The sequence below is a fragment of the Notolepis coatsorum genome (genome assembly GCF_963971535.1).
Source record: "Notolepis coatsorum genome assembly, chromosome: 6".
Taxonomy (NCBI): Eukaryota; Metazoa; Chordata; class Actinopteri; order Aulopiformes; family Paralepididae; genus Notolepis; species Notolepis coatsorum.
The window spans coordinates 44,587,048-44,724,430 of record NC_140170.1 but is presented as its reverse complement, the minus strand read 5'-3'; the positions used below and the strand labels follow the sequence as shown (position 1 = coordinate 44,724,430).

At 44.8% G+C, this 137,383-nt stretch overlaps 1 protein-coding gene across 4 annotated transcripts; it reads right to left on the bottom strand.

Moving 5' to 3' along the window:
• Positions 1 to 86,132: 86,132 nt before the first annotated feature.
• Positions 86,133 to 134,661, bottom strand: csnk2a2b (casein kinase 2, alpha prime polypeptide b). Of its 4 annotated transcripts, XM_084317561.1 has the most exons (13): positions 134,151 to 134,661; positions 133,615 to 134,033; positions 125,734 to 125,845; positions 119,437 to 119,538; positions 116,006 to 116,056; positions 109,836 to 109,895; positions 108,883 to 108,966; positions 100,699 to 100,809; positions 97,967 to 98,068; positions 93,199 to 93,299; positions 91,671 to 91,819; positions 91,316 to 91,400; positions 86,133 to 86,799 (listed from the first exon to the last, which is right to left on the bottom strand). In XM_084317561.1, the coding sequence occupies exons 2-12, from the start codon at positions 133,716 to 133,718 to the stop codon at positions 91,324 to 91,326; spliced, it is 1,053 nt and encodes a 350-aa protein (XP_084173687.1). In that variant the 5' UTR covers positions 133,719 to 134,033; positions 134,151 to 134,661; the 3' UTR covers positions 86,133 to 86,799; positions 91,316 to 91,323. The 4 variants fall into 4 exon arrangements, with proteins under 4 accessions (XP_084173687.1, XP_084173686.1, XP_084173688.1 ...); XM_084317560.1 differs by having other exon boundaries at positions 133,615 to 134,661; XM_084317562.1 differs by having other exon boundaries at positions 86,133 to 86,796; positions 133,615 to 134,661.
• Between the last annotated feature and the right edge of the window lie 2,722 nt (positions 134,662 to 137,383).

Below are 137,383 nucleotides of genomic sequence, written 5' to 3'. Positions count from 1 at the left end.
ATGCATTCTGACCTGCTGTTCATGTGTTACTTATGCACCCGCCGCGGTGATCTGCAACAGCTGATCTGCTGTTCATGAATGAATGGATGAATGAAAACTTTATTTAACAGATTGCAGAATGGGTACAATACAGTACGGCTCAATACACACAATTGTTAAGGGGATGCAGACCAGAGAAAAACGTTTGTCTTGTTTACATCAGGGTCCCCGATTTGCGAGTGCATCATGCTCGCTTATGCCTGTATTTTTTACTGTTGTGAAGCACTTTGAACGGCATCCTCTGTATGAAAAGTGCTATACAAATAAAGTTATTATTATTATTATTATTATTATTATTATTATTATTATTATTATTATTATTATTATTATTATTATTATTATTATTATTATTATTATTATTATTATTATTATTTATTATTATTATTATTATTATTATTATTATTATTATTATTATTATTATTATTATTATTATTATTATTATTATTATTATTATTATTATTATTATGTGTATGCACCCGCCGCAGTGCTGCATTTTTCACTATCATTATATTAAATTAGCCATTGTTTTTGGTGCTGGCCCGCCATTCAATGGCTTGGGGAAAATTTGGCCCGTGGCCAGACCTAATTGCCGACTTGTGCTATGTATGACTTAGTCCACATTGCAGCCGGCTTGTGGGAGGCAAGAAACAGCGTTCGAGACAGGGGAGGGTAGAATTGGATGATACGAAATTGGGATGGGAGAAAAATAGAAAATGGGAGAAAAAGTGGATAAAAAAAAAAAAAAAAAAACACAGCCCCCTCTCCACTCTCTCCCTCTATCTCAGCACACACAGGCACACTCACATGCACAAAACGTGCACACCTCCAACACAGACTCGCCAACACACATTAAGTTGACACATGCACTGAATGTGACAGATACACACACGACGTGCACTCAGGACAGAGACACATACACACTCGACTGTGGGGCCGCTAATAAAGAGCACCCTCACAGGGAGGAGGAGGGGACTGCTCTGCTTTGACTTCTGCTGGACACTGACTGGCTTCACGGACTGGACGAGACGGCTTCACGGACTGGACGAGACGGCTTCACGGACTGGACGAGACGGCTTCACGGACTGGACGAGACGGCTTCACGGACTGGACGAGACGGCTACACTGACTGGACGAGACGGCTACACGGACTGGACGAGACGGCTTCACGGACTGGACGAGACGGCTTCACGGACTGGACGAGACGGCTTCACTGACTGGACGAGACGGCTTCACGGACTGGACGAGACGGCTTCACTGACTGGACGAGACGGCTTCACGGACTGGACGAGACGGCTTCACTGACTGGACGAGGCGGCTTCACTGACTGGACGAGACGGCTTCACGGACTGGACGAGACGGCTTCACTGACTGGACGAGACGGCTACACTGACTGGACGAGACGGCTTCACTGACTGGACGGATGGACTGGACTGACTGGACGAGACGGCTTCACTGACTGGACGAGACGGCTTCACTGACTGGACGGACGGACTGGACTGACTGGACGAGACGGCTACACGGACTGGACGAGACGGCTTCACTGACTGGACAAGACGGCTTCACGGACTGGACGAGACGGCTACACGGACTGGACGAGACGGCTTCACTGACTGGACGAGACGGCTTCACGGACTGGACGAGACGGCTTCACTGACTGGACGAGACGGCTTCACTGACTGGACGAGACGGCTTCACGGACTGGACGAACGGACTGGACTGACGGGACAATGACTTGACTGCATTTTCTTTTATACACGACCGGCCGGTTGTACCAACTAGATTTCAATTATACTTTGCTTATTCACTTTTTATAATACTTTGCTTATTCACTTTTTATAATACTTTGCTTATTCACTTTTTATAATAAATACCGTCAAAAGTGTTTCATCTCTTTTATCTTTAAATATCTTATTACAACTGGAGGGGGCGGAGCTAGGCGATTATGGAGTAAGACGTGTTTCACGTGAGCTCCCTTCTACCGTGCTGAATATACGTTTCTCCCCATTAGTCTTTATTTTATTTTTATTTGTTTTTTGTCTGCTTGCAACCTCTGTATGAAAAGTGCTATACAAATAAAGTTATTATTATTATTATTATTATTATTATTATTATTATTATTATTATTATTATTATTATTATTATTATTATTATTATTATTATTATTATTATTATTTATTATTTATTATTTATTATTATTATTATTATTATTATTATTATTATTATTATTATTATTATTATTATTATTATTATTATTATTATTATTATTATTTTTATTTTTATTATTATGTGTATGCACCCGCCGCGGTGCTGCATTTTTCATTATCATTATATTAAATTAGCCATTGTTTTTGGTGCTGGCCCGCCATTCAATGGCTTGGGGAAAATTTGGCCCGTGGCCAGACCTAATTGCCGACTTGTGCTATGTATGACTTAGTCCACATTGCAGCCGGCTTGTGGGAGGCAAGAAACAGCGTTCGAGACAGGGGAGGGTAGAATTGGATGATACGAAATTGGGATGGGAGAAAAATTGAAAATGGGAGAAAAAGTGGATAATTTTTTTTTTTTTTAAAACACAGCCCCCTCTCCACTCTCTCCCTCTATCTCAGCACACACACGCACACAGGCACACTCACATGCACAAAACGTGCACACCTCCAACACAGACTCGCCAACACACATTAAGTTGACACATGCACTGAATGTGACAGATACACACACGACGTGCACTCAGGACAGAGACACATACACACTCGACTGTGGGGCCGCTAATAAAGAGCACCCTCACAGGGAGGAGGAGGGGACTGCTCTGCTTTGACTTCTGCTGGACACTGACTGGCTTCACGGACTGGACGAGACGGCTTCACGGACTGGACGAGGCGGCTTCACTGACTGGACGAGACGGCTACACTGACTGGACGAGACGGCTTCACTGACTGGACGGATGGACTGGACTGACTGGACGAGACGGCTTCACTGACTGGACAGACGGACTGGACTGACTGGACGAGACGGCTTCAAGGACTGGACGAGACGGCTTCACTGACTGGACGAGACGGCTACACGAACTGGACGAGACGGCTTCACTAACTGGACGAGACGGCTTCACGGACTGGACGAGACGGCTTCACGGACTGGACGAGACGGCTTCACTGACTGGACGAGACGGCTTCACGGACTGGACGAGACGGCTACACGGACTGGACGAGACGGCTTCACTGACTGGACGAGACGGCTACACGGACTGGACGAGACGGCTTCACTGACTGGACGAGACGGCTTCACGGACTGGACGAGACGGCTACACGGACTGGACGAGACGGCTTCACTGACTGGACGAGACGGCTACACGGACTGGACGAGACGGCTTCACTGACTGGACGAGACGGCTACACGGACTGGACGAGACAGCTTCACGGACTGGACGAGACGGCTACACGGACTGGACGAGACAGCTTCACTGACTGGACGAGACGGCTTCACTGACTGGACGAGACGGCTTCACGGACTGGACGAGACGGCTTCACTGACTGGACGAGACGGCTTCACTGACTGGACGAGACGGCTTCACGGACTGGACGAACGGACTGGACTGACGGGACAATGACTTGACTGCATTTTCTTTTACACGCGACCGGCCGGTTGTACCAACTAGATTTCAATTATACTTTGCTTATTCACTTTTTATAATACTTTGCTTATTCACTTTTTATAATACTTTGCTTATTCACTTTTTATAATAAATACCGTCAAAAGTGTTTCATCTCTTTTATCTTTAAATATCTTATTACAACTGGAGGGGGCGGAGCTAGGCGATTATGGAGTAAGACGTGTTTCACGTGAGTTCCCTTCTACCGTGCTGAATAATTCTCCCCATTAGTCTTTATTTTATTTGTTTTTTGTCTGCTTGTTAAGTCGTCGAGTTTCAACTACTGTCGTCAACTTTTTTCGACTTTCTGCGATGTCGGTGGTGGAAACCAGATCCATGAGCGCTCCAGCCAGCAAACTACCACCGGGCCTGGCCGCACCATCGCCCGGTGTCGGGGAGATAAGCGAAGCTGTGCTCTTGGTCATGACCAAGCTCCATGCAGAATCTGAGACACGCTTCGCTGAAACACAAAGAAAAGTGCTGGCGGATTTTTGTGATAACCTTCATCGAGAGATATCAGAGGAAATAAGGTTGGCGGTCGTCCCGTTGATAGACAAGATGGAGTCGCTGCACGCTGTCTCCTCGGCTAATGCAATCGAACTAGCTGCGCTGACGACGGAGGCCTCATTACAGGGCGAGAAGATGGCGGATCTGGAGCTCTCCCTGCTGGCTAGGCAGGCCGAAGTTGCCAAACTACAGTCGGTAATTGTGGAAATACAGTCCCGGGAGAGACGCTACAACATCAGGATTGTTGGAGTACCGGAGGGCAGCGGGGAAGGCCGTCTCTCTGAGACCATGCCGGAATTGCTGCAAGAAATACTGGGGAATGACGTCCTCCCCTCCCCTCCCGTATGTGAATCGGCGTACAGAGCGGGCAGGACCACTCCTGGAGTGAACAAGGAACCGAGGCCCATCATTGTCAAGCTGAACAGGCTACAGCAGAGAGAACTCATCATGCGGTCGGCTCGTGCCAGAAGGGGTAATCTAAGGCTTGGCGATCACAAAGTGGCCATTTTCGAAGACTTTACGCCGGAGGTTCAAGCACAGAGAGGCGAATACAAAGTGGTCCTGTCCAAGCTATGGAAACTAGGCCTTATCTGTGTTGGATAAGGTCGATGGTCGGCGTTCATTTTGGTCGTTGGCTAAAGCGAAGGAATATCTCGAGGGGATAGCCGAGACTGTAGCTTGATATCTATGACGGGTGAGTGACTTGGCGATGTGGGCCTGAATACAGTGATAGGGCCGACTATTCATGCTGTCATGCCTAGACATGCTAACTGTCCACTGCCCATCCAACTAGCGGGGCTTCCCAATGACTTCTGTTACTTGCTAATGCTGACCTCATGGTCGTACTTGTGTATCGCCTCTTTGGAAGCTAACGAGCTAGCTGAACAATGTACATAACAGACTCTAACGTGCTATCCGGATTCATCACTAGCTTACGCGCTAGCCTCGGGCTAGCTAGCGGGCTGCGTCTAACATCTGCGCAGAGACATTCGAGACCCGTTAATATTTACGCACTTTGGTTGTTGTTGCTGTTTAAGTGTCATCGGTTCGCACAATTCAACGGTGATCGGGTCCTTAACTAACTTCTTGTATGCTTTTATTTTTATATCCAGGCTGTTTTGAGCTTTGGGCTCCGGTAGGAGAAGATCGGTTGAATATATATATAAACAATATATGATAACAGGTTGTGTCAGGTATTGCTTATTACCATCCCCGGGTTAATGAATGTGTTTAATTCTATTCTTACAAAGGTTATGTCATTCCAGCCGTTGTGCCTGATCAGAGGGGCACTTACAGGTGTGCACTTTGACCATAACCCCACTTTTTTCCCTTTCTTATTATTGTCGTTGTTTAAATGACATCTATTTGCACAATTGACCTGTGATCCGATCCTGCCTTAGACTATCTGCTGGTATGCTTTAATTTAATTTTGTTTTGAATTTTCCTTTATCCATTTGTGCTATAACATTGCGACGTTGATGCACAGACTTGGAAGTAGATGGTTGCAGGGTTGATGTTGAGTTATTATATAATAATGGCTATTTTTTCCATTATAGTTATCTCATGTTAGGGCCAAGGCTCACGGTGGTTTTCGACCGATATCTTTATTGAAACAATATATGATAACAGGTTGTGTCAGGTATTGCTTATTACCATCCCCGGGTTAATGAATGTGTTTAATTCTATTCTTACATATAGGTTATGTCATTCCAACCGTTGTGCCTGTTCAGAGGGGCTGTTACAGGCGTGCACTTTGACCATAACCCCCTTTTTTCCCTTTCTTATTATTGTCGTTGTTTAAATGACATCTGTTTGCACAATTTACCTGTGATCCGATCCTGCCTTAGACCAGGGGTTCCCAAACTTTTCAGGCCAGGGCCCAGAAAATAAGGCGTCAGAGAGCCGCGGCCCAATGCACATCATCAGGCTTTTTATTTTTATATTTTTTTTTGCCAGGCGACCGATTTTTTAAGCCAAATATCACTTCAATCCTATTAAGTTAGTTCAAGTTAGTTATTCATTTATATGTGCTATTTATGAGAGGGCTAACTTGTTGCAAAATACTAATGATAATAATAATAGCCTCATTAAAATACTATTGTTGCTTTGGTTGTTTTCAGCGTTTTATGTGCATAATCTGTTATTTAGTTTGAAATGTTCGTTGAAATAAGTAGATTTTTCGTTTTTGTTTATTTATTAAGTTAATATAAAACCATATAGTCACATTTTAGAATACAATATAATAGAATTTTAGAATACAACTAGAAACACTGTCCTGGCCTGCTTCTACGTTCAGTGGCCTGAATATTTTTTTCTATTTTTCTTCTTTTTTTTTATTATTATCTCGCGGCCCACCCGTGGCTGCTCGCGGCCCACCTTTGGGTCGCGACCCCGACTTTGGGAACCACTGCCTTAGACTATCTGCTGGTATGCTTTAATTTAATTTTGTTTTGAATTTTCCTTTATCCATTTGTGCTATAACATTGCGACGTTGATGCGCAGACTCGGAAATAGATGGTTGCAGGGGTGATGTTGAGTTATTATATAATAATGGCTATTTTTCCATTATGGTTATCTCATGTTAGGGCCAAGGCTCAGGTGGTTTTCGACCGATATCTTTATTGAATTTTATTTTTATTATTATTTGTGTTTATTGGACTAGTGGGGGTTTAATCAGGGGTTTATCTAGAGGGGGGTCGGAGTGGGGAGCGTCTTATTGGATCCATGACTCCAGTGGGAAATGATAGGAAGATGACCATCCTTAGTGGATGGGGCATAGGGAGGGGATTGGAGAGTGGGTATAGGAGGGCTTAAAATAGGACGGGTGGGTTAGGGTTTAGAGTAGAAGGAGGGGGGGTTGTAACTGGGGTGGTATTTTTATGTGTTTTATGTACTGTTGTCTTATATGTGTGTAATTGTTCCTCCTCTGAACTCCTGGGATTGACCATCTGGGCCCGCCTGGATCAGCGCCTCTGTACTCAGCCTGGCTGCACTGGTATGTTCTCTACGCATTTAGACAAACTCGACCATGGCTAAATTGAATATTTTAATTTGGAATGCAGGAGGTCTTAACGCCCCACACAAGCGTGCCAGTGTCCTTTGGTTATTGAAGAGAAGAAATATTGACATTGCTCTCCTTAGTGAGACGCATTTATTGGTGGGTGATGTGTCAAGGCTAGCAAATCGACAATATCACTTTATCTCCTCATCCTCAGCCGATGATAAGACGAAAGGAGTCGTCATAGTTACAAGACGTAACCTTGATATCAAAGTCCTGGATGTGTGGTCGGACACGGAGGGAAGGATTACTATAGCAAAAGTTGAGTTCTCTCATAGGAAGATGGCAATAATAGCATTGTATGCCCCTAACACATTTGATTCAGTGTTCTATAATACAATCACAAAGAATATGTTGGAACTTACTGGATACGCTCTCATTGTGGGTGGCGATTTTAATGCGTGCTGGGATGCGGAGATGGATAGGTCCGGGTCCTCTGAAACAAGCGACCAAAAACGGTCTTCTAAGGCCCTCAGGATGTGGGCCCAGGACACTGGGCTCGCAGACCTATGGCGCTTATCCAATCCCTCAAGGATTACTCTCACCTGTCTGCCAGACACAAAACTTTCTCTCGAATAGACTATGCATTCGCAACCCCTAATTTGTTTGATAGTTTCGACGTCTCATTGGTTCCCCTCGCTCTCTCGGACCACAAGGGGATTTTCCTTGTGGCAACCTTTGGCAGGCTCTCCACGAGAGCTCCCAGGTGGCATTTTAACTCAACCTTATTAAAGAGCGATGATTTCTGCTCTGAGTTCGGGAGTAAACTAGCTGAATTCTTGCAGATCAATGTTGGCACGGTCGATGACCCCAGGGTCCTATGGAACGCATTGAAAGGATTTATCAGGGGTCATGTCACACTTTTCTCCTCCAACTTACGAAAATCCCGATCAAAAAAACTAGAAGGACTGGAAACATTATATGCGGATCTATACGCATCTTTGCAAACTAACTATACTGAACGACTAAACACACAACGTAAGATAGTCAAGAAGGAAATAAACTCCATACTTAAACAACAGTCTGAGTTCTTGATACATAGGACAAGGCAAAATTACTACTTTCACGGCTCCAGGCCTAGCCATCTATTGGCAATGAAAATACGCTCGAATGATCATTTCTCGGATATTCCCTCGATCAAGACGCGACAGGGTACAATCACTACTGATTCGAAAAAGATCAACGACACTTTTAAAGAGTTTTACTCACAGTTATATAGCTCAGAGGTTAATCTCGACGACTCTAAATTTGAATCGTTCATTGGCGGGCTTGAGATACACCACATTTCTGAGGAAGAGGCTAAGGAACTGGGGAAACCGATCACCCTTATGGAACTAAGGGAGACGATCGCTGAAATGCAGAGGGGTAAGGCACCAGGCTGGGATGGTATTCCACCCGAGGTGTATTTAGCTTTCTGGGACCAACTGGGCCCATTGATGCTCGATATGATCAATTACGCTATCGAACAGGGGGAGTTCTCAAGAGATGTCAACATGGCGCTGATTTCTTTACTTCTCAAGAAGGACAAAGATCCCAATGATTGTGGTAGCTATAGGCCCTTGAGTCTTCTCTGGGCCGATTTAAAAGTGTTTGCCAAGGTGCTGACCCGCCGCCTGCAGAGATTTATGACGGTATTGGTACACTGCGATCAAACTGGTTTTATCCCGGGGCGCCTGGCTGCAGATAATCTTAGGAGGCTGTTGCATGTAGTCGATAACAGTAAAGACAATACAGCTCCGTCCACTGTTCTGTCTTTGGATGCCATGAAGGCGTTTGACAGACTAGAATGGTCATACCTGTGGAAGGTACTGGAGGTCATGGGTCTGGGAAAGAATTTTATTCATATGATTAAAGTCCTGTATGCCTCGCCGTCGGCAATGATACTGACAGGCAAAAACTGTTCCACACTTTTCCCAGTCTCCAGATCTTCTAGACAGGGTTGTCCCTCTGAGCCCGGGACTATTCGCGCTTTCCCTCGAACCATTGGCCCAATTTATTAGGCAATCAGAGGACACCGTCCCCATAATGATCAATAATACACCACACAAAATTGCTCTCTATGCGGATGACCTACTGATTTTTATGGATGACCCTTCCCGGTTGGCCACAAAATTATTGGAAATAATCGACGACTTTGGTAAATTGTCAGGCTTTAAGATTAACTGGAACAAATCAGCCTGCCTACCTCTTAATGAGCTGGCCAAGGCGGTGCGACTACCAGCTGATATCCCCATAGTGGAACATTTTAAATACTTAGGTATAGAGATATTCCCCACGTTGAGTCAAACTACTAAGTACAACTTCACGGGTACTTATGATCAAATACGCCAGGATCTAGACAGATGGTCGTCCCTTCCTAACTCCCTACAAGCCCGAGCTTCTATAATCAAAATGAACGTTCTGCCTAGGATACATTTTGTTAGCTCAATGCTCCCCCTGCCCCCTCCAATAGACCACTGGCGCAAGGTACAATCGATGGTATCTAAATTTATCTGGAATAACAAATGCCCGAGAATCAAAAGAGCTACTACTCAACGTAGGAAACAAGATGGGGGCCTCGCAATCCCTGATTTTAAGCTTTATTTCTGGTCCTTCTCACTGAGACCTCTGATGTGCTGGCTAGACCCTGTAGATGCTGTATCTTGGCGCTCCTTAGAAGCGGCGGCGGTCTCACCGCTAAGATTGCAGGATGTGGTGTACTCCACTGTCTCTATTTCGAAATGCCGGCTGAGGTATGGACCGATCATAACTCACGTGATCCAAACGTGGCGTAATGTACAGAGGTCGTGTGGGGTTAAATGCCCATGGCACCTGGACTCTCCAATTTTTAATAACCAGCAATTACTTGTTGGGCACAAGCCGGTTAATATTCCTCAATGGCAGAGGAGGGGAGTTCATACTCTGGAGGATATTTATGATAAGAACGGCCTCCGTGCATTTCAGAATTTTATGATCTTCCCGGTGAGTCCTTTTTTCTTTACCTTCAACTAAGGTCAGCGCTGAGGGCGCATGGCGTGCCGTGGGCTCAAGCTTTGCACCAACACCCCTTCCTCAGGCTCATAGTGGACAGGACGACCTCCAGAGGGTTTGTCTCAGACTTTTATATGCTCTTAATTCAATCCACGTCTACAAATTTATCATTGGATACAATCTGGCGGGTGGATATCCCGGAGTTGGACCCCGAGTTTGACTGGGATGATGTTTGGGCAAATATGGCATTATCTTCCCGCAACCCCAATCACCAGCAAATTAATTTTAATTATATTCATAGGACCTATCTTACACCTAGGAAGCTATTTGCTATGGGACTGATAACCGACTCTCGGTGCACTTTGTGCTCTCAAAAGGCCACTGGCACTTATATGCATATGTATTGGGATTGCCCACCAGTGGCCCGCTTCTGGAGGTCAATAACGGACAAACTTTCAGATCTGTGTGGCTTAACTATCCCATTCACAGCTGTTACGCTACTCCTGAACGATATAACGACACTACCTGCGTCCGTTCAACTAAAAAGGGTTGTCCTAGCGGGTGTCACAGCAGTGAAGAAGCTAATAGCAATGAGATGGAAGGAGCCTGAGAAGCTTACAGTGATTAACTGGTCCCTAACACTATTGGATGTGATTTATCTTGAGATATCCACGGCGCGGGTGATTGGGGTGGGACAGGCAGGTATTGACCTGTGGTTTGCAGCAGCCGAAAAGGTCAGGACCGCCGTGTGCGGCTGAGCGGGGTTGAGGTGCGTGTTCGGGTGAGTCCGGGGGTCTCTTGGGAGGGGGAGGAGGAAATGTTTTGTCTGTCTTGTCTTGTGTCTTGTCCTCTTGAGTTTAGCTGGGGATTTTATGGCGGGGCAGCTATTTAACTATTTCTTCACTGTTTAGTCACTTTTACACGGTCTCTGTGAGTCTATGGAACACCTCTACAGGTTTTTGTTTTGTGATGAAGGTTGATTGCTCTGTTTTCGGGTCGTGTTCTCAAAAAGTGGTCCTTGTGGTGAATTGGAGATGTACGTTTTATTAATATAGGGTCACACAGCCGGGAATCGGGGCTGAACACTGGGAAAGACCATTTATTAGATAGTACCCCTTGGATTTAAAATTTAGAAGGTTGAACTCTGTTTTCTTTTCTCTTTGTCTGTATAAATTGTTATTCTGTATTATTATTGTTTTTGTTATTTTCTTGTGAAGTTCTATGTATTGTGATTGTGTTTAATGTGTTGTCTTGTTTCATGTGAATAATAATAAAAAAAAATGATCAAAAAAAAATATCTTATTACAACTTTCACGTGTCCGAGTTTAAAACGTGACAGGGCAACTTATTTTCCTTGTACTGTACTTGTGCTGTATAATGACAATACATTTGAATGCAATCGAATTTAATCTAATCTAAAGTATGTAACACTACGTTACGCAAGCTACCAGAACCAATACACACTCAATAATCGAATTGAATCGAATACACATACAATAGAGCATAACTCCTTTTTGAAGTTCTACTCACCTTGACAATCTGAGGAGGAGGCTCTGAAACTCTGAGGAGGCTCCCTCACTGGGAAGGAGAGTCCGAACTCACAGAAGGCACTTCTCCCTGAGGAGGAGCTTCGTGAGGAGGAGCTCTGACAACTCCCTGAAACAGATCCATAACATGGAACCTGAACAACTCACGGAAGTCTTACCAATAGAGACGCGCTCAGTGACATACTCTATGGTGGGGGAATTTCCGCGGTGCACACGCCCAATTTTTCAGGGCGTGGGACCAAGAAAATTCCCTCCCCCCCCCACCCCCCCTACCCTGTAACGTGCCGAACAGCAACGTGACAGGAACCCTGAAGGACAGGGGGTTTTAACCCCTGACCAAACAGAAAAGGGGAGGAAAGGATTACCAGTTCACCCCTTTACGACCCCTCACCCCTGATACGATGTAATGACAAAGTAGAGCATGACCCAGTCATAGCATGCTCATGAAGCATCTAACAGCTTCACATAGCTCATGTGCTAACCTGCTATCTGAGTTTTACTAAGGAAAAAACACAGAACAGAGAGGGCCCCTTTAAGAGCCCCGGTCCAGACTTACACATGTGCTTCTGTGGGCCAAACCTAACCCAGTTGTAGATCACAACGACACACACAACCCTTCATCACAACAAAAAATGGCAAAGTACACTCTTACTACAGAGGAACGTCGTTTTTCATAACGAGAGAGACATAAGTCCTTGATTACGTATTGGCCACAGGCCTTGCTAAGCACACATGATAAGTGACCAAACAACCTTTTCTTTAAGAAAATAATAGTTTCTCAAGCGGAAGCACAACCCCAGCAATTTAAGCTGAGGGTTACATCGTATCCACACAAACACAGTGACACAATATATTGTAAACAAACATGTCTGAGAGGAGGGGGGGAAGCCCCAGGGAAACCGGGGGGGTCACCCCTCCTACCTTACCCTTGATACGACCAGGTTGAACAGGTACTCCTGTTAATATGTGAACATGCTGTTCATTGTCATCACAGGCTGAGAAAAAGATTCATTCCTCAATCACATGTCACTAAGCATAGCTTCACAGGTTAACTAACCCTCTTAGTTGTGAGTTCACCCACGTTACATGAACACACATGTTCTCATCACAACTAACCAGTTCATTTTCACACATGTAAAAAAACTAAATATAACGCCGATTTTCTATGGAGAGAGAAGTGACAAGACAATTCACACACAACACGTGTCGTATCCTCAATGTATTGCAGCAACACATGTTTTGGAAACATCGTTATTACAAAACATTTAGAAGGGAAGAAAAGAAGAAGTGTTTAAAGTCCGGTCAGGACTCCTACCTTCACCCTGAGCGCAGGCCGAGAGGACTGCAACACTGGTCAATGGGACACCGAGTCGAACCCAGCATCTCCTGCGTTGGTGACGAGGGTAATGTCCGCTACGCGGACAGTTGCACTCCTTGTGCAGTACGGGGGAATGTTCTTTAAGCAGGTGCACTCCTTGTGCAGTGCGGGAGAACGTAGACACCAGCTGTGTCGGGGGTAAGAGCAGGAACTCCGTAGTCAAGCTCCAGGGGTCCAGACGGGCTCGCTGGAACGGAGGTCCTTGGGCATAAGAGAGGGAAGGTTAGAACAGGGAATAATAACGTGAGAGTGTATAGCAGGTCTTTGGACTGAAGGGTCGTACCTAGGTAGGCAGTTTAACACTGCAACAAGGGATGACATGATCCGTCAGGTGATATAGGAGCTGCCTGATGAGGGAATCCCTCACAGCCGCGCTGATTGATGTTCGTCTGGCAGCGTGGGAACGCTCCAGCAGGAAGCTGCCCATATATGGGCGTGGCAGGATGAGGGCAGAGGATGGCCCGAGCCCTGACCATGACAACGCCGTCCTGTGAGGGAGGCGGGTGTTGTCTGCCCCTTTTTTTCTTTGGGCTAAAGAAGAGGTAGTCGGCTGTCTGAAGTGATCAGGCCTGCATCGCTATTCCTCACATTACACAGCTTCAGTAGTAGCCGGTAGCTAACAGTGGGCCTGTGAGAGCTAGCCGTTAGCTTGCTGCTGCGTTAGCCAGTAGCTATAGGTGGGCCGGTAAGAGCTAGCCGCTAGCCGGTAGCTGGCCGTTGGTCTGAGCCAACGGTGGGCCTGTGAAGGCTAGCCGTTAGCTTGGTGCTAACCGTCAGCCTGGAGTTAGCCGTTAGCTTGTGCTAACCGTTGGCGTTAGCCGTGGGGAGGTAGCGGGCCCTGAACACTCTGATTCGGCGTCATCTCTGGCAGAAGATGTCGTCAGCCTGCACCGAGGTAGCGGGCCCTGAACACTCTGATTCGGCGTCATCTCTGGCAGAAGATGTCGTCAGCCTGCACCATGGCCGGATTGGGGCGAAACGCCGGAGCGGGACTCCAGACGTCGCCACTTCTGGCCCCGCCAGCAAGAGGCCCTGTCAACAAGGTGGACCAGCCATTGTTGCGGCCATTCGTCCTCTGTCCAGGGGTCAGGTAGGACACGTTACCGCCATACCCCACTCTCCCCCCCCCCCCCCCCCCCAAATGTTTTTGGTTAATAACGCAAAGGGTCCCTCCTAGGGGGGAATGTTTTTGTTTAACAAAATGTGTGTTTACTTCACTGTATTTTGGGGGATACGACGTGTGCTATATGAACCCACAGCTACAGAGTTTGTGCAGATTTATCTGAAATATGCTTGGTTGCTGTTGTATAACTTGCAAGGCTGTGTTCTAGCACTTAGCCGGGGCTTATGTCCTTTCTCTACCTAAGCCAGTGTTTTTTCATTGTATGATGAGGGTTGTGTGTGTTTCATGAAATACGTTTTTAGGTTCAAACGTAGCATTTGAGCAACTGGTGTGCTATTGTTAGCTTACAGAGTTATACGTATGCATGTGAACCAAGAACTTTTGGTCCCTCTCTTCAGTCTGTTAATTTTGTCTTTGCTTAAGGGTAAAGGTAAAAACAATAGCAGGTGGCAGGTTTTTTCGCACATATGCCAGAGCCGTGGATAAAGCCAGTTTTTTACACAAACAAGGTTATCGGCTGAGGTTGGCGTGCATGATGTAAAGGTTTTACTCTACAGGTAAGTATGTGCTTTCATGTAGCGCGCTATGCAACTGGTGTCACGGCTCTGCTTTTTTATGGCGTCGTATCAGGGGTGAGGTGTTGAGGGGGGTGGACAGAATAAACCTCCCCCCGGATATAGTTATATCCTTTACGAAACTGATTGACCGGGAAGTTGTGCCTTTCTACCTATCAGTTTCCCTGACGAGGGGGTTCTCTCTCTTGTCAGGGACGGGGGGAGGGATTTCCCTGTTTCCCACACCAGATTAGGATAGGTGGGACACGGGATTCCCCCGGCCATTTGAAGACGTCACAGGTGTGTTTTCTTATTGGCCAAGAGACATGTCTGTATCGATTACCGGGGTCTCAACAACATCACGGTAAAGAACAAATACCCCCTACCTTTAATCGACTCTGCTTTTGAGCCCCTGCAAGGTGCCACCATCTTCACAAAACTGGACCTCAGGAACATCTACCACCTTGTCCGCATGCGGGAGAGAGACGAGTGGAAGACGGCCTTCAAGACACCACTCGGCCACTTCGAGTACAAGGTAATGCCCTTCGGACTGACCAACGCCCCTGCTGTCTTCCAGGCCCTCGTCAATGACGTTCTCCGTGACGTACTCCACCGCTCCGTATTCGTCTACTTAGACGACATCCTGATCTTCTCCCGCTCCATGGAGGAGCATGTCCAGAACGTCCGCCGGGTCCTCCAGCGTCTTCTAGAGAACAAGCTGTTCGTCAAGGCAGAGAAGTGTGAGTTCCACGTCTCCTCCATCGGCTTCCTCGGCTACATCATTGAGGGCGGCAAGATCCGGGCGGATCCCGAGAAGATCAGAGCGGTGTTCGACTGGCCCCGTCCCACCAACGTCAAACAGCTCCAACGCTTCCTGGGATTTGCCAACTTTTATCGGCGCTTCATCAGGGACTACAGCCTGGTCGCGGCGCCCCTCACCCAACTCACCTCGCCTTCGGTGCCCTTCGTCTGGTCCGACGCAGTGGACTCCGCCTTCGCCGAGCTGCACCGGCGCTTCACCACCGCTCCCATCCTTGTCCAGCCGGACACGTCCCGCCAGTTCGTGGTAGAGGTGGACGCCTCCTGCACCGGAGTGGGGGCGGTTCTTTCCCAACGCTCTGCCACCGACCAGAAGCTGCACCCCTGCGCCTTTTTCTCACGCCGCCTAACCCCAGCCGAGGTCAACTACGACATCGGGAACCTGGAGCTCCTGGCGGTCAAGCTAGCCCTGGAGGAATGGAGGCACTGGCTGGAACATTTACAACAAGCGGTGCAGGGGGAAGGCTAAGAGAATTATTAAGGACTCGAGCCACCCGAACAACTGCCTCTTTGAACTGCTGCGGTCAGGCAAGCGATACCGGAGTCTTAAGGCGAGCACAGAAAGACTCAGAAGAAGCTTCTATCCCCAGGCCATCAGGCTGCTAAACGAACAATAAACACTATGCAACAACCATCAAATGCACACAGCACACACACCCACACACACACACTCACTTAAACAAACAACACACTGCAGCACCCACTCTCCACACTTTAGATCACACAAACACACTTTATATTTATTGATAAAGGATTTGCACTACAACTCGTACACCTACTGTAAATTGTACCTAAATTGCACCTCATCCCATTTCTGCCTTGCACTATATAGTATTGTATATTAGTACACTGCATAGTATTGTATATTATATGGTAACTCAGTTACGTCTATTCTGCATCGAACATTGTACATATGTCTATACTGAACACTGTGACCTCATTTTTTTTACTTCTAATTTACATACTTTACTATGTTATTTTATTTCATACTTATCCTGTCTTGCACAGTCTCTGGAGCGTAACAGTAAGAAGCATTTTGTATAAAAGTATTCTGTACTTCTGTATGACAACTATTAAAGAAACTTGAAACTTGAAACTTGGAGGGATCGGAGGTCCCCTTCCTGGGATGGACGGACCACAAGAACCTCGCCTACGTCTCAACGGCCAAGCGCCTGAACTCTCGCCAGGCTCGCTGGGCGCTGTTCTTCGCTAGGTTTAATTTCACCCTGACCTACCGGCCTGGTTCCAAGAACACCAAGACAGACGCCCTCTCCTGGCAGTTCGTCCCTGAGGAGGGTCCCACACACCCCGACACCATCCTTTCCACTTCCTGTCTGGTGGCCACCGCCACCTGGGAGATCCAGTCCATCGTCAGGGAGGCACAGCGTGCCCAGCCGGACCCAGTTAACGGTCCACCTAACCGGCTTTTTGTCCCTGACCTTGTCCGCTCCCAGGTGCTCGAGTGGGTTCACGATTCCCGGTTCGCGTGCCACCCGGGGATCGACCGGACACTATCCCTGCTGAAGAGGCACTTCTGGTGGGTCACCATGAGAGAGGACACCCGCGCTTTCGTCCTGGCGTGCACCGTCTGTGCTCGTGCGAAGGCCTCCCATCGACCGCCCGCCGGGCTCCTTCGTCCGCTCCCAGTCCCCGGTCGGCCCTGGTCGCACGTCGCCCTGGACTTCGTCACCGGCCTTCCCCTCTCACATGGTAACACTGCCATCCTCACCATTGTTGACCGTTTCTCAAAGGCTGTGCACTTCGTTGCTCTTCCCAAACTCCCCTCTGCTGCAGAGACTGCTGACCTGATGGTACTCCACGTCTTCCGACTCCATGGGATCCCGGCAGACATGGGGCCCGGCAGACAGGGGCCCTCAGTTCATATCCCAGGTCTGGAGGGCTTTCTGTCGGGCTCTGGGGGCCACGGTCAGCCTCTCCTCCGGGTTCCACCCACAGACCAACGGCCAGTCGGAGCGGGCCAACCAGGACCTGGGATCCGCACTCCGCTGCGTGACAGCCCGGGACCCCTCCGGCTGGAGCGTCTTCCTGCCATGGGTTGAATACGCCCACAATTCCCTGTCTTCGGCGGCCACAGGTCAGTCCCCCTTTGAGTCATGTTTGGGCTACCAACCCCCGCTGTTCCCTGCCCAGGAAGAGGAGATCGCCGTGCCGTCGGTGCAAGACCATCTCCGTCGCTGCAGGACGATCTGGGAGGAGACGAGGGCTGCGCTGCTCCGGACTGCGGACCAGAACCGGCGCTTCGCCGACCGCCACCGGACCCCGGCTCCCGCCTATGTACCAGGTCAGATGGTATGGCTCTCATCTCGGGACCTGCCACTCAAATCCGTCTCACGGAAGCTAACCCCCCGTTTCGTGGGGCCCTACAAGATCCTGTCCCTCATAAATCCCTCTGTTGTCAAGCTCCAGCCCCCCCCCCCATATGCGCATTCACCCTTCCTTCCATGTCTCCCAGCTCAAACCGGTGGTCTCCAATCCCCTGTCTCCCCCTGCTCCAGAGCCCCCTCCTCCGCTGGTGATAGACGACCACCCGGCCTACGTGGTCCGGGAGTTGCTGGACATGCGGCGCCACGGCCGCGGCTTCCAGTACCTGGTCGACTGGGAGGGCTACGGCCCAGAGGAGCGGAGCTGGATCTCCCGGTCGATGATCCTGGACCCGGATCTTGTCCAGGACTTTCATCAGGCTCACCCTGACAAGCCTGGGCCACCGGGAGGCGCCCGTAGAGGGGGGGGTCCTGTCATAATCACAGCACGGGCCTACTTCACTCCCCCTCCTTTTCCCCTCACGTCCTCCACACGCTCCTCTTCATCCCCCTCTCCATCCACTGCACACTCCTCCTCATCCTCTCTTTCTCCAGTCACCCCTTCCTTTACCCTCATACGCCCAGCTGTATTCCATCCCTCTAATTCGCACGCGGTCAAGCACCCCACTCTCCACAGCTGCACTCAATCCTTCCCTGATGGGGGGACTACTTCTACACTTCGACGCTGACCAGAAGCTGTCGTGGTATTAATTACCACTGCCCAGGTACGACGTCTCTGCCGAAAGCTCTGCTAGATACCAACCGTGTATTTGCTTACTCTAACCTGTTTCTCTCCTGTGCCCCAAAGGACCGCCGTCCCTGCCTGGACGTCACCTGTTCCCGAAGAGGAACACTTGTTCAAGCACCAGGACCGCTTGCTCGCTCACTGCCGCCGCGGCAGCCACAAGACAGAACATAACCCTGTTCTATTTCCCCCAATTCCTGTGTTGCTCAATTGACATTAAACACCCTTGAAACCGCTCCTATCTCTTCTCGTGTATTCAGCAATTGGGCTGTGCTCCAGACCCCAGTTCTCACAGTGGTTCAATAATTTTTACAAATAATAGCTCGCAGCAACGTATTGAAAAAAGGGTGACACCCTTTACAATTCAAACTATTTGATAAACTTCTACTTTCAGCCCGGAAATGCATTCTGATAAACTGGATTAAGGATAAGCCTCCATTTTTACAAATGTGGTATAGAGAGATCTTCGGTGTGCTACCCCATGAAAGACACTGTGCAATGCATAGAGGCAACAACGCTTCCTTTCAGGAGGTGTGGGCCCCACTATTAGACTATTTTCCTGCTGAAATTTCTCGGATCCTTCTAAAGGCCCAGTGCCCCATTGTATGGACAGACCTAGGATAGGAAAAAATAAATATGTGAATGGGCTCGAGGCAAGTGCAATACTGTACAGTGCCTGTCTTGGTTTGCTTTCTTTTTTGCTTGTTTTTCTTTTTGTTTTGTTTTTGCTTGCTTATGGTGTGTGGATGATGGCATAGAGATGAACTGGAGGACCCCCCCCCCCCCTTGTCCAAATGTGTGTTTTTGTAATGTAAGTAACTGTACGTGAAAAATCTATATAAAAAAAAATTCTAAAAAGAACTAAAAATAACAAAATTAGTTCATTTTTGAAACCATGAACTTTAGTTCAAAGTTTTGAATTATGAACTATGAACTGAACTAGTTCATTTAAAAAATTGTGAACTGTGAACTGAACTAGTTCATGTAGAAAGTGAACTTTCCCAACACTGCTCACCGGCCAAGTGGGTGTTCCTGCATCACCGGCCAATGATGTGGGAGATGGCTGAACATATTACTGCCCTCATGGAGGAGTATAAACCGGAGGCTAGGGTAGCTAGCCTGCCGACTAGTCTCAGACTCACGACCAGCCTAGAGCCCCCCACAGCCGTTGAGGCTGTTCAGATGTCCATCGCTGATCAGACGTCCACAGCTAACACAGCTCCGCCCGTTAGCTTCGTGCCTATAGCTAACCGGCCGTCCCCAGTTAGCACAGCTCCACCCGTTAGCTCCGTCCCTATAGCTAACCGGCCGTCCCCAGCTAACACAGCTCCGCCCGTTAGCTCCGTCCCTATAGCTAACCGGCCGTCCTCAGTTAGCACAGCTCCGCCTGTTAGCTCCGCCACTATAGATGGCCAGACGTCTCCAGTTGGCACAGCTCCACCCGTTAGCTCTGCTCATACAGCTAACCAGATGTCCACAGCTAACACAGCTCCGTCCGTTAGCTCCGTCCCTATAGCTAACCGGCCGTCCCCAGCTAACACAGCTCTGTCCGTTAGCTCCGTCCCTATAGCTAACTGGCCGTCCTCAGTTAGCACAGCCCCGCCTGTTAGCTCCGCCACTATAGATGGCCAGACGTCTCCAGTTGGCACAGCTCCGCCCGTTAGCGCCGCTCATACAGCTAACGAGACGTCCACAGCTAACACAGCTCTGTCCGTTAGCTCCGTCCCTATAGCTAACCGGCCGTCCCCAGTTAGCACAGCTCTGCCTGTTAGCCCCACTACAATAGCTAACCAGACGCCCACTGCTAACCTAGGCTCCAGGTTCACGGTGAGCCTAGTAGCTGAGACGGACCAGATGTCCCAAGCTAGCATTGTCCCTGCAGCTAGTCAGGTCTCTTCAGCTAGCAGGCCCAGGAGGGCTATCAGGACAGGAGCTGCTAGGCTCTCCCCGACTGTTAGCTTAGCCTCGGCAGCTAGCCAGGCATTCCCAGCTAGCACAGTTCCCACAGTGAGTCCAGGGCCCACAGTTAGCCTAGCCCCCGAGGCTAGTATGGCTAACAAGGCTTCCACAGCTGGTCCAGCTTCCACGCCCAGTCCAGCCTCTACTCTGGGTCCTGACTCCTCATCCCCGGATCCTACACCACGCCTCGCCGCCGAGACCGTTCCGGTCTCCACGCCCTGCCCGGCCTCTACACCTGGTCCGACTGCGGTGCCGCCTCCCGGCTCCTCGACTGATCCTGGCCCCCCGTCTGGTCCAGCTCTGCGCCGTGATTGGCGTCCTGGTCCTCGCCGTGGTCTTCGCCGTGGTCTTCGCCGTGGCCTGCGTGGGATCCTGCTCCGGGGGTCGTCGCCACCGCAACTCCGTTCCGGCTCTCCTGAACTGGTCCCTAGTCCGGCGGCTGGAGGGCCTCTCGTCCGGGATCCGGCTCCGGGGGGCCAGCTCCCCTTCCCGGGCTTCTACACCTGTCCCCACCCCCCCTCGTCGGGCCTCTGTTCCCAGATCCAGTCCCCCTCCCCGGGTCTCGGTGCCCATCCCCACCCCCCCTCGTCGGGCCTCTGCTCCCAGGTCCAGCCCCCCTCCCCGGTTCTCGGCGCCCGTCCCCACCCCCCCTGGCTTTATACACGGCTCAGGCTTATGTGCAAAACTTGCCACCCGAAATGTATACCTTTACCCTAAAGTAAAGAAAAAACAACAGACCAAAGAGAGGGGCCAAAGGACCTTGGTACAAGAGCTATATATGTACAACTTCTGTAGGCTAACACCCAACCCAGTTGTGGACTCAATGCCACGTTTACTTAAACGTAAAACACGAACACACAACCATCATTACACAATAAAAAAGGGCAAAGTTCACTCTTACTACTGCAAGAAGAACGCTGTCTTTTATGACGAGAGAAGACATAAGTCCTCGACCAAGTGCTCGCTACAGGCCTTGCTAAGTCATACATAATAGCGACCAAAATTATTTTCAGAGAAAACTGCACCACTCCCTAAGCAAGAGCGCAACCCCAGCAGTAGCTGAGGGTTTACACCGTATCCCCAAAAATATAGTGAATCAACACTCGTTTTGTAAACAAAATCATATTTGAGGGGGGGGGGGCAGGGGCAAACCGGGGAATAATTTCACCCACCCCCTCACCACCTCACCCCTGATACGACGCCAAAAAAAAGCAGAGCCGTGACACCAGGTGCATGCAGACCCGGCGCCATGGGCGGGCATTAGGGGGCCTGGCCCGCTCACTGAGTCAGCTGTGCCCACCCTGGTAAAAAAAAAATAAAAAAAATAAAAATCTTTTTTTTTTGGTCAATCAAAGTCGACTATCCAAATCCTTAGTCGGGGACAGCCCTAGTGGGCACTGATGTTAACAACAACACTACTGAAGCTAGCACGGCACTCTGTGAGAATTCGTTTTCTACCCTCAAGAACGTCTTTACAGAACATCGCCTTAGTATGCTTCATCGACGCAAGGCCAATTTAATTCAGTTCGCATTTGAGAAGGACTTAACAAAAAAGTTCAGGAATGAGTGGAGGGACAGTGTTTTAAGAAGATTTCACGCTGTCCCCAAACGCCGCTTGCCGCTCTACTAATGATGGTGAGTAGCCTGTGGAGGAATTTTGTTTGCTTTTTTATGCACTTATTTTTGTCAGTTGCGTTCAGTTTGTCAGTGAATTCAGAAGTGTTGAATAAATGGAGACTTTTCAAAGATATTGTCAGCCAAGTCTGTGTGTAGTGGGTGGGAGGGGTTTTCCCTGATGGCCTGGAGCTTAGCAAGGTTCCTCCTCTCCGCCACCCTCGCTAGAGTCTAGCTCCACCCCAACCACGCTATCTTATCCAGCCTGTTTGTGTCCCCTGCTCTCAGTCCACTGCCCCAGCAGGTCTGTTATATATATCCGTTCAGTCTGTTTTTGTATAAGTGAATGTTCTTAAGATAGAGAGAAATAAAAATTTTCAATGGCCTCTCTGCTGTTTAGTTCAGCACCGTGGGCAGCGCCAAGCAAGCCACAGCGCCGTTGTCCCAGCTGAAACGTATAAAAGGGAACCTGTGTTGAAAAACCATTGTGCCCCCCCGAGAAAATGGTATGCCCCCCCACTAATTTGTTTCTGCAGCTGTACATCATGCACGCCAGCCACAGCCGATAACCTCGTTTGAAAACAGGTTTTATCCACGGCTCTGGCTTATGTGTGAAAACTTGCCACTCGTTATTTTTATCTTTACCCTTAAGCAAAGAAAAATAACAAGCTAAGAGAGGGACTCAAGCCCTTGATCACATGCCACTATGTATAACTCTGTAGGTTAACATCCAGCCAGTTGTGGACTCAAGCCACGTTGTCTAAACGTTACATGAACACACACACAACTTCTCATCATACAACAAAAAACCCCAGTTCATTCTTACTCACGTAAAAATAACGCTGTTTTTAAGTAGAGAGAAAGACATAAGCCTTGGCCAAATGCTAGAACCTAAGCTATACAAAATAGCGACCAACACAATTTTCTCCAAATGCAGTGAAATAACATATGTTTTGTTAAACAAAGACATCGTTATTAACCAAAAACATTCGGGAGGGGGAGGAAGGAAGAGTGGGGCAATGTCCTACGGACACCTACCTGCACCCTCGTACGCAGGACGAAATGGCCGCAAACACATTTTGGTCTACCACGTTGACGAGGCCTCTCGCTGGCGGGGCCAGAAGCGGCGACGGCTGGAGCCTCGCTCCGGCGTGACGCCCCCCTCCAGCGGCCGATCATGGTGCAGGCCCAACGACATCTTCTGCCAGAGATGACGCCGTAGTCAGAGTGCCAGGCAGGGGTGTAGCTCCAGATTCTGAGCCCCATGAAAGAATGTATTTGTAGGCCCCCAGTGAATGCGAGCGCGTGTAAGCGCGCGAGCGGAGATTCTTTTGGCAATTTTTTTATTGATGAAAACGCATAATATGGTTTTTACCTATACATTCGGATCAGCAGTTCAGCACCTGCACTGTTGGTGGGTGAGCCTAGTAAAGGATGTCGCATTGCGTTCATCTTCAATGAATGGACCAATGCAATAGTCTACCAAAGCCCCCCCTCTCTCTATATATATCTCACACACACACACACACACACACACACACACACACACACACACACACACACACACACACACACACACACACACACACACTTCAGAAACAAACATAGTATCAATGAGAGCATCAATAATACACCTGAGTGATGTCTAGTAAAAAAAAAAAAAAAAAAAAAAAAAAATGTTGCCCCCCCCCCAGTGCTGGGCCCTTGGAATCATCCTAAGCTACCCCCCCCCCAGCTACGCCCCTGCATCAAACTAGAACCCAGCGACGCCGCTATGAGAGGCAACGAAGGGATTCTAGCCTGGAGCCAACCTTACGCAAGCTGCACAGTTGTCCCCTCTCAACTGACACACCTGAGGCTCGCATCGCAAAACATCACCCGCCCAGAGAGACCGTCAGCTCTCACACAGCCGAGAGATATATATAGGGGTGTACATGTGAACGTTTTTTCATTATTAGAATGGATGAAGGGATAGTTCCACTAAGAGCAGAGCGTAAAGCTATATGATCTATAACACACTAGCCAACAGGATGTCCACGTGATGGATGTGCTTTTTTTTTATCCACTTTTTTCTCCCATTTTTCTATTTTTCTCCCATCCCAATTTCGTATCATCCAATTCAACCCTCCCCTGTCTCGAACGCTGTTTCTTGCCTCCCACAAGCCGGCTGCAATGTGGACTAAGTCATACATAGCACAAGTCCCCTCCGATACTCGAGGTAACAGCAGTCGCATCTTTTCACCTGCGCGGCGCAATCTTTCAGCGTCAGGGGTCTGCGGTTTGGAGGGGCGCTGCCCCCATCGCTTCCTGATTCTACTGCGCAGGCGCACAAACCGACCTGTAGGAGTCGCTGTCCACAACGCCCGATCCCCACCCATCAGTTTCCCACCCCCTAATACTGCCAATGTGTATTAGTACGGACGACCAGCTAAACTGAAAGCAATGTGGAGCGCTGGGCTCGAACAGGCAAACCCAGCGTCTCCAGTATTCGTGGTGAGCGCCTTGCCCATTGCACCACGTAGCCGCCGTGATGGATGTGCTTTTAAAGGAACATCGTAGTAGGGGTGGACGGTATGGTCTAAAATGTATATCACGGTATAATTTGAAGCATAGACGGTAACGGTATATATCACGGTATCATCGTTTTTGATAAAAAAAAATTTATTTTATTTTATATAATTTTTTTTTTTATATAATATATATATTATATAATTAGACTTGTACTTGTATTATCTGCGAGACATCGCCACCACGCAACAAGCTCCACTGTCTGTGTGTACTCTAGTAGCCTCCAGCTACGGCCAGGATTCTCCGGAGCTGCACCTGGACCTATACTCGAGTAGCCTCGAGCAGAGCTACGGCCAGGATTCTCCGGCGCTGCACCTGGACCCTATTGTATTGGTATAACGTTACTTAACGCAAGTTAGTTCACCGTTCCAAACGAAATGTCCCATTGAACTAAATAATTCACTGAGGCGTTGTATTAACGTTATATATCCGGCTAGCAGTAGCTACAGATAGCTCCTGATATCAATGTCTTATAACACTGATTCGATGCGTATTCGAGCTGAGGGCTTGCTGAGCACAGTTAACCCCCTTTGATTGATTGATTGATTGAAAAGTTTATTAACAGATTGCAGAATGGGTACAGTACAGTACAGCTCAGTACATACAATTGTTAAGGGGATGCAGACCAGAGAAAGACTTTCGTCTTGTTTACATCAGGGTCCCCCATTTTCAATTCATCATAACATATATGACATACATGACATACAGATAGACAGTACTGCTACATCTATACATTTATGACATATCAGATTTGCAAATACAGTACTGTTTGTGATACAAAAGTGTCCAGAAAAAGAGTGTATATACATTTGGCATAGAAACTGTACATTGGAGGAGGTTGGGCGGGTGGGGTGGGGTTGGGTGGGTGGGTGAGGGCTGTACATTGGAGGTGGGGGGGGGGGGGGGTTGGGTATGGGACACACACATTTTACACTGTACATTGGAATACTGACAAAGCCTTACTTGGTCATTTACTGTACAACTAGGTTAGGACATTTGTAGGGGCCAGTTTCGAGTTGCAGTCTCACGTAGGTGTTTTTTTAGAGTGTTTTTGAAAGTGGGTAGTGATTCACATTCCTTTACAGCTTTAGGTAGGGCGTTCCACATTGATGTGGCATAATTGCGAAACGTGTTTAGTCCCTTGTTTGAGCGAATCTGGGTTTTACATGATTTGTGGAGCTCCCTCTGGTGTTGTGATCGTGGTATTCACTGACCTTTGGGAAGTATTTTGACATGTACATGGGTACCTTGGTCGCGTAGTGTATCTTGTAGACCAGGCCCATTGCAAGTTGCTGTACTCTGTCGTCTACTCTAAGCCATCCTAGGTTGTCAAAGTGGGCAGGGGTGAGGTGGGTTCTAGGAGTCAGGTCAAGCAGTAGTCTGACTAGCTTGTTTTGAGATGTTTGTAATTTGTTTTTTAGTGCCTTTGAGGTGCTTTGGTACCATGAGGTGCAAGCATAGTCGTAGTACCCTTGAATGAGTGCTCCTGCTAGAGTCTTCAGGGTATTCTTGTTTACCAGAGAGGAGGTCTAAAGTTTCTAGCTCCACCTTCTCAGAATATTCTCTTTTTTTTGTTACATAATGTAAAATTACAGATTCATACCTTCAAAATAAGCCATCAATTGTCAAATTTGAGACGATAGTTTTCAATCAATGTCCTATCAAACATTCTGGTAAAATCCTAACTATTTTTCAGGATATGACTTGAACTTGATCCAAGTTCATTCAGCTATCTGATGAGAGAACTACACTCCCAGAATTCAATGTGATCATTGTCACTAGAACCATTTCACACCTGGAGCAAAGGCCCAGTCATTCCTTTGTTATTCCAGTGAATGGACCCAGCAGGAGGCCTAGCCTAGCGACAAGCGGCCACTACATAGTTGGGTATTGAAAAAATGCTCATATACACATAGAGAATAATAATCAACAAGAAACATCAACTGTATCAATTGTATTGTACAATTAACAACCCTATATATCACTTTTGGATTACAATAGTAATACAAGGTAATGTACTGATTTCTTTTGATTTCTCTGTTTGAGAGAGAGAGAGAGAGAGAGAGAGTGTGTGTGTGTGTGTGTGTGTGTGCAGGGGAGTAGCTGGGGGGGGGGGGTTAGGATGATTCCAAGGGCCCAGCAAATGCCCCAAATTGTTTTATAGATTGGGGGCCCCACATTTTTTTAATAGATTGGGGGCCCACAAATTGATTCTTTCATGGGGCCCAGAATCTCCAGCTACGCCCCATGTGAGCGCACCTTTCTACTCTAGAGAGCTGTCATCACCGTGATGCGCGCTTGAATGAACTGCGAGATAACTCGTACACACACGCACTCTGTCTCTGCCAGTTATGTTGATGAAAAGCATGTTAGACTACTTTTAATACATAAATTAACGTTCCGTCGGGTCCCGTGTATTCTCGAGAATGATAATAATAATAATAATAATAATAATAATGCAGGACCTCTTCAGATTATATTATCAACGACAGACAGTGAGAAACACCCCCTCTCGCGCTGAAGAAGCATACATAGAAGCAGACTCAACACAAGTTTCGTCTCGACGCTGCATCTCAGCGCACACACACACATACACGCACACCACATTATTCTGCGAAGCAGCTCAGTGTCCCGTGGATATTATTGCAAGAGATAATTCATACATATTATGAAAAGCCGATGCCGATCTGTTGTTTAGAATTTGGATGGGGGGTAGCGAGTCTCTGATACCTCTCACCTCTGCGCGGGGGTCTAACACCTATTCACAGCGCACACGCTTCTCTTGTGTGTGTGCGCGCATGCGTGTATGTGCGTTTCGTGACGCGCTGTAGTTCTCTCGCAAACGGAAATAATTACAAGCATACCATCTAGCAAGAATTAAACGTATTTACAAGTCGTATTATGTTTAGCAAGTAATGAGACATATATAGTACATCTCAAAGCACTCGAAATTGTCATTTTTCAATTTTTATCGATTTCTGAAAATATGTACGTTTAGAGCATTTAGAAGACATTCTAATTCTTTTGTTCTCCGCCCACGGGAGCAATACGCCCCGTTGACTCCTAAGGGTTAACGTGAGCTAACAGGTAGCACACACGTCTCTACTAGACTTTGTGGAGCGTTTGTTGATGTCAGGAGCTATCGGTAGCTGGCCGACTATACCGTTCGGTTAGACAATGCCTCATCATGTATTAAACTAAAAGTGAATAGTTGACTGGGTCATTTTGTAATGGTAGCTAAGCTAACGTTAGCTCAGGGAGACGCCGCCGTCCTTCCGTGTCCCGTCCCACTAGACTACTAGACCCGTGTTTACATGCGTGCGGTAGGGGCTGGCACGCCCACTGCGCGAAGCCTCCTAAATAACTTTTTCCAGTTCGCACATATCTATTATCTATGACTAATTCTATCTATTTTTAGGGGCAAATGCGAGTGAAATAGTCGCGCTGTGGTTACATGACGTCATTGCTATTTTAGAGCTGCACTACCGGTTACACGGTATAGTCAAAATCCATACCGTAGAGCAAATTCATACCGTTTATACCGTATACCGTTTATACCGTCCACCCCTACATCGTAGGCAGTCAACATCCAAAAGTAATTTTTCTTCTCTATTGTGACAGTAGGACGGCTGAGAGGGAGACAAGAGTACCGGAGTACACAGGAGCGAAGGTTTTTGGCGAGATTCAAACCTATAGGCCAACAGGGGAACATGTGGTCCCTAAGCAGAGACCATCGATTATCTCTGGGAGCCAAGATGATGGAGATTCAATAGTTGCTCGATAGGTTGGAAATATAAATAATACAATTGTCCTTTTTAGCAGTAGTATTTTTATATTCAGATCCAATTTTATTGCCCTGCCCATACCTCTACCTCCCCTCCCCCTCCCCCATGTTGCTATGATGCGCAAATCTCCCCAAGATAATATCCTATCTTATATTAAACAGAACAACTTATGGAGACAGAATAGCTGGCCAAAATTAACAGGGAGGGAAGCAACAGCTGTGATTGGAGGATCAAGAAAAGAGGGCGGGACTTGAGATAGGTTCCAATGCCATTTAGTCAGCTAAATGACTAAATGTAAATGCAATGCCGGGGTCAAGTCGTACCTCTAAGCCGCCCTTCTTCATCCACCGGCAGGACTTGAGGTAGGTGCGGATGCGCTTGCGGGAGCGCTCTTGGAACTCTGGGAACTGCTGCAGGACTCCATGATGGCCTGGATCTTCTCCTTGGGCTGTTATACTGTATACATTATACTTTTAGACAGGGGAGTGCCATGGTTTCTCCATAGAGCTCCACTATACTTTTCATCAGGGGAGTGCCATGGTTTCTCCATAGAGCTCCACTATACTTTTCGTCAGGGGAGTGCCATGGTTTTGGGAGGATGGGGTTTGGCGGAGCCCAATAGCAGAACACAGGAGGAGAGAGAATGGAGCGTTTTAGGGTGTTTTAATGTTGTTACCCCCAAGCAGACAGTTTGACAAATGGAATGTGCGACAGACAGGTACAAGAATGTTCTTGGGGTTAGGACAGGTGCACTCCTTGTGCAGCACGAGGCAGTAGACGCAGGACTGTGTCATGGGCGAGAGCAGGAGCACTCCTTGTGCAGCACGGGGCAGTAGACACAGGACTGTGTCGTGGGCGAGAGCAGGAGCACTCCTTGTGCAGCACGGGATGTCCAGGTAGGAGGTGTACTGGAGCGGAGGTCCTGGGCATATAGAGAACAAGGGTTAGGTCAAGGAATATCAACAAGAACAGGTTTGCGGGGCTTCCGGTATGAGAGCAGACGGGTAGCACACATGCGGTAGAGCTCCTGGTCAAATGAGCGAAAAAACTGATAAATAAAGACCCGAAAAGTGATTAAGAATGAAGATGCACACGAGAAGTAAGGAGGAGACAACAATTGTGAAGGAAAGAGAAAGGGAGGACTCACGAGAAGAGGAGAATTTGAAGGAACAGAGCCCCCGAAACGAGGCCGAGAAGGGACAGGCGGAGGAAGGGGGAGGTTCGGCTGGGACAGACACGGGAATGCCAGGATGGGCCGTGGTCATGCAGGCCGGAATATTGGCGACCATTAAATTGAACACGGACACGATGTAGGCGACCATACAAATGAACACGGACACGATAAGGAACGATATTGGGAAGCTATGGGAGGAATTGAGGAAGGAACAGGAGGACTTCAGAGGCGAAATAAATACAGAACTCAAAAAGATTTGAGGTTAAGGAATTGGTACTCAGAACCACGTGGACCAAGAAGATAAAAAATCGAGGGGAAAAGACTGTCGTTTGATCACGACTACTCGACAGCGGTGGCAATAACACACAGGTCTTACGCGGGACTGAAGAGAATTCTGAAAGAAAACGGAATGAAATTCCAATCACCCATGACCTCGCTAAGGATCCACTGGAAGGAAGGGGCGGTGATATACGCGACGGCGCGGGAGGCGGCGGGGGAGATGAGACGACGGGGGATGCAGATGGCGGAGGACGGAGAAGGAAGGAGACAGGAGGACCAGACGCTGAGCCTGCAGCAGAGATTGGAGAAAGCACGCAGGTGGACCAGAGTAGGAGATCGGAACCCGGGAGAGGAGGGAGGAGAGAGAAGAAGGCCGAGGTGAGACGTGACAGACCGAAGGCGGAGACAGACGAGGAGGCCAGAGACGGAGAAGGAGGGGAGAGGAGGTGGGAGGAGGCGGGAGGAGACGAACCGATGAGTACACGCACAAGAGATTGAAAAAACTACCCAAATAGAGACAAAATATAGAAACTGAAATAACATACATAAACACACATTCCCAGGTAGAGACAAGGTAAAGGAACAGGCATAACGTTAGGTTATGACTATAATCAAGTTCTGTTAATAGTGGTGACGCTCGGCGTCACTCATGCACTGTCCTCGCACACGTGCACGCGCACTGAATAAAGACCACAATGTACCTTTAATCCCAATATTTGTCTGACCACACCCCTATCAGCTCACCTACATAAGCAGGTGTGTGGTCACCTGCTCTCCTCCTTCCCAAGCTTTCACCACAAGGTGAGATCAAGGGCTGCAGCGGCGTCACCACTATTAACAGAACTTGGTTATAGTCATAACCTAACGTTCTGTATCATAGTCGGTTCCGCTCGGCGTCACTCATGCACATAGGGAGGCCGAGCGGAGCCACCGGCCGACAAATACACCCCGCTGAAGGCCCCCCACAACCATCAGAACAGGGAGGGCCGAGCCCCCCCGACCCTCCCTAATGGAGGGCACCCCCCCTATTGGAGGTTTCCCGGGAGGGCGACGGACCCGACTGTGCGAAGAGGCACTCAAGCAACTCAACGCACAGGGTGAGCAGACCGTGGCCTGACCCCACGACTACACACACGCATAACCCGCATGCCACCCGGGAACGAACGGAGGGAACAACCTCGTTACTGCCCCCAGAATCACAGGGTCAAGGGCAAACCCAACCCCGTGGCAAGGCCGTAGCAGCGGAGCGCGAAGGAAGGCCCAGACCCACCAATGGGACTGGACCCCCTGGAATGGGGGCCCGGAGAAGTCCATGATGCCAGCATCAAGACCCCACCAGGTGGGCACTTAGTGACCCCGCCCCCCACATCGCCAGCGTATTCGGACAAAGGCCCCTCAGCCGAGCGGGCCCTGTCCCCCCAATAGTACACCGCCTGGCACACTGACCCTGCAGAACAGGCAGTCAGCATGGCCGTAAGCACACAAAAAAGGTTAACCAATGGAAGCAGGCAGCGCACCGGGGAAAAACCAGGCAACAGGCTGTTAACCCTAGCCTGGAGACTGCGGACGAGACAGGCGCCAGAGGGGACAGCTGAACACAGCCGCCCCGACGGAAGGGGCGTATGCTGGCGTTGTTGCATGACCAAGCCTCCATTTAAAAAAAACCCACCCAGAGGGGTTGAGGCAGAGAAGGCTGACACGATTGGCAGACGTCATGAACGTGCAGGGGCACCCTCAACCGGTGAACCCGGGAGTTGACACTGCTCCAACACACCAGGGAATCAACCACCTTGGTGTTACCCAATGCGGTGGTTGTTCCTATAACCCCTCAAGAAAAAACTCCAAAACACACCTGCAGGTATACACCGGCTATACCGCAGTACAAGTGTTTCAGTTTTCAAAAAAGGGTTAACCCAGGCCTACGGGTCGACGAAACATTACTTTGGACCGGGCCCGGCGATACGGGAAGCACAGGGTCACCAGAGGAGGTCAAAGACCACCCCAACAGGCCCCTCTTCGCCATGCGTGAGAGAGGAGCGAAAAAGAATGGAGACCCAGCCCCAAGCACACCGTACTTGGTATTCCCAGGCGGTCTCCCAACCAAGTACTAACCAGGACCAACCTGTGTAGCGGCCGAGATCTGACGAGATCGAGCGTGTACAGGTTGGCATGGCCGTAAGCCATTACGACAGTGCTGAGTAAAAAATGTACCCAACCAGGGTCTCCATAGCGCTTAACCCTGTGACACCCGGACCGACCTGGCATTTTCCCCCCTGAAAAAAGCCCAAGTCCCTCAGGGTACCAGAACAGCAGATCTGCATCCCCGGCGGACAACGGGTTCAACTGATCCGGACCAGCGTGACCAGAACCAGACATGGCTACTCCAGGAGAAGGGGCAGATATGCGTGTTGATCTTAAACTTGAAAAAAAGGCACCACCCAGACGTTCGGGGCGAACCGCGCCCGGTGGCCCACCCCCAGGGCGTGAGACCCCTCTACATATGTTCAGATCCATTCCGTAATCATCCCCCAGATATGAACGAGAATCCGTCGACAACCAAAACAGGTCGTCGGAAGAGGAAAAACCTCCATCCCAGTTGCTTTATAAAAACGCCGTTTTAACCCCAAGCAACCAAGGCGTGCCAGTCAGTCGCCTGATTACAGAACACCCCGAGCTAGCACTATGCGTGCGTCGGGACACAACCACATCAATGAACAGGCTATTTAGACCTGTCATTGAATCCCCAAGGCGCCCAGGGGAACGACAAGAGGGGTGTGATACTTCCTAACTCCAACTCTTTTTAAAAGAAAAGAAGGAAGCACCAACAGTATGTATCCCAGTCTACACGGCCGGGGGTAATTTTTTTTTACATTTTTACATTCCACCACCCTCCCATAGAGAGGAGACGGAAATCCCCAGAGAGACTTCCCACGCGAGCTGTACAGATTGAAAAGAATATATTGCACCTTGAGCCATGTAAAAGTTTGGTTTTAGGGCTCTCCGGGGGGGAGGCACTGAACCCATACACACTCAAAAATCGAATTGAATCGAATACACACACAATAGAGTAGGACTCCTTCTTGAGGTTCCACTCACCTTATCAATCTGAGGAGGAGGCTCTGTACTCTGAGGAGGCTCCCTCACATGGAAGGAGAGTCCCAACTCACAGAAGGCCCGAATAGGAGCTTCGTGAGGAGGAGCCCTGACCACCCCCCGTTTTAAACAGATCCATCATATGGACCTGAACAGCACACGGAAGTTCTACCAACAGAGACGCGCACAGTGACGTACTCTATGGCGGGGGAATTTCTGCGGTGCACACGCCCAATATTCCAGGGCGTGGGACCAGGAAACTCCCCCCCTCACCCTGTAACGTGCCGAACCGCAACGTGACAGGAACCTTGAAGGACAGGTGGGTTTACCCCTGACCAACAGAAAAAAGGGGGAGGAAAGGTTACCAGTTCACCCCTTTACGACCCCACACCCATGATACGATGTAATGACAAAAAGAGAGTATGACACAGTCATAGTCAGCTCCATGAAGCGTCTAACAGCTTCACACAGCGCATGTGCTAACCTGCTATCTGATTTTTACTAAGGAAAAAACACAGAATAGAGAGGGCTCTCCAAGAGCCCCGGTACCAAACTTACACATGTGCTTCTGTGGCCAGCCCAACCCAGTTGTAGGTCACATGACACACACAACCCATCATCACCTACAAAAAATGACAAAAACACTCTACAGAGGAACGCCGTTTTTCATAATGAGAGAATACATAATTCTCGATTAGTATCGGCCACAGGCCTTGCTAAGCACACACGAAAAGCGACCAAACAATCTTTTCTTTTAGGAAAATAAAGTTTCTCAAGCTGTTTTAGCACAACCTCAGCAATCAAGCTAAGGGTTACATCGTATCCCTACCACACAGTGACACAATGTAGTATAACAACATGTCTGAGAGGAGGATGAAGAAGTCCCCAGGGAACCGGGGGGAAAACACAACCCTCCTACTTTACCATTAATACGGCCAGTTGAACAGGTAAACCTGTTAATATGTGAACACACTGTTCATTGTCATTACAGGCTGAGAAAATAATCATTCTTTACTCATATGTCACTAAGCATAGCTTTATAGGTTAGTTTAACCCCCTTAGTTGTGAGTACACAGTACATAAACACACATGATGTTTCTCAACACAACAAACCAGATCATTTTCACATCTGTAACAAACAACCCGATTTGCATGGAGAAGCTAAATACCAGTGACAAGACAATTCACACATAACTCGCATCGTATCCTAAATGTAGTGCAGCAACACTCGTTTTGGAAAACATCGTTATTTACAAAACATTTAGAAGGGAAAGCAAGAAGACGTGCTCAAGGTCTGGTCAGACCTTGCCTACCTTGAGCGCAGATCAAGCGAAACTGCAGCCTCTAACAAGGCACCGTAGTAAACACAGCCGTTCTGTGTTGTCGACCTGGGCAGCGTCGCCGCTCCATCCCGTCGCTACGGTCCCCCTTGTTGACGCAGTCCTTGCCGTCCTGGCTCAGGGCAGGTTCGACGAACATCCTCTGTCAAAGATGACGTCGTAGTCAAGAGTGTTTAAAACATGTTATAATCAAAGCATGTTCAACAGTGTAGCATTAAGCTAACGGCCGCACTCGGTCGATAGCAGCAAGCTAACGTTTCCTAGCCTAGCCTAGGTAGGCCATAACTAGCACGCAAGCTAACGTTTCCTAGCCTAGTGATCACAACAGGCTAGCGCCGCAGCTAACAGCTGACTGGCTAACAGTAGGCCACCACTAGCACGTAAGCTAAGCAGCTATCACCTGAACTTGTACACAATGATATAACAATCACTCAGACAGGCCGCTGTTCTGAAACCCTCCTCACTGTTTAAGAGAGAAGAGAAACAAGATGTTAACACAGTTTTACAACGGTGATTTTACCAACACCCGACGGAGCCAGCACAATACCCAACTGGCCTGTAGCTGACTTGAACACAGATCTTCCGCTAACGAACATCCATGCCCATATTTCCTTGTGAGGGAATACTCTCATTTGTATTATGAAAGAAGGGGCCTCACGGTGACAGAGAAACAACCACTCGTCCAGAAAACACAGGGATCACCAGTGTTATTGGTCGTGGCCCACTAGTTAATTATAATGGGCTTCAGACCAAGGTCTTCCGCCGTCGCCTAAGAGGCTGAACAAAAGACCCTAGTCTGGGGCCGGTTTTCATAAACATTGTCAACTAGCCCCCATAGCACTAACAGACAAGTGGAGCTCGCCAGCAAAAACATAATTCACCAAACCTGGAACCCACCGCTTCTCACAACAGCGGCGCGTCCTACAGTCCAGCTGTGCCTTTACCGCAACCAGCACACAGCAAGGACTGCAGTTGGAAAGCATGTAGCGGCGCGAACTCCCAATACGAAAACCGGTGGAGGATTTTTAGAATGATCATCATCTTCCAGACACTCCAGTACGAAGACAATATCGCCGTATTTTCTCGAATATAGTGAGAGAGAAAAAATAAAGATATGATGTCAACGTATCTCGTTTTCCAACTCTTCTCCTACCATCACATCACGTCAAGTGGGGATCTACCGAGGCACTTCCTTGTGGTGAAAGCGAGAAAGGAGGAGAGCAGGTGACCACACACCTGCTTATGTAGGTGAGCTGATAGGGGTGTGGTCAGACAAATATTGGGATTAAAGGTACATTGTGGTCTTTATTCAGTGCGCATGCACGTGTGCGAGGACAGTGCATGAGTGACGCCGAGCGGAACCGACTATGATACAGAACATATGCATGGACATGCAATACAAATGCTGATGAAGGAAATAAATGGAAATATAATTAGGTAAAATAGATGGAACACAAAACATATTGAAACAAATACATAGACACACGCTGCGAGTAACACAGTTGGAAGGAATTAAGGGGATAAATAAACATCACATAGAAAATAGAGGGGAGGAAAAGAAAGTAAGAGGGGTACACAGAGTCAGTAGCAACCTAAAACTTATACAATATAAATGGCTGATGCGTACATATATAACTCCTGTTAAAATTGCATAAGTTTAATGATAATATTCCAGATACTTGTATTAAGTGTAGTGAGGAAAGGGGGACACTGTTCCACTGCATATGGGAATGTGTGAAAGTGAAAACCTTCTGGCAAGATGTTATTGATCTGATCGATCAAATCTTATCAAAGAAGTTGCCATTGAATCCCAAGCTTTTTATTCTTGGTTTATATCCTACCACCCCACATCTACAACGCAAAGAGTTTAGATTTATAGATATGTGCATATTACAAGCAAAACGTGTAATAGCTCTTAATTGGAAAAATGTTGATGGACCAAGAATTGGTATGTGGATTAAAGAAATGGCTTCAAATATGTCAATGGAAAAGATGGTGTATATTGTTAGACGTAAACAAAACATTTTTGATAATGCCTGGGGACCATTTGTGTACTTCTTAAAGCATAATACGAATGTTGGGAACTTGCTTCAACAAGAACGGGATTAGGGGGAGTACTGTGGGACAACTCTTATCATTGTGTAAAAACGACAAGAAACACCCTTTACTTAATGTGTAAAACATTTTGGTTGTATTATTATTTATTTATGTTTATTTTTTATTTAAATCTGTATCCTTCCTATGTGAACCTGTTTTTGAAGTTAATTATTATTTTGTGGGGTGGGGTTAGGGAAGGGAGAACGGGGTGAAAATGTTTGCTGAATACTGCTCTGCTGATATACATGTTGTAATTTGCAAACTAAAACCCAATAAATATATTGTTAAAAAAAAAAAAAGAGGGGTACACAGAGGACACCACATACTTGTATGGGAGGAAGGAGGGACATTGGAACATGTGAGCCACATTGAGAGAGACCTAGGAAATGGGGATATTTGGACAGAAAGAAAGACACAGAGCGCTTTTGACCAGGAGCTCGACAGCACTAAAAACAGCAAGAAGGCTGGACAAATATGACGAGCGGTTGGGGGCAAGGGTTTCAGACCCCCAAGCCGTCAGGAGGAGGCCTCTCACTAGGAGAGCAGTTACTCCTCACCCACCAGCAGGGGACAGGGGGGACACAAGGACCCCCCGAACGCCTTGGGAGCACTTTATGTAGAGTTTATGTTTTTTATTTATGTTAATCATTATATGTATTCGGTGAAGAGAGCGGAGGCTACAACCGGAGGGGGAAATAAGTGTGACATGGGGGGGACTGACAGACGAAAGAAGAAGAAAGATGACAAAGGTTAAAGGTATAAAAATGATGTCGTTAAACGTTAATGGAATGAATAATCCGATAAAGAGGGGCAAAGTGATGTTGAAATGTAAAAAAAGTGAGATGCAAGTGATTTTTTTGCAGGAGACACATTTGATAGCACAGGATCATGAGAAACTGAAAAGATGTGGATATGAAAATGCATACTATAGTTCCTTTAAACGGACCCTGAGGAGAGGAGTAGCCACGTTAATCAAGAACACAGTCAAATTTGAATTGATCAAAGAAGTAAGAGACAAGGAGGGAGATTTGTTCTGGTGAAGGGGAAAATGGAGGGTCAAATGGTTACGTTAGTGAATGTTTATGCACCCCCAGAGAGTGAGAGGAATTTTTGATATGATAGTGATGGAACTAGAAGGGATATTGATATGCGCGGGAGATTTTAATGTGGTACTGAATCACGACTTAGACACCACGAGTACTAGGAAAGGACGGCCACAAATCAGCAGATATATGAATATTCAAATGACGGAAATGGGAATTACAGACGTTTGGAGGGGGATGCACGCCATGGACAGGGAATACACACATTACTCACACCCACACATGACATATGCGAGAATAGACTATTTTTTGATGACGACGGGGGACAGCTACAGGGTACGGGAGAGCAGAATAGGAGTAGCGGACATATCGGATCACAGTGCCATATATCTGACAGTAGATCTAGAAGGGAGACGGAGGAACACGATCTGGAGACTAAATGTAGGAATACTAAATAACAAGGGGGTGGTGAGTCAGATCAAGGAGGAGATAGCCAGGTATAAGGAGGAAAATGACAACGGGGCGGTAGACCCGAACATTCTATGGGACACACTGAAGGTGGTGATAAGGGGGAAATTGATGGAGAAGACAGCAATGCTGAAGAAAGCCAGAACGGAGACATATCACAATCTGATAGGGAAGCTGAAGGATCTAGAGGGGAGACACCAGATATCAAAAGAACAGGAAACGCTCGGAGAAATCAAAGAAGTAAAGGCCAGGATAAATAGGGAATTATTGACGGAAATAGAAAAGAAAGCAAGGTTTATGAAACAAACGTACTATGAAGGGGGTCCAAAAGCGACCAGACTGTTGGCTAGGAGAATCAGAACGCAACGGAAGTTAAACACGATACACACAATAAGGGATACAAAGACTAATGAAATATTGAGGGACCCAGCTGAAATAGAGAGGGCATTTAGAGAATACTATGAGAAACTATACACACAGCCAAAGGCAGCGGGAGAAGAGGAAATAGAAGCTTATCAAGCTAGAGTTACCATCGATAGGGAAAGAACAGAATGAAGAATTAAATAAAATAATTACGGAACGGGAACTGGAAGAGGCAATTAGTAGAGCTAAAAACAACAAATCTCCGGGGAGCGACGGATTCCCGTCGGAATTCTACAAGACATTTAGAACAGAATTAGCACCCATGTTAGGGGCGGCATTCAGACACACGATGGAAGAGGGCAAAATGCCCCCCTCGTGGAAGGAAGCTGTAATCACCACGATACCGAAGGAAGGGAAGGATAGAGAATTATGTAGTAGTTTCAGACCTGTGTCCATACTCAACGTGGATTACAAGATGTATACATCAATAATATCAAAGAGATTCGAGACGTTTATGCCAGACATTATGAAGATCAAACTGGATTTATTAAAGGGAGACAGACACAGGACAACATGAGAAAGACATTACACATAGTGGAGGAGATACAAAAACAAGGTGGTAGTGCGGTACTGATTAGCCTAGATGCAGAAAAAGCATTCGACAGTGTGAGTTGGACATTTTTATATAAAACATTGATGAGGTTCGGACTGAACGGGAGGGCAATGAAGATGATCAAGGCGCTATATCAAGAACCGACAGCGAGGGTTTAAGGTGAATGGCAGCCTGACGGATAGAATCAGATTAGAGAGGGCTACCAGAGAGGGATGTTGTCTCTCACCAACGCTCTTCGCCGTTTTCATAGAACCACTGGCACAACTGATCAGACAGACCGAGGACATTAAGGGAGTAAGGATAAAGGGAACGGAATATAAACTAGGCCTATTTGCGGATGACGTGATAGTATACATGAGGCAACCAGACAAGAGCTTCCCGGCACTGATGGATCTACTGAAGGAATATGGCCACTACTCAGGATACAAACTAAACGTGACAAAGACACAGACCTTAGCATGGAACTATACCCCAACGACAGAAATTAGGGAACAGTACGGGATAAGATGGGACATGGACAAGATTAAATACTTAGGGGTGAACATCACGAGAGGGGTGGGGAAACTGTTTGAGGCGAACTATACACAGATAAATCAGAACATCAAGAGAGACTTAGAGAGATGGACAGTAATGCCCTTGGACTTCAATTCAAGAATAGAGGTCATTAAAATGAAAATACTATCAAGGTTACTGTACCTGTTCCAGTCACTACCGATACAAATACCACAGAATCAATTCAGGGAGTGGGACAGACTGATATCGAGGTTCATATGGGTGGGGAGAAGACCACGGGTCAGATATAAAACACTACAACTACCAAAGGAAGAGGGAGGGATGGCAGTACCCAGCCTACAAGATTATTATTATGCAGCACAACTGAGAGCAGTGACGTGCTGGTGTAACGACAGATATGAGGCAAGATGGAAAGACATTGAAAAAGAAGGGGAGGGATACAAGATACAAGCTCTGGTGGCAGATAGGGAACTATTCAAAGAAAAAGAGGGACTGTTAGATCCAATCACCAAATGCACCTTGACCATATGGAACAGAGTAGTAAAAACACACAAATTGGAGAAGCAGTCAGGGGTTCTGAGATGGGTAGCACATGACAAGAGATTCAAACCAGGGAGGTTGGACCATGGATTCAGAAGGTGGGAGAGGGGGGGGGGGGGGGCAACAGCGATATGCAAAATGATAGAGAAGGGGGAAATGCAGACACTACAAAAATTTAAGGAGAAATTTGGACTAGAAAACAGGGACCACTTCAGATATCTACAGGTTAGAGACTACTACAACAAAGAAATAAGGGGGGCCAAAGACGAAGAACAGAATGGAATAATCAAGATGATAGTATGGACATACGAAGGGGGGCAAGGAAGAGTAATATCAGCAATATACCGGGCTATAATGAACAGCAAGGGACACACGACCGATTACATAAGGGAGAAATGGGAGAGAGAACTAGAGATAGGAATAACAGAGAAGGAATGGGGTAACATATGCGAGGTACAACATTCAACAACAGGATCGAGGATATGGAAAGAGTTTGGATGGAAACACATAATCAGATTCTTTATAACCCCAGAGTTGAAGGGAAAATATGCACCAACACAAAGGGCATGCTGGAGGATGTGTGGGAAGGAGGGGGCAAATCACACACACATATTCTGGGGATGTCAGAAGCTGAAGGGGTACTGGGAGGAGATAGGGGAGGCAATGATCAGAATATTAGGATACAGGTTACCACAAACAGGACTGGTGCTTTACTTAGGGGACCTGACACACGAGGGAATACAAGGGGGGGACAAGTATTTAATAAAGATAATGTTGATATCGGCCAGAAAAGCAATAACGAGACTGTGGTACAAAGAAGACCCACCGACAATAGCACAATGGGTAGGAATAGTAGAGGAGATACAGGATATGGAGAGGATAACACACATGCTGAGGCTACAGGAAGAGAAATTTGGGGAAAGATGGGGAAAGTGGGAGGATTATAAGGGGAACGAAAACGACATCACAAAGGAAGGAACAAATGAAACACAAGAGGGCGAAGGGTAAAGGAGGAAAGAGGTTCAAGGAGGGTCTCCTATAAGGGTGTGAGATGATAAGGGGTGAGTGAGGCTTCCGCCGTGAATGTGAGGGAGGATGAGGAGGAGTGAAGAAGGCTCTCGCCGTGATTATGACAGGTTTCTCCATAGAGCTCCATTATACTTTTCGTCAGGGGTGTGTCATGGTTTCTCCATAGAGAATCGTATCATTGCAGATACATACAAACATTGTTTAGAGATTGAGTTTGCCAATGTTCCTGGAGATGCTGGTTTTCATGCTACTTGCTATAGGCGTTTTATCGCCAAAAAACGCTTGGATATAGCACATGGAAAGCTGTGTCACTGTGTGACTGTAACAAACGGTTCACAAACTCTGTGCTGTTGATGATCTAACATGTGACCATGAGGAATGTGACACCAGGGTGTTTATACATGCACAACATGCTGCACAGATCTATCAAACTGTATAGTCATCAAGAGCCCTGATACAGATGTGGCAGTGATTGCTGCAAGTCTGCAGGCAGAACTGCCATGTAGATTGTATTTTTTCACAGGAGTTGGCAACAGAACAAGGATCATTGACATAGCTAAGGTGTCATCAGCCCTTGGCACCAATGTGTGTTCAGCACTTATTGGGATCCATACCTTCTCAGGTTGTGACTCTACTAGTGCCTTTCATGGCAAGGGCAAGAGGAGAAACATTTACAGTTGCCTGTGAAAGAAAGGACTACCTGACTGCATTTACAGAACAGGGTAGCAGTTTTACCCTTAAGTCTACCTTTGATGGTCTTAGCAAATATGTGTGCCACCTGTATGGCCAGCCATCAGCTAAGAATGTGAATGATGCAAGATATAAAGCATTCTGCATGGCATCATCAGCTTTGCCAGAACTCTCTATGCCCCTGACAAGTGATGCATTGTACCAACACTGCAAAAGGGCAAATTACCAAGCAGCTATAATGAGACATTCTTTGAAAGCTGTAATGTGTGTCCCTTCACCCGTTAGCAATGGGTGAAACGTCGAGGATGGGGAGTTACTTAACAGAGACATGGATGACTACAAATCCGGCCCCTGATAGTGTGTTGCAGGTAGTCCACTGCGGTTGCAAACAAGGAAATGTAAGACAGGAAGATGTTCATGTGTGTCTGCAAAACTGCCATGTACAGATCTTTGTCAATGCCAAAACTGTGCAAATGTTTCTAAGGAAACGGAGGATACGGCTACATGGGAGGATAACTCAGATGATAGTGAGGAGGATGATTAACATCAGTGTTGCCTGGGAAGTGTATTGGTGGATGAGCGTGTGTACTGGGGTTCGGATGTATAGGGCGAGGGGATTAGGGTTAAACAGTAGTAGTGTGATTTGTTTGTATTTGTTGAGATCAGTTTGACACTGATCTCTCCACACACCTCACTGTTTACTCATTTTACTCTGTAGTGTATATTGTATGTATAATATTCCTCTTTACTTACTTTTTACTAACTTTTTTTTTTACTGTATGAAGCACACTCTCAGGGGCTCATACAGAAACAAGCATTTCATCGTAAACTACCTGTATTTTATTGTGATAAATAATAAACAAACTTGAAACTTATGTATGTATGTGACGAATAAACCTCTTGAATCTATTTTTGTACCTGCATTCTATTTTGTCTTTAAATGGAAAATAAAAAGGTTAATGAGTAACTTATTGATTTGTAAATTGTTTGACATTATTCCAAATGAAGGGGATGGTGTAGTGTTTTGATTGATTAACTATCTTGATCAATCTCCAGGTTGGACTATTGCAATGCACTCCTCATCGGGATCCCTAGTAAAAACATTCAAAAACTGCAGACCATCCAGAATAGCGCTGCTAGGATCCTGATGAGGGTGCGCAAATATGACCACATCACCCCCACCCTCAGATCACTTCACTGGCTCAGTGGCTCCCCGTGACACAGGATCGAGTACAAGGTCTCCCTCCTCACTCACCAGTGTGTACACGGTGGTGCCCCTGCCTACCTCAAGTAACTCCTCACCCCCCAGTCCTCCTCACACTCCCTCCGCTCCGGCACAGCCTACCTCCTCAAAGCCCCCAGGACTATGCTGCACACCATGGGCGATCGAGCCTTCTGCTCGGCCGCGCCCAGACTATGGAATGCTCTCCCCAACCACCTGAGAGCACCACAAACTGTTAATACTTTTACACGTGGACTCAAGACCTACCGTTTTAGAAAGGCCTTTTATTAGTTTTTATGTCTTATTCATATGTTGTTCTGCTATGTGTTCTTCTTTCTTATATATCCATTTGTATTCTATTCTTTTTAACTCTGTAGCACTCTGAGACTCTCAGGAATGTAGGGTGCATTATAAATTAAATTTATTATTATTAATTATTATTATTTTTGTCATTATACTATCAACTGAACTGTTTTGTGTACAACCTCAATCTTTAGAAAATTGTACCAGCATCTTTAATATTGCAGGTTGGCGATCACAAGGTAAAGTGTTTTTGATACAAATGTGCTGCATGCATCACGGATTGTGTGTTTATGCAGGTTTATCGAATAATTTCCACACACACACACACATAAATCAAGTCCCTGCAAGTTGTTAATTAAGGGTTATGCTTCCTCTGTGTATTTCTAGTATTTTGTCATTTTATTGTCATGATGTCTTCATTTTGTAACTGATTATTCCAACATGATGATTCTAAATAGAATATATTACAGAGGTCACGGAAGGGGTTTCATGTTTAAAGTTAGCTAAATGTTCCATTGTTGTATTAAGGTGCTATAGGACAGATAACATTCTGCCACTAGGTGTCCGCCATGTCCGCCATGTCATTTATCCAATCGGGTGCATTCCACTAATGATGATGTCACAGTGTGGATGAGGCTGGGTGACCCCGGCCCAATAGAAGATCAGAAGACGTTGTCATGGAAACGGAACACATATCGCTGTATTGAAATGAACTTTGACCTTTGCAAATGACCAAATAATAACACACCCTCTTCATTTCAGTTGTAGTGAGGCTAAATTACCTGAACACTATTTATAGTTTTACTATTGCACTTTACTGTTACATTTGCACTCTGGGTAGATACCAATTTATTTTCATTATACTGTACTTGCGCTGTATGATGACAATACATTTTAATCTACAGTAATCTACAGTAATATGTGCATTGTGGTGTTATTATTGATAGAGTAACATATGTCTCACCTGTCCAGCTGACCAGAAACGCACCTTTATTCTTTACCTTTTACTCTTATATTTCTTTATTATCATATATCATATATGAATTTCAAGTACCATATTGATCATCTCATAAAAACAATATCTAAATATGTTGGCTTGTTCTTTAAGTTAAGACACTGTCTTCCACATTCAGCTCTTCTCACCTTATATAAATCTCTATTTGAACCTCACTTAAACCACTGCAACATAGGGTCCAACACTTTCCCCAGTTACATTAAAAAACTACAATCATTACAAAACAAAGTTATACACGCCATATCATGGTCTGACTACAGAGACCCAACTGGACCTTTATTTAGTAACCTTGGATTAAAGCTTAAGCTTGCAGAACTAAACATGTATGAAAATGCTGCTATCATGCCTGGGGAGGGTGTAGAACTACCACATGCCTCCTCCAATACATGTGGAGTCGCCAGCCGCTTCTTTTCACCTGACAGCGAGGAGATTCACTGGGGGAACGTTAGGTTCACGCTATTTCCCCCAGATCCCCTCCCTGCTGAACAGGCGCCCCAATGAATCACAAAGAGGGCTTCTTGTCGGTGCAGTGGCTTTGTTCATTGACCGCTTCTCTCAACAGTCTCAATCATGTCATCACTTTACATACCCTAGTAGTCATACCCAGGCACGTGCACACATAGAGGCCAAGGGGTGCCTGAGCACCTGCCTTTTTGAGCCTCATCAAAAAAGTGCCCTTTTTGATTTTTTTTTTTTTTTTTTTTTTTTTTTTTTTTTACCGTTACGCATATAGACTGCCCTTCCAACTGAAAAATGTCAGGATAGAATCAAAATATTAGGGACAGAGAGAGATGCCCCATATTCCATTGCAGTTTGCACGGCCTCCTCAGCGTGCCTCTCCGCGGACCTATATATTTTATGCATAGCGTGGGTGGTGATGATGATGATGATAGAAACCGCTGCCTGTGGCGCATACAGTTGAATGCTGGTATTACACTCATTGAGGGACACGAAGAAGTCAAGTCCGCTGGGATTTGGAAATCTCAAATACAAATCGGGATTGGAATAAAAAATGCATTTATATTAAACAATACAGAATATACAGCACTTCTTGGGGCTGTAGGGTAAGCACTTATTCCCTCCCCCCTGGACATTTATGGAGATGTATGGGCTTTTTAAGTCAGTGATAAAAGTGTCTTTCAAGGATAAGTGAGCTCCTGCACTGATTATTATAGTTCAATATTCAATATTTGATCACCAAAACCCCCCAAAAAAGCATAAAAAGGGGGCCCCCCGCCCGAAAAGGGCCCTTAAAAATCGTGCTTGCGCGCTACGCGCGCTCGGTTAATATATACACACAAGTGTAGTGCCCTTTTCAGCCTTTGAGCACCTGCCCCTCTAAAGTCCTGTGCACGTCCCTGGTCATACCTGTTCCCGGTCATGTGACCACAACATCCAATAGACCTGTTCGCTGTTTACAAACATACCGTGTTGGAGCAATACCAACTGAGTCACGTGACTAAGTTACCCCGGACCTGCGCGAGCTGGTGCGCTAAAATAATACGACAGGGCTCTCTGGAGAAACCATGACATTCCCCTGACTAAAAGTAGTTTCAAATGAAAACTGCTGGATGTCATTTTGCCAAATTAGCATGGCTGTGAGTGTGAGTCTTTCACCTTTTACATATCTAGCTTTGGCATGGATTGATTGTTTAGATTGCTAGCATGGCTAACAAATGCAAATATATTGCAGCCTGCCCCGTTGTTCTGACCAGGATTACATTCCTTTCTGCCCCGGTGATGCGTGTGCACACTGAGTCTGACGTATACGGCAGGTAGTATAGGTAGTATATTGTACCATATCTGTACTGTGTTATGTTCTATATAATATGTAATTCCTCTAATAGTAACCCCGGCTTGTATTTGTTTCAACTGTAGCGGATACCAGGCTTGTATTAGGAGGAGGCATGTATAAGAGAGAGGCCTATATTTCAAATGTTCAAACAGATCATAATGAATAAATCAACATTTTGTGTCAGTTTGAACCCAGTAAAATGTACTGGGTTCATTTATTGAAACCAAGTACTGTATGAAATACGGTAGTAAACAGTGCAATTACAGGTGGTCAAAAAAAGTAAAATAAAGTAAAATAGTGCAATCACAATACTGGTATAATAATAATAATAATAGTTTTATACAATTCTGAGGTAGGCTTACTCTCTTGGCGCAACGACACCCCGGTGTTGTCGCAGCCGACTATCGCATATGGTGTCTCAGGCATTCTGTAGTCGACATGTGTTAACAAATGTACATGTCTGTTTGAATTTATGTTGTGCCGTTGTTACTGTAAAAATGTAATGATTGTGATATGTTGTTGTTAATGAGACGATGAGCTGTATGTGTGTCACTGGAATTTCCCCAAGGGGATCAATAAAGGAATATCTTATCTTATCTTATCTTATACCATTATATGGTATTTACTGCACAGCCAGGCCAGCATATAACAACAATAACAAAATATATTGCCTATGGTAAATCCGTTGAGGGAAATACCGTAATTCCTCTAATATACATGAAACATGGCTTGTATTAGGAGGCCGGCTTATAATTGCTTAGCTCAACAGCGCACCCGGTCATTAATAGAGACCCGGTTTTTAATTGAATACCGGTTACTATTAGAGGAATTACGGTATGTCTTGTTTTGTTCTATATATCTTGTTTTGTTGTTGTGTGGGGTATATTTTTTATAATATAATAATAATTTATATTACCCTCCGGATTCCGAGGAAAGCAACAGTTGTGATTGCAAGATCAAGAAAGGAGAGCGGGTTTGAGATACTGTAAGTACATTTTGACAGGTTCTACTGAAGTGAAATATCTATTGTGAGGGAAATGTTATCTATGTCCATTGTCCATCTGTGTTAAATCTCTGTACAGCTTGACTAGTTGATGTGATCAACTAGCTACAGCCCAGACACTAGGCTACAGTCGGACAGTGTCTCTTTAACAACGACCAAGGTTGAGGAGATATGACCATGGCCTAATTCTCCAGTTCTAGTGTGTTAGCCATAACAAGGCTTATAGAGCCAATCTTGTTATTCATTCTCTCACTGTGGCATATTTTGTTTACCTTTTCTGTCATATCTGGTATCTCATGTACATAATTTCAATTATGTATTTAATCTAAGTTCTGACCAGACCTCTTTGTCACTTTCTGGTCAGACTCTCGTGTGTATGTCTGATTATAAACTGATCACGGTCACTTTCTGGTCAGACTCTCGTGTGTATGTCTGATTATAAACTGATCTCTGTGGAAACAGATTAATAAACTATATGTTCTATATTTTTATACAAACTGACTCGATCTGAAATTCCTACAGCTTACTGTCATGGCTCATTTGAATATTCCACAACACTGTTTAAGACTTGTAGGAGAGCTGAGTTCTAAGGCTAGACAGCTTTTATGCGTCTCAGATTTGCATATTACCACGACTAAGTACCAAGCCTCCTACCCGATTGGCTAAAAAGGTATATGGAATTGTCTTTCAGTCAACCGCGCACACGGCTGGGTTGACCCGTGTCAAAGTACTGGTAGCTATGAACAGGGCTTATTGCCTATATTATATTAGAGATATATGGTATATTATATTGAGATGACAGACTTATATAATAATATTTAATACATTTTTATTTCATTAAGATATTTAAACAATACAATACATGTTTTTAATGATGTTAAATGTTTAATGATGAACATGTTAATGATGAACATGTTAAATGTATTGATAAGATAAGGAAAAGAAAAAAAAGAAGATTGCCAGGGTGCTGCATCTCAGCTGTCTCCAGATTCAAGCAACACTCGGACAGGGAGTGGCAGGAAACGGAGGTCTCTTGTCAGGGCTGGTGATGACCTGGTGACGAGTCTCAGGTGTGCAGATTGAACCTGGCTGACAGGCGTGATTTCTTTCCGTAGCCGCAGTTTGCGAAGACACGCTCTGATTGGCTAGCCCGCGTACAGCGAAGACCCTCTCTGATTGGTTTAGCTCCGAAGGGCTCTGGGATATAAATGTCCGCCTTGTACATATTCTCTGCTTCGAAGTGGTTATGCTTTGGCCCTCTTTCGAAGTGGGTTATGCTTAGAGTTATGGTTGTACCATAACCCTAACTCTAAGCATAACCCACTTCGAAATAGCTGTCCCAGGTCCAGTCCCAGTCCCAGGTCCAGTCCCAGTCCCAGGTCCAGTCCCAGGTCCAAAAAAACCCAGCAAAAACACATACAGTAGCTACACGCTTCACTGACTTCCAGACTATTTTGAAGGCCAGACGAACGCAGTTTCCTGATGATTTGGCTGCTGACCCAGTGGAATTAAGGTCTCCACGCTGTTAAGGAAACAAGCAAAAGCAAAATAATGTTAAAATCATGTTATTTCATCCAGACAGCTATCTGTTCATATTTATAGCTTCAAAGTGTTTCTACAGAAGGTGCCCACTTTTCCTATGAACTCATTGAGCGCCAATCACGAGATATCTCGTTTCTGAGAGCCAGCGGTTGAGCGCCGAAAACGAGATCTTGTTTTCAGTTCCTTTTTTTCTATTTTCTTATTCTAAACACTCGTGCGGGCCTTGTGAGTGTGGCTGGGACTTGCAATGACGATTTAATCCCGACAGGTGGCAGTATCGCCTATCTTATAAACTGCATGGGCTGAGAGTAACCAAATCACTAGGGATCACTAGGGCACTCACAGCAGTGGCAGCCATGGCATGGCAGCACTGAGCAAACTACAGCAATCTAACGTTCGACAATGGCGATCGCCTAGAGCGAACTATTGGATATTATGAAGACAAAACGGATTATATGGATGATGATTTTGGACGATAAGGTGCGTTTTTCCACCAGACTATGTTGGACTCAGCACTTCTGGTAAATCATAAAAATACTATAGTCAAACCGGCCGATGAGGAAACCTATTCGGCGCCGTGGTATAGTCTGGCCCGAGCAGACTATAGACGAAGAAGACAACGGATGAGGGCCACCTAACGTTATATGTATTGATCCTGTTCTGATTCAAGACACTTGGAGCGAGAGTAGAGTACCTTCTGACAAAGGTAACGTCTATTTTATGTCTATTTTACCGAACCCCATCATAAAACATACTTTTGTAATGATGACAGCGTCGGAAAACGACCCCCCCCCCCCCCAATGGCTTTGTGAAGAAACATTAAAAAAAAAAAAAAAATTGTATCCACTTTTTCTCCCATTTTCTATATTTTCTCCCATCCCAATTTCGTATCATCCAATTCAACCCTCCCCTGTCACGAACGCTGTTTCTTGCCTCCCACAAGCCGGCTGCAATGTGGACTAAGTCATACATAGCACAAGTCCCCTCCGGTACTTGAGGTAACAGCAGTCGCATCTTTTCACCTGCGCAGCTCGATCTCTCAGTGGCAAGGAGTAACACGTGGGAGGCTCACGCTGCCCCCGACACTTCCTGATTCTACTGCGCAGGCGCACCAACCGACCTGTAAGAGTCGCTGTCCACAACGCCCGATCCCCACCCATCAGTTTCCCACCCCCTAATACGGCCAATGTGTATTAGTATGAACGACCAGCTAAACTGAAAGCAATGTGGAGCGCTGGGCTCGAACAGGCGAGCCCAGCGTCTCCGCATTCGTGGCGAGCGCCTTGCCCACTACGCCACGTAGCCGCCCTGGCTTTGTGAAGAAACATATGGTTGTGTACCTTCTGACAAAGGTAACGTCTATTTTATGTGAATAATAAAGGAATTAGGTTTAACTTCGAGACACCGCCTCCGACTCCTTTCTCTCAGCGCTACACTGGTGACCCCGACATTAGTCTCGAAGAAGTTTCCGAGACGGAGAATACGACAAACATGGCAAACAACGCTGTTTTTCTCAGACTGCCTGAGTTTTGGGAGCAGTCGGCAGCTGCGTGGTTCGCCCAAACTGAGGCGCAATTCGCCCTACGGGGAATCGTGGATGACGCCGCAAAATACTTCCACGTCGTCTCGAGTCTGAACAACACTACGGCGGCGAGGACGGTAGGCTTCATTACCGCTCCACCAGAATAAATATGAGGCGTTTAAGACGCACCTACTCAGGATTTTTGAGTTATCACAGTCTGAGCGGGCCCGACGCTTGCTGGATATACGAGGCTTGGGAGACAGCAAGCCGTCAGAGCATATGGAGATGATGCTGAACCTACTGGGCGCCGAACAGCCGAATTTTTTATTTAAAGAGCTGTTCCTCAGACACATGCCGCCACGGGTACAGACGGCACTTGCCAATACAAACATTGTGGATCCCCGTGCTCTGGCAGAAGAGGCGGACCGGTTCTACCTGGCCACGCAGCATTTAGCCCCAGAGGTGCTAGCCCCGACACGGGCGCACATGCCCAGAGGGGGAGGGGCGAAGATGGAGAGAGGCGACGGCAATAATGACACAGGCCTGTGTTATTTCCATGCACGCTTCGGCGCGAAAGCAACAAAGTGCCGCCCACCTTGTACTTTTGTCAGGGCGGGAAACGCCAACACCTGCGCCCAGTAGCGGCCGTGAGCGCAGGTACGTCGAACAGGCTACTCTTCATTAAGGACACACTCTCCGGTCGAAAATTCCTCTGCGACACCGGAGCACAGAGGAGCGTCCTACCGGCAACGGTGGAGGACACCGGCGGCGGGGAGGGGGGTCCGCGACTGACGACCGCCAATGGTAACCCGATCCGCACCTACGGCACGAGGACCGTGGAGTTGTGTTTCGGGGGACAGCGGTTCACGTGGGAGTTTGTCACGGCCGACATCTCGTTCCCACTACTCAGGGCGGATTTCCTCTGCACACATGGGCTCCTCGTGGACGTGAGGCACGGCCGCCTGGTAGACGCCCAGACATATGCTTCCTTGACATGTGTGCGCAATGAAGTGGTATACAGCGGGCTGGCCAGCTCGCTCGCAGAAGGTGACGTGTACCAACGCCTACTGCGGGAGTTTCCCGGCTTGACACAGCCTACGTTCTCGGCCGCGACCACCAAACACAGAGTCGAGCATCACATCGAGACTCAAAGAGCTCCCGTGTACGCTAGGGCCCGCCGGCTCAACCCTGACAGACTAGCAGTCGCTAGGTCAGAGTTCGCCAACATGGAGAGGTTGGGGATTATCCGATGCTCGGACAGCCCCTGGGCCTCGCCGCTGCACATCGTGCCCAAAGCGGACGGGGGATGGAGACCGTGCAGTGACTACAGACGCCTCAACGATGCTACCACGCCAGACCGCTACCCGGTCCCCCACATCCAGGACTTCTCAGGGCACCTGGCGGGTAAGCTGTTCTTTTCAAAAGTAGACCTGGTACGCGGTTACCACCAAGTGCCGGTACACCCCTTGGACGTCCCGAAGACGGCGGTGGTAACACCCTTCGGTCTATTCGAGTTCCTACGGATGCCGTTCGGACTTAAGAACGCGGCACAGTCTTTCCAGAGGCTAATGGACTCGACGCTCAGAGACATGCCGTTTATTTTTGTCTACCTGGACGACATCCTCGTCGCCAGCTCCTCGCCCGATGAGCACCTGGCGCACCTCCGATGCCTCTTTACGAGGCTGGGCCAACACGGCCTAATCATCAACCCGGCTAAGTGCCAGTTCGGGTTGACCTCCATACAGTTCCTCGGACATCTCATCGACAGGAGGGGGGCCGCCCCCCTCCCATCGAAAGTGGAAGCCGGTTCCGCTTTCCCACGACCCCCGACGGCCCGAGCACTCAGAGAATTTCTCGGGATGGTGACGTTTTATCACCGGTTCATCCCCCGGGCGGCCCACACCATGCGGCCGCTTTACGAGGCTCTGAGGGACAAGTCCCCCAACCAGCCTGTCGACTGGACGGCCGAGAGGACGACAGCCTTCGCGGCCACCAAGACGGCCCTGGCGGATGCAGCCATGTTGGCTCACCCGTCACCGGGGGCCCCGGTCGCCATTACCACCGATGCGTCAGACTACGCGGTGGGCGCGGTGCATGAACAGTACGTTGACGGCGCCTGGCAACCGCTGGCGTTTTTCAGCCGTCAACTGACCCCCAGGGAGCGCAAGTACAGCGCATTTGACAGAGAGCTCCTAGGCCTCTGGTTGGCGGTGCGCCATTTTCGTTTCATGCTGGAGGGCCGGGAGTTTACGGCCTTCGTCGACCACAAACCCCTCACGTTCTCCATGTCCAAGGTGGCTGAACCGTGGTCCGCGTGACAACAGCGCCAACTCTCGTACATTTCTAAGTACATATCGCCGGGAAAGCCAACGTGGTCGCAGACAGCCTATCCAGGGTCGTCATCGGAGCTGTGCAACTGGGCCTCGACTACGTCGCCATGGGCTCGGAACAGGCCTCCGACCACGACATCCAGGCCCTCAGGACAGCGGATACCAGTCTGCGCCTCAGAGACGTCGCGATTGGCGGCTCGGGCGCGTCCCTGCTCTGTGACCTCTCCACCGGGCAACCCCGGCCGCTGGTCCCTATAGGCTGGTGCAGGCGGGCTTTCGAGGCGGTGCACGACCTGTCTCACCCCGGTAGGAAGCCTTCGAGCAGGTTGGTGTCACAGAAATTTGTGTGGCGAGGGCTCAAGAAAGACGTGATGGCCTGGGTCGACGCGTGTGTGTCCTGCCAACGGGCTAAAGTGCACCGACATACCAAGGCCCCGCTTGTGACATTCGTAGTTCCCGAGAGGAGATTCGACCACGTCAATGTTGACCTCGTGGGCCCGCTTCCTTCCTCTCACGGGTTTACCTACCTGTTCACTATGGTGGACAGGACCACCCGATGGCCGGAAGCCGTTCCCCTCGCCTCGACATCTTCTTCCGACATGGCCCGCGCCTTTATCAGCACGTGGATTGCACGTTTCGGTACCCCGTCCGACCTCTCCTCCGACCGGGGCTCGCAGTTCACCTCGGAGCTCTGGAACGCGGTCGCCAGCGGCCTGGGGATTCCCACGTCGCAGCATGGTACCCCCGTTTCCCGGGTGCCGCGCAGCCTGCACACGGCGGAGTACGTTTTTGTTCGCCACAATGCGCACCGTGGGCCCCTACGCCCCCCTTACGATGGCCCGTTTAGGGTCCTGCGACACGGTAATAAGGACCTCATGGTCGACATGGGCGGTAGGACGGAGACCGTGTCAATAGACAGGATCAAGCCCGCTCACGTAGACGTTTCCCAACCTTTGGAGTTGGCCCTTCCCCCCCGCAGGGGTCGTCCGCCGTTGCCCCGGGAGCCGCCTCCCACGGAGCCACCGGCAGCCTCACCGATGCCAGTGCCCCCGGGTGTCGGAGAGGGTACGGGCGCTTGCGACGCTTTCCCCTCTCCGCCCCCGGTTTTCCGCGCTCGCCGAGGCCTTTTCGTGCCCCCGGGTGTCGTGGACGGTGCGGGCACTTACGCCGCTCCGCCCTCCCCGCCCCCGGCTTTCCGCACACGCAGAGGCCGGGCAATTGTTCCCCCACGCCGGGGGGATTTTGACTATGGGTGAATTCTGGGGGGGCTTGTGTAGTGACTGTACATAATTCACACAGAACTGTTGTTGGGAATAGTAGTTCCCCCCGGACGATTTATAGTGTGGCACTTCCTGCCACCGGCATTCTTACTTACTGTCGACACGACTACGTCGACTTGTTGTTACGCTGATGAATAATAAAGGAATTAGGCTTAACTTCGAGACACCGCCTCCGACTCCTTTCTCTCAGCGCTACAATATATAATATAATAATTTGTGCTTCACCTAAAAATTTGGTCAGCAGCCTCCACTGATGTGATCCTAGTTTGTTTGTTGTGTACCTTGTGTAAGACAGGGTCCTATAATAAAATGTGAAATCCTGCTTATTTGTCTGAAAAATCAAATATAATTTCCCTGTTTTCGCCATGGGCGGCGCCATTTTGTTGCTGACATCACGGTGTTGGTTTGGTGTATACACTGCTGGTTAGCTCCATAGTAAACATGGACTGTCGGGTCAGTCAAATGTTGCCTACCAAACAACGGGACCGCGGTGGTTCTTTTTGTATTGCTCCTGGCTGTTCAAACAAATTTTACCGTGTGAAAGAGAGAGGAAAGTTGGTTAATTTCCACAAACTACCAGTGAAAAAAACAGTGTTGTTGGCACGTTGGCTCAGGCTGGTTGCACTCAGGCGGCGCGATCAGCCTGTTGGACAGGGAAGGAGGATCTGCAGCGAACACTTCATTGCCTCAGATTATGTTGTTGGGGGTGGGAGCTGAAGCCTGATGCGGTTCCCTCTGTCTTCGACAGACAGACCGGCGCAGGCAGTTCAGCGTCGCGGAGCATTCAGCCTGCTGGCTACCTAGCTCCACTTCAACCAGCCGAGCGTCGGGAGCTCCAGCAGCTTGTCGATGTGCTAATAGCCTCGGCAAGCTAACGGTAGCTGGCTCCAGCAGCTTGTCGATGTGCTAATAGCCTGGAGCCAGCTACCGTTAGCTTGCCGAGGCTCCAGCACACCGACAAGCTGCTGGAGCCAGCTACCGTTAGCTTGCCGAGGCTATTAGCACATCGACAAGCTGCTGGAGCCAGCTACCGTTAGCTTGCCGAGGCTATTAGCACATCGACAAGCTGCTGATGCCAGCTACCGTTAGCTTGCCGTGGCTATTAGCACATCGACAAGCTGCTGGAGCCAGCTACCGTTAGCTTGCCGAGGCTATTAGCACATCGACAAGCTGCTGGAGCCAGCTACCGTTAGCTTGCCGAGGCTATTAGCACATCGACAAGCTGCTGGAGCCAGCTACCGTTAGCTTGCCGAGGCTATTAGCACATCGACAAGCTGCTGGAGCTCCCGACGCTCGGCTGGTTGAAGTGGAGCTAGGTAGCCAGCAGGCTGAATGCTCCGCGACGCTGAACTGCCTGCGCCGGTCTGTCTGTCGAAGACCGAGGGAACCGCATCAGGCTTCAGCTGATTAGTGGTCTTCTGGACAAACCTCCCACCCCCAACAACATAATCCGAGGCAATGAAGTGTTCGCTGCAGATCCTCCTTCCCTGTCCAACAGGCTGATCGCGCCGCCTGAGTGCAGCCAGCCTGAGCCAACGTGCCAACAACACTGTTTTTTTCACTGGTAGTTTGTCGAAATTAACCAACTTTCCTCTCTCTTTCACACGGTAAAATGTGTTTGAACAGCCAGGAGCAATACAAAAAGAACCACAGCGGTCCCGTTGTTTGGTAGGCAACATTTGACTGACCCGACAGTCCATGTTTACTATGGAGCTAACCAGCAGTGTATACACCAAACCAACACCGTGACGTCAGCAACAAAATGGCAGCGCACATGTTCATAAATGCTACATAAATGGACATTACAAATCGTTTTTTCTTAGAAACGCCTTATTTTTATAACGTGATTTTTTCTGTGGTTTATCTAAATACTAATTTGATGCTATGACTATGTGTTTATCGCTATGCTTCATCTCCCCTTTAAAGAGAACGCTTTAAAGTAATATTTGAAGTCTGGAAAGGCTAAACCCCCGTTGGTTTTATTTCTCTGTGCAGTGGATCTTTTTAATCATGGGCGTTTGTTGTTCCAAATGAATTTATATGCAGCAGAGTGCAGTTTTTGCCAATAACCAGCTGGGGGGGGGGGGGGGGGTAACGGCAACATGGAGCTGATGAAGTTAATTCTGGGCAAAACATTCATCTTACCTATTGACGCTCGGGCCTGTAATGAGTTTTTTTTTATTTTGACCACCTGCTGAAGTCATCTGTGATCCTGTCTCGCAAGCCGGAGTAATTATACTTCATTGTCTGGCTTATCGTGGGGAATATTTCAACTCCAAGACATTTAAAGTGTTCTACCATGGGTATATTTGCTGGGAGGATGGTAGCCTTCGCAGTCACATTGAGTGGAAGGAAGGCCGATTTTGGCCAGTTGCTCTTAAATCCCGATAGATTGCCAAAATCATCTATTACTTTGAGAAGATGAGGTAGGGAGGTGGCAGGGTTCTGCATGAACAAGAGTACATCATCTGCATATAAGCTGATGTGATGCTGTGTGCCCTTAATTGAGATCGGTGCTATGGTCTGGGATTGTCTTATGTACTGTGCTAAAGGTTCAAGGGATAGAGCAAATAGTCCGGGACTAAGAGGATAACCCTGGCTGGACGAGCGCGATACAGGGAAGAGTGGAGAGCAAAGTTTACCTGTTAAAATCATGGCCGATGGACCTGTATATAGTACTTTGATCATATGGATGAACCCTTCACCTAACCCCATCCTTCTAAGTACTGCCCATAAATAAGACCATTCCAACCTGTCAAAGGCCTTCATCGCGTCTAAGGATATGACAGCCGTAGGGGTCGTGGCATCCTTGCTGGCATCTATCACATGCAGTAACCGTCTAATATTATCTGTGATCAGGTGGCCTCTTGTGAAGCCTGTCTGATCAGGGTGAACTAGAGATATCATATGCTTTTGAAGTCGGATGGCTAGTACCTTAGCGTACAGCTTGAGATCGGTTCCAAGGAGGCTTAAGGGTCTATAGCTGCCGCATTCGGTGGGGTCCTTATCTTTCTTAAGTAGGACAGATATGAGTGCCATATTGACATCCATGGAAAAGTTTCCCTCTTTGATTGAGTGTAAAATCATATCAAGTAATAGGGGTCCAATTACATCCCAACATGAGAGGTAAAGTTCGGGCGGAATACCGTCCCAGCCTGGGGCCTTACCACTCAGAAATCGCCTCCCTAAGTTCCTCTAGTGTAATAGGTGCATCTAACCGTTTAGCGTCATCCTCTGAGAGTTGTGGTAAGTTAATTTGATCAAGGAATTCCTCCAGCTTATTATGATCGAAGATCACTTCTGACTCGTACAGGTTGGAATAAAATGAACGAAAAGTCTCGTTGATTTTTTTGGGGTCGGTGGTGACCATCCCGTTGGTCCTTGATGGCTGGGATATCCGCAAATTGTTCACTGGCCCGTATCTTCATAGCTAGTAGGTGACTAGGTTTAGAGCCATGAAAGTAATAATGTTGTCTTGTTCTGTGTATTTGAAATTCAGATTGTTGTCTTAAGATGGAGTTAATCTCCTTTTTCAACATTTTTATTTGAAACTCCAGTCGACAAGAATAGTTGCGTTGTAAAGAGAACGTGGAGTGAAGCCCTTCCAGTTCTACCAATTTGGAGACGTTCCTTGCGGAGGTTAGAGGTAAAGATAGTAGTGTTACTCCTGATAAAACCCTTAACAGAGTTCCATAAAATTCTGGGGTCTTGTACCGATTCAGCATTAAACTGCAGGAATTCAATGAATTTTTCTTTAAATTGCAGGTTGAATTCCTTGTTCTTCAGCAGTGTCGAGTTAAAGCGCCATCTTGGGGCTCGGGATGTCATTCTACTGAGTGAACCCTTTAGAAGTAAATATTTGTGGTCTGACAATGCAATGGGCCCCAATTCAACGTCAAAGCTATCAAATAGTCTAGGGGACACAAAAACATAATCTATTCTAGAAAAGGTTTTGTGTCTTGCTGAGAAAAAGGAAAAATCTTGCGCCGTTGGATTGAGCAATCGCCACAAATCAATTACCCCTGTGTCCTTGGACCAGGCCTGTAGTGCCGTAGAGGCCTGTCTCTGGTCATAGGTTGTGGTGTGACTAGATTTATCAATCAAGGGATCCCAGATGGCATTAAAATCCGCACCAATTATAAATGAATACTCAGGGAGATCCAGCATCGCTGTAGTGAGTAAAGCATAGAAGTTAGCGTCATAAACATTAGGGGCGTAAGCCGCTACTAGAGCAATTTTCCTGTTAAAGTAATCTATCTTGGCAATAGTAACTCGACCATCTGCATCAGACCATATGTCTAATAATTTAATATTCAACTTCCGTTTAGCTACTATAGCTACACCACAGGCCTTGGTGCCAAAGGAGGAGGAGCTTATGTTATGATAGACTTTATCCGCCAGCTTTGTATTGTCAGCCATTAAAAGATGCGTTTCACTTAAAAGAGCCACATCAACCTGTTGTCTTTTCATCCATGTTAATACGCTTGTGCGTTTATGATGAATATTAAGACCCCCTGTATTCCAAATCAAGATTAGCCATAGTCTAAACAGGTTGCAGTATGCCTGAGGGTAATTCGTCTGGAGTAGCACACCATAATAGATATATATCCATCTGTTAAGGTCCTGTTGAGATCCGAGCGTGAGCATAAAAACAAACATAAAAAACTAAAAAACACACAATCCCCCATTCCCACCCCCCTCCCCCCCTTTAAAATACTTATCCAGTATCCCCATATCAAGCATATCAACCATAACAACCCTATGTATATTACCATAGGGCCTAAAACTCTCAAACCTACCATAAGTAGATTATTCTCTCAGTGGCTGCTTGCCACACTCCCTTAAAGAAAAGAGATAAAATGCCTCAAAAAGTAAGTAAAAAGTAAATTCACTTAAACCTTATAAGAACATGGCTAAGTTTAAACAAGAAGAAGCAAAAAACCTAGAATTGGAATTATTGCAAAAGAAGGGGGGAGGGGGTTATAATACGTGTGCAGTACGTCCACCAGGCCGGAGGGCGATGCTCCGCTGTGAAGTCCGTTGTTTCCTATGATTCACATAGAGTAGAGGTTACAGAATATTCCAGCATTGTCATAGTGCCATTAGACCGCCAAGTCAGAAGAGGCGCTGTCAACAGTTCGTCTGACTTTTTATCGAACTAGTAGGTCAACAACATATGAACCGCATATGATGACGCTGGCCGTGGATGCGACTATATGCCGTGTGTGTGACTAGCAGGACGTATCTGAAACGTTGATGGATCCTTGAGGTCCAATAAAAATATGTACAGACACACAGAATAAAAAAAACTTAAAAAAACGCTACACGGACCCACAGAGGTATTAAGCCAAGTCATGACGAGGCGTAAGTGACATGCATAAAAGTCATAGATCATTTAAACAAAGCTATCGCTTATCTCCCCAGCATATAGTGGACGTATAAAAAACATCATGCAATAGTTATACAAAACAAAACCAACCGACCGAACCCCCCTTATATCAGATGTCGCGAAACATTTAAATAAAGTATCTAGGCGATACCAAACGTCACATAGTTAACCTATTTATAAAAACAGAGTTATAGAGAATAATATGACGCCGCTCAGCGTTTTAGCCATAACGAAGTGCTAACTGCTCAAAAACAGGCTATCGCCTAGTACGGTATGGTAAGGACGATGTCGTGGCCTGATCCTCCTGGTTCTTCAAGAAGGTTGCGGCTTCCTCAGGCGAGGGAATCGGTATTCTCACGCCGTCTTTGGTCGTAATGAACAGCCTCGCAGGGTACTGATGAGACGGCTTGAGACCTAGCTTGTAGAGTGGGCCCATGACAGCTCTGTAGCGGGAACGCTGCTCCACAACTTCAGGACAGTAGTCTTCAAAGATTTGGACTGGTTTCCCTTCGTATTCCAGCTTTCCCCTCCTCTTCCGTGCCTCCCGAATAATTTTTTCTTTTATTCCATAATGATGTAAACTAGCAATAACTGCTCTAGGCCTGGAGCTATTTGTTGCTTTGGCACCGGCTCTGTAACACCGGTCCAATTCGGGTGTCGTAGGAAGGATCTCTTCCCCCAGAATATCAACCAGTACCTTTGCAAAATAGACATTGGGTTGGTCGCTATTCACGGACTCCTCCAGTCCTAATATGCGAATATTGGATCGACGGATACGAGACTCGACGTCGGTTAGCTTAGCCTTTAGCTTATCATTGCTTTCTTCTAGAGCGATACATCTAGCCCCTATCTCGCCCACCGTGTCAGTCCAAGTATTTAAGCCGACTTCCACAGAGGTCAGACGCACAGCATGTTCACTAACCGACGTCCAGAGGCTGTCGAGTTTGGTATCGTTAAAGACAGCGGACGCTCTGAATTCTTTGGTTAAGTCATTTGCCTGGTTGGTTAAGAATTGCCTGAGCTCTTCAATTAGCCTAGCAATGGCGATCATATCAGCGGGAGCGTCGTCTTTCTTGGATTCATTTCTCATTGTTTTCTTCGTTGCCATTGTGGTTCTTTCAGTCAAAATAGTTAGTAGGAAACTTAAGGGGATGTATACATAAAGGTTTAACCGAGTTGAGAGTATAAAAAGAGGCTTTTAAAACTAAATATAAAAAAGGGAGTAGCAGCCTAGCAGAGAGCGACTTCTACATCCTCGACCCGGAACCGGAACTCCCTGTGAGCCTCTTTAAGCTGCTGCTGCTGCTGCTGCAGGGAGCCAGACCCAGTGGACTCTGTGGTGCCGTGAGCCTCTTCAAGCTGCTGCTGCTGCAGGGAGCCAGACCCAGTGGACTCTGTGGTCCTGTGAGCCTCTTCAAGCTGCTGCTGCTGCAGGGAGTCAGACCCAGTGGACTCTGTGGTCCTGTGAGCCTCTTCAAGCTGCTGCTGCTGCAGGGAGTCAGACCCAGTGGACTCTGTGGTCCTGTGAGCCTTTTCAAGCTGCTGCTGCTGCTGCTGCAGGGAGTCAGACCCAGTGGACTCTGTGGTCCTGTGAGCCTCTTCAAGCTGCTGCTGCTGCAGGGAGTCAGACCCAGTGGACTCTGTGGTCCTGTGAGCCTCTTCAAGCTGCTGCTGCTGCTGCAGGGAGCCAGACCGAATGGACTCTGTGGTGCCGTGAGCCTCTTCAAGCTGCTGCTGCAGGGAGCCAGACCCAGTGGACTCTGTGGTCCTGTGAGCCTCTTCAAGCTACTGCTGCAGGGAGCCAGACCCAGTGGACTCTGTGGTCCCGTGAGCCTCATCAAGCTACTGCTGCTGCTGCAGGGAGTCAGACCCAGTGGACTCTGTGGTCCCATGAGCCTCTTCAAGCTGCTGCTGCTGCAGGGAGTCAGACCCAGTGGACTCTGTGGTCCTGTGAGCCTCTTTAAGCTGCTGCTGCTGCTGCTGCTGCAGGGAGTCAGACCCAGTGGACTCTGTGGTCCTGTGAGCCTCTTCAAGCTGCTGCTGCTGCTGCTGCAGGGAGCCAGACCCAGTGGACTCTCTGGTCCCATGAGCCTCTTCAAGCTGCTGCTGCAGGGAGCCAGACCCAGTGGACTCTGTGGCCCTGTGAGCCTCTTCAAGCTGCTGCTGCTGCTGCAGGGAGTCAGACCCAGTGGACTCTGTGGTCCTGTGAGCCTCTTCAAGCTGCTGCTGCTGCAGGGAGTCAGACCCAGTGGAATTAAGGTCTGCACACTGTTAAGGAAACAACCAAAAGCAAAATAATGTTAAAATCATGTTATTTTTTTTGTATTTTATTTTTTTATTCTTTTTTAAAACAAACATATAAACAAACATGACAACACACGATAAGATATACAAGCATTAATTGTCAGGGCACATCCAATGAGATCACATTTTGGTTAGTTGTTTTATATAAGATATACCCATAATACCTGTTATCTAAAAAAAAACCTACATACATATGCTCAGCTCGAAACCCCCCCTCCCGGACCCCACCTTGAGAAGTACCTCCACTATCCCTCGCACCTAACCAGACACTACCATTATAAGCTAGCTTTTATTCTCTCCACCACTTCTAACCACATTGACATTTTGGATTCATTGAGACCCAGAATTCTTGCTGTAGATATTTCATGGTAAATTAAAATCATGTTATTGACGATTTGATCCAGACAGATATTTGTTCATATAGGACTCTTCAGGTTCAAGCTGTGTCTCTTCACCAGGTGACATGTTGTTCCCCTCACAGCTCACACCGGAGAGAACAGAGATTTAGAGTGAGGAATGTAGGGGAAAGGCAGGCCTATAGACAAAACTATAGGTCTAACTAACTATAGAACTATACGGAGACTAAATTGTCTCTTGACAACAACTCACGATTTAACTTTCTTTAGTCACTTATCCCTAATGCAGGCTATGGGGCAAAGGTACTGTAACTGAGGGGTACAATTCCCTGACTGTATTGAATAAGTATGGTATCATTAAACAACTACTGAGTTATGTACATTACTACTGGCCATACAGTACACATGTATATGAGATGAACACCCACACAATAACACGGCTTAACAAGGAAAGTACTGTTTGTAATATTTATTAGAAGAGCATCAATATTATCTTACATTTATTGAGAATTAGAGTTGCGCTTGTAAGGCGAAGAATGTGCATGAATAGGTCAAGAGCGTAAGTCCATGAGCATATTACGAAGGGGATAATTAATACCACCTGTAGCATAAGAATTATATAAGGTACACTCGTAGGTCAGCTGGAGATACTAGGGGGGTTCCCTCCGGTTGTAAGCCAGCAGGGGAGAGGATTTGTCGGTAGCAAAAGTCTGGATCAACGAGGAATAAGGAGACTCCAGGTACAGGAGACGGTGCAATAATCCCTTGATCCGTAGACAAAGCAACAGCTATTCTCCGGTATGCACTGCCGCATGGATGAAAGCTAGCCAGCCTCAGAGTCCTAGAGGCGGGCTCGACGGGGCTCCTCACAGGGTAAATCCCACACGGTAGTGGGGGTAGACGATTCTCTGCTCCAGCAGCCACAGGACCAAAGCAATATAATCCAGCCGAAAAGGGCTCTGTAGTCGTCGGTGTAGGTTATCCAGTGTACATATCCACACGGTTCTCGTCTAGGGCTCCTCGGGTGGCGGCACAAGGTTAGGCCGCCCAGCCTGGATAAGCACACTAGCTCGGTACGATGAAACGTTGGTAATGCTGGTCACTGTAGAACGGTAGCCGCACGATACACTATACATAATAGACTATTACTTAATAATAGAATAGGTCGAACTCGACGATACAGCGTTAAACTCTGACACTTCAGCTATCAATTCGCACGCGGTCACAAGGCTCTATTTCGGGGCAAAACGGGCCCACTTCACAGCACGTTGTATCGTGGTGAAGGCTTCAACTTATTAGGGTAACAACACTGCTGTATCCACCTGCACCGTATTTATACGTAAGGTGAATAATCTAGTACCAGCCTTATTTCTGTCTCGTATTACTGCGCAAAACTGGGCATGTTGAGACATGTCTTAGCGGTGACTTTGAACTAGACATTGGGGGTATGGCCGTGGCGCCTAGGGGGTCGCTGTCCAATAGGAGAACGAATATTATGGTCTGGCCTGTACTAGGTAAAGGGATATTCCGTGTATATGTACAAAGAATATACAAGGGATATCAGACGATATACAAATACTATACAATATATCTCAAGTAATAAATATATATATTCGGTTTAATCTGACCCTTTGTAACAGCCGCCTCCTAATTAGTCCGCACCTAATTAGATAAGCAGAGACAGATTAACCGCACTGTCCACTACTCAATGTCCGTTGTGAGGAGTAGGGCAATTCACAAAGTCAGGGGGTCATGGTCGTCGTTAAGAGAGTCGGGGAGCCTTGGCAACTCTATCAGCCTCGCCACGGGGCGGGTGTATGTCCGCCCCTGGACGAGCACTTCTGCCGCTCTGACCTTTCCGTCGGCACCAGTGATCACTTTGCTTACGCGGCCGGCCGGCCACATAGCTCGGGGTAGTGACTGGTCGATAATCATGACGACTGTGCCCTCCGTCAAATTGTCTCTTTCTTTTACCCATTTCTGGCGGGTCTGTAGAGACGGTAGATAGTGGAGGAGGAAACTGTTCCAAAACTTGTCAGCCAATACTTGACTGTACCTCCACATTCTTCGGCCGTTCGCTTCTTCAGGTCTGTACACTGTCTGCGGGAGCGTGGGGTCCAGCCGCCCCATCAAGAGAGTGTTGGGGGTGACTGGGTCGACATCTGCTACATCACTTGAGACGTAACCGAGGGGCTTTGAGTTCAATACACCTTACTGTAAATTGTACCTAAATTGTACCTCATCCCATTTCTGCTTTGCACTATATAGTACTGTACATTAGTACACTACATAGTATTGTATATTATATGGTAACTCAGTTACATCTATTCTGCATCGAACATTGTACATATGTCTATACCGAACACTGTGACCTCATTTTCTTCTTCTAAATTACATGCTATACTATGTTATTTGATACTATCTTGTCTAGCACAGTCTCTGGAGCGTAACAGTAAGAAGCATTTTGTATGAAAGTATTCTGTACTTCTGTATGACAACTATTAAAGAAACTTAAACTTAAACTTAAACAATACTCCCTCGATCTCCGTGAGGACTGTCGTGAGGACTTCTTCCGCCACGGTCTGGGCCCCAAGCACGGCGTACAGGGCTGTCTTTATTGAACGTACTTCTCGTTCCCAAGTTCCCCCGAAGTGAGGTGCATTCGGGGGGTTAAACTGGAAATCAATCTGAGAGGGAGCGAGGTGGGTCTTAAGTTCTGGGCCCATAGCTTGGAAGCTCTCTCTCAGCTCTCTTTCTCCGCCTTTGAAGTTTGTCCCGTGATCAGACAATAATATAGACGGTTTTCCTTTCCGCGCTGTGAATCTCCGGAAGGCCATAAGGAATGAGTCCGTACTCATGGTTGGAAGGAGTTCTATGTGTATCGCTCGGGTGGTCATGCATTTGAATACAATACCCCACCGCTTCTCCGTCCCTCTTCCTTTCTTCACATACAGCGGGCCGAAACAGTCCATACCGGTGGAGTGAAAGGGCTTGTCGCCGAGTCGGAGGCGACAGGGGGGTAGGTCAGCCATCCTGGGTATACTGGGCTGTGCTCGCCACTTGCGACAGTCTAGACAGGTCCGCTGGAAGCATCGTACTGCTTCTCTTCCTTGCAGTATCCAATAGCGACGTCTGATCTCAGCGAAGACTCTCTCTGCCCCGGCGTGGTGCACGTCCTCGTCGTATTTTTTTATGATGAGCTCTGTGACCTTGTGTCGGCTGTTTAGGACTATCGGGAACTTGACGTCATCCGTTAAGTCTGGGGCCCTTCTCAGACGACCACCCACTCTGATGAGATTATGGGCGTCGCTCTCAGGGGCCAAGTGGAGCAGTCTGCTGTCTGACGGGACTGGCTTTGATCCCTGCAGACAGTCTAGCTCGTCGGGGAACGAGTCTCTTTGGGCTCACTGTAGCAGAAGGAGTTCTGCTTCTTCGTAGTTAGCTGCATTAATGTCAGTAGTGGAGGGAACCTCAGGGTGGTGCCACAGGAATGTCTTTAACTGCGCACTCTCAAGGGTAGGGCAGTCGTCTATGTTGGGCTCTGTGGGGACTGGTGTGTGCGTCAACCCACAGAACATAGATTTCTTCATCTCTGCCTCCTCTTTACTAGCCTCCCGTGGGGTGGGTGTAGGCCACTCTTCTTCCGGGAGCTTGAGGAACTCGGGACCGCCACTATAGAGATTGTGACGTGTGAGGTCATCCAGGGACATTCCCTGTGTGATGACGTCTGCTGGGTTCTGTTTTGTGTCCACGTACCTCCAGCATGCTGCTTCTGTTAAATCTTGGATCTCTGTGATTCTGACTCCCACGAAGACCTTGTATCTACACGAATCGGACTGGATCCATGTGAGTACGGTCATGGAGTCTGACCACAGGATTGTTCTTTGCACCGGGATGGTGAGTTCACGTTGGATTAACGTGGCGAGTTGCGCTCCTACTAGGGCTGCGCAGAGCTCTAGACGCGGGATCGATTGTTGCTTGCGGGGGGCTATTCTTGAGCGAGCCAGGATGAAGGCAGTATGTATTTCTCCTCCCTCCTCTCGGGCCCGCAAGTAGGCCACCGAACCATAGGCTACTTCGGAGGCGTCGCTGAAGACGTGCAGGTCCATCTGACACGTCTCCAGCCGCACTGTGGGTGGGAAGTAGCTGCGGCGTATGTTGACACCTGGGAACGAGCTGAGTTCTGTCTCCCACTCTCTCCATGTGGAAGCAAGGTGGTCGGGTATGGGGTCGTCCCAGCCCTGGTCCTTGTCCCATAGCGCTCGTACAATCATCTTTGCCCTGGTGGTGTAAGGTAGAATACATCCCAACGGGTCATATTGTCTGGCGAGTGTTCTGTATACACTCCGTCTTGTGGTCGGTAGTGAAATCGACCTTCCCTGCTCCTTGGTCAGGGGTGTGTGTCTATAATGGAGCGAGTCTGTTTTGAAGCGCCAGACTAGTCCCAATGTCATTTCTTGGGCTTCACCTGGGATGGTCGCCATCCAGGTCTCGCTGCTTGCTGCCTTGTCCTCTGGGGAGAGGCTGCGCAATACTTGAGGGTCGCTGCTGGCCCACTGCCGGAGATCAAAGTCGCCTTTGATCAGGGAGGCGCGGAGCTTGAGTAGGAGGGCCTCGGCTTCTTCTGGCGTCGAGACGCTTTGCAGACAGTTGTCCACGTAGAAACTATTTCCTACACTTTGTCGGACCTCTTCATCAGCTGCTGGGTCCTCTGCGACATGTTTTTGCAGTGCGAACGTAGCACAGCATGGGCTGCATGTGGTTCCGAAAGGGAGGACTTCCCATTGATAGATGGATGGTTGCTCATCCCCGATCCTCTCTCTCCATAAGAACCGCAGCAGGGGCTTGTCCTTTTCCACTAGTCGCACCTGCAGGAACATCCCTTTGATGTCGCCGCTGATGGCCACCTTGTTCTGGCGGAAACGTAGCAACACGCCTAGTAGAGAGGGGCCGAGTGTTGGGCCGGGCAAGAGCTCTTTATTCAGATTTTGTGATCCGATCTGGTAGCTGCAGTTAAACACAATACGATCCTTGCCGTTGTGGTGGACCTTGTGGTGGGGCACGTACCATGATTCGGTCGTCTGATCGGCCTCTTTAATGTCAATTCTCTTTATGTGTCCCGCTGTGATTAGCTTGTCAATCTCAGCGCGGTACACAGTAGCTTGAGCGGGGTCTCTGGCTAGGCGCCGCTCTGTGTTCAGTAGATACCGCTCCGTCGCTTCTTTTGGGGAGTGGAAGGTAGGCATACCCTCTCGCCTCAGGAGTGGAGTTGCGTATCTCATCACTCCGTTGACTTTGACTCTCTTTGTCCCCTGCTCGAGGAGGGCTATGGCGTAAATGTCTTCCTTGGAACGAATGTGTTTCTTTTCGTTCTTAAAGGGCATTGTCTCTAGTGTCCATAGCCTCTCGACGTGCTGTAAGAGTGGAGGCAGCGAGTGGCTGCTGTTCGGGTGGGAGACCTGGAGAGGGGGCCTTGTAGTGTCCATCCTAGGCGGGTCTCGACTGCTGCTGGACAGCCTCTGGGCCCAGTGTGGACCCGGTCCATCGGGACGATGAGGTGTGCGTGGTCGGATCCTATGAGCAGGGTCGGGGTGGCGCCGTCTATGAGCGGTATAGGTAGTTGACGCAGGTGCACGTATTTGTCCATCAGCTTGGCGATGGGGTAGGTGTACCGCGACAGGCCTATGTCTTGGCTGGTGAAAGCGTTAGTGATCCTATACCGTCTCTCTGGCTGCCCGCTTGCTGCGATAGTGAAGGAGACGTTCTCACCCTTGATCGTCTTCAGGTCTCTTCTTATAGTCCGAATCGTCATCGTTTCTTCGCTCCCCCGCAGCCCCAGCTGGGCCGCAGCGGATGCGAGGAGGGTCTTTTCTGACCCGTCGTCAAGGACGGCGTAGGTGTCCATGACCTTGTCCTCGTAGCTCAATGTTACGCGGACCACCTTCAAGAGCACCCGGGCGCCCCCGCTGCTGGCGGGGTCAATGTACATGACGCTTGCTTTGGTGCTGCTTGAGGGTGCGGGTTTTCTTCTGTTACTGTCATGTAAAACGTCCAAGTGGGCTCCGTCACACCGACTACACCTCTTCTTTAAGCGGCACTCGGCTGCCATGTGACTGCGCGCACAGCGGTAACAGCGGCGGTTGGACTTTATCCATTGACTCACCTCATCGGCGGTCATCTTCTTGAACGTGTCACAGTGTGACAGCCAGTGTTCCTTTTCGCAGTACTGGCATACAATCTTCCACTTCTCTTTCGTCGAGGGGGTGCTGTGGTTCTTGTTACGCGGTACTGATTCGGCTTGGTGCATGACGGTCACCAGCCTGCGGTTATCGTTTGATCTCCTAGGTCCCTCTCTGGAGCTTGGTACACTCCGCCCGAACGTATCCAGTCGTAGGCTGCTGACTTCTCTCGCCAGGAAGTCGGCCAGGTCTAGGAGGGATGGCTCGGGACCGTTGGGATCACGGTGGTCTCTTTGCCGCCTGAAGCGCTCTTGTCGGGCGGGCGGAAGCTTCTCTAATATTATTTCAACATTAGAGTTTGCGTACAGTTCGTGCCTACCCTTTTCCTTTTGTGCCCCCAGCATCCCTACCAGGGATTGTACCTTGATAGAGAGGTCATCCAATGAGCGATTGTCTGTGGCTGGGGGTAGACGGTCAATATTCCTTATCTCTTGTATTACGTAGTCCCATATGCGTCCATAACGTTGGTCGAGGGCTACTAGAGCCGCGGTGTATGGGGTACTTGAGTTGGAATATGCCAGCGCTATATTATGCGCTCTGGGCACCTTCAGGTGCTTGAGTAGGATAGCATACTTGTACGTCTCGTCGGGGACATCGGACATCATTGTCTCTAAGCACATTCGTAGCTCTGTGTACTGTGCTCTGTCCTCGTGTGTGAAGTCCGGGAACGTCGGTGTGCCAAGGTACGATGCCATGGATGGCTGGCACATCGGTGAGCGTTGGGGGAGAGGCCTCCTAGGCGAGTCTCCCCTTACGTGTCGTTGTGGGCTGGTACCTGGTGGGTACCAAGGCCCGGGTACCCAGGTGCTGTTCCTCGGGGCTGGTCGTGCGTCAAACTCACCCTTGAGTTGAGTCGGGGGTCTGTAACGCAGGGCCTCGGGGGTAAAGTCTGGGCTGTACTGGACCTCCTGGTCCTGTGGAGTACGATGCTGCTGGTGGGCTTGACTTTCCTCCTCTTCCTCTTCTTCTTCCTCTGCTAGGTCTTCTAGATCTTGCAATCGTCTATTCAGTCTCTCGGCGGCGTAGGCCGGTTCTTCCCTGTTGCTGGGTCTCGCATGGACCGGTCGGGGAGGGGGTTCGGAGACATATATAGGCTCTTTCTGTTGGCCGGGCTCCGGGTCGCTTGATCGGGTAGGGGAGGGTGCCCTAGACCCTTGTCTTGACGAGGCCCTGGAGCTCCGTGCGGAGGGAGGGGGAGTCGCCCTGGCAATCAGTTGCTCCATTATCTGCGCTTGTAATCGGTCGCGCTCGGCTTCGCGCTTGATGTGAGCGAGGTCGCGCTCTGCTTCACGCTGGGCTTGGGCTCCGTCGCGCTGTGCATTGGCGGCTTTGCGCTGTGCATCAGCGGCGGCGCGCTGGGCTTCGGCGCGGTCTCTTTCAATATTCTCTTCCGTCTGGAGGCGTCTGGTCTCCAGGCATATGCGGTCATCTTCACTCCTTTGCTGCGCCTGGAAGCGCTCTCGCTGGGTCGCAGAGTGTTCGCGTTCACTAAGGGCTTGCGCTTGGAGTTGCGCGTTGAAGCGTTCTCTTTGGTCTGCAGATTGTTCGCGCTCACTCAGTTGTTGAGCCTGCAGGCGGTCTCTTTCCATGGTAGAGTGTTCGCGCTCACTTTGGTGTTGCGCTCTGAGGCGCTCTTGTTCCATGGAAGAATGTTCGCGCTCGCTAAGCGTCTGTGCTTGGAGTCGATCGCGTTCAGTGGAGGCTGCCAGGGTGGCGATGAATGCCTGCGCCAGCATCTTGTCCGCCTCGCTGGGGGAAGACACTGATGGAGGTGATCGGCTTCTGGCAGTGCTCGTTGGAGATCCGTTCTCCTGTTGCGCTCCGAGGAGGTCCATCTCCTGGGTGCGCGTCTCTTCTGGTGGTGGGTCGGGTTCCGTCCCTGGAGCGCTTTCTTTATCCTGGAGCTCTCCGGGGACTATCCCGTTGACGTTGTCGGGGGGTAAAGTCATGTCATGTCCCTCCTGGTCCCCCCCGTGAGCTTGGTCAGTTACGTTAGAACCCACTAGGGTCTCTACTGGCAGGGTCGCCTGGTCGGTAGGGTTTGACTTTTACTATCCGCTTTTTCCGCGTTTAACGTCTGTATAAAGCTAGGTAGTAGACTGGCAGCGTAGTCCTCTAGGTAAGGAGGTGGCTGCCGTCTGCGCTGCGGGCGATCTAGCTTAGGAGAACCGTTTGTGGAGTGTTCATCGCTGGCCATGTCAATATTAATATTATATTAATATTACGCTAATTACCATCCGGCTCGAAGGACCAATTGTAACTGAGGGGTACAATTCCCTGACTGTATTGAATAAGTATGGTATCATTAAACCACTACTGAGTTATGTATATTACTACTGGCCATACAGTACACATGTATATGAGATGAACACCCACACAATAACACGGCTTAACAAGGAAAGTACTGTTTGTAATATTTATTAGAAGAGCATCAATATTATCTTACATTTATTGAGAATTAGAGTTGCGCTTGTAAGGCGAAGAATGTGCATGAATAGGTCAAGAGCGTAAGTCCATGAGCATATTACGAAGGGGATAATTAATACCACCTGTAGCATAAGAATTATATAAGGCAGCGGTTCTCAACAGGGGTTCCGCGGAGAGCTGCCAGGGGTTCCGCGAGATGCCTGGCAATGTTCTTTAAAAATATAGAATGACAACAGTCTTATTTTGAAAATCCTATAGCGGGTCTCATTTCTGCCCACGCGCAGCTCCAGCTAAATAACTAGGCTCCGAAAGCTAGCAACATTTAGGTCATTATGATACTCTTATTTTGAAACTCCGTGGTGTCGTGACTCATATCCGCTCTACAGCACACAGCCAATAAGGATGCATCTCAACACAGCAGGCTGAGCAGTGAGCTTAGCGTCTCTCAGCTCAGCAGTAGTAGCGTACTCTGGATCTGGAACGCGGACATTGAAACACAGCAAGGATAGTGTTTTTGCGACCCAAAACAAATCCCTGCTGTTTTATTCCGCAACGGGTCAAATGCATATAACATGCTTTGCAATCCTTGCCATTCCTTTGTGGCCACGTTGTGTTTAAGACCGGAATTAATGTCCCTTTAGCATAAGCTAACAACAAGCCCTGTTCAGAGCGACAGAGAACAGCAGGGTGGGGACTTGGAAGGAGGACTGGGAAGGAGGGGGGGGGGGGGGCATTCTCCCTCTATGTGTGTGCGTTTGAAAATATATGATGAAGTCAGACTACTATATTATATTGATAGTAAATGTACTGAGGGTGGACAGACAGATTATGTTGATATTTAAACATAAAAAATACAATACATAATAAATGTATCCATGATCATCATGCAACATAAAACAATTGCAGGAACGGTTTGGGAGAGGAAGGTGTTTTAGGTTGCGTGTTCCAAAAAATGTACTTAAAGTTTAAAGCTCAATATATCAAAACGTGGCACTTTATAGTGAACAGGCACTTTATAGTGAATCCAAATAATTTTTTGGATTACAGAAAATTATCCCTAAAGTGCTATCTGATGCAGCTGCACTGTTTTCCATGAAAATACCATATTTGGATAAGTTTGACCATTTCTAAAAATCTGAAAATCATTAAGTCACTCTGGATAAAAAAAGACTTTACAGACAACATTGAGACAAAGCTTCCTGACACATCTCCATCCAAACTCTTGGAAGAACTCATTGAAATCTCATCTGATACCACCTGGAGAGCTAGTTTCAGAGTGTGGTGCTGAGTACCAAGTATCTCATGATGCTGCAGTTAAGGTGTTGATACCATTCAGCCCCACATATCTGTGTGAAGCTGGCTTTTCATCCATGACAGCTCTGAAAACAAAATATAGGGCCAAGTTGAGTCTTGATGATGACATGCGTGTTGCCTTGTCAAAGATCTCCCCACGTATTGACCGTATTATTAGCCAGCAGCAGCGGACCTCGCATTGAGCTAGAAATGTCCACTGAGTGAACGAGTGCTTATTTTCTGTATTTATTTATATTTTTTGAGAAATGGTAACTTGGTGATCCTTTTCTGTATTTAAAAAAAATACATGATTTTCTGTTTTTGAGAAATTGTCAAACTTATCCAAATATGCTATTTTTATGGAGAACAGTGCAGCTGCAACAGATAGCACTTTAGTGATCCTTTTCTGTATTAAAAAAAAAATACATGATTTTCAGTTTTTTCTTAAATAAACATTATTTTGAAAGCAAGCACTTTTGTCATCACATTCAGACAACTTTATTGATCCCGCGTGGGGCAATTCATATTTGCAGATTCACCAACAAGCAACAAAGACAAACAAACAACAAAACATCTCAACGACAGCACGGCAAATAAAGAATCATTGTATCATCATTGTAGCAAAAAAGACAGGACCGAAAAAGTCTTTATCGTATGTAGGGGTGCCCTGGAATATTTTATTGAACACAGGGGTGCCTTGGCAGCAGAAAGGTTGAGAACCCCTGATATAAGGTACACTCGTAGGTCAGCTGGAGATACTAGGGGGGTTCCCTCCGGTTGTAAGCCAGCAGGGGAGAGGATTTGTCGGTAGCAAAAGTCTGGATCAACGAGGAATAAGGAGACTCCAGGTACAGGAGACGGTGCAATAATCCCTTGATCCGTAGACAAAGCAACAGCTATTCTCCGGTATGCACTGCCGCATGGATGAAAGCTAGCCAGCCTCAGAGTCCTAGAGGCGGGCTCGACGGGGCTCCTCACAGGGTAAATCCCACACGGTAGTGGGGGTAGACGATTCTCTGCTCCAGCAGCCACAGGACCAAAGCAATATAATCCAGCCGAAAAGGGCTCTGTAGTCGTCGGTGTAGGTTATCCAGTGTACATATCCACACGGTTCTCGTCTAGGGCTCCTCGGGTGGCGGCACAAGGTTAGGCCGCCCAGCCTGGATAAGCACACTAGCTCGGTACGATGAAACGTTGGTAATGCTGGTCACTGTAGAACGGTAGCCGCACGATACACTATACATAATAGACTATTACTTAATAATAGAATAGGTCGAACTCGACGATACAGCGTTAAACTCTGACACTTCAGCTATCAATTCGCACGCGGTCTCAAGGCTCTATTTCGGGGCAAAACGGGCCCACTTCACAGCACGTTGTATCGTGGTAAAGGCTTCAACTTATTAGGGTAACAACACTGCTGTATCCACCTGCACCGTATTTATACGTAAGGTGAATAATCTAGTACCAGCCTTATTTCTGTCTCGTATTACTGCGCAAAACTGGGCATGTTGAGACATGTCTTAGCGGTGACTTTGAACTAGACATTGGGGGTATGGCCGTGGCGCCTAGGGGGTCGCTGTCCAATAGGAGAACGAATATTATGGTCTGGCCTGTACTAGGTAAAGGGATATTCCGTGTATATGTACAAAGAATATACAAGGGATATCAGACGATATACAAATACTATACAATATATCTCAAGTAATAAATATATATATTCGGTTTAATCTGACCCTTTGTAACAGGTACCTTATTCCAAGGTCAAAGACACCAGAAGCAACAATTGTATCATTCCTATTGGATAAGATCAGATCTATTAGAGTTGACTTCAAATAACTTTAAATTAGGCCTGGTAGGCTGAGTAATCAGTTGGGCTAGGTTGAGATTACCGCACATCTCTGTCCAATAATCAGACACATTAGTCAACCAATTTAGATTAAAATCACCCAAGATTTCTCCGATTTACTATATTGAGAAATTAAATCTGCCAATTTATCAAAAGCTCCAGATTCAGCAGAGGTGGGTCTATAAATCACAATCACAACAACTGAATTACTAGGCCATGAATCTACCTTCAAAGCAATACATTCAAAACCTATAGGTAACATGCAGTATATCTTTCTCTGGTGTATTTCAAACTGTCATGTTAGTAGGATTAGAAATTACCTTTTCTGTTATATCTTGAATTTAGGTTTGTGTGTAATTTATCCCACCAGAATCAGTAAGATATTATACACTATTGCTACCAGAGAAGAAAATAACAGGGCAAGATTCCATATGTGAAGTCAGATGAGCTATCAGAGAGGGAGAAAAAAGAAACAGAGAGACAAGTGGAAGGCTGCATCCAGAGGTTACAGGGAAAGGAAAAAGATGGCAACGGCGATGCTGGACCTGACACCACCGTCCATGGAGAACACTCCACCAGTGCCTGACTGGTGTAGAAGTAGTGAAGAGCAGCAGGAGAATACAGGGCAAGCTGTGGTGGATCCCCTACCTTTAAATGAGGATTTTAATCCATCAAATTTATTAAAATTAAAATTCTACTTAAGTAAAAGTAGAGAAGTATTTGCTATTGAATGTACTTAAGTATCTAAAGTCCAGTTATGCTGCTCTGACTAAAGGTTATGTTAAAGTGGTACATGGTCCAGTTATGCTTCTCTGATTAAAGGTTATGTTAACGTGGTATGTGGTCCAGTTATGCTGCTCTGATTAAAGGTTATGTTAACGTGGTATGTGGTCCAGTTATGCTGCTCTGACTAAAGGTTATGTTAAAGTGGTACATGGTCCAGTTATGCTTCTCTGACTAAAGGTTATGTTAAAGTGGTACATGGTCCAGAAGATTCCGTTGAGGCATTCTGTTATGACATCATTATGACATCATGACATTCTGTTATAGCATTCTATTATGACATCATTATGACATCATGACATTCTGTTCCGACATTCTGTTATGACAAAAAAATGTATTAAAGGATAAAAACTAAGGATTTGTATAGTCGACTTTGATTGGCCAAACAAAAAAGATATTTTCTAAAAAAACTGAGGTGGGCATAGATACATTTATTTTAATCTATATTAATCTATCTGCAATCCTGGAGTTAATCTAGATTAATCTAGATTAAAATGGCTCATTTGAAGTCTGCCGAAGGCATTCAAAATATGTGTGTTCTACCCAAATAATGACCAGAAGTCCTTACTTTTTCTTTCCTCCTTACGTTTCTCAGGCCAGGTGGCCCATTACACCATCTCCCGTTTCCAAAATGCATTACAGACTGTTTGAAAAAGCTGTTTTGCTATGATAATTGGTAATGAAATATCAAAATAATGTTCAATAAGATGTACTTGTGTTTAATAAATTGTTTTATTCAGAACACAAATAATGTTACCAGTACAGTCACTCAGTAGCTATGTAACATGGCTTGGCTCAATCAGTCCAATAGTGTATACTAGGGATGGACATTTTTAAGAGAAATCCAGATCGATTGATCGCATGCTATACTCGAGTGATCGTGAATTACCCATGGAGGAAAAGGCTGTACAAAATAAACGTTTTTTCAGGTGTTTTAGACTTTGCTCTTTTATTTTGAAACCCCCCGACCGGAAGCATTATTGTTATTATCGCTAGCAGAACCTATCTACAAGTTGTGTCGTCCGGTTCTGTGTTTTTGAGTTAACGTTAATACAAATGTTGAGATTGTTGGTGAACAACTAACTTTAGGTTCGTTTTAACGTTAGCTAACGTTAGATGCAGCTACATGCAATCGACGAGGAGGAAGAGCTGCCGATTTTAATCGGCAGCGCGTCAACGCCGTATATAATAGAATAGCTGTGTGGTGCGTAGGCACGAAACTACCTGATGTATTAAATTAATTGATGTTTAACTTGTCTGTCCCTGTGTCCAGTGCGTGTGCATGTGCATGTGCGTGTGTGTGTGTCTTGGCCGGAGGGGGTCATGTTGTGGACGGTGCTACTAGCGCTGCTGGTGCTAGTCCTGCTGCAGACTCAGCTGATTATGTAATCTATATTATCAAACAGGGTGGAGTGTCATGGAATATATTATCATGTCATTATAGATCTGGGTTGAGATATCATTTTATCATTTTACAGCTCGACTGTTTCAGTGTGACCAACTAGTGTAATGTGTGTGTGTCTCTTTAAGAGACTCCAAGTTACCAAAGTTATCTCCCCAGCCAGCCAAAGCAAGGTTATTATTACTTCCCGTAACTGGGAACCAGCAGGTCTAAGCCATTCACCAGACCGCTCCTTGCATCAGAGGGGAAGACAGCCTGTTTCATCAGAACCGAGCCACGGCAGATGGGGCCATGGACTGCAGACAGGGGTGTTTTGGGTCGGACGGGAGGAGGAGGAAAGACCACTCCGAGATTCTACAAAATGATTAAGAGGCAAGTCTGAACCACATTACATTATCTCAAAAATATTAGGTACTGAACTTTGTTCAGAATGAAGATGTTTTAGCAAATTGTATTGAGGTTGTTGGAATGTTTTTTTTGTTTTGTGTGTGAGATTGTTTCCCGTTTTTGTTTTGTTTCGGTTTTATCTGCTCTGTTCTTAGATGAGCAGCCCTGTCATTCAAACTAAATTTGGAATCCTGCAAACCTTCAAAACTTTTAAAGGTGCAGTAGGTCATATATATTTTTTTTTCACCCTGACATTTGTGTGGGAACAGACGCTGCAGTAATGTTTTCTCAGAGTCTGCACGTTGTTTTGTTTTGCTATCCCTCTGTTCTGTGGGAATATAGCAGCCTTGAGCTTTTCATCTGCGAAGAGCATTCATGTGTTTCTTGCGGTTATCTGTTTTCGCTACTGAAAGGGTTTTTCAGGATGTTTGTTTTGAATACGTTTGTATGGGAAATGCTCTTTTGCGAGATACTCTCCTGTTTTTTGTTGTGATTCTATTTTCCAGCTTGGTGGTTGGAGAAATATGGTACAGCTGCTCCACCCTTGACAAAACCAGAGACTGGACACTGTATTCTGAGTTTTTTGACCACCAGAGATGGTCACCTGTTAACTGGGGCTGGGGCTCGATCTGGTAGTATAGAATCCATGGTCTGATACATTGAACATTTGAGGCACAAACGTCATAACGACACATCGCTCATCAGCCCCTACGTCATCTAAGGGGTGATCGACTGTCCGGAGGATAACGATTATGTGTGGACTAATGTCTCCCTCTGGTTGGTTGATGTAATAAAGATTGGTATTTCTTTTCCTCCCTATTTCTGATAATATTTTTAGTTGTTATGATAAGTGATTATGTAATCTATATTATCAAACAGGGTGGAGTGTCGTGGAATATATTATCATGTCATTGAATGAATGAATGAAAACTTTATTTAACATATTGCAGAATGGGTACAATACAGTACGGCTCAATACATACAATTGTTAAGGGGATGCAGACCTGAGAAAGACGTTTGTCTTGTTTCCATCAGGGTCCCCCATTTTCAATTCATATAGACATTTATGACATACACAACATACATGACATTTATGGCATAGGGACATATAGGTATTTAGTACTGATACATTTGTGACATAAACGGTATTCAAATATACAGTACTGTTACCCCTAGATCCTGACAGAGTATATACATATGATGGGGAGGGGACTGTACATTAGGAGGGGGTGGGTGGGTGGGAGAGAAATATACATACAGCGGGGAGGGAATATATACATGCGGTGGGGAGGAGACTGTCTATTAGGAGGTGGTGGGGGTTTTGGGCATTTACGGTGGCCAGTTTCGAATTGCAGCCTCCCGTAGGTGCTCTTTAAGAGCGGTTTTGAATGTGGGCAGGGATTCACATTCCTTTACAGCTTTGGGTAGGGCATTCCACATTGTTGTAGCATAATTGCGAAACGTGTTTAGTCCCTTGTTTGAGCCGAATCTGGGTTTAACATGATTTGTTGAGCTTCCTCTGGTGTAGTGGTTGTGGTATTCACTGACCTTTGGGAAGTATTTTGACATGTACATGGGCACCCCGGTCATATAGTGTATCTTGTAGACCAGGCCCATTGCAAGTTGCTGTACTCTGTCGTCTACTCTAAGCCATCCTAGGTTGTCAAAGTGGGCAGGGGTGAGGTGGGTTCTGGGGTTCAGGTCAAGTAGTAGTCTGACCAGTTTGTTTTGTGATGTTTGTAATTTTGTTTTAAGCGCCTTTGAGGTGCTTTGGTACCATGAGGTGCACGCATAGTCATAGTACCCTTGAATGAGTGCTCCTGCCAGAGTCTTCAGGGTATTCTTGTTTACCAGAGAGGAGATCCGGTACAAGAATCTAGTTTGTTGGTTGACTTTTTTTATTACATTGGATGCCATTTTGTCACAGGAAAGATTTGCCTCTAGGATGGAACCCAGGTAGGTAATTTCGTCTTTCCTTGTGACAATATTGTCACCCACTGTAACTGAGAAGCTGTCGGTCTTGCTGAGTTTGTTATTTGAACCGAAGAGAATGGACTCTGTTTTGCCCATGTGTAATGATAGTTTGTTATCAGCGAGCCATATGCAGATTTTGCCTAGTTCCGAGCTGAGGGTTTTTTCAACCTGCAACTTGTTCTTGTCAGAGACCAGCAGGGCTGAGTCGTCCGCAAACAGGAACAGGTTGCAGTCACAGGCTGACGACATGTCATTTGCATAAATTAGGAAGAGTAGCGGTCCTAGTATGCTTCCTTGTGGAACACCACAGCTCACTGTGAGGGGGGGGATAGAGTACCGTTTACCTCTACCATCTGTTCTTTCCCCTCCAGGTAGGATTGCATCAAGCTCACTGATAAGCTATCAAAACCAATTGCTTTTAGCTTGTCCATCAGAATGGAGTGATTGACAGTGTCGAAGGCCTTTTGTAGGTCCAGCATGACCATGCCGCAGTATTTGCCCGCATCCACCTCTTGTTTGATGTGGTCGTTCAAATAGAGGAGGCATGTGTCAGTGGAGTGGGACGTTCTGAAGCCAGATTGGAATTCGTAGATTAGATTTTTTTCCGCCAGGTACTTTTCGACCTGTTCGTAGACTATTTTCTCCATGACTTTCGAGATGGAGGTAAGAATAGAAACAGGGCGGTAGCTGCCTGGGTCTAATTTGCTGCCCTTTTTGTGCAGAGGGGTCACTCTCGCAATTTTGAAGTCCTTGGGGACGTGCCCCTGTTTTATAGAGAGGTTTATTATGTGTGTGATGACTGGGGTGATGGCGGCTGCTGCGTCTCTGAGGAATTGGGAGGGGATGTTGTCATGGCCAGTGGCCTTGTTAGGTTGGAGGGCGCTCAATTTTTTGAGTACCTCATCGGTTGTTACCATTTCAAGTTTGAAGTCGTCTTTGTGGACCCCTAGGTTTTTGTAGTATGCTACTATGTGTTCTACCCCATAATGCCCTGAGTGGGAGGGTAGTTTGTTTACCAGTGTTGTGGCTATGTTTGTGAAGAAGATGTTTAAGTAATTGGCTACATCCAGCTTGTCTGTGATGAGCGTGTTGTCCGTCTTTATGTTTATGTTTGAGAATCTGGTTTTAAGTTTTTTACTGCAGCCTAGTTGATTATTGAGTAATTTCCAAAGATTGCGGGGTTTGTTTTTGTTTTCCTCAGTTTTGTCGTTGATGAAATTTCTTTTTGCGGTTCTGATCATGGTGTTTAAGTCATTTCTTAGTCTGTTTCTTTGAGTTTTTAGTTCAACCACGTGGGCTTGGAGTTCACTGTTTGAGCTTTTGGAAAGCTTTGTCTGACTTTTATGAAGTTCAGAGCATTTTTTGTCTCTGGTTTTCATAGCGGCCAGTATTTCAGTGTGCATCCATGGCTCAGCGTGATTTTTAACCCTGGTGGTTCTTATGGGTGCCATGTTGTTGAGTATTGCTGTGAATTTGGTTTTGAATCCAAGCCATGTTTCTTCAACCTGTGTACCACTGAGTTCATCTGACCAGTCCAAGCTCCCCAGTTCTAGGTTAAAGGCCTCTCTAGAGTAAGTTTTGAGGTCTCTAGATGTGACTGTTTTGTGACAGCCGGCCTTCTGTTTTAGCTTTTTGCGGGTACAGAAAATCATATAATGATCACTTAACCCGCATGCTATCACCCCTTTATTGGAGATCATGGACTTGTCAGAGGTCAAAATGAGGTCAATGGTGGTTTGTGTCGAATCACATACCCTTGTGGGTTGGGTGATTAGCTGGCTGAAACCGTGCAGATCAGAAAATCTACTGAAGGCCTTGAAGACGGGTGCTGCTTTACGCAGCGTATCCGTGTTCCAGTCCCCAATAAGAATTTTTTCTACCCCCTCCACCCCAGCTAAACACCCATCAAGTGTGTCATAAAAGCCACTCTGTTCTGGCGGTCTATAGATTGTGCCTACTAGTACTGGTTTCGCCCTGTCTAATAAGATTTCAATCCAAACAGTTTCAATTTCATCATGGTTAAGGTCAGTACGGTTGATGTATTTGGTATCCTTGTGTATATACACACAGACGCCACCTCCATACTGGTTTCTATCCCTCCTGACTATTGAGTAGTTTTCAATTTCAATCTCTGGATCCTGTACAGATGAGTCTAATTTTGTTTCTGTGAAACACAATATGTTAGCCTTACCGTTTAAAAACAACTGTTTGATTTCAGCCAGTTTAGGTCTCAGGCTATTTGTATTAAGATGGAATATGTGAAGTCCATTTTTGCTGGTAATCAGATTGATGTCGTCACACTTGAGGTAACTCTGTTCATTTGTGTCCTGTCCTGTGGTGGGGGGAGGGGGGGCGTTGTTGCTGTTTGTGCCGTGAGTGGGGAGGGGGGGAGGGGGTGATCCTTTGTCCTTTGCTGGAGTCTGTATTCCTCTGTGTGAAAGCGCGCGATGTGGGGGGGGGGGGGCTGGTTGTTTACAGATGTGTCTGTTAGTACTCCATTGTGGGGGAGGGGGGGTGCCTTTTGTCCTGGCCCCGGCCCGGGTAGACTAGCTAGCATGGCGGGGCCAGCCGAGCTAACCGTCGAGTCCTTGGTATTATAGATCTGGGTTGAGATTAGGGCTGGGCGATAAAACGATAACGATAACTATCGCGATAAATTATTTCCTCGAAATAAACATGAAACGTGGTCGCAAAGTTTCGATATATCGATTTTCCAAGCTTGGCTCCGTTCAGCCTCGGCTCAGCACACTCACTAACAACAACCAACGTTACGTGATGACGTGATTACGCACAACAGCTAACAACCAATCAATGAAGGAGATGGCCGAGAGCGACGTAGACCCGGAAGGAGGTAGGACTCACTCAACAACAAGGCTTGCTAGGCTAATTAGCTTGCACGGCGATGTTTTATATATTTACGTGCCGAGTATGTGTGTGGCGTGAATTCTGAGGCCACGTTTATAGTAGTGGGGGTATACAGTGGACGTCGTTTCAATATATTGTGGCGGAAGAGAGTATTTTCGTGTCATATTTAGCACATTGTCATGGAATACACCGCTTAAATACAACAGGCTGGCTAGAATAACTAGCTTGCACGGCACTGTTTTATATATTTACGTGCCGAGTATGTGTGTGTTTTGAATTCTGAGGCCACGTTTATAGTAGTGTGGGGTATACAGTTCGTTTCAATATATTGTGGCGGAAGAGAGTATTTTAGTGTCATATTTATTGTCATGAGATACTCCGCTTGTCGGCTAACTGCTAACGTGCGCGGACTGATGACGACATCAACTCGACTTGAGACATTCGCAGCAGCATAAGAAGTTAATTAAACTTGACAGACATTATATCGACGATAATTATCGATATCGAATTATATGAAAATAATTTAATAATTTTATCGCGATAAAGTTTTTAGTCATATCGCCCAGCCCTAGTTGAGATATCATTTTATAGCTTGACTTGTTCAGTGTGACCAGCTTAAACGGCTCATCGTTTTGTCCTTTAATATTTCACATTACAGAGTGTGGTGGAAAATATTATCATGTCATTATAGATCTGTGTTGAGATATCATTTTATAGCTTGACTATTTCAGTGTGACCAACTAGTGTAATGTGTGTGTCTCTTTAAGAGACTCCAAGTTACCAAAGTTATCTCCCCAGCCAGCCAAAGCAAGGTTATTATTACTTCCCGTAACTGGGAACCATTTTTATTTACTTTCATCATCATATCTGTTCTAATGTTATGTCTTGCAAGTGTGTATAAACTATGTTCTGCCCAGACCTCCTGGTCAGTTTATGGCCAGACGCTAGTGTGTAAACATGATGTATCCGTCTGTAAACTGTCTTTTCATTGTGACCACGTAAAATAAACTTTTCTATTATTAATAATGACTCAGAATGATTTATAAAACGGCTCATCGTTTTGTCCTTTAATATTTCCCATTACACCAGTCCTTTCGGTCACTAGCCCCACGTTCATTGTAAACAATGATGCATGTAATTGTATTGTATTGCTCCCAGACCCAATTTTGAGAATATATTCTACTAATATAACGGCGGTAATTTTTTTATCACGCAATAAGAGTCCGCCGTTAACTTAGCCCGGTACTTTTTTATAGTTTTTGTATTATTCCAGTTGGGCTCTGCCATGGGGGGTGCTTAATGTCTGATTTAACCTAAATCAGACATAATCAGACACTAAGCACCCCCCACAAAAATATATATATATATATAAAAACGCAGTTTTTTTATTTATTTTTTTAAATACATTTTTATTTTTATTTAAACATTTTAACTTTTTCTTCACAGTTGCAGATAAAGATTAGGCTACACTAATATTATAGTATTCAAAACTGATGAGTTATATTCAAAAGTTGATTTAATAAAAAATAAATAAATACTAAGCAGTTGTGCACACTCACCTTAACACGGCAAAACGGTAGAGAAGGCATCTTGGTTGAGAAATGCAGGCTTGTGTTCAGTTCTGTTCCAAAATACGCAATGATATAAGATACCAGTTAGTTTTATGCTTCAAAACTGAAGATTCCGTTGAGACAAGTGACAATGACCGTTCGTTGACCTTTGCCGCACTTGTGTGATTTGATTGGTTGGTTCGTAATATCGTTGCAAGTGCGATTGCATGCGTCACACTTTAACGTTAACGTCTAACTAGTGTGATAACCTCGTTCTGTTTTATCTCTAGTGCGAGCAGTTTTACTATCGCTAATCGTCACCCATTCCAATTCATATACATTTGGACCATGTCTTTTTTTCATCATCTGAAGAAACTTGAGATGTTTGAATGGCTTTTCTAAATGAAGTGTGTAAAACTGCCAGTTTTATTTCGAAGTATTGGAAACGGAGATAACATACTCTTTATTTTGACATCGGATGACAACGACATGACAGTAGTTGAACAGCGTGGGGAAAATTGTGTAAAGTGGCACGAGACATGTAGGAAATTGGTCCGCGGAGGTCCGCTCGACTATGAAAGCTCAAAGTGTCCACACGGACACACTTATACTGTAGCATAGTATTGAAATGTTGATACATTTTTCTTCATGGTAGGCTAATCTTCAACATTTTCTAAGTAAAAAAAAGTGTACAGCACGTCATATGAGGGGGCGACAGCGGCTCAGGAGGTAGAGCAGTCGTCTGGCAATCCGGAGGTTCCCGGTTCGATTCCCGCTCCTCCCGGGCAGCGTGTCGATGTGTCCTTGAGCAAGACACTTAACCCCTAATTGCTCCCGATGAGCAGGTTGGCACCTTGCATGGTTGCCTCCGCCGTCGGTGTGTGAATGTGTGAGTGAATGTGTGAGTGAATGGGTAAAATATGAGTAACAAATTGTAAAGCGCTTTGGATAAAAGCGCTATATAAAAAAGCAGCCATTTACCATATGTAGACTGTTTCAACTTGATAACATTCTAAATGGACTACATGGGTTACAAGCTGTTCCCTAGCAATGCAATTCTACTGAAACCGTTTATACAGAGGGGAACGAATGTTTAAATTATGACTAGACCTTCCCAAAGGTTTTTTGTGTAGTACATGTGTAATAATGCACTATAAAGTGCATTACATAGTGACGTTGTGCTGTAAATAAATAAATAAAGCTTGATTGATGGTGGACAATCTTTGTAGTTCTATTGCATTTTATTCTTAATTGTTTTCCTATAATTAGTTTACCAATTTTGCAGTTTGGCTTTTTATTACACCCAGACATTAACATTTGCATGCAAGGCCTCACACAGATGCTTGCACACGCAAATGCATACAATATCTGCAAATATATAAAACAATAATTGACGATTTCAGCTTGGATCCAAGTAAACTTCCTGTCAGCTACAGTGCAACTGAAATACAACTTGGGTCCATTTAGAATTGACAGGGAAATTTGCCAACACACCATTTCTTTCGATCACATACACAGCCTTCAAATTGTTTCATACATATAGCTACGTCATTACCCATATCTCTCTTCTATTCTGTAGATCATATCTACTGTATAACTCATTCTGCACATCATTCACCATATCTCTTCGTACATAAGATCTATAACTCATCATGTATGTGAATGCTCAACTTATTTGTATTTACCATCATGTATAAATCATTTGTTGGTTCGCTTGTCTACAGATAGCGTGATAGTACCTACCAAGATTATCAACATTTGCATTACAATTCTGACACTTACTAGTAGAGATGTTCCGATACCATTTTTCCCTTTCCGATCCGATTCCGATACCTAAGCTTTGGGTATCGGCCGATACCGATATTTATCCGATACCAGTGCATAAAAGAAATTAAAAAAAAATTATATAAATTATACTTTTTTTTTTTTTCAGATACTGTTATACTGTTTTTTAGTAATAACTAGAACGTATGGTATTTATTCAACAACAGGTGATTGTATAGATTTGTATTAGTATCATTAATCAATGAGTATGGGCTGCAGCACTGCAGATATACCCTACTCCAATGATCCACACGGACATTAAACGGTGTTGCACTCGCTACTAAGTGGCTCTGCAGATATACCCTATTCAGTCTGTAAGCTAGAGGCAGATAGAACGTTCATGTTGTGATTTTTGATGCAAAATAAATATTCAACATTCTCTTTTGAAACTCCGCCTCAGACTCTTATCCTTTGGCACTTGCTGTACTTTGCTTGCAGGTCTGCAGCCATTATTGCTGGATTATGAGTAGCACCAACTTTAGACACGGTAACATTATCAAGCTAAGCTAACTGACCTAGCTCGTCTTCCCGCATTGACATTTGATAACGTTAGTAATAGTCAGCTAACGCTAGTCCGTAGCTACTTAACTTAAATACAATTCACCGTGGGTGCATTATTGTTGATAGACGGTCACGGACAGTGTTAGGTCCTGGAGAAAGGACAGGCGATCATCTGATTTGATGTAACGTTAAAGCGGATGTTGTTCCAACTAGCTATCTTTCCAGCTAATGCTATCAAAACACCAGCCAAACACATCCCGATTCCCGTCCGAGCTCCCCGTCACACCGCACTGTCGGGGACAATGGAATTTAAGAAAGTGTATCTGCTGTTAAAATGACACAGCATCACACTTTAAAACATGTTCATTTTATAATCCTCACTCTCCGCAGGACTCGGCAGGAGATAAATTACATCATGGGATCGGAGGCTAGAATTTACGTGTACTCGCCGATACCGATACCAGCATTTTAGGCAGTATCGGCGGCATTTCCGATACTGGTATCGGTATCGGAACAACTCTACTTACTAGTGACTTACTGACTAGTGAGGGGATCTCTGCAAGCTGTGAACACACATAACCAACTCACACAACCAGTGTCTGTATAAAGAGGTCTATACTGTATATATATATACACACACAGTATGTTTGTTTTTAACTTGTCTGTGTTTTAAAAGCAATATTTCCATTAAATACTGTATTTTTACATTTAGTGACTGATCACATTATACATGCTTAGATCTTTGTTATGTGTATTACATGGTAACTGTAATAAAGCTTGATGTAATGGTAATCTCTTATTCTATTGTATTCTATTCTTAATTATACTCCCATAACTAGTTTATCAACTTTTCACCTCTATCTTTCATAACAACCAGATATTATCAACATTTGCATGAAATGTCTGACACAGACACTTACACATGCAAACACACACAATATTTGCAAACACAATGCAATTATACCATACACCACACACATCACACACGCACACAAACAAACACAACCATACTTCTGTAAGGCATAGTCAAAGGCACTTACAACACAGACACAGTTCATCTAAATAAAAATCATTTATTTTTCATTAATATTATTATCATCGTCATTCTATCTAGAGAGAGTCCACCATGCCGCTTTCAGAACTGGAGTAGTGTTAAAATGTCTGTCTGTCTGTTTAGGGGGGGGGGGCTGCACACAGGACACAGACTGACGGCCAGATGGAAGAAGGGAGGGAGGGGGGGTGCTGCACACAGGACACAGACTGACGGCCAGATTGATGAAGGGAGGGAGGGGGGGTGCTGCACACAGGACACAGACTGACGGCCAGATTGATGAAGGGAGGGAGGGGGGGGTGGGGGGCAGGCTCACTCCTGTTCATTCTCCATGCTGATTCAAACAAGGAGCGCTAGAGAGGAGGAATGGATGGAGGGGAATTGTCTTTAGAAGTAGGTTTTTTGTTAACCTTAACGAGACCGAGTTGGGGTGGGGTGGGGGGGCAGAGAGGGACAGCTTCAAGCTCATTGGTCAGGCTGCTCGACAGGGAACCAGGACAAGCCAATTGTCACAGAGAAGGAGGGTGTATCGCTGTGTTTGTTGCGAGTCATTGTTTGTGTGTATAGATGGTGTATGCGTGTTTGTGTCCGTTAGCACATGTCTGCGAGGGTGGAACTGGTCAGCATTACTTTGATCCATTGTCACTGTACACTTGTCAAAGTTACTGTCACAACCGGGTACAAAGTTGAGGTAACAAACATCTTTCTTCCTCCCCTTCTGGAAGAAAAAATAAAAGGAAGGAAGGGAAAAACAAAGAAGACGATTAGATCAATGGCATGTAACTATCTCTGCCCAGGTGCTCTTGTGCAAGGCACTGAACCCCAAAACAACTCCAAGCCAGGAGCACAGGAGCTCTGACCTCCCTGAAGACAGTATGGGGGATTGTACTGTAAAGTATATGTAACGAGGACGGACAAATCTAACTTGCCTTGTGTGAAAAGCGTCCAGCATCGCTGTTAGAAACAATAAACAAAGTTTCATTCAGCTCAAATTTGGAAAAACGGACGAGACTGATATTTGTATCTATATAATTTTTTTTTTAATACCTTCCTGCAGGTTATGCATCAATAGTGAGAAGGAGGTGTCATAATGAATTATGACAATAAAAATAGGAAGCAGCTCACAGCAGCTATTGACAATATTCACATGGCGGCCATTTTGCTTCTATGTCATGTTCAGGTTGAGTTCCTTAACGGAACGTAGGCCAAGTGCGTCCACATTTTTATAGGATTCTATCACATTTTCATAACAATAGCACCCTGCGCCGTTTTCATTGAGGTTTCTTACAAATTAACGATGCTTTATCTTGTCCTTTATATGCCGATTATCATTAGAATCTTAAATTGTACCATATGTCCCCCTTTAGACAACATATGTAATGCTACCAGCGCACTTTTGTTAAGATAATTAGTTGGCCATTCGCGGTCGCTATACCGAGGTTGCAGTAATAGTTTAACGCTGTTCAGATCACGTCGGAGAATATAGACCCATCCCAGTGACCTGCGACCTGTGCTAACGCTCTTGGGAAATGCAGTGTTGTAGTTCTCAACATTTTCAGCCTTTAATTTTAAACCAATGCTGCCATCTACTGACAACAAAAAAGTGTTGTCTAATCGTCACCTTGAGAGCTACTTCCGTATACAGCGCCGCCCCAAACCCATTCTAGAGATTCCCACTTTTTGCTGGGAGTGGGGCGTGGCCGTATTTGGTCCCAGACAATAAGAGTGGCTGCAATTGGTCACCGTGACGTTACTTCCTTTCCACCCTGTTCCTACCTATGGTCAATGGAGCATGGGTGATCTTTATAGCATGAAGACAACACAACACTGACATCTTTTTATACAGGAAGTGAACTAAATTGAATATCGGCCCCACCTGGTGATCAGGGGCGGTCCCAAGACTTGCATGATACATTTTATACATGATTAAGTAACAATTTCTTTTCATTTGACATTTTTTAGAAGACTACCAATGTAATCTATATGCTTAAGTGCCCATGTGGTAAGGCATATGTCGGTAAGACAACACATGCTTTAAAAACACGTATTGCTGAACACAGGAGTACGATACGGAATGGGGATGAAAAAAGCCCAGTAGCTTTTGGATACCTTGGAATAGAGAGAGTGCATCTTCCAAGACGAGGGGGAGATATAGATAATCTCCTACTGAGGAGAGAAGTATGGTGGATCCATTATCTTAAAACAATGGCACCAACAGGACTCAATGAGGACTTTGACATTAGACCTTATTTGTAAATTTAACTTATAGAGGGAGACAGTCAATGGACTTTGTTTTGTTTGTGTTTTTTTCATTTTTGTTTTCAGTGACTAGGACTTGTACCTTACACACTGCTGCCTATCTGTAAATTATGTCTTAATGTTGTTTAATATAGATATTTCTCAAATCTTCAAAAAAATGTCAAATAAAAAGAAATAGTTACTTAATCATGTATAAAATGTATCATGCAAGTCTTGGGACCGCCCCTGATCACCAGGTGGGGCTGATATTCAATTTAGTTCACTTCCTGTATAAAAAGATGTCAGTGTTGTGTCATCTTCATGCTTGAAGAAGACCGGAAGGGTCAAAACGTTGCATCTGCCTTTTTGTCAAATAAACACCTTGGAACTACAAATGAGTTGCGAGCCCCGCTTTGTCTTATGTATTACTGGTTCTACAGTTTGGCTCAGCACCAACAAACGGAGGATGTGCGTTATTTATTTTTTCTGATCTTTATAGCAACAGACACTGAGGCAGAAGTTTGCATGTGGAAGTTAACTGGATGTAGAATGGGTCAGCATTACATAATAACATGATATAATGGGAGATATACACTGTGCAAAACATTAGGAACATATTTCTAGTACCGTCTCAAGGCTCAGAAATCATGTTTAACTTGTCTCCTCGCTATCTACATCTCTTCACAACTGAAGTGGATTTAATAGATTAAATCAACAGGAGATCGTCAGAAACCTTTGCTTTTGCAGGTGTTGCTAATGTTTTCTACACTGGATGGTTAATTACGGAAGCCCTAAGAGGCCGTACAGTCATACATTTAATTTACTCCGTTTTCCCGTGATAACGAGTTAATTTAATTTGTTTTCTCGAGAAAACGAAACGATAGTCTAGTATATATTAGATCACTGCAGGAAACATCATTCAGTGTCGCAATGTCAGAGGAGCAGGTAGGCCCTTTCGTGAAAGGGGCTAAAGGAGCAGGAGGATATTGATCACCACGCCACATTATATCTCTTCAATCAAGGCCTGACACAGGCTGAAATAGCTTTATGCCTTGCTGTTACAGATAATATATATATACACATTAGTGTGCATCATCTAAGAAGACGGTTAGCAAAGGCTTCAGCTTTACCGGCGGCGCAATCAAAGTGAGCTCTCAAAGAGCACCTGGCTACGGGAGGCTGCAACTTGAAACTGGCCCCTGTATGTCGAAACCCCTCCCCCCCCTCCTAATGTACAGTTTCCTCCCCCTCGTATGTATATTTTCTGTTAGGATCTCTGTTTAACAGTACTGTATATTTGCATATCTTGAATGTCACAAATGTAACAGTACTGTGTATACCTGTATGTCATGTACCCCCCTGAAATAAATTACATCCGTTATCACGAGAAAACGGACTTCGTTTTCTCGTGATAACGAGAAAATGATCCCGTTATCACGAGAAAACTAATTAAATTAACTTGTTATCACGGGAAAACGGAGTAAATAAAATGTATGAATGTACGGCCTCTTAGGGCTTCTGTAGTTAATATTACCAAGAACACAGTAAAATATCATAGAACATTTTTGAGTTTCAACATGGTTTGCCATTGGCCTCTCCAACCAGCTTTCTGCCTTTCATATACAGTCACTGTCAGGCCCATAAATATTTGGACATCGACACAATTTTCCCAATTCTGTCTCTGTACACCACCACAATGTAATTGGAAAAAATAACAATCCATAAATAAAATGGCAGTTGATGACAGCCTGAAGTCTGGAACCAATAGAGATCACCAGACGTTGGGGTTTGGTCCCTGGTAATGCTCTGCCAGGCCTCTACTGCAACAGTCTTCAGTCCCTGCTTGTTCTTGGGGCATTTTCCCTTCAATTTTGTCTTCAGCAACTGAAATGCATGTTCAGCTGGATTCAGGTCAGGTGATTGACTTGACATTCCACTTCTAAAAGCTCTTTGGTTGCTATTGCAGTATGCTCGGGTCATTATCCATTCTAGTACACGTTGATTTTTGTCTCATCTGTCCAAGGATTTTGTTCCAGAAAAGTACAGGCTTTTCTGGAGTGTTCTCGATCTGGCTAACTGTTGTGATGGGGTTTTTCTTCACCGGGAAAAGAATTCTTCTGTCATCCACCACAGGTGTTTTCCGTGGTCTTCCGGTGTTGCTGAACTCACTAGTGCGTTCTTTCTTTTTAAGAATGTACCAAACAGTTGATTTGGCCACACCTAATGCTTTTGCCATCTCTCCGGTGGCTTTGTTTTGGTTTTTCAACCTAAGAATGATAGCTAGTTGGACCTCATATTGAGGGTTGACAGCAACAGATTCCAAATGCAAAAGCCGCACTTGGAATGAACACTAGACCTTTTTATCGGCTCGTTGTAAATTAGATAATGCGGGAATAACACACACAGGGCCATGGAACAGCTGAGCAGCCAATTGTCCAATTACTTTTGGTCCATTAAAAAGGAGGCACATATAGAAATGGTTGTATTTCCTAAATCGCTCACATGATTTGGATGTAAATACCCTCAAATTAAAGCACATCTTGATTGTTTCAAATCCATTGTGGTGGTGTACAGAGCCTAAATGATGAAGATTGTGTTGATTATTATTATCCAAATATTTATGGACCCGACTGTATGTCCACATCCAGGTTTGTCAAGTGATGTGAAAAATGGTCTATTCTTAGAGATGATCCTACACATGTTACCTAACACCAAGTATGTATGTACCGGTATGCATGTAGTAAAATAAATATCACACATATATATATATATATCATACGGGGCGACAGGGAGGTATAGAGCAGTCGTCTGGTAATCCGGAGGTTCCCAGTTCGATACCCGCTCCTCCCGGCCAGTGTGTGGAAGTGTCCTTGAGCAAGACACTTAACCCCTAATTGCTCCCGATGAGCAGGTTGGCACCTTGCATGGTTGAAATTGTAAAGCGCTATATAAATGCAGTCATTTACCATTTATATATAAAAAAGAAAAATTGTTACCCCGTGTTTCATCGAGCTGTAGTGTTGCTACTGGACACCATGTTGTTATCAGAGTTAGACAGAGACTGTTCCTTTACTACTGGGTCTGCAGGAGAAGGAAGAGAAGAGGGGGGAGGAGAAAAGAGAGGGGGAGGAGAGAGCAGGGGGGAGATAAAAGAGGAGGAAGAGGGGATGGATTAAATAGTCCCAAAAGAGGTGTGTGTGTATATTATTCATACTTAAGTACAGATGTTCCATGGCCTCAGACAATTGGCCTCTTATGATGATGATGATGGTTGTGTGTGTGTGTGTGTGTGTGTGTGTGTGTGTGTGTGTGTGTGTGTGTGTGTGTGTGTGTGTGTGTGTGTGTTCTTACAGAAGTAGGGGTGCTCCATGGCCTCGGTGGCGGTCAGCCTCTGTTGGTGGTCGTAACGCAGCAGCTTGTCCAGCAGGTCGAGGGCTTCAGGAGTGACCAGGTGCTGGTTCTCTGTCTGGACAAACTGCTCCCAGCGCTTCCTGCTCTGTCTGAAGGGACACACACACAGGAAGTAAATAAGGAAGCAAGCCTTTCATTTATTCATAACATTCTCAGGACGTGTCTTGCCAACCAATATGGCGCAATTCCACAGCTCATTGGCCACGGTTGTCCTTTTAAAAAAGGTGCACTATGCAGTTTCAGAGGAGGGGGATTTGCTTGCAGAGCCTGCAAAATACTATTTGCTGTAATTCTTAAAATCATGCTATCTTACAGTAGGTTATCATAAATAAAAACTAAAAAAGATCTTTAGGCACTGTGAACCAAACGTAAGCCTAGAATATGTTTGTTAACTAAATTTGGGGGGGGGCAATGAAATAGTACGTTTTCAGGAGGTTTTCTAGCTGTGCTCCAGGGATCCAATTTTGCTCTGAGGGCAGTTTGTTTATTCACTTGTGAAAATATACCATAGAAATTTGAAAAGAAATGAAGGACACAAAAAAACTCAAGTCCTGCCTCCGCTGAGCAGGCGCCCAGACCTGTAGGCGTCGCTGTCCACAACGCCAGATTACCACCCACGACTTGCCCTCCCCCTAACTCAGCCAAACGAGTTAGTATGACGATCAGCCCAAGCCTCAAGCAATGCTGACTCCGGGAGTCGAGACCGCAGCCTCTTGCATTGGTGACGAGCGCAATCTCCACTACGCCACCTGACCGCCCCACACGTTCATTTAGTTTGACAGTTATTGAGAGTTAATGAGTTTGAATATGGCCACCAGTGACGTCATCGGGGACATTCAATCTTTGCGTTTATTTAATTACAGCTCAATGAAATGATAAGGTATCAGTCCCGACTCCCTACAAGACTGTAATTAAATAAAAACACAACATATGGATTCAATGTTCACAATGACATCTCTCTGGAAATAGGATTCCCTCTACTGTTTGGAAAATCATTTTCCAGCACTTCAATCAATCAAATTGTGACTGTGGATAAAGGAAGCATCCAATATAGTTATTCTGCCTACGATATTTAAACCCTCAATGTGAACCTACAGCTGCTCCACACTTTGGTGCCACTATGTAACCATGGTGTTTAGAGGCATGACAGAAGTCAACTTAAAGATCCCGTACAATAATGTTTTCATTAAGTCGTAAAAAGATTATTGTGGAATGTTAATGTCATAGGTATAATTTTTTCAGCTTCAGATGTATCATTGGATTTGTTCAAGTGTTTTAGTGCAGCCTCTCTGAGCACAGCCAACTCTCAGTAGGCTGAGGGGGCGTGGCCTTCTGTTCACTAGACACTATAGATGCTTATAGGACTAGGGCAGGCGGTGAGCACCACACAGCTAGATGTGACTGATGGCCAATCAGAGTAACCAGTGTATATTATGTAATATTTTAGAGGAGTGGAGTGTGTACTTACTGTCCTAGCAAGTCTTTGAAGCGCGGGTCCAGTTCAATGTGATATTTACGTAGGTAGCCAAACAGCTCATCTGTTCCCAGGACCTTTGCAATCCGCACCAGCTACAAAATACAACAGATTTGAGTTAGAACACTGTGTGTGTGTGTGTGTGTGTGTGTGTGTTGAGCCACCGATTTTAAAATGTTTTGCGGCAGCCATGTTAGCTCTGCAAACCTTGTCCGCGGCTGTTAGCTGACCTGTGCCATGTTATTAGGCGCTGATGTTATGGTGGCCGTCGGCCGATGTTACATAATGCAGATATTTGTACATCTGCACTTACTTCTGAAAAGGAACATGGCGCCCATTGTACAATGGCTCCTCACTCGTTGGCCAAGCCGCAAGGTAAAATAAAACATCAATATATCTTCAGATAGATCGCTATGTCTGGAGCAAGACACCTTACTAGAATTTAGAACCAAATGTCTTAACAGATGTGTGCAATCAGCTGATACGGATACACACACACACACAGACACACACACAGGATAATTGCAATGCAACATACATTCATACCAAATATTCGCCTGTTCTATTCTCCATCCATCCGTCATCCATTTGCAACACTATATTATCACTGACATCCAAGTTGGGGGATCCCCTTTGAACAGCCGATCTGAGGTTTCTCTCCTCCACACCTCTGTGGTGCTTTTTTCCCTATTGCTAGGTTATTAGTGAGTCGTTCCTTATAGGGGTGTAACGATTCGACCTCACAACAATTCGATTACGATTCTTCAGGCAACGATTCAATGCATCATGAAATCTCTTCATTTGACCACGATTCGATTACCGGTAGATACATTTTTAATCAGTTAATTCCCTAAATAATGTTGAATACACAAATGTGGCTGGGGGAACTGATTCACTCAGCATGAATGGACTATAGGTCAATAAAAACAATACACACAAAAAAACATAAAAAAATAATAATAATAATTTTTCCCCCCCGATTATAATCGATTCTAACATTCAAATCGATGCATCGAATCGAACACATTAGAATCGATGCATTTCGATTAATCGATGCATCGTTACACCCCTAGTTCCTTATCTTCATTGGGGAAAGTCTGGGAGTGTTGCATATTTGAATTTGATGGTGGTTTTTGTTGTTGATCTTTTGTGATGTTTCTTCTCGACTTGTACAAGAAGACTTGTACAGCCCATGGGGGCTATTCCATGTGATGTCGGGCTACAAATACAGTTGATTTGATTTGACCCCTCGATAGTGGGAGTAATACATTAATTAATTAAATACATTTAAAAAAATAATTATTGTTCATCTTCATTTTAGGATTAACCCATCTTTCGCCAATGACAGATTCAGACGTCATTCCTCGCCATGCTTAATCTGCCAATGACGGATTACGACGTCATCGAGATCAATATTTCAAAAATCTGTCATGGGATTCATATTTCACCGACGGATCATTGACGGGTGCTGGGGATCTCCACTCAACTCTCCAACGGTTCAATATCGCCACCTGGTGGCCGATCGCCAAACCGGAAGTGGGGAAGTGGGGTCGGCAGTGCTTGGTGTCACCCATATTCCGTCCACCACTCGCGATCGCTCGCGGGACTCCATCTTGACACACTGGATAATCGATCGGTTGCCATAACTCAATAAACAACGTTATTTGGACATATATATGCTGCATAGGCACGCAGGGGCATTTTCATAGGCACAGGGGGCAGCATAAACAAAACAAAAAAAACAAAGACTTTTTTTTTTTTGCTTTGAAATATTATAGTGAAATATTTTGCACTGTTATCGCATTCATCTTGTTGAAATCCTCCCACAGGTTCTTTTTACTACCACATATTTAATTGAGACCCTTTATTTGTTTATTATTTCAATTTAGCTGGAAATACATTGCTACATCATTCAGTAACATTTGCAGAGCCTTATAACAAAAACATTATTACGGTCACCATTGTGACCAGTGGGATTAATCAACACATTTTATTATTTATTTTTCTATTTCATTGAACATTGCACATGTTAAAAGCCATATTTTTTTCTCAAAATGTGAGTATTACCAATAAACATAGTTTTTTTTAGGTTGAAATAATGTGGTTGTGTACTTATTTTTCTGTTAACTTATTATGATTGAAAACTGAAAACCTTAATGCACAGTAACTGAACTCAATATTTTTAAGTTCTGGTAACTTATTATAATTTATTTTTTTACAGTGTAGTCTTGCGATCAATCAAAACTTATTTACACGATATACCTCACATTCACATGCTGGTGTTCTCCTGGTGTTCTCCATTAGGCCTGTAGGTGGAGCTATGACAGCACACGTACAGTACACACACCGATGGTGTGTGATGTATCCAAAAATGAATGGGCAAATGTGAGTGAAATGGTCGCACTGTATGCAGCTGTTTGTCTGCATTGCACCCCCCCCCCCCCCCCCAACTCAGATTTAGGGTTGATACAACCATCATAATAATATTGTTAATAATAACAATAACAATAATGATGTAATAATGTAAAAATTATCATTAACACTTTGATTGCCTAAGGCTAAATTCATGATATACCATAGGTTGTTTGTCTATGGAGAAGTTCCCCTTCTTTGCAGGGCTATAACTTTTTAAATTCTATTGCTAAATTGCCATTATTAGGGCCCATTCAATGTCCTATATGTATTGTTCAGGGTGTATGAACGTTAAACTTTTTCATTCACATATTCATACTAAAATATGAACTAAAGTATAAGTATGTTTTCATCTCTTTCTGCAGCTTTCTCCAGAACGTGATTTATAGCCCCAAATGCATTATATTGATGATCAAATACAGTTTGATAGCAATCGGCGCGATATAAAAAAATCCAACTGGACGGACTTCTGGAAGTTACTACACGTCATCTGATGTTGACCGGATGGGCGAGGGGGCGTTTATAATTCCGTGGGCAGCGTTATACCATTCATCTAATGTGGGTCAAATGTTCATCATAGCAGTTAGTGTCGAACACGGAAATATTACACGCTAAAACTCACCCCAGTCTCCGCGGGCCGTTGGGCGATCAGCGTGGGGTAGACAGTTTTCCATTATGGGATGTAAAAATATCCGGTCCATTTCCAGCTTGTATAATAGTATATACGTCCAAATCATGTTGTTTGTCGAGTTATTGGCAACGGATCGCTATGTATTGTGACGAGCTAGAATGCCGGAACCTATACCGAGTGCCCGGAAGTAATATGGGTGAACAGCACATCGTCCAAGTAACTTCCTGTTTGGCGATTGCGCCGATCGGCCACCAGATGGCGCTCTTGAACCGCTAGAGGGTTCAGTGGGGCTTTTTGGTGGGTCTCAGGCCAGCGGATGGGAAATATGAATCCGATCACAGATTTTTGAAATATTGATATCAAAGACGAGTTACGGCGTCTTCGGCAACTTGAGCATGGCGGGGAAGGACGCCTAAACTCGTCTTCTGGCAGTTAAAGTGTTAAAAAGACCTGATTATGAGAAGAAAAAAAATTACGATGCATGGAATATTGTTGAGGCACACTAGTTACAACTATATTTCAAACAGGCACTCCATGTCAAAAAGGTTGCTGACCCCTGATCTAGATCAACATCCCATAATAGCGAACTTTTTGCTCCAGTATCACCCCCCATCGCTACGAGGAAGCTGCGGTGAGTTTCAGCGTGTTTGATTATTATTATCCATACAAACTACTATGATCAATATATCACCCATTCTACATGATTCATTTAACGTCGGTCATTGCATTATAAACGACCCCCCCCCCCCGGTCACCAGCAGATGATGAGTCATGACGTTTAGGACCATGTACAATTGAATTTTTTAATCTGACGTCAATCGCTAGCAAACTGCATTTGATGATGTAATATATGCATAAATGGCTATATCTCACGTTCTAGGAATTACTGCAGAAAACGATAAAAACATATTTATACTCTAGACAGTATTTTTATATGAATGTGTGAATGAAAAAGTAAAACGTTCCTACACCCTGAACAATAGCTAATCGATGTTGAATGGGCCATAGTAATGTCAATTTAGCAATACAATTTAAAAAGTTATAGCCCTGCAAAGTAGGTGAACATCTCCATAGACAAATAGAGCTGGCAGGAAATGGATTAGGACGAATCAAAGTGGTGGCGGAGAATGGGTTAAGCATATGGTCTCCGGTAAGGTTATGGTAAGACTTAGGTTTCTGAACAGCATTAGAGATTCATATCATGACTTTGCAGCGTGGCCAACATGTGACAACCTCGTACAACCCACTACAAAGTGTGTGTGTCTGTGTGTCTGTCAGGGTTCCCCCAGACATTGCTAAATGAAATTCAAGGACTTTCAAGTACATTTCCCAGCACTATTTTTCATTTTAAAAAGGGCATTTAAAAGGATCCAATTAACTTTTAAATGCAGATTTTTATTTAAAAGAAATCTGATCCAATATTTATGGCTTAAAACCAATTTCCGAAAATTAGTTAGACTTTAAATTAAAAACAATTATTTCTTGATTCAGAACAGTTTTATCGTGGATGAACAAAACTTTCAATGCGAATGGTTGATTTTAATTTCAAGGACTTTAAGCACCTTGTTAAAAAATGGGCTGTTTAAGGAATTCCAGGCTGTGACTTTTTTTGGTAAAAAAAGTCAAGCACTTTAAGCACTTCAAGGACCTTGTGTGAACCCTGGTCTGTGTATCTGTGCGTCTGTGCCCGCAGGCGTGCGTGTGTGTGTGTGTGCATACCTGGTCATAGTTATCTTGTCCATGGAAGAAGGGCTCTTTCTGGAATATCATACTGGCCAGCATACAGCCCAAGCTCCACATATCTAGACTGTAGTCATACATCTGCAAAACACATACAGAGTTAAAGTAACACACACAAGCATGAAAACATAAATACAGTCAGAAAAAACAACAACAACATGGCAGAGCAGAGAACGGAAAGTGATGAGTCTCTAGAAACGGACGATGGCTTGTGTAGCTGCAGCGCATAGGGCACCATCTATTGCAGGGGTCTCAAACTCAATTTACCTGGGGGCCACTGGAGGTAGAGTCTGGGTGAGGCTGGGCCGCATAAAATATTCCACAAAAAAAGGGTTTAAAGTATTCAAAAAAAGTACAACTGATCCAATCTTCTCACAAACTCACTAAAACCTCACAAACACCAGCAACTGAGCATTCTCAGTGGTGTCAGTGGACTCATCCACAGCTATGGAAATGCACTGTGCATTTTTTTTTTATTCTATCACAAAACTGTTTAATCAAATCATCAGCCAGTATTTCAGTTATTCTGGTTGCTGTGCTATCTGAGGAGGATTTGCTTTTGTTTGCCTTCAAACATGGTATCCATCACTTCAGTCATACATTATTTTATTATTTATGCATCAGAGAATGGCTTCTTGTGTTTAGCCAACACCCATGCCACTGAGTGAGGACTTTGTTGCTTTTTCTCGTTGCGACATAGCTTTTAACAATAATTCTGCTTGCAGCTTGATATGATTTCATTCCATTTATTTTTGTGGTTCTTAGCACTGAATTCTGAGGAAAGGCTGCATCAAAATAACTGTGTTTTGTTTCATAGTGGCGTTTCAAATTGCCACTCTTCACAAGAGCTACCGTTTCTTGGTGCTGGGAGGATGCACGCATATTTTTCAGTCCATGCACCTTTGAATTGCAGCTATTTTCACTGTCGACTTTTCTTTTACTTTCTTTGAACATGCCACATTTTTCTACTAACTGCCTGCTGGCGAAACTAGGCTACTAGCTACATTTATCTCACAGGGATAAAACTGGGAACGAGGTTACTAGCTACAGTACCTGCAGATTAGACTACCTGTCGATGCGCTGTCAACTCGCTCTGACTGGGACCCGCTGAAAGACAACACGCATTCCGTGAAGACCCGCCCTACTCTGCTCTGATTCGCAGACTGTGGGTGGGGGGGGGGAGAGAAACGCTGACGGGACGCCTGTTGCTTAATGACAAGCATAGAGTGCTGCTTTTGCTTCCGCGTTTTCCCTGATTGGCTGCTTTGACCATGTGACTGCGGCAACGCGGAGAGCGGCAGTGCGGAAATAGGCTGTCTCTAAGACAAACTCTAACCTTAACCAGCTCCTTAACAGCGCCTAAACTTAACCGTTCTAACCTTAACCAACTCCGAAACAATGCCTAACCTTAACCTTAACCTTAACCATGCCTAACCTTAACCATAGAAAGAATATTGCCATTCTCTTTGACAAACTCTAACCTTAACCAGCTCCTTAACAGCGCCTAAACTTAACCGTTCTAACCTTAACCAACTCCGAAACAATGCCTAACCTTAACCTTAACCATGCCTAACCTTAACCGGCGAAAGAATACACGTTAAAAAAAAAATCACGTTAAAAAAAAAAGATTCATGGGATTCGAACTCGTCAACAACGAACCGCAGGACCGCAGGACCGCTGCTCTGCCAGGTGAGCTGAAGCGCCGAATGAAAATCATGGCGTATTACTTGGGCGGTTACCTAATTTTGCTCGCGCTCTGCCGCTCCGCTCGCTCTGCCGCTCTGCTCTGCGGTTGCCGCGCCTGCCGCGGGGCATGGCGCAGCCAATCAGGGAAAACGCGGAAGCAAAAGCAGCACTCTATGCTTGTCATTAAGCAATAAGCTGACGGGACGCTGAATGTGATTGGACCAGAGTAGACAGACACAGACAGTGGAGCAGTGCTTGCAGAGGAGATGAGCGGAGAATTTTGAGGATGCCTGCCATACGCACTGGATATATTTTCCTTCCACACGGAATCACGTTTCAACCAAGTCACTAACGTAACGTTGCTGCCATGAGCCTGCGCTATGGTAGCCTACAAGTGATAAAATAAATAAAACATCCAACTCGCACAACGACGCGGAAAACAGTTGCGCGCCGGGTCGCACTAACACTAAACTTTGATGTCAAGTACGGGGCCGCAAAATATCATCCAGCGGGCCGCGAGTTTGAGACCCCTGATCTATTGTAATGTTTCAGCCCAACTGAATAAAGGTGAATACACATGAATGACTGGATGGTGGCGTTTCTTTCAGTTCTTTGTAGAACACTTCTATTCTGCAAAATGCAACGCGACATTGTGATTATTGGAGCGCTTGTGTTTCTACACGTAAGCATGCATGTAGGTGTGTACAGTTAAAGCTTGGGAGGTGAAATTGGTTGTTTTTTTCCCTTCTTTACTCAAATTTGTGTTTAATTAAAACAAAGACGAGGTAAAAGGGCAGAATGTCTACATTCTTTTCATGTGGCTTTTTAAAAAGGACCAGGAGAGAAATCCTCCAAAGACTAAATTAGAATTGGGTTAAGGTTAGATGTACGTTAAGCGCTAGGGGTCAGGGGTAAGGATTACTAATAAAGAGGTATGTGTGTGTGTGTGTGTGTGTGTGTGTGTGTGTGTGTGTGTGTGTATGTATGTGCGTGCGTGCGTGTGTGTGCGTGTGTCTCTTGGGTACCTGGTAGTCCACCAGTAATTCGGGGCCTTTGAAGTATCGTGAGGCCACTCTGACGTTGTATTCCTGGGCTGGGTGGTAAAACTCTGCCAGACCCCAGTCTATAAGACGTAGCTAGAGAGAAACAATATGGTCATTATTATTGTGTGTGTGTTGCACTCAAAATTCCAAACCAAACTATATAGTCTATGAGAAGCTATGGACGGCAACATGATCTTAGAAGCTATGGAAACTGGAAATCTGTTCTATTTTATCATTTTAAACCTGGATATATAAAAGATGAATAAAAGTAATAACAATTATAATAATTCATCATCACAAAGAATGATTTATTTTTCACTGTGGACCTTGGCATAAGACATGTAGTTATACTAAAGATTAATGTGTGCATGTTTATTCGTGGGTTGATTAATTCCTGTGTCACTCTGCTGCCCGCTCATAATTAAAATCCCCTAATAAACAAACACTGATACAGCCAGAGAGCTTTAACAATACAACATACAGCCAGAGAGCTGCAACAATACAACATATAGCCAGAGAGCTGTAACAATACAACATACAGCCAGAGAGCTGTAACAATACAACATACAGCCAGAGAGCTGTAACAATACAACATACAGCCAGAGAGCTGTAACAATACAACATACAGCCAGAGAGCTGTAACAATACAACATACAGCCAGAGAGCTGTAACAATACAACATACAGCCAGAGCTGTAACAATACAACATATAGCCAGAGAGCTGTAACAATACAACATACAGCCAGATAGCTTTACCAATACAACATACAGCCAGATAGCTTTAACAATACAACATACAGCCAGAGAGCTTTAACAATACAACATACATCCAGAGAGCTGTAACAATACAACATACAGCCAGAGAGCTTTAACAATACAACATACAGCCAGAGAGCTGTATCAATACAACATACAGCCAGATAGCTTTAACAATACAACATACAGCCAGAGAGCTGCAACAATACAACATACAGCCAGAGAGCTGTAACAATACAACATACAGCCAGAGAGCTGCAACAATACAACATACAGCCAGATAGCTTTAACAATACAACATACAGCCAGAGAGCTGTAACAATACAACATACAGCCAGAGAGCGTTAACAATACAACATACAGCCAGAGCTTTAACAATACAACATACAGCCAGAGAGCTGTAACAATACAACATACATCCAGAGAGCTGTAACAATACAACATACAGCCAGAGAGCTGTAACAATACAACATACAGCCAGAGAGCTTTAACAATACAACATACAGCCAGAGAGCTGTAACAATACAACATATAGCCAGAGAGCTTTAACAATACAACATACAGCCAGAGAGCTGTAACAATACAACATACAGCCAGAGAGCTGCAACAATACAACATACAGCCAGAGAGCTTTAACAATACAACATACAGCCAGAGAGCTTTAACAATACAACATACAGCCAGATAGCTGTAACAATACAACATACAGCCAGAGAGCTTTAACAATACAAGATACAGCCAGATAGCTTTAACAATACAACATACAGCCAGAGAGCTGTAACAATACAACATACAGCCAGAGAGCTGCAACAATACAACATACAGCCAGAGAGCTGTAACAATACAACGTACAGCCAGAGAGCTGTAACAATACAACATACAGCCCAGGGTACAAAATAGTTACACGCCCAGCGCCACTGGCTTGTAGATTTATTCTTTGGCGATTAGAATTTAAGGTCTGCCCGCCACCTGGCGGCTAACAAAATACACTGCATCTACCGCTTCTCCTCCAATCCACTCCCTCCAGGCCGCTCACAGTGGTTTAACACTGATGTAATATACTACATGTAGTACAATGCCAAAGCAACAGATGGCGATGTACAAACAGGAAGGCCATTTTCAACCAATGAGAAGGGTGAACCTGTGATATCCTGTTCAGGCTTTGTCACTCACATTCTGTTAGAAAAAGTTTTGACGCCATTGTTGTTGTCGTTAGCTTACATGCTAACGTTAATGGCAGCGACCATAGCATTGTGGCTAGGCTAGCTATCATCGCTTAATAGAGCTAGTGAATGGATAAACAACGTTATTTAACATTGCAGAATGGGTACAATTACAATGCGGCTCAATACAAACAATTGTTAAGGGGCCCAGGGGGTGTAGACTGTTGTAGTTTGAGCTAATTTACACCATGCTCCCAAAAAAAAAAAAAAATCTGCCAAGCGATGTGCCGCGGGGAGCGGGGAGCGCTCGATTCAAGGTGAGCGGTGAGCGACTTGGGGGCGGGGTCAACATGAGCGATTAGCGGAGCAATTCGTTTCCTTATATCGCTTCCTCAGGGTTCCAACTTGTGTTGACAAAATGCGCTCTCTCTCTAGACTAGAAAGGTGCACTCAGTAGAGCACAGATGTCCACCAGGGTGGCAGCCACACATAATAATAATAATAGATTGGATTTGTAATGCACTTTTTGTTCACTGGGATCCCAAAGTGCTACACTACATGGTTAAACAGTTAAAAAAATTGAAATAAAATGTGTGTCCCGACCCCACTTCTATGTTTCAATAAATTATTTGCATTTAAAACTATTAACGCTGACTCATTCCTTCAGTCCACTCAAAATTATGCTAATATTCCTTATGTTGTTTATGATATTAATTGAAAATAGCATATGAGAGTATTATATGTAATAATAACACATGGCGATATACTAAAAAGCTATTTATAATTTTTGGCTAGTAAAAAATCTGCCCGGCTTGTACTTTTAAAAATCTACCAGCCAAATGGCTGGTAAGTCAAAAAGTTAAGTTTGTTCCCTGATACAGCCAGAGAGCTGTAACAATACAACATACAGCCAGAGAGCTTTAACAATACAACATACAGCCAGAGAGCTTTAACAATACAACATACAGCCAGAGAGCTTTAACAATACAACATACAGCCAGAGAGCTTTAACAATACAACATACAGCCAGAGAGCTTTAACAATACAACATACAGCCAGAGAGCTGTAACAATACAACATACAGCCAGAGAGCTGTAACAATACAACATACAGCCAGAGAGCTTTAACAATACAACATACAGCCAGAGAGCTTTAACAATACAACATACAGCCAGAGAGCTGTAACAATACAACATACAGCCAGAGAGCTGTAACAATACAACATACAGCCAGAGAGCTGTAACAATACAACATACAGCCAGAGAGCTGTAACAATACAACATACAGCCAGAGAGCTTTAACAATACAACATACAGCCAGAGCTTTAACAATACAACATACAGCCAGAGAGCTTTAACAATACAACATACAGCCAGAGAGCTGTAACAATACAACATACAGCCAGAGCTTTAACAATACAACATACAGCCAGAGAGCTGTAACAATACAACATACAGCCAGAGAGCTGTAACAATACAACATACAGCCAGAGCTTTAACAATACAACATACAGCCAGAGAGCTGTAACAATACAACATACAGCCAGAGAGCTGTAACAATACAACATACAGCCAGAGAGCTGTAACAATACAACATACAGCCAGAGAGCTTTAACAATACAACATACAGCCAGAGAGCTGTAACAATACAACATACAGCCAGAGAGCTGTAACAATACAACATACAGCCAGAGCTTTAACAATACAACATACAGCCAGAGAGCTTTAACAATACAACATACAGCCAGATAGCTTTAACAATACAACATACAGCCAGAGCTTTAACAATACAACATACAGCCAGAGAGCTGTAACAATACAACATACAGCCAGAGAGCTTTAACAATACAACATACAGCCAGATAGCTTTAATAATACAACATACATCCAGAGAGCTTTAACAATACAACATCCAGCCAGAGAGCTTTAACAATACAACATACAGCCAGAGAGCTGTAACAATACAACATACAGCCAGAGAGCTTTAACAATACAACATACAGCCAGATAGCTTTAACAATACAACATACAGCCAGAGCTTTAACAATACAACATACAGCCAGAGAGCTTTAACAATACAACATACAGCCAGAGAGCTTTAACAATACAACATACAGCCAGATAGCTTTAACAATACAACATACATCCAGAGAGCTTTAACAATACAACATCCAGCCAGAGAGCTTTAACAATACAACATACAGCCAGAGAGCTGTAACAATACAACATACAGCCAGAGAGCTTTAACAATACAACATACAGCCAGATAGCTGTAACAATACAACATACAGCCAGAGAGCTTTAACAATACAACATCCAGCCAGAGAGCTTTAACAATACAACATACAGCCAGAGCTTTAACAATACAACATACAGCCAGAGAGCTGTAACAATACAACATACAGCCAGATAGCTTTAACAATACAACATACAGCCAGAGAGCTGTAACAATACAACATACAGCCAGATAGCTTTAACAATACAACATCCAGCCAGAGAGCTGTAACAATACAACATACAGCCAGAGAGCTTTAACAATACAACATACAGCCAGAGAGCTGTAACAATACAACATACAGCCAGAGAGCTGTAACAATACAACATACAGCCAGATAGCTTTAACAATACAACATCCAGCCAGAGAGCTGTAACAATACAACATACAGCCAGAGAGCTTTAACAATACAACATACAGCCAGAGAGCTGTAACAATACAACATACAGCCAGAGAGCTGTAACAATACAACATCCAGCCAGAGAGCTGTAACAATACAACATACAGCCAGATAGCTTTAACAATACAACATACAGCCAGAGAGCTGTAACAATACAACATACAGCCAGATAGCTTTAACAATACAACATACAGCCAGATAGCTTTAACAATACAACATACAGCCAGAGAGCCGTCTTAAATGCTTCGAAGCTTCGTTCGATGGCACAAGCTTCGAACATTAAACAAAAAAAAAAAAATATATATATATATATATATATATATATATATATAAAAATTGTAAAAAAAAAATCTTTTTTTGCCTCCAAAATCTTGCGCCTCCATTCCAATGAAACGAAAGTAAGCGGCGCCTTCCCGCCTCCATTCCAATGAAACGAAAGTAAGCGGCGCCTTCCCGCCTTCATTCCAATGAAAGGAAAGTAAGCGGCACCTCGACTCCACCTCTCTACAAGCACGTGGAGATTATCTGTGTTGAAAACAACAAGGACATGTGCAGCAGACATGTCGACGAAGAAGCAAAGCAATGCAGTTTGTTATTTAAGACTATGTCGGACAGATGTGTTCATTGTGCTGCTTTTTTAAAGTGTCCCGACCCATATAAAAATATGTCTTAATAAAACGTGCTTAATTAAGTCGATTTCTGCCTTTGTCTCTATCAACTACATATAAATATTTATATAATTGTTTGCTTGATAGACGAAGGTTGCAACATAATTATGTAATGTCATGTCGTTGGCTGTGAGAGCAGCCCCACTGCACCCAGGCAGCGCAGCCGAGTGAAACCTTGTTGGCTGCGTCACAGTCACGAAAGGGGCTACTTAATTAATTAATCCAATCCACCTTATTTATAGAGCACATTTAAAAACAACAAAGTTTACCAAAGTGCTGTAACAAGTTCCACAACATAAGATACAAAATAATAATAAAAAATTAAACAAATTATTTCTTTTTTTTTCTCGAAGCTTCGAGCTCGGCCGGCCCCGAAGCTTCGATTGCCAAAAAAATCTTCGAAGGTCAGCCCTCTGTAACAATACAACATACATCCAGCCAGAGAGCTTTAACAATACAACATACAGCCAGAGAGCTGTAACAATACAACATACAGCCAGAGAGCTGTAACAATACAACATACAGCCAGAGAGCTGTAACAATACAACATACAGCCAGAGAGCTTTAACAATACAACATACAGCCAGAGAGCTGCAACAATACAACATACAGCCAGAGAGCTGTAACAATACAACATACATCCAGAGAGCTTTAACAATACAACATACAGCCAGAGAGCTGTAACAATACAACATACAGCCAGAGAGCTGTAACAATACAACATACATCCAGAGAGCTTTAACAATACAACATACAGCCAGAGAGCTGTAACAATACAACATACATCCAGATAGCTTTAACAATACAACATATAGCCAGAGAGCTGTAACAATACAACATACAGCCAGAGAGCTTTAACAATACAACATACAGCCAGAGAGCTGTAACAATACAACATACAGCCAGAGAGCTGTAACAATACAACATACAGCCAGAGAGCTGTAACAATACAACATACAGCCAGAGAGCTGCAACAATACAACATACAGCCAGAGAGCTGTAACAATACAACATACAGCCAGAGCTTTAACAATACAACATACAGCCAGAGAGCTGTAACAATACAACATACAGCCAGAGAGCTGTAACAATACAACATACAGCCAGAGCTTTAACAATACAACATACAGCCAGAGAGCTGTAACAATACAACATACAGCCAGAGAGCTGTAACAATACAACATACAGCCAGATAGCTTTAACAATACAACATACAGCCAGAGAGCCGTCTTAAATGCTTCGAAGCTTCGTTCGATGGCACAAGCTTCGAACATTAAACAAAAAAATATATATATATTAATTGTAAAAAAAAAATCTTTTTTTGCCTCCAAAATCTTGCGCCTCCATTCCAATGAAACGAAAGTAAGCGGCGCCTTCCCGCCTCCATTCCAATGAAACGAAAGTAAGCGGCGCCTTCCCGCCTCCATTCCAATGAAACGAAAGTAAGCGGCGCCTCGACTCCACCTCTCTACAAGCACGTGGAGATTATCTGTGTTGAAAACAACAAGGACATGTGCAGCAGACATGTCGACGAAGAAGCAAAGCAATGCAGTTTGTTATTTAAGACTATGTCGGACAGATGTGTTCATTGTGCTGCTTTTTTAAAGTGTCCCGACCCATATAAAAATATGTCTTAATAAAACGTGCTTAATTAAGTCGATTTCTGCCTTTGTCTCTTTCAACTACATATAAATATTTATATAATTGTTTGCTTGATAGACGAAGGTTGCAACATAATTATGTAATGTCATGTCGTTGGCTGTGAGAGCAGCCCCACTGCACCCAGGCAGCGCAGCCGAGTGAAACCTTGTTGGCTGCGTCACAGTCACGAAAGGGGCTACTTAATTAATTAATCCAATCCACCTTATTTATAGAGCACATTTAAAAACAACAAAGTTTACCAAAGTGCTGTAACAAGTTCCACAACATAAGATACAAAATAATAATAAAAAATTAAACAAATTTCATTTCTTTTTCTTTTTTTTTCTCGAAGCTTCGAGCTCGGCCGGCCCCGAAGCTTCGATTGCCAAAAAAATCTTCGAAGGTCAGCCCTCTGTAACAATACAACATACATCCAGCCAGAGAGCTTTAACAATACAACATACAGCCAGAGAGCTGTAACAATACAACATACAGCCAGAGAGCTGTAACAATACAACATACAGCCAGAGCTTTAACAATACAACATACAGCCAGAGAGCTTTAACAATACAACATACAGCCAGAGAGCTTTAACAATACAACATACAGCCAGAGAGCTTTAATAATACAACATACAGCCAGAGAGCTGTAACAATACAACATACAGCCAGAGAGCTTTAATAATACAACATACAGCCAGAGAGCTGTAACAATACAACATACAGCCAGAGAGCTGTATCAATACAACATACAGCCAGAGCTTTAACAATACAACATACAGCCAGATAGCTTTAATAATACAACATACAGCCAGATAGCTTTAACAATACAACATACAGCCAGAGAGCTTTAATAATACAACATACAGCCAGATAGCTTTAACAATACAACATACATCCAGCCAGAGAGCTGTAACAATACAACATACAGCCAGAGAGCTGTAACAATACAACATACAGCCAGATAGCTTTAACAATACAACATACAGCCAGATAGCTTTAACAATACAACATACAGCCAGAGAGCTTTAACAATACAACATACAGCCAGAGAGCTTTAACAATACAACATACAGCCAGAGAGCTTTAACAATACAACATACAGCCAGAGAGCTGTATCAATACAACATACAGCCAGAGCTTTAACAATACAACATACAGCCAGAGAGCTTTAATAATACAACATACAGCCAGAGAGCTTTAACTATCTGGTAATCATTTTCTGTGTGTGCATGTGTGAGTGAGAGCGAGTGAGAGAGACTTACCTTCTTCGACTGGTGGTCAATCATCACATTGTGGGGTTTGACATCACGGTGCATTATGCCCATACTGTGGCAGTAGTCCAGAGCCTGAGAAACACACATATCTAATGTTAGATACAGATGACTGAATCTAGGCTTAAGAAACACACACGTCTAATGTTAGATACAGATGACTGAATCTAGGCTTAAGAAACACACCTAATGTTAGATACAGATGACTGAATCTAGGCTTAAGAAACACACATCTCATGTTAGATACAGATGACTGAATCTAGGGTTAAGAAACACACACATCTAATGTTAGATACAGATCACTGAATCTAGGGTTAAGCCTTGTCCCTCAAAACGCCTCTCAGGTATAAAGGTTGTTCAGATAAACACTGAAACACTGTAGTGTCGATCACACGTCTAGACCAGAGCACAGTCGAGCGCTTGGGTCCTCCTGATCTGGTGGTTGTGTAGGTCTTTGTGTTTTGTATATGAATGTAGGAGAAAATAAATCCCTGTAGTAAGAAAATAAATCCCTGTATAATCAGAGTGTTTGCGTCAGTGAGCCAGGGGCAAGACGAGCACCGCTGATAAATAGGGTTGGGCACCGAGAACCGGTTCTAATAGGAACCGGTTCCTAACTTCCGGTTCTGGAACCGGAAGTAACATATTTGCATTTCGATTCTTAAAAAAAAAAAAATTTACTTTGTTAATTAATACCCTAGTTACAGTACAGCAACCAAATTAAACTGTATCAAGTCAACTGACAATGTGAATAGTATGATTTATTTTTTTGATTTTTCAAAAAAATAAAAAATTCTCCTGCTAAATAAGCTGTGACCTGTTTTGACCTGCACCTCAAAGAATCGGAACAGAGAATCGTTTAGAACAGGAATCGAAATGGAGAATCGGAACCGGAATCGTTCAAATCCAAACGATGCCCAACCCTACTGATAAACCAGTCTCACCTTCAGTAGTTCATACATGTAGAAACGGATATCAAAATCTGTCAACTTCTGGTACAGCTCCTGCAGGGAGATAAACAAAGAGACTGTAAGGAGGATTCATGCTCAAGCGCACATGCGTCAACATATGGCTGGGAGGTCGCCGTTTAAATGGTAAATGGCTGCTTTTTTATATAGCAGCTTTTATCCAAAGCGCTTTACAATTTGTTATTCACATTTGACCCATTCACTCACACAATCACACACCGACGGCGGAGGCAACCATGCAAGGTGCCAACCTGCTTATCAGGAGCAATTAGGGGTTAAGTGTCTTGCTCAAGGACACATCGACACGCTGCCCGGGAGGAGCGGGAATCGAACCGGGAACCTCTGGATTGCCAGACGACTGCTCTACCTTAAAATGATACCACCATGGATCCATACACAGGTATATGCATTTACACAATACAGTCATCAAAGTTATATGAATCGATTTAAATCCAAAACAAAATCAAATACGACCTTGTCAGGTGGTCAAAACTTAAAAATTCAGTACAGGCACGGATATCAATAGTTAAGATGGACGTCCTACCTAGAATCAACTTCTTCAGCTCAATGCTACCGTTACCCCCTCCAAAGGGTTACTGGAAAGAATTACACTCCTCCACATACAAATTTATTTGGAATAACAAACCACCACGTATAAAAAGATCCACCGCACAGAGAAACAAAGAAGACGGAGGTATGGCATTTCCAGATTTCTACCACTACTTTAAGGCGTACACTTTAAGACCATTAACAACATGGTTTGATCCCCAAGCATTAGTATCCTGGAGAAATTTAGAAGAAAATATAGTAGCTCCACATAGGCTGAAGGGCATAGTATACACAGAATTATCAATTAAGCAATGCAAACGGAAATTTGGCCCCATAATCACTCATGCGATCAGGATATGGCGTGAAACACAAAACAAATATTCTACCCCACATAAATGGCATAATCATACTCCCTTATTCAATAACAATGCACTCTTGATTGGAAAACAACCTATAAGATTCCCTAGATGGGAAAAGCAAGGCATACACTCATTAGGAGACGTTTTCAACAAACAGGGTTTTTGTAGTTTCAATGAAATACGCAAAAAATTTAATCTCACCAAGTCCACATACTATTATTACGCACAGTTATTGGCATGTTTGAAGGCTCACGGTGTTCCATTAAAGATACCAATTGTACACCACAGATACCACAAATGTTTCTATGAAAGAGAGACATCGAGAGGTTTTGTTTCAGATTTGTATCATCAATTACTAACGGCCTCGTATGAAACCCTCCATCTAGACTCAGTCTGGAGGAGGGATATACCAGACCTGGAGACAAACTTTGACTGGCAAGAGGCCTGGATAAATGTTCGACTTGCATCAAGGAACCCGGACCATCAACAAATCAATCTTAACTATATTCACAGGACATACTTAACTCCTATAAGACTGAACAAAATGAGTCTTAAACAAGACTCCAAATGCTCCCTATGTACAAATGGGGACGAAGGGACATTTATGCACATGTACTGGGACTGCCCACCAGTTAAGATATTTTGGAAAGAAGTGACCCAGCAATTATCAAATCTCTTAGCTCTGGATATACCTATACACCCCTCTGTATTACTGCTGAATGATGTCTTTGAACATGCAGTACCTCCACAGCTAAAGAGATTGGTTTTATCCGGTATCACGATGGTTTCAACCGGAAAAAATGTGTCGGAAGGTCTGGAATCTTACATATCTCGGTGTGATTTATCAAGAAATATCTACAGCAAGAATTTTGGGTCTCAATGAATCCAAAATGACAATGTGGTTAGAAGTGGTGGAGAGAATAAAAGCTAGCATATAATGGTAGTGTCTGGTTAGGAACAAGTTATAATGGTTGGATTATCCAATGGGGGGTCCGGGAGGGGGGGGTACGAGCTAGAGCATAATGTAGGTTTTTAGATAACAGGTATTAGGGGTATATCCTGTATAAGACATTTGACTAAATGGTAATTTCATTGGATATGCACTGTAATTAATGCTTGTATATCTTATCGTGTGTTGTCATGTTTGTTTATATGTTTGTTTAAAAAATAATAATAAAAAAAAAATAAAAAAAAAATGAATCGATTTAAAAAAGAAACTGAATCCAGTATACATTAGTAGAATTGAAGTAGCACCATGACAATTGTGTTACAAAGGAAACGTGTATTTTGTGCCGGAGAAAACAAATAGTACCATCAAATATTGTTAATTTATATGCTCACACAAACACAAATATTGATAGAAGCAGGCAGGTGACAGAATATACTAAGTAAGTGAACCCTCACACTATGACCTGGATCAACAGAATGAATGATTTCCCCTTCACTGGCGCCATCTAGTGTCGAGGCTTACTAGAAGGGACCGTCTCATCTTCAGACTATTTATCTATCTATTACTAATTATCTATATTAAAAGGATAATTCTGGTTATTTTCGTCCCATTTGTGGGCTGCAGTGGTACAGGTGGTCAGGGTTCATACACGTTTTCCCCCAAATCAAATTCCATAACTTTTTCCAAGATATATAGTGCAATTTCCATGACCAAGGCGTGTATCTCCATTAATGTTCAAATGATCAATCTTTTTGTTGGGACAGCTTCTTTGAATGACCCAGGTCTTGCTTTGGCAAGATACCACTATAACTGTAGACTATAACTGTTATTTGGGTTGTTATTCCATCAAAAATAAAAAAAATTCTAGATAGGGATGCCCCGATCGATCGGCCACCGATCGTTATCGGCCGATAATCAGTATAAATATGCGATCGGTGAATTCCGATAATGAGTCTCATTCGCCGATCGCGGAAACCGATCAAGCGGAGATCTCACTCGCTGTCTGTCTCAGACACACAGGACATGCAAACTGCCGCTGCTCCTCCTCCCTAGCCCCGCCCGCACCCGTGTACAGTTTGTAAACACAGAGGAGGAGGCTCCTCTGCTCAGTCTATAGTGCATTCGACCTGAGCTAACGTTAGCTACCGAGCTAACGTTAGCTACCTAGCTATCGTTACTGTTTAAACAAAATTACCCAGTCAACTATTCACTTTTAGTAGGCATTGTCTAACGGTATTTAGCCGGCTAGCTACTGATAGCTCCTGATATCAACAAATGCTCCAGCAAGTCTTGTAGTGCATGTTGATACCTCCGTTAGCTCGCATTAGCTGACGTTAGTTCACTGTTCAAAACGAAATGTCCCATTCAACTAAATAGTTCACTGAGGCGTCGTCTTAACCAGCGTTTCCGTTAGCCGGTAATTACCGGTATTTGTCCGGCAAAATCTCCTGAAGTCCGACATATTTAATTTCTCCGGTCTTAATGTCCGGTGAAAATAATTCCCTGAGTCTAAGCACAATTTGATTATTTGAATTGTATTAAAATAGGCTAAAATTAAATAGCCTATGCGATGAACGAAACGATCATTACATTTGTTTCCTCGTTGCTTCTAATAATGACAACGACGTTGTCAGCGAGAGCTTTAAAAACGTAGGTCTCGGTTCGCTTCATCGGACCAAACGCGAACCAAATATAGGAAGTGATTATTATTACCACTGCTCGCAGCACTCACTGCAAAACAAGCACACTGCATCTAATCTCTCTATCTATCTATCTATCTATCTATCTATCTATCTATCTATCTATCTCTCTCTCTCTCTCTATGTCTGTGCATCTTGGGAAGAAGGAAGAAAAAACGCGGCTTATTATTATTACCGAGGCGCGCGGCTTATTATATTATTAAAACGGCTACTTGTGGGCACTCATAAAAACACCGTGGTCTACAAGTTGTTTAGCGAGAGGATGGTGGTAGGTAATGTGCTTCAATAGAACAATGGATCAATGCCATGTCAAAACTCGGCTCCGCTGATCTGGGCTCCGCAGTACACACACAGACACACACACACGCGCGCGCGCACACACAGGATCGCAGCCACACACACATTTCCACTGTCCAATAGACAAGCGCCCTTTTCGACCGCGTGACATTGAGGTGGAGAGAGTAGTCACGCAAACCACGATAATGTTGCAGTCTCTCTGCTTTCTCAGTTCTTCGCTTGATATAATTAATACAAATGTCCAATATAACGGAATTCGTTAGCTCATAAAAATGTGATTATAACAGACTGCTGTTCAGTGTCGGACCGACTGCCACATACGCGGTCTATTTTATTTCAAGTCAGCAGCAGCACGGAGACGGAGTATCGAGGGACTTATTTTATTTGGAATATATTAATGACTGTATACGCAAAAGTAGCCTAGTTTTAAGTAATAATATTATAAATCTACATGCCTTGAGGATGACATGAGCCTGCCTATCAATTGTTTTAAAGCTCAATAAACTATGACCGGAATTAATCTCATTTGTCCGGTAGTTGAAATCTTGCAGGTCACGGAGACCGGCAACAATTTTTTCTAACGGAAACCCTGGTCTTAACGTCTTATATATCCGGCTAGCAGTAGCTACAGATAGCTCCCGATATCAATGTCTTATAACATTGACTCGATGCGTATTCGAGCTGAGGACTTGCTGAATGTGATTTAACGTTATACCAATACTAGGGTCCAGCTGCAGCAGCTGGAGGCTACTAGTACACACAGACAGTGGAGCTGTTTGCAGATAGCGAGCATTTTGACTTGTTGCGTGGTGGCGATGTCTCGCAGATAATACAAGTACAAGTCTAATTATATAATATATATATTTTATAAAAAAATAAAAATGTATATAAAATAATTTAAAAAAAAATCGGTATCGGATCGGTATCGGCCGATATGGCTCACGACGATCGGTGACAAAAAACGTGATCGGGGCATCCCTAGTTCTAGAGCAAACTAGAAAACGGATAATACTATCCATCTACAGCTAAACCTGACATTATAGACCTTACTGCTGAATGAGAACATTTAAAAAAAAATGTATATGAAATTTCCAAAACCTTTTGGACATGTATCATTTCCCCCATCTTTTCCAGGCCTGCAAAACACATCGTTTTCAAATTCCATGAGTAGAACTTTATGAACAAATAATGTGGATATAAGGGGTGGGGGGGGAAATCGATAGAAATAATGAATGAATGTGGATGAGAGCCTTGATGTAAGTGGTTGCAGCTATGACTGTGGGGGCGCTAGAGACATGATCCAATAGACTTGTATGCGCCTGAATCTCCTGAACACGGCGCGACCCATTCCTAATCGATCAGAACTAAATCGGCCGAGCTAAAGTACCTTTTTCAGCACCTACTCCCCATACGCAGATTGTCAACAGAGTCTGGACGACGCACGAATGAATGTTGAATGTTCCATCAGAGGGGGGAGCTTGTGGTGGTAGTGTGAGCGGCTAAGCGACTGCACTTAAATATAAACATCATCTACCTGGAGACTCAATGAGGTAATTGTAGATGTCGCCATAAGACACGTCTGGCCATTGAGTGGGATCATTTTTTCATTATCCTGTTTGGCTGAAAGGACACTGGCCACCGAAGATTCCCCCTCTGATGGAACATTCAACATTCATTTGCGCGTCGTCTCGCGCCGTTCAGACTCTGTTGACAATCTGCGCATGCGTATGGGGAGTAGGTGCTGAAAAAGGTACTTTAGCTCGGCCGATTTAGTTCTGATCGATTAAGAATGGGTCGCGCCGTGTTCAGGAGATTCAGGCGCATAAACGTCTATTCGGTCATGTCTCCAGCGCCCCCACAGCCGTAGCTGCAACCACTTACATCAAGGCTCTCATCCACATTCATTCATATGCTCCCCCCGCTATCTCCTCCCCGATTTCAGAATCCCGGAAGTGTTGCGGTGGTCTATATAGATATATATTTAGCGTGCAGTTACTATATCAACACCAATAACTTTCCTTTTTTGCTTGACAATCCCATTTTGCTGCAATAAAGATTATTGGAGTGAGGTGACTTTATCTTATTAGATAAAACTGTTTATTTTATTGCAGATGTTGAAGTTTTTCGTTGGGGACATAATTTGCAGTTAGAAAAAAAGGTAATACGTTGCAATATATGGTGATATTAAAGTATTGTGACTCTAGTATTGTGATAATATGGTATTGTGGGTCCTCTGGTGATCCCCACCCCTAATGGATATTCAATATGAGACACACTAGGTGATTGTTGTACCTTAAAGTCTGTGTTATTGATGCATTCAAAGACCAGCGCTGGAGTTCTAGACTGTACAACCAGAGAGAGAGAGAGAAAGAGAGAGATCAGTCAAAATAAATCACACAAATGCCACTGAGAAGCCGAGAAAACAACTGGCATCCAATTCAAAATATAAATAAAAGCATTTATTCAAGAGCATACATTTTCAATTCATGATGAAAAGGTGAAGTAGGCCGTTTCAGAGGCATGAGCGAGAGTTAGGGATGCCCCGATCGATCGGCCACAGATCGTTATCGGCCGATAATCAGTATAAATATGCGATCGGTGATCGGTGATAATGCTTTATTTTCGCCGATCGTCAAAACCGATCTCACTCGCTGTCGCTGAGTTCTGTCTCAGACACCGGGTGGTGCGGCGTCTGCTCATCCCTCCAGCCCCTCCTGCACGCATGTAAACACGGGTCTAGTAGTCTAGTGGGACGGGACACGGGAGGACGGCGTCTCCCTGAGCTAACGTTAGCTTAGCTACCGTTACAAAATGACCCAGTCAACTATTCACTTTTAGTTTAATAAATGATGAGGCATTGTCTAACCGAACGGTATCTAGCCGGCCAGCTACCGATAGCTCCCGACATCAACAAACGCTCCAGCAAGTCTAGTAGAGACGTGTATGATACCTCAGCTAGCTCACGTTAGCGCAAGTTAGTTCACTGTTCAAAACTAAATGTCCCATTGAACTAAATAATTCACTGAGGCGTTGTATTAACGTTATATATCCGGCTAGCAGTAGCTACAGATAGCTCCTGATATCAATGTCTTATAACACTGATTCGATGCGTATTCGAGCTGAGGGCATGTTGAATGTGATATGACCACAGTAACGTTATACCAATAGGGTCCAGCTGCAGCGCAGGAGAATCAATCCTGGCCGTAGCTCGAGGCTACTCGAGTATAGGTCCAGCTGCAGCTCCGGAGAATCCTGGCCGTAGCTGGAGGCTACTAGAGTACACACAGACAGTGGAGCTTGTTGCGTGGTGGCGATGTCTCGCAGATAATACAAGTACAAGTCTAATTATATAATATATATTTTATTAAAAAAAAATTAAAAAAAAATTATATAAAATAAATTTAAATTTTTTTTTATCAAAAACGATCGGTATCGGATCGGTATCGGCCGATATGGCTCACGACGATCGGTGATCGGTATCTGTGGCAAAAAACGTGATCGGGGCATCCCTAGCGAGAGTAATAATAATAACTTTATTTGTATAGCACCTTTCATACAGGGAATTGCAGTTCAAAGTGCTTTACATCAATAAGAAATAAGACATCAAATCAGTGTGTAAAACAAGCAGCAAGAGCAAAGCATAAAGTGGGATAAAATAATGCAGTATATATTAATCAAATCATATGAGAACCTCACGTTCCAGGCTTCTTGAATTTCTATAATCTGTTACAAAACATGATAAAGGTCATAGTATGCACCCAGCGGATAGTGGGGCGTAGAAATAATAAGTAAATAAGTAAAATAACAGCAAGGGTAAAATGAGCAGACATAAGATAAGTAAAGTTGTGGAAAAAAAGTCAGCACGCCGTCTGCAGTGTTCACAAGTTTAATATAATTATTATATTAAAAATTATTTTATATTAAACTTGGGAACACTGCAGACGGCGTTCTGACATATCTATTTGAGTCAAGCACCCGTGACTATACTTTGGATGTGCGTGAGTCTTTTCTACTACGCAGACATATAAGATCACAGGTTTTCACATTAGGATCTTTGTTTATGGTTTGATTCAGTTTTAGTAGAATAGAAAAGACATGGATGATGAAATGAGCACATAAAGTGCAGACATACTATAAAATCTGTTTTTTTACAGTGCAATAAAATTGTTGAGAGTTAGCTCACATGTCCAGCAGGAAGAGAGCCTGGCACTATACACACGCTACAAAAGGTTTTCAACAGACACCAGCAGCTTTAACACTTTAATCGCCAAGGACACCTTAACACGTCATTCCCCGCCATGCTAATTCTGCCAATGCCGTAACACGTCATTGAGATCAATATTTAAAAAATCTGTGATCGCAATCATATTTCTCCCGCGGAGACTTGAGATCTACTGTTGATCTCCTCTCAACTCTCCAACGGTTCAAGAGCGCCATCTGGTGGCCGATCGGCGGATCGCCAAAACCGGAAACCGGAAACGGAAACTGGTGCTCATCCAAATTCGGTCCTTGCTATAGGTCCCGGGACTCGAGCTCGACACAATGGATAGCGATCCGTTACCAATAACTCGATAAACAACATGATTTGGACGTATATACTATTATACAACCTGGAGATGGATCGCATATTTCAACATCCCATAATAGGAATCTTTTTGCTCCACGCTCATCGCCCAACGGCCCGAGGAGACTGGGGTAAGTTTCAGCGTTTATTTTTACTGTGTTCGATACAAACTGCTCTAATGATCATATCACCCACACAACATGAATCATCTAACGTTGGCCACGGTATTATAAACGACCCCCCCCCCCATCCGGTCAACATCAGATGATAAGTAGTAACTTCTAGAAGCACGTCCATTTGAAATTTTTTATCTGGCGCCGATCGCTATCAAACTGTATTTGATCATCAATATAATGCATTTAGGGCTATAAATCACGTTCTGTAGAATGCTGCAGAAAACGATAAAAACATATTTATACTTTAGACCGTATTTTAGTATGAATATGTGAATGAAAAAGTATAACGTTCCTACATCCTGAACGATAGATAATTGACGTTGAATGGGCCATAGTAATGTCAATTTAGCAATACAATTTAAAAAGTTATAGCCCTGCAAAGAAGGGGAACTTCTCCATAGACAAATAGAGCTGGCAGAGGGTGGTATAAGGATGTACATAAGCGTGGCAGAGAAAGTGTTAAGCTGGATTAATTTTTTATTATAACAAATATTTCCCAGCCTCTGATGGCAGGTGGTTTTGCACACGCATGCTTTTCGATGAGGAACGCAATGGCCAGTGTTTTCCGATGAGACCCTGGGACCAGGCCAAATGAAAATCTGATTGGTTGTAAGATTCAGGCCAGACTCTTTTATATTATAAAATTATATTTGACTGGTAGAGTAATGAAAATGTCTGGTTAATGTATCAATCCACAAGTAACGGTGGTCAGTGGATGAGAAGGTTCCTTTCCTGTCCTGGAAACTAACCATATAAATAATTTGGAGACACAGCCAGGGGACATGAGATATGAGGGGACATGAGACATGAGGGGACATGAGACATGGGGGGACATGAGACATGGGGGGACATGAGACATGGGGGGACATGAGACATGGGGGGACATGAGACATGGGGGGACATGAGACATGAGGGGACATGAGACATGGGGGGACATGAGACATGGGGGGACATGAGACATGGGGGGACATGAGAAAGCCTACCACTGGATCTTTGACCGTGTCCACCAGTCGGATGATGTTGGTCCCTCCTCGGAGATTCTCCAGGATCTTGATCTCTCGTTTGATCTTCTTCTTCTTGACCGGCTGAATGGACAAAGGAAAAACAACCAATCGGGTCACACACCAGGAAGTGGGAAGCAAGAAAAGAAAGTGAACCTAATATCCAGTGAGAGCAAAACACCCAAGTAAGAGGGAGCATGGTGAGAAACAACAGATAACATTACACCGTGAAGTAGAAGCATCCAACTTTGCCTGCATCCGATTTCCGTCTCAAGCCAGCTTGCACACTGGTGTAGTGTTGTCACGATACTAGGGATGCACGATAATTATCGGGCCGATAATTATCGGGCCTATATCAGCAATTATGACGTCATCCCGATAAACTCGATAACGTTATTGATAGCTCCGATAACATAATACATTTTTTGGTTAAAAGAAATCCGGTGTGGGTGGATTTGGATGAAGGGCGCTTTTTATTATAGCCTCCTCCCGTTTTGCCAGTACTGTGGTAAAACTGATAGCGTGTGGTTTAGGAACAGGGAGTTTTTCACAAATCCAGCGCTCCCCTTCTTGGCTGTGATGTAGTCACGTTACATTCGGAGACAGACAGTCGATCTGCCAATTACGTCCCTCCGCTTGCACCCACCTCTTCTTCTTACCACCAATCAGAAGCTCTCGTTCGTTTATTTACCTCCGGATTGTCGGCCATTATTCTACTCGGAGCTATAACGTTAGCTGCTCCCCGCCAGCCACATTGACAAGTACCAGCGCTTATACATTACTGGCAAATGTCTTGTTGCACTTGTGGCAAAGAGCGTTGTCAGCATCGACTTTAGTAAAAATAGACCCAGACTTTTTTTTGAGGAATTTAAACGTCGCAAACTAATCTTGTTGGCCATTTTCTATCTCTCCTGAGCTCTTACACACACACACACACACACACACACACACACACACACACACACACACACACACACACACACACACACACACACACACACACACACACACACACACACACACACACACACACACACACACACACACACACACACACACACACACACACACACACACACACACACACACACACACACACACACACACACACACACACACACACACACACACACACACACACACACACACACACACACACACACACACACACACACACACACACACACACACACACAATTATATATATATACATTTAAAAAAAAATTATAATACAATAAATATCGGTTATCGATATCGGTTATCGGCTTGAGGAGCATAAAGATATCGGTATCGGTGTCAAAAAATCTATATCGTGCATCCCTACACGATACTGGAATTTCAAACTTCGATACGATACCTTGAAAAGTATCGATATTCTATACCATTTTCGATACCACAGGGGAAAAGGTTCAATCTTAAAATGTAAAAGAAATATATATATATATATTTTTTTTTATACATTTTGCTTTTGTTGCTGGTTGATTCTCCTCAGCTTCTCTCTGGTACTATAAGAGAAGATAAATATAACACTTTTAAAACCCTTTGTTTATCTTTAGATCACACATTTAAAAATAACTGTTCATCTCACTTCAATAATTTTTATTGCAGAACATGGTATTTTCTCAAGCAGACAGATGTAAACACTGTAATCTGTGTTGCGTGTACCTGACAAACTGAACTGTTTGTATTACAGTCATATTCCGACTTAACTGAATGCACATGTGTGTGTGTGGACTACTGTACTATTACAGGTATTGATATGAACAATGCAACTTCCTTATACAAAAAAAAGTAAAAAAATAAAAATGAATAATTAAATATCGATATTTCTGGAAATTAGTATTGAACCGTTTTAAATATTCAGAATCGATATGTATCGATTTTTCGATATTTTTGACAACACTACACTGGTGTGAACACCATATGCCGCCACCCTTCCACCAATGCATTCCAATTGTGTGCCACGGTGGCCCCAGAATGTTGGCATAACTGTGTCTGTAGCCATCGCAGCATCCTGGAATCAATCATGACTGACATCTATTTGGCAAGCATTAAACTCAATTGTTCCTATGCATGTACTGTACTTGTTCATTGATTTGTAAGAGGCAATTACGTGCTAATAGGCAAAGCCTCATTAAACTCTTGCATGCCTAAGTGTTGTCAGAAATATAGATGTTTCCAATATATATCGATACTGAATATTTGAAACTGTTTTACTACTCATTTGCCGCACCATTGATACCAGTTGCATGCGCCTGCATTTATCTCGCTCCAACAGTGACACACACACACGCCTTCTCCCACTCATAGGGTTCAGCTCTCGTCTCCTCTATTCTACTTTATAGCTTCACTCGTATAGCATTAGAGAAGCTGAGAAGTTCAGCCTGCAATGAAAACAACATGCTCACAGCGAGCATTACCCTACCAGCTGTATTTAAACACTCACAGCCTACCCTACCAGCTGTATTTAAACTCACAGCCTACCCTACCAGCTGTATTTAAACACTCACAGTCTACCCTACCAGCTGTATAAACACTCACAGTCTACCCTACCAGCTGTATAAACACTCACAGTCTACCCTACCAGCTGTATAAACACTCACAGCCTACCCTACCAGCTGTATTTAAACTCACAGTCTACCCTACCAGCTGTATTTAAACTCACAGTCTACCCTACCAGCTGTATTTAAACACACAGCCTACCCTACCAGCTGTATAAACACTCACAGTCTACCCTACCAGCTGTATTTAAACACACAGTCTACCCTACCAGCTGTATTTAAACACACAGCCTACCCTACCAGCTGTATTTTTCAGGCCAAGTCATATTCTTATTTTAACCTCCACTGTTTATTTAAAAAAAAATTAATAGGGTTAGCGTTTTAAGGGTGCCTACTTGTTTTGTATCACAAACAATACTGTATTTGTAAATCTGGTATGTCATAAATGTAAAGATGTAGCAGTATTGTCCATCTGTATGTCATGTGTGTCATATATGTTATGATGAATTGAAAATGGGGGACCCTGATGTAAACAAGACGAAAGTCTTTCTCTGGTCTGCATCCCCTTAACAATTGTGTGTATTGAGCCATACTGTATTGTACCCATTCTGCAATCTGTTAATAAAGTTTTCAATCAATCAATCAATCAAACAAATGTATAGAAAAGCTTTTATTATAACCATATAACAAAAAATTATATAATTGTTTATGAAAATGTTTTAGCCCTATGCTTGACTATTATTTTAGGCATGGCAACAAATAAAATAATAATAAAATGAATAAATAAAATATTAAATAAATAAATAGGCTACACATCTCTCTTTTTGTGTTACAAATTGTGCTCACCGATATGAACATAGGCCTCTTTACTTACTTATGGTACTTTATGGTATTCCACCATGCCATGTGTGTTTTTATTTTATAATGCTCATGAGTCATGATTATTGCTGAAGTCTGAGTCATACAATACTCACTGGCTTTCATAACCAACAGACTAACTTGTCTTGCTCAAGACTTGTTTATGAGTTTTAATAAGAGAGCACTATCTCTCAGTCTCAACCAAAGCAATGCAGGTAGACGGTAACCTCGTTCCCAGCTTTATCTCGTGAACAATTTTGATTGACAGTCAATTCTGCCAATTACGTCACACCGCTTGCACCACCTCTGCTGTTCTTACCACCAATCGGCAAGCGCTTACTCGGTTTTTACTTCTGGGAAGTCCGCCATTGATTTAGACGAGATAATCAATAACAAACTTACCGGAGTAGACTACCAGCGCTCTGCAGGATGACCAAACGAGGCATGATGATTTTACTGCAACGAATGTTATAATAAAAGCTTTTCTATACATTTGTCTGATTGAAATCTTTATGAACAGATTGCAGAATGGGTACAATTCAGTATGGGCTCTCTGAGCAAAGGAAGGAACTGAGCTATGAATGACCAACAACAATGCTATATGTTCGGGTAAATACGCTGATGTTATTGAACGTGTAACTATAACGTTAATGCCACAAAACGAATGACTTTGTTAATCATAAGTAACTTTGATGCAGTAGCGTGTGTGTGTGGGGGCGACGTTGTGCAGGTCGCTTGACTGAGACTTTTTTCTTCTATTAGCGTAATCCTGTTTCTCGAGTCGCTGCGTGCGTCCTGACATTATTGCTCGCCATGACGCCTATTCTTTAATCCCAGCCGAAGAGTGCTGCCGAGTGCTTCCGCGTTTTCCCTGATTGGCCGCGACACGCCCCGCGGCAGCGCGGAGTGGCAGAGCTCGCGGCATTATGCAGCCGTAATCCCCGCTGTATAAAAACACTCATAGCCTACCCTACCCCTTGTATAAAAACACTCACAGCCTACCCTACCCCTTGTATAAAAACACTCACAGCCTACCCTACCCACTGTATAAAAACACTCATAGCCTACCCTACCCCTTGTATAAAAACACTCACAGCCTACCCTACCCCTTGTATAAAAACACTCACAGCCTACCCTACCCACTGTATTTAAACAACACACCGACAGCCTACCCTACCCCTACCCACTGTATAAAAACACTCACAGCCTACCATACTCCTACCCGCTGTATAAAAACACACACAGCCTACCCTACCGGCTGTATAAAAACTAGTGCTGTCAGGCGATTAAATTTACAATCGATTTAGGCGATTAAAAAAACAATCCGTTTCGACAATGTTGACTGCAAACAAGTCATTGATAAACGACGGACAGATTAGACACATAGCCATAATTTAAGACAGAGATTATGCGTTCACAACGCTATCATTGAAGTGGGTGGTGGCATTTAACGGGGGGGTAAGGCGCACCGCATGGCTGGTAATCAAAGTGTTAACCGTGGAAATGACAGAGCGGGCGCACTCTGACGGACGTCAGTTGAGCAAGTGTGAAACGCTGCTCGACAAGTTTTAAACAACATTTTATGGACGTCTGGAGTTGAAGCAGACCGTCAAACGTATTTCATAGGACAAGGACTCAAGAACCTCTTTTCTTGACAATCGGCCAACGAGCTATTTTATTTCTTGCGAGTAAATGCACCATTGTATTTAACTGATGCATTTTGTACCGTGTTCATTCAATAAATATAGTTCTCACGGCGTGAGAGGGACGAGGAGTTTGTGATGAGCCCAAGATAATAAACGCCCATTTATAAAGGGTGTCCGTGTGTCATTTGGGAAGAGAGCTACATCTAGTGTGTAGTTAGTACATCATCGTGCCAAAGCCACTGGACACCATCAGCATCTAGTGTGCTGCGTCTCATCTGTTCTGGTGCGCTGCGCTTCCGCTTCCCTGACACCATGTGTTTCTGCTGATCCTGCAAGCAACACTCCACCTGCATGCTTCAGCAAGAGGTCTGTCACTCTTAGCCATCTGACTAGAAGGCCAGGGTGGGCGCGTGATGGGCGGATGTGTGGAAGTTGATGTTTAAATCCAAATTATTTCTCCAATACAAAAGAGCCATCCGTGTCGGATATCGAAGTATTTATTATAATTTGATATTGGTTCAAATTAGGCTCAATGGTGCCGCTTCCAGGGAGCCAGCACCTGCCATTGTTGGCAAAATATGTAATTTGAGTCAAACTGAGTTACTGTAGTTGTTCAGCAGAAACTAGCGACGTCCGCGAGATGGGAGGCGGGCCAGGAATAACGTGTCAGTGAACATCTTCACACATCCGCTGAAAAAATATTACAGGCTAAAAGACAGATGTTTGGATTTTATGATTGGATTCAACTAGGGCTGACCCCTATTAGTCGATTAGTCGACTAATCAGTCGAAAGGAGCCGTAGTCGACTAGCCAACCTCTTAGTCGAATACAAAAACAAAAAAATATAATTTTTTTCTTTTGATCATTCTTTCCAAAAGAAAAGAGGCCTAGAAGCGTGGCTAACGCTAATGGCACGCATACCAGAGGCTAACTGCCTACGAAAACAGGCACAGAGGCACTGAAAGAGAATTTCACCCATCTAATGAACACACTAGACTAGACAAATCAAGATGTATCCATCAGTGGACCAATTGCATGCTTTTTCCAGAGGACAAGAAGCCTTCAGTCGACTCCTTCAGATATTAAGCACCCCCACAGCCCAAATGGAATGATACAAAAAAAGAATAATAATCTTTTTTTTTTATTATTAAAAAAATTATACTTTTTTTTTGTCTACCAATAGTCGACTAACTGCACATTTTGGCCAATCATAGTCGACCATCCAAATCCTTAGTCGGGGACAGCCCTAGATTCAACAGATGGGAGCCACTCACCTTGAGGATCTTAACCACCACCTTATCATTGTTGTTGATGTTGATGGCCTCAAACACCTCACTGTACTTCCCTCTGCCCAGTTTACGAACCAGCTGGTAGTCCTCCTGGTTACTGCACAGGGCCAGACAATTAAAACTTGAAAAACATTATATATATGTATATACATAATATATATATACAGTTTAGACACCTATATATAAATATTTACGTTTTTTTATGCGTTGGCAAACATTTTCTTTACATGTTCCATGCCAATAAAGTAATTTGAATTGAACATAGTTGAAAAAAAGAGAACAAGGGATCAGAGAGAAGGGTATAAGAAATAGAGCTAGTGTACAGAGATTGCTCTGGTAACTATCACCCACACAAGGAACGAAATAGAGAAACACTTGGGGATCAATGAGCCCCGCACCCCTCGTCTGCTGTGATTGGACGTCACATCCATATATTCAGTTCATGTTGCCTGTATATCGGCTATAAAACAAGTTCAGGGGGAAAACTGAATACGTCTGTTCTGTATTGCTCAGTGCAGGGTTCGAAATTAACGGGGGCTTGGGGCAAAATGCCCTCGAAAATTGACCAAATGCCCTCGATAATCAGTTAAGGGGGGCAAAAAAAGCCCCCGACAGTTTACTAATTATATATATAATTATATATATGCTCTACAGTGCGAGCATTTCTTCGTATTTGCCCCTAATAATATGTGTGTGTGCGAACCGGAAAAATCAATTACTTGCAGTGTGCGAGACAGACGAGTGATTGTGAAGATTACAAAACAGCTCCGCTGTTAATAGTTCAGATTGAAACTGGACTGAAATTCAGTTTTTGGGTGGAATGTTTGTTCCAAGGAGGAGGGAGGCGGGGCCCGCTGCGTGTTACAGGGAGATGCTTCCAGGCACTTGAGAGGTGCTGCGAACACAGACAGAGCGCTCTGCTCTCATCAAGCATTACACTGCTATCTTAACGTTAGCAAGCTAAGCATCTGCATAGCGCGACCTGTGTAACGTTAAGTAACTTGTGTTCGGCGGGGAAAGACCGTTCCATTTGTAACACAACTCCAATTTGTAACATCCAAATCCGATCCCGATGCGCATTTCCTTCATTCCACAGCGCTGAGCGCGCAACGTATTTCATTGATCGATCTGGCCAGAGCCTATACTCACAAACGTTGCGTGTGTGGGGTTTTTCATCAATTTGAAACAAGCCTCTTGACTGTTGGAATTAGGGATGTTAAAAATCTAATAATATTATTCAATATTAGACATTCATTGATCCAGAGGCAACCGGTTATTCGTCTGCTATTTGTAGATATATCAAGACAACAACACAACTTGCCCTCAGGGACAATAATATTTAATCTATTTAGATAAGAGTATGTATGTATTATTTACAGATAATTGAAGGTACCTCAAAACATGAAACCAAGCCATGATGTCACACATCGTGTGTGTGTGTGTGTGTGTGTTACTTGAACAATTGTCACTGTGCTTCTAAATTTCTGTGTGCTCCTAAATTTGTATTTAGATTTGATTTATTAACATTTTATTTAGGAGCACATGTGCTCCTTGGGAAAAAGGTTAGCGTAGAGCCCTATATATGGAGACATTAACATTACGTTATCAAACATAGGGACGAAGACTGTAAAAAAAAGTGTCAACAATGTTTTATAATCTTTATGTTAATTTTCATTATAAAAATGTTGTGCCCCCGAAATACAAAAAAAAGCCCCCGAAAATCAATTAAGGGGGGCAAAAAAAGCCCTTGAAAAAAAATGTTAATTTCTAACCCTGGCTCAGTGTATTGGATGAAGCCTGGACGCGTGAACACTTAAGGTAACCTACTTGCGTTCAGCGTTTCTCTGATTGGCCACGACGCCCCACGTGACCGCGCGCTAGCCCGCCCCCTTATCGCCGCCTGCCGCTCCTGTGTGTTGCAGCGCGGCACGAGCGGCAGAGGTCCCTTGCGGAAATGAAATGCGGAAATGTAATGTTATGTTCGAATCGCATCGCTAGAATACACAACATATTTATCAAAACAGCTACCAGATTCACTCATAGCGTTATTTCGCGTGACAACACAGCCCAGCTGTCAGAAACTGTACATTGTAACGTTATATAACGCAACGTTATATAGCGTTATTTCGCGTTTTTATTCATAACGTTATTTCGCGTGACAACACAGCACAGCTGTCAGAAACTGCCCATTGAGGGGGTTTGAATCACGGTACATCAGTGGAGGCTGCTGACTGATTAACTAGAAACTGTACATACAGAGTTAAGTGTACTGTACAATACAGAGTTAAGTTTGTACTGTACATACAGAGTGTAGTGTACAATACAGTACACTCTGTATGTACAGTACACACTTAACGCTGTATGTACAGTACACTCTGTATTAGGGCTGGGCGATATGGCCTAAATATGATATCACGATATTTTCTGACCTTTCGGCGATACACGATACGCATCACGATGTTTTTCTTTTTTTCCCCCAAACAATTCATTATGAGGCTTACCAAGACAGTATTTGAGTTTGCAAGCTAACATTAAAGACAAAATAAAATACCCATGCATTTAGCATTTTTATATTATATATTAGATTTAGATTATTGGATTATTAGATTATATATTGCATATATTTAGCAATGAGATATTATATGATTTAGATACGAAATATGATGAATTGAAAATGGGGGACCCTGATGTAAACAAGACGAAAGTCTTTCTCTGGTCTGCATCCTCCAGTCCACTGTTGACTGTTGTTGTATTGAGCTGTACTGTATTGTACCTATGCTGCAATCTGTTAATAACGTTTATATTCATTCAGTCGGCAAACAGAATCATTTTGATTGACAGTCGCGTCTGCCAATTACGTCACATCGCTTGCACCCGCCCTGCTGTTCTTAGCACCAATCGGCAAGCGCGTATTAATTTTTTACTTCCGCTATTGGAGAGCTCAATGAAAACAACAATGGCAGCGGTAGCTCGCCGCGGCCGACTTTTACCTTTTAGCTCTGCAGAATGACTAAACGACTGGAGGCATAATGATTTTACTGCAACGGATGTTATAATAAAAGCATTTCCATACATCTGTCTGATTGAAAACGTTATTAACAGACCGCAGAATGGGCACAACGGAGTCAGCGCGGGCTGAGATATGAACGGCTAATGCTTGCTATATCTAGGTCGACCTCGGTCGTTGCTATGTAAATACGCTGATGTTATTGAAAGTGTAACTATATAACGTTAATGCCACAAAACGAATGCCTTTGTTATCATAAGTAGTAACTTTTGATGCAGTAGTGTGTGTGTGGGGCGGCGCTGTTCAAAAGTGTCAACGTGTGGACCAGATTGACGCAACACAAGCCTCTTGGGCAAAACATCACGATATCCACGATACGTTTAAAAAGTGTATCGTTAATGAACTGTACCCGATATTTATATAATATCGTCATATCGCCCAGCCCTACTCTGTATGTACAGTACACACTTAACTCTGTATTGTACAGTACACTCTGTATGTACAATACACACTTAACTCTGTATTGTACACAGTACAGTACACTTAACTCTGTATGTACAGTACTCACTTAACTCTGTGTGTACAGTACACTCTGTATGTACAATACACACTTAACTCTGTATTGTACAGTACAGTATACTTAACTCTGTATGTACAGTACACACTTAACTCTGTATTGTACAGTACAGTACACTTAACTCTGTATGTACAGTACACACTTAACTATGTATGTACAGTACACTTAACTATATGTATTGTACAGTACACTCTGTATTGTACAGTACACACTTAACTCTGTATGTACAGTACACTCTTAAAGGCCTCTGCATGCTACAGAAACTTCAAAGCAACTGCAACACAACATCGACAAAGCAACGGTGTTTTAGACACTCTGCCTTCATGCTTCTGCAACATCGACGCGCAAAGTTAGTTTAACTAAAGTTAGTTTAGGTTCGTGTTAACGTTAGATAATGTACAAAATAAACGTATTTCCGGTGATTTTAGACGTCGCTCTTTTATTTTGAAATCCCCCGAACGGAAGTGTTATAGTGTCTGTTGCTAGCAGCTTAACTTTCTGTGCTTTTCGAGCTAACGTTACCGTAACGTCATTCGTTTCCAATGGAGAGGACCTCGGCTCACATGCAGCTCAAACTACCTATTGGAATAAATTAATTGATTGATGTTTAACTTGTCCCTGTGTGTGTCCAGTCATTTCGACTAGCAAACGTTGTATTTAACGTTAAAGTTACCTCAGGATACCATTGTATTTAGTTGGTTAGCTATGTAGCTAATGTGGATAGCATTTTGTATAGCACCAATGCTAGCTGGCTGGCTACAGCTTTATTTACTAAATTATGGAGGCTTTTTAATCGTCAAGGTAAGAGAGGATTTGTCATGATCAACTGAAGGCGTATGCTATGGAACAATATGTGCTTGGGTTTTCAGAAAAAGGCCAGCTATGTGACGCTAATTATTTAGCATCAACGCTGGCTGGCTACAACAATGGCGGATGGTATTCTCTGCAAGACCAATATTATTCTATGACAGCCCCGCCCCCATTCGCTAACCAACCAATCACTGCTACGCAATATCAACGCAACGGTTGTTTAGGTTAGATTTTGGAGACATGTACGCAGCATCCTCGCAACAGTCTACAAGACCCTAAACAACAACCGCGCTGAAATCGCGCTGATGTTGTGTTGAAGTTGCTTTGAAGTTGCTGTAGCATGTAGAGGCCTTAACTCTGTATGTACAGTACACTCTTAACTCTGTATGTACAGTACACTCTTACTGATTAACTAGAAACTGTACATTGTAACGCAACGTTATATAATGTTATTTCGCGTTTTTATTCATAGCGTTATTTCGTGTGACAACACTGTACATCAGTGGAGGCTGCTGACCAAATTTTTAGGTGAAGCACAAATTATTATATTATATTATATATTAAATTATATTTTTTAAACATCCCCAACGCTGCAACACCCCCATTCCTCCCAGGTGTCAGGCTCCTCATTCGCTTCCATTCATTTTGGGGACCATGTTTAAATATCGGAGATGAACGTTATTTCGATTGATATGAATAGCTAGTAGGGGTGGACGGTATGGTCTAAAATTTATATCACGGTATAATTTGAAGCATAGACGGTAACGGTATATATCACGGTATCAGTGTTTCCGTTAGAATAATTTTTTTTGCCTGATAGGCAGGCTATATAAAGAATGACATCCTCAAGGCATGTAGATTTATAATATTTTAACTTAAAACTAGGCTACTTTTGCGTATAAAGTCATTATATTCCAAATAAAATAAGTCCCGAGTCCGTGCTGCTCCCATTGCAAACAGCCGGGCTGGATGCTGGATTTTGCTAGAAGCATATGTAGCTGCAGAGCCGCAGAGCCAGCGGCGCTTTCAGGTCTGGTCACAGCTTTCAGCCGTTGGGTGGGGGGGCGCTGTTGAGCGGACCTGACCTGAAAGCGCCGCTGGCTCTGCGGCTCTGCAGCTGCATGCTATTCGCAACTCCACTGCTGCCGCCGTCCTCCCGGCTCCCGCTGCAGCCGTCGTTATCATAACACTACACGCATATCATAATGTTTACATCAAACTGTAGTTGATCACCAGGTATGTTTTATTAACGTAGAATAATTCATATAAGAAAAACGATAGGGACATCTCTTACCTTTCTCCACTGGTTAAAAATGCCAGGAACTGAAATTGAAACTTGCTGTGCGCCGCGGTGATATGTGTTTATTATGAAATGACAATTGCGTGTTGACACGCCCACTGCGCGAAGCCTCCTAAATAACTTTTTCCAGTTTGCACATATCTATTATCTATGACTAATTCTATCTATTTTTAGGGGCAAATGCGATTGAAATAGTCGCGCTGTGGTTACATGACGTCATTGCTATTTTAGAGCTGATCTACCGGTTACAAGGTATAGTCAAAATCCATACCGTAGAGCAAATTAATACCGTTTATACCGTATACCGTTTATACCGTCCACCCCTAATAGCTAGTTACGTTTATATAGAGAGATGATAAATTAATGAAACGTAAAAAAAAAAAAAAAATGAAGTGATTCGAACTTGTCACAGACTGACCAGCAGCTAAACAGCAAGCTGACGAACGAGTTGAGCTATCCGTCGATATTAAAACTGAGTGACGAATGTATATAATTTACACTTGTGCCAATTGCCTACTTATTATTAAGCTAGGTATTGCACGAGTGTTGCTTGATTAACCTGTGTGGTTATTATGTAGGGGGGATTACGAATGCATAATATTAATATTACCTATGCAACCTACAGTATGGCACACATTAAAGATGGCGGCTTGCGTTCTGAATGAGCGTATTCGCGAAGGAGAGCGCTCTGCCGCAGGGGCGTGCTAGGCGTGGTCGTCGTGGCCAATCAGAGAAACGCGGAACGAAACGCAAGTAGGTTACCTTAAGGGCCCTTTCTCACTCACCCTATTCGTTTCTATTTCGTTCCGTTCTGGCCCGTTCCGAGATCTGATTCGAACTCCCCCCCCCCCTCTCCCCCCTCTAGTTTGCGTACACACTGCAGTCTTGTTTCGTTCCGGGTTCTGTTTACGGTTTGCCTTTTGAGCGTTTACGCTTGCCGTAGGCGTAGGCGATGATGTCACGTTCGAAAATGTAAACACAGGAAGTGTTAACATGGCGCTGGAGGCTGGATGCTGATATAAAATGAATAAATAAGCAATAAATATGAAGTTATATTTGAACCTCTGTTGTCAAGCCTTGTCAATATAACCCACCCCATTTTATCACGAATGGATGGTGTTGTAGAGTTCGCTTTTGAGCGGTTCCCAGGGCTAACGCTAAGCTAACGGTTAACGCTAGTTAGCTTAGCCTAGTCTAGTATAGCCTGTAGCACTTTTTCTTTTCAGCAAAGAACGTGCAATAAACAAAACGGATACATTCACTGTGTGTTCTGCCTCTTTTCTCACGAATGGAACTCTGTTGTAGAGTCCGCTTTTGAGCGTTTTGCAGGGTTAACGTTAACGCTAAGCTAACAGCTAACGCTGTCGGCCTGTCCAGCAGCTAACATTATCCCATTGTTCGTGGCAATTATATTACATGTCATTGATCTACTGGTCGACCACGGCCGACTGGTTGGGCACCACTGGTCTAATAGAAATAAATGCATTCAAACAAGAAACTAATGTATAGAAAATAGCATGGCAAACAAAAATTGCCAGGCCTAATGCGAGCCAGGGAAGTGCTGTGCGTTTGTAACGTGGCTTCATGTTTTCAGCCACTTGTTTTTGGTTGAGGTCTGAACTCTCAAATTTGCCCATAAATATCGTTTTTGTGGGTATTCTCCAGTTGTTGCTGTGGTGTCATCTGTACCCAAATTCAAGCAAGCAAGCATGACAGTAACGACGTTGTGTGTGTCACGCCCCCCGCACCCGCACGGCGCGATTCCGAGACCACCTAATCCAACTGATCCCATTCAGCGGGGGGTAAAACAGGCGGTGATTCGATCCCAAAGGCTGAGTGAGAAAGGCCCCTAAGTGTTCACGCAGCCTGGACACGGTACATAAAAACCACCTGCGTGTAGACTCTTTTTGTATCACAAACAGTACTGTATTTGTAAATCTGGTACGTCATAAATGTATAGATGTAGCAGTACTGTCTATCTGTATCATGTCATATTATATTATGATAAATTGAAAATGGGGGACCCTGATGTAAACAAGACGAAAGTTTTTCTCTGGTCTGCATCCCCTTAACAATTGTGTGTATTGAGCCGTACTGTATTGTACCAATTCTGCAATCTGGGTACAATAATCAATCAATCAATGTATCCATTCTATCGGAGGAGTCGCTCACCTCCAGCTGGGGACGTGAGCCTCGTAGTCCCAGTATTCTCGGCTCTTCAGAGTGTTCACGTCTGCGTACACACGGGACTTGCTGCCGGCCGCTGGACCCGGCATGGCGACACCCGGGGCCCGGGGGCTCGGTGTTACCGGGGAGGGGACTCGGTGTTACCGGGGGGGGGGCGAGTGGCACGGAGAAAGAGGGGGGCGAGAAACCAATAACCACCGTCGCCGTTTTTAGGTGATGATGAGATTCTGTCCAGTTGAAGAGTCGGCTAGTAGCTACCTTGGAGAGAGAAAGACAGATGGAGATCCACACAGATGCCCCTCCTCCGGGGTTCACTGGTGTCAGTGGCGGCCAAGCAGCTCGGATCGTCAGGAGCAGAAAAGATGATGATGTTGGTGGATCAGGACAGGAGGACGACAGTGCAGCTAAAGAAGTTACATATTATGGGAATGAGGAGAAAACATGGGTAGAGTGTTGAGGTAGAGACGCGAATAATAAACTGACTGGTTGTTTAATTTAATTGGTATTTAATTAAAATTTACCCAAAACGAAGAGTAGGGTATATCTGAAGAGCCGCAAGGCTTCGGAGGTTTATATGAATCAAAGTGTCACGGGTTAGACCCCCCCCCCCCAACGGGCCCTGAATTGGAATAAAGCTACAAGGAGGGGATCCTCACTACGTTACCCGCATTGTTTTTTTTTGTTGCAAGTCCGAAGGCCAATAAAACAAATGCCCTCGGTGGTCCAGTATTATCAAGCAGTTGTTGGTTTGACAGAGAGGAGAGGGGGTGGAGGAGGAGAACTCGATGTTGCGTTAGTTAGCTAGCAGGTAGCTAGCAGGGAGCTCCGGACCCAGACTTCGCACCGCCGGGGAGCGCGCGGCGCCTCGCACCGTGGGCTGAGCGCGTGGCATGTGCGAGCGGCGCGCAGGAACACAGCTCGGACTCCCGACACGAGCCCGACGGAGGTCGGGGTTCAGGGCTCTTTCTGCACAAACAAACCCCCGGTCGAGAGAGACCGCAGGGAGGCGGATTGCGAATCGAGAGCGGAGCGGAGCCACCCGGACGCGAAACAAATCTTCTCCGGGGTAAATGTGTGGAACGCCATCTGGCTGGCCTACCTCCGTGCTAAGAAAACACTGCCATCTAGCGTTCAGGAGATTGTCGCTTAATCGCTGCCGGATTTAACAATAGGGTCCAGCTGCAGCGCCGGAGAATCCTCTCACTGGGCAAAGCCTGTGGCAGCCACAGAGGGCGCGCTGTACAGTACAGTACAGCTCAATACATACAATTGTTAAGGGGATGTACAGCAACTTGCAATGGGCCTGGTCTACAAGATACACTACACGACCAAGGTACCCATGTACATGACAAAATACTTCCCAAAGGTCAGTGAATACCACGATCACAACACCAGAGGGAGCTCCACAAATCATGTTAAACCCAGATTCGGCTCAAACAAGGGACTAAACACGTTTCGCAATTATGCCACATCAATGTGGAACGCCCTACCCAAAGCTGTAAAGGAATGTGAATCACTACCCACTTTCAAAAACACTCTCAAAAACACCTAAGGGAGACTGCAACCCGAAACTGGCCCCTGTAAATGCCCGAACACAACCCCCTCCAATGTACAGTAAATTACCAAGTATGGTCTTGTCAATAATCCAATGTACAGTGTTGTTTTGTACAGTTGTACAGTGTCCCCCACCCACCCCTCCTACCCAACCCCCCCCCCCCCCCCCCCCCCCCACTCCTACCCAACCCCCCCCCCCCCACTCCCAACCAACCCCCCCCACCCACCCACCCAACCACCTCCAATGTACAGTCCCCCCCCACCCCCACCTACCCAATCCAATGTACAGTTTCCACGCCTAATGTATATACTCTTTTCTTTCTGGACTCTTTTTGTATCACAAACAGTACTGTAATTGCAAATCTGGTATGTCATAAATGTATAGATGGAGCAGTACTGTCTATCTGTATGTCATGTATGTCATATATGTTACGATGAATTGAAAATGGGGGACCCTGATGTAAACAAGACGAAAGTCTTTCTCTGGTCTGCATCCCCTTAACAATTGTATGTATTGAGCTGTACTGTACTGTACCCATTCTGCAATCTGTTAATAAAGTTTTCATTCATTCATTCATTCATGCAGACCAGAGAAAGACTTTCGTCTTGTTTACATCAGGGTCCCCCATTTTCAATTCATCATAACATATACGACATACAGATAGACAGTACTGCTACTGTACATCTATACATTTATGACATACCAGATTTGCAAATACAGTACTGTTTGTGATACAAAAAGAGTCCAGAAAAGAGAGTATATACATTTGACATAGAAACTGTACATTGGAGGAGGTTGGCCTGGGTGCGTGAATATTTTAGGCAACCAACTTGTGTTTAGCGTTTCTCTGATTGGCCACTACGCCCATGTGACCGCGGCAGCGCGAGAGAGCTGCAGCGCGGAAATAGGCTGTCTATTGTCTCACGCTGCAGCGCGGAAATAGGCTGTCTATTGCCATTCTCTAAGACAAACTCTAACCTTAACCAGCTCCTTAACAGCGCCTAAACTTAACCCTTCTAACCTTAACCAACTCCGAAACAATGCCTAACCTTAACCTTAACCAACTCCGAAACAATGCTTAAAGTTAATGTGCCGCCCATTGATGCACGACGAGGACTCCGAGTTCTTTAATTACAGATGGCTGTTTATTGATGCATATTCTTGAATACAGGCTAGCTGGAGCTAGTTAGCATCATAGCATCAGGTTCATCACCACCGTAGAACTACAATGCAGGAAATAACAACAGTCAATACTCATACAATTCAGTCAATAGAATTACAAAAAACAAAACGAAAAGTGTGAATAAGCTTTACTAACCACTTTGGCCTGCTTGCAGCTCAATGGGAGGGGGTTATCTTCAAAACTCTAGTACTTTAGTCTTTTAGCTTTGACAAATAAAGTGCACAAATCTGCTGCGCTATCTTCTCCTACAAGTCTGGGCACGTTCCGCCAGATCTGATCAAACTACGGCAAGTCAGAGCGTGAGACAGGACGTGATACGTCACATGAGATAAAATGAAATATAAAAATAAACATGCGCCCTCTATAGGCGACAGCTGCATTTACACACCCACCAATCACATAACATGTGATTTTCAACATAACCTGGTAAACATCAGGAACCCTTTAAACACTGGGAACCTTTTAAACAAACCAAATACACAAAAACAAAAAAAGGTTTCAATGAGCCTTTACTCTGCTTCCAGTAATAGTACCGTTTTGTGTATGGCTCTCTCTAAATAATGTCGCTGAGATATGCGTGCGCCTTTGTTGTCTAGTGTTGTGTCACTGACTAACAGCTTAACTCTTCTGACCCTATTGTCAGCAGCTAAATTCCACTGATTTCTTGGCAAGTTCTCATCTTGCTGGTATTTCTCCTGTCCTTGGTCCATTTTCTTCTGTGTTGCAGATTAAGCAGGTACTCCTTTCTCCACCTAGTCCAGAACTCATTTGACAGGAACTGAACTCTCTTCCATCTTTTCTGACGATAGAGGTCTTCTTTCACAAACTCTCCTGGGTTTGTTTTCTCTCCTTGTTGATGAGAATGTCTCTCTCCTTGTTGATGAGGTCTCTCTCCTTGTTGAGAAGGGCTCTCTCCTTGTTGAGAAGGTCTCTCTCCTTGTTGAGAAGGGCTCTCTCCTTGTTGAGAAGGGCTCTCTCCTTGTTGAGACGGGCTCTCTCCTTGTTGAGAAGGGCTC

Excerpts from the sequence above, each read along its gene's own strand:
- csnk2a2b (XM_084317560.1), bottom strand. The coding sequence starts at position 133,718 with ATGCCGGGTCCAGCGGCCGGCAGCAAGTCCCGTGTGTACGCAGACGTG. Across the intron at positions 119,539-125,733 it reads TGGTGGTTAAGATCCTCAAG|CCGGTCAAGAAGAAGAAGAT; the intron begins GTGAGTGGCTCC and ends TTGTCCATTCAG. Across the intron at positions 109,896-116,005 it reads TCAATAACACAGACTTTAAG|GAGCTGTACCAGAAGTTGAC; the intron begins GTACAACAATCA and ends ATCTCCCTGCAG.